This window comes from Vidua chalybeata, chromosome 1, assembly GCF_026979565.1.
Source record: "Vidua chalybeata isolate OUT-0048 chromosome 1, bVidCha1 merged haplotype, whole genome shotgun sequence".
Lineage (NCBI taxonomy): Eukaryota > Metazoa > Chordata > Aves > Passeriformes > Viduidae > Vidua > Vidua chalybeata.
Genome location: NC_071530.1, coordinates 94,188,342 through 94,332,520, shown reverse-complemented (window position 1 = coordinate 94,332,520; position 144,179 = coordinate 94,188,342). Strand labels below are relative to the sequence as shown.

Sequence of the window (144,179 nt, the reverse complement as noted above, 5' to 3'; positions counted from 1 at the left end):
CCGCCCGACCCGCGCAGCCACAGCCGGGCCCTCCGAACGCCCCGGCAGAGGAGCCCGCTTCTTCCTCTTGGAGTGAAATGAGTGTGGAGACAGAACTTGCCTTGGACTAACTCTGGGTGCTGCCGGGGAAGACATCTGCCTTTACGCTCCATTTTAGGCGGCCGCGGGCAGGGCAGCCCGGGTGGAAATTTGCAGGAGTGCTGCTCTTCCCTGTGTCAGCAGGCTGGGGAGAGGGAGGGTTCTCCTTCCTCAGCCCTGGCTCCTCACAGCAGCCTCTTTTGGACCCAAAGTGCCAGAGGAAGGAGGCGAGCACAGCGCACTCCAGCCCGTGCCCGTGCATTTCTGGGTCAGACACCCTCGCGGGAAATGGCTTTATTTAGACAGAGTAGGTGGTGATGAGATATGGTGTGCTGGGCCAGCAGAATTACAATGCATGCGGTTTGGGCCTTTGTGAGTCTGTCCTCAATTATTTTCGTTTGTTTTGGTGCTTCCCCAAGTCTTTCGGATAGAGTGTCTTCACTCATGTTTTTGTTCTTCCAGGAACAGGCAGGAGAATCCAAACTCCAGGCCTCGTCTGACAGCACATCACTGTGCCAAAAAGGCCAAAAGAGTTGTAATTGCTGTCAGAAATGAGCTTTCAGCAGGCCCCTGAGAGGAGAGACAGTGAAGAAAAAAAAAAAACAATCCTTCTTTTCCTTGGCCCCTAAAATGCCTGTAAACTTTGACCTGCTGACAGAGAAAGGCCAGTGGTGGAAAGAGCGTGCTGTGGAGTCATGACCTCTGCTAATGGACCTCCTGCTTGTGAAGCTGTTCAGTACTGCCACCTGCTCTCCCCAGAGGTACTAAGTAAAGTATTAAAAAGTTTTGTAATGTACCAGTTCTCACAGGTAGAAAAAGGGGACTAAATGCTTCATGCTCCTCAGGATGCTGAGGGTATTAAATGTAAGGTATATAAACATATTGTGCATAATGGCAAATCTCTCGTTAACCTTTCTCCCTATTAAACATCATAAGAAAGTCTGAGGTTACTGAACATAAATTTCTGTCACTATTTTACATGTTGTGGTATTTCCAAAATATCTTCATCATCTGAAAGAGATTACATACAAGTTGCAGAAAATCCATATCTTCCCAGAGAAGTGGCTGATTGCCAGGTAGGTGGTCAAGAGCATAGGATTACAGGATGATTTGGAAGATACCTTACAGATCATCTAGTTCCACCCCCAGAGCCATGGGCAGGGACACCTTCCATTAGACCAGGTTCCTCAGAGCCCCATCCAGCCTGGCCTTGAACACTTCCAGGGATGGAGCATTCACAGCTTCCCTGGGCAACCTGTTCCAGTGCCTCACTACACTCAAAGTAAAGAATTTCTTCTTAATGTCTAATCTAAATATCCCCTCTTTCAGTTTAAAGCCCTTCCTGCCGGTCCTGTCACTACATGCTCTTGTAAAAAATCCTTCTCCAGCTGTCTTGTAGGCCCTCCTTAGGTACTGGAAGTCTGCTGTAGCATGTCCCCAGAGCCTAACATCTAAAATGACACTAGAAATGGATGTTTAGGCAATTTTATCATACCCACATATCCAACTTTTTTCTCTTAGGTATGGACACTCAAGAAATCTGGGGTCTTTTAAACATCTCCAGTAGACAACAGAAAAGAGCACCTGTAGTATTTGAATTAGGACAAGTCAGGCCTCCTTGCTAATGCTCCAAGACTTCAGCATAGATTTTTGCCTGCAATGGACAAGTCTTCTCCACAGGTTTATGTCTTGTTGCCATAATCCCTAGATTGACCTTATTAGTTTGGTGGAAGGAGAGTACACATTTCCTGGCCATCAAAACCCCATCTCAAGCTGTGGACACCAGAAGACTGTCCACCTCCAGCTGTAACCAGGTCAAACAAAGCACCCACTGTCCATCCAAATCCTTTCTGTTGCCAGACTAACTTTAAAGAGAGAAAGGAAATTACTTGCACTCCAGCAAAATGTATTTTCACTCCATCAAAATGTATGTTAAGGTGATCACAAAAATGGAAACAAGGTCACAAAATAGAAAAATAATGAAGAGTATTTATAGGTATGACTTTTCAGAGCAGAGCTCTTCTCTTAACACCCAGTGTCTAGGTGTATAATGGAAAAGCCATGTCATCTTCAGATCAGTGTAGAGAAACTATCAAAGTGTCTTCTTAAGAAACACACTAGGATGTTATATAATACAATATTATAATAAAAGAAGACTAATATTGATGCCTGTATTATTATAGTTTAGTTTAAACTGCCTTCCCTGAGTGATGATTGCTCTACTGACTGGCACAACAGCACATTCCTTCAGTTTATAGCATGATATGAAAGAGAAGTAAGTGTCAGCACCTCAAAGTACCACGGAGCCATTGATTTTTGCATTGGTTCATGTGGATCCATCAGGAACACATTTGCCTGTTCTGTGTGATGTTTGGCAGCACTCTGGTAACTCAGGTGTTAGGAGTCTTGCAGGAGGACTCTAGTTCTGCTGTACAAACACCTGAAGCTTGTCCTGGTGGCCTGAGAAACTGGTGATACCCTTGCCATGGGACTTCTACACTCCCTTTCTTGACCCCACTGACACTGACTACATGCCACACTGGTCTACTTTGATGAGCTCCTGGGTAGAAGGATGAGTGTGGCCAGCTGGAAGAAGACAATAATACTGTCCATTCATTTTTTCCTCTCTGTCAAAGCAGAAATGTCACAGAGATATGATTGCCCCAGCTCTTTGGAGAGAGATTGATGAAGGCCTGGACAAAAAATCCACAGTACTGCAAATACTGATATAATATCAGCACTCAACAGCCTTTGGATACTGCAGACAGAATCATGGTGTTACTGATCAATCATGATATCATGATGAATCGTGTAATCAGTACCTCCCCTCCTCCATGTTACTCTCCATTCCAATGGCTAATGTGGGGCAAAAGGCCACTGAATGCAGGGTTCACTTGATGCCTCAAGAGGCAACCTAGAGCAGAGGCTGGACAGTGTTAAAGGAATAAAGTAGGTATTTATTAAAAAGGCCTTTAAAGGGTGCACCTTGGGCAGTACAAGAGCCTGGCCATGGCTATACCCAAGACGGATGATGGATCACACATTTTCACACTTTTATACGTTTTGGTCCACTTACATATTGGGCTTAATTGTCCAATTACAGCTTCAGTTTATGAAGTCCCATCCTCCCAGATTGCTCTCATCAACTTGCTGTTGTTTATACCTTTTGGGCCTGAAGCTGCAATGGTGTCCTTGGTTCTCAGGTTGGAAAAGGATTGTTTTGCCTAACTAAACTGTGAAGAGAACTTGCTAACACTTTATATGGAATTCAGAGTTATATATTAATGCCGTACAGACTCTGGAAAATATGAAAGCTAAAACTTAAGGCATCACACTCAAGTAGATATTTTGGCTCACCTGCAAGGTCTCAGAGGAATCAGTTGAGGGCCTAGAAGTCAGTGCCTTCAGCAGGCTGGAGCAACTCTTTCACCTCAGTAAAAATGGTCTCCTAACCTTTATCCTGCCTGAATTTATGTTCTGAGCTTGAAATAATGACATTGTGCATGAGAGCTTTCAGGCAGTCTGAACGATGAAATTTCCCCTGTTGATAGATGTGTGGTGAAGAAACTCCTTGATATTTGCTCTTCTGTGTCTCAAAGCAGACAGTTCATAATGTCCAGAGTTATCATCACAATGTAACTAGATAACTAAATGGCTTACACTGCTCCTCCAATCCCATTGCTAAGGAACATCTAGAAACCCATCAAAGGAGGTGACTGCCTATCTAAGCATGGGAGGGAAGTTTCAGATTAGTAAAATCAGAACCTAGAAAGCCAAAGTGAAAAAACCATTACAGAAGAAGGACTTTTTCAGAAACCTTACAAGTCTGGACCTGTGTCCCCTTCCTAAAGAGCTGTGGCACCTCCACTGCCAGTCCCAATACCATGGGTCTCTTCACATAAGGAAGATATTACTCCTTATTAAGGTGCTTAAATAGCTAAGTAAGCCCCTCAGGTACTGAGATCTGCATCAGTAAAAACCAGAATACTGACCCTAGCTGAAGACTGACTGGATCCCAGCTCAGACAACAGGACTATGAAGACATGGTTTAAGACCCCTAGTACTCTGCACTGATTTGAACTTTCTTTGCAAATTCAAATACCATGTATTCCAAAAGTGTCAAAAACATGAACAATTGTGCCATCTCAGGAAGGAAAAGTTATATGCACTGTATTTGCCAGATACAAATCAAACCATTATTCCTGATCACAGCCACTGCCTTGTAAATTAGGTCCAGCCTATAATTTAGCAGGGTATTAAGGCAGCCCTAGTTCTGTAGCTGAAAAAAGTTTTACCAGTTGTTCTCCCTCATCTGAGCATTTGGTTTTATGTAATTAAATATGCCAACAGAAAAAAAATAGTCCTTTGTCAGATTGATAGCTAAGCACTGACTTAAAATCATAACCTCAAGTGTGTTCAAAGCTGAAAATCCAATCTGGCTGACATTTTGTCCTTTAACACATGTTGCCATAATCCCAAATTAAAGGCTGCCCTTATATTGCACCAAACTAAATCACACACATTTCAGAAACTTTGGCATGTAAAGGAAGCACAGTGCTACATAAAGATGGTGTCAGACCAAATTTTCAGCCTTCTTTGTTGGTGTTGTGGATTTTTCTCAGACCTTCAAGGTTATATACATTTCACAGTTTAATTTCTGTTATTCCCTAAGGCACTGGTGCATATTTACCCACTAACAAAAATAATTCCTTTGAAACATAATAATTTATAATAGGCATATTATGATCCTTTCAGCTTTATTGTGATCTAATCACTAGGCACGTATTTCGGAAATAGAAAATCCTTTCAAGACTTTTACCTTGAGACAGCCTAAGAATGCACAATGCACAAACACACATTCATACCAGTTCCCACTTTGGTAAGATGATCCATTCTCCAAAGACACATATATAAAAAAGTTAACTGAACATTAGCCACCTTTCAAACCTTAATTACACAACTTGCTTAAAATAGAAGATTTTGCAGAAATGTTTCTGTAAATTAAAGGCATGTTCAAACTGCAGACATAGAGAGAAATGGAAAAAGTCAATTTTGGCCGGATTGTCACTTTGGTATGATTTTATGTTTACAGATTTAAGTCAGAATCTAAATATAACTCAAATAATGGTGTTTTCTCTCCGCTGATGGCCAAACTTCAGGCATTTTACCTCAAATTAAGAAGAATTCCTTATCACCATATCATGTATCAAAACCCCTTTTTAGTGGTTTGGTTGTTTTTCCTGCGAGTGTGGTGAACTTTCAAGCAGCTCCCAACCCCTGTGCAGTGGAGCTGTATCAGCAGAACACAGTCCTGGCACTCCACACCATTTTTGCTTGCAAGAGATTTTCTATATTCGTGTTACAGCAGCCTCAATGTTCCCTGTTCCTGCTAAGGGATTAATGATAATAAATAAGTAACTACAGTGGGGCAAGTATGTGATGAGAGTTGGAAAATTTGGTAAAGTGATAATATGCAGTTTGATATGATGGATGGCTTTATTCGGTTATTTCATGTCATGGGTTACAAACTTGATTCTTCAGTGGATGAACTTGAGCTAGACTAGTGTCTAGAGGCAGAGAAACTTTCTGACTGCAATGAGTATACCTATTACTGCTAATAAAGTATGTGCTCCCAACATTTTCTTAGTGAAAGAACGTCTTCCACCAACATCTCATAATTAAGCAATACTCATATTGTGTCGCTACCTTTTTCTAAACTTCCAATTGCAAATATCTACCAGGATGTCTGGCAGACATGTTACTTTTTGAACATAAATCTCTAATTGTAATGTCTACAAGCTAAAGCTTGAAAGCATGAACACTTAAGATTATGATACCTGCAGGTAAGTAAAGTAACTCCAAATCTTTACAATTTAAAAACCAGTTCTGTAATCTCTTCCTTATCATCTTAATTCAAATCCTTCTTTTAAAACTAGTCATCTCTGTAAACAGACTTACACAGTCCATTATTTTGTTTGATACTCACCAGGGAAAAAAAACAAAACCTGACAGGCTACAAAGTAGGCATTTCTTATGAAACCAGACAATTCTTTCGCTGATATTGCCCTTATGTAGTGAATGTTTAACAAGAAGGATGGGTAAAGGTGGTTCTTTGATCAAAAAATACATCCTATCCCACAGTATGATTTTCCAGATATTTATACATTTTTTTCCTATTTAATCCATTTAGAATAAAATCTGGAAGCAAAATTCCATTTTGAAAATATCCCATCAATCTCACCATCCCATACTTCCTTATGGCTTGAGCTGCCCTTGGTGGGTTCATGCCATGCTCAGCAAGGAGAATAAAGCAGCTTAGGGAGGGACTTGATGAGTTTTGGTGCAAACCAAAAGTTTCAGAGTTCTCCAGTGCTCTTTAGGGCTGTGCTAACACTAAGTGTTGGGGGGTAGGAGGGCTGTGAACAAAACAGGGGAAGAAGAAAAGGCAGAAAACAACAAGCCACTGGATTAGGTGGGGGGGAAGTTGCAGAAAGAAGGACTGCTCTACAACCCTCAGCCGTGGCTCCAACTCAGGTTTCATAGATTTCAAATGTAGATATTGTTGTGGGTACCTCAGCTGTGTGTCTCCATTTTGAACTACTTCTTAGTGTCCTAATAAATAAACTGTGGGTAAAAGATCTTTCTGTACTGGTATCAGATTGTCAGCCTAAAGAAAAGAACATTACTCCTCTTGGTACCAGTAAGGGTTTTTTCCTATTTGTTTGTTTGTTTTTTTTCTGTGGGCAGTAATAGGAACCTCATTAAACTTTAATCAGAATCCATGGAAACTTAGATGGACTTCAGGTAAAAGTTTCAGTGACAAAAATAAGATTGATAAATAGATAGACAGTTACAGACAAAACAGGTTTTTTCTGTGATTTGAACTTCTATTGTAGATGGGTACTTCCAGGATAACACATACACAAATGTCCTCCCCTCCTCCATCTTCTGTGCAGCCCTCGCAGGAGAGGGCATAGCCTAACCTTACTCCAGTTTCTCTGTTTTCATCTGCTGAGGGACAGTGAACAGATCAGGAAGCCTGTTGTTCCAAATCTGAAATTCCAAGTGCATTGCTTGTTCAAATTAAGCCATGTGATACTGTTTTAGTTCATTGATTTGACAACTGTGACATTTAAAACAATGTTTCTGATACAGAAACTGCTTGAAAAGCAAATGAAAAATGTCCCAGAAGCAAACTGTTGTGGAAAGTAAGCACAGCTGGACCCTAACTCTTTAATAAATTGGAATGAATATTCCCAGAACAAATTTTCAGTATTTAGCTGTGTTTTTAAATTGGAAGGCTTCTGAACTTGAATGACACCGGGAAAATATACCATTCTCCCTCTCTCCACAAACTGAGTATTTCAGGAAATTTTCTTATCTGTACAAGGAAAAGCCTCTAAATTCAAGCATGATTATCCCTAATTTGTAGGCATAAAGTTTAAAGCTACAATACACTGAACTTCAAAATTATTTAAGCATCTAATGGTACAAATTTACTGAGATGTTCAAAACTACCTAAGCTGCTTAAAACGCCCCAAAAGTAAATGGATGTGTCACTTTGGGACATAGTTTAGCAGTGAACATGGTGATGCTGGGTCAGAGATTTATCACACTGATCTTAGAGGTCTTTTCCTACCTTAGCGATTCCACTATTGTATGAAAGTGAGATTAAAAATGTTATCTGCTTGTACCCCTGCTTTCTGCCCTTCCATCTCCTGTCTTCTCTTGTCCCACTGTCTCCATTGCCAGCCTTTTTTCCCTTACTTTCCTCCAAATGCCAGACTGAAAATACTTCCCTTCTGCTTTCTCCAGCTAGGTCTCAGTATGCTGACCACACCTTTGCCTTGATTCCCAAGACCTTTAAAAACAGTCTGTGAGGGATATTGCTGCACAGCTTGATCATGTAAGCAGCAATGCTCTAGTGTACCTGTGAGATGCAAAGGCACTATAAAAATAGAGAGGGGATGAAAAAAAAAAGTGCTGTTCTCATTCCTCCTAAATGAAGTAAGAGGTTGTCATGGAAGCTCAGTTTCCACATTGTCTCCCTACCCAATTTTTTGGCCAGTCTGTTCTTCCTTCCCCACTCATCCATGAGGAGTTGAAAAGGGCAGAACCAAAAGCAGCACAAAATGGGAGTGAGACTTGTAAAGACAATGAAACAAAATGAATAGACATAAGTAAAATAATCCTAAAACAATGACAGCTCTCTTTATTGTAAAAACCAAGATGATAAAATGGATTGTAAAACTTTTAATCGCCTCTTTACCGCAGTGCAAGACTGCTGCTGTCAGAGTCCTGCAGTCAAGCCGTGGTGAGACGGAGCAGGTTTTTTAGAGTTTCATTCTTCATCTGCAGATTTCAGGAATGAAAGGATTGTTCCTAAGAGAGGAAGTTAAAATTTAAATTGCCCAATTTCTTCCTTAGGCTGGCATATATCAAAGATACCAATTGAGTTATGCTGGTTGGGAAGAGATGAAAATCTGGTCTGCAATCTTTAAAGAAAATGCATTTCTATTGCACATGGTTTGAAAATTAATTTTTGTTGCCTCTATAAGACAGCAATAAGAAAAGGAGGGAAAATAAAGTGTTTTAAGTACTGTACTATGTCCCATGGACTCTTTTTGGAGTTACAGTCAGTCATCAGTCCCAAAATAAGGTTCTGCAAGACTGCAAGGGATTCCAGGTATGCAGGAATCCCAAACTTGTGGCCAGAAGCCCAGGGTCCTGACAACTGACCAAGAAAAAAAGGCAAGACTTCCACCACAAATCTGTCAAACTTGAAACATTTCCATGAAGCATTTCAAGTTAAACTAATCATACCTTTTTGAGTTTTGTCCTGGCTCTACTCAGGGGGCCTGTAGTTGTGCCAGAAGGTTTCTGTAAGAGAAGAACAGGAAAGCCTGAATCAAACCCATTCAATTTTAGATAAAGGTGATCTGCATAGTCCTGTTCTGAGTCTGGCCTGAGGGATGTTCCAGCTCTTCCTTTACCATTTATAATTTTCCCCCTACATTTATTTCAAAAACACAATATTTTCTTTTAGTCTTGGACTCATTTAATGAACTGAAGGCCATCTGCCACTCCTGATGACTGACTGATGAAGTCTGCTGCTATTTCTAAAATAAAGCCAGGAGCAGATTAAAGCATGCCTGAGCCAGGCTAGGATGAGAGGGATGCTTGAATGAGCGGGATGGTTGCAGTAAAGAAGGGACAAGTTAGACATTTAGGCTCTTGAGCTGGTGATTTAGGACAGACCACTTTGCCCTTTACCAATAAAACAGGAGCAGAATTACCACTCTCCCTGCTGTTCTGCTGCTTTATGGCACAGAAAGGGGGGAAAGAGAAGAATGTATTTGTTTGGAGCATCCATCCACCATTTAGGTCCTGGAACCCACACCCCAGTGTTATGATCTGGCCACACTTATACATCCCAGGAGCAGTCCTGGGAGAACAGGGCTCTCCTGGCTGCTGCTGTATGTCTGACAGAGTTGGTAGGCAAACTAAGATGGATTTGAAACTTCTCCTCCTAGCACAGGAGGGAAAAAAAATTAAACAAATGGACAACAGGATGTCTAATGGTGCTAGTACAATCATTGGCAATAGCAGCTGTAATAGAGTCAGCCTTGAAGCAAACTGCAGAGTGGTGATGTTACTTTATTCTTTGTAATGATCATTGTTAACTAATATTTGTCTGCTGAATGCCCACAGGTCTTTGTCAAGGAGCAGGCCCCCACTATGACTGGCCCTGAATACAACCTAATAAAAAGCTGCCATGCTCCAGAGCTTGAAATTGAAGCACAAGTCAAAAGACAGTAAGTGAATTCTGCAAAGAAACAGGTGGACCCCAGGGTAACAACGAGACAAATGTGTCATGACATGGCCTGAAAGTGGCCAAACAGTTACATGCAAGAGAATGAGAAATGCTGCTATTTCTGTTAATTTGAAGAGTGTCTCGGACAGTCTATCTAAGTTAAAGTTGCCAGGTCTTTTGATGCCTTTTCAGAGTTGAAGTCCGCCTCCTGGTAAGCAGCTGTCAGCAAGGCAGGGAAGAGGTAGCCTCTCTCTCAAGGTGACATGAAGTGAACGTGGGAGCAGCAATGTTGATACCTAAGGCTAATTCTCTGCACACAGTCCATTTGAACTGCATCTTCCAGAAGCCAAACCAGACTTCTCAGGCAGCTAATAAAAGGGATTTGTCTTCTGTACAAACTGGCTGCTTCCAAACGGCCACTGCAGAGTGAGCAGCCAGTCCTTCCCCAGGCTCGCACTCTTCAGAATATAATGATGGCTTTGCTGTCTCTGCTGACCAGCTCTGTACCGAAATGGGAAAGGTTCCATACGTGTAATAGGAGCTCAGAGACTGTGGTAATGAGTATGGTGTAAAAAATGATAGATAGGTGGATGGACAGATACCTCTTTATCATTTTTCTGAGCCATCCAATTTCCCCAGGCACAGAGTACACCCCGGAGATTTGGGTTTAAGGCAGAGAAAGCTTTACACGATGGATTGAGTGTTGTGTAAATATGTAAATAAAGAATAGCTCTTTAATTTTTTATGAGGATTGCATTTTAAAGCCCTGCTTTGGTCTTCTTACTCGGGAAAAATTGCCACCTAACAAAATGGCAGTCATACCTGAGCAAACACAACTATGTTCTGCACATAAAACACCTGTATTAAAAATTAACTAATGAAAAAATATTTGGATAATATTAAGAAAAGCAAAAAGCTTGTGCATCAAACAAAACTTCCTGGCGTATGAAGTGCATTTGGCTATCGAGATGCTCTTTGTAGGCCACATGCTGCTTGCTGACATGCTTGAATCCTAAATAAACAGACTTTATACAGGGAAGCTCGCCGGGTTCAGGGGCAAGTGGAATGTCACAGCCACCCTACTGCCATGTGTGACGTGTCTGGAGGCAGTCTGTGCACAGCAGCGTGTAGTGGTGGCACCGTACAGGACTGAGCTGTTCAGTTGCAAGACTGGCGCCTGAGCACCCAGAAGATGCCAGGCCCTCCATGTGACTCCTGCAGGACTGTCAGGAAAGACTGCAATGGGATTTAAGCACACCAGCTCCCAAACTGGAAGCTGGCAGAGGGAAATGGAGGGCTAATCAGTGCCCTCTAGCACCATCTGAGCTGGCTGTAGGGTGCTGGGTCCCAGGCAGGCACATCTGCACCATGTGTCTCAAACATACAGCCTGTGCCTCAGCATGTCAGCTCAGGGACACCTAATGTGACCCCATTTTTTGTGGTTTCCTTTGTCCCCACACAATCCCTCTGTCCGTGCTGCAGTAACAAGTTGGCTCAGTTCCCAACTGCAACAGAGGAACTGGCCTGCTCCTGCCTGCCTGCCTTCCCCTGTCCGAGTCTGCCCTTACACACTGAAACTGGGAAGGGAGAGGAAGCGAGCCCCCAGAGCAATGCATTGCAAGTGGTTTACATGGAGCATAGCTAAGGCAAAGCAATGTGTGCATCTGGGAACAATCCTGAGCTGGTAGGAGCACAGAGCGCACAGTCCTGTCATAATTGCTCTATTCCCCCTCCAGGATCTCCATCAAGATGTGAAAGGTTTCAGCAATTGATCACCATCATTCAAGGGGAAAAAATAATTTTCAGAGTTCTGGTTCTTCATGCACATAAGAAAAAAATCTTAGAACTGTTTTACTGGTAGAAGTCCAAGTGTAAATATCATCCATGAGAAGAGTGCCATTAAAACCATCCTTGCTTTGTCCATACCACCAAAGACACAGTGTTCTGCCTAACTAAAGGTCACAAAACAGCAGAAATTTGAATGCTTCTATCAATGCTTCTAGCAGTCCAGGATATTTCACATGAAGCCTGTAATCCATCCAGTAAACATATCTACATACATACATACACACAGACATTTATATACACACACATACACACAATGAAGGAGGAAATACTCCCTTTAATAGCATGACCTTGTTGTTTTGTACCACTCTTTAAGAAAGGGATTATTAATGAAGCCAGCAGAAGTGCAGCAGTGTTTGTTAAGGCATCAAAAACACCCATTCCTCCTTTTTTCAGCAGAACTGAAACCCTCACATACATCCAGACTCTTGCAGTGTTTAGGTGTAAATAACACCCGGTGTGTACAAAGCTCCCCCTTTCATATTCATTACTGTCATAGCTTTGAAAGGAAAAAAGCAGAGGTCATTTATTAGAGGTTACTTTTCATGCAAAACACCCTGTGGTTGCTGTCATTCAGAACTACTTAGTCTACGCCCTCAGTCATCTATTAGCAGGGCTTCAGGTCATAACCTTTAGTGGCATTTGGAATCCCAGAACCTCTGATTAGTGCAGGATTTACATATCCTTCAGTAAAAAATGCTCAGCTATAGAAATGCATGAAGTGTTGTAAATTTGTTTGGCCTTTTGTCTGGAATACATATGAACTCTGCATTCAAAGTAGGGTGCATTAAACTATATTTGTTTATCGTGTTGTAGCTCCTCTGTTAATGTGGCGTCCATTAACCCATTAAAGACAAAGTGTCCTTTCAAAATGGGCTCATAATTGAGCACAAAGAGGAGGTAGACGCCAGTGCAATTAATAGGTTCAGATCCCACAAGCCAAGTGTTGGTGCTTCTTTAGGCCCGTTCTGTTTTTCTCAGAGAAGTAGCCATGCCTGTACGAAGTTTGATTTAATGGTCTCTGCTGGGATCTGTATAGTGAAATTTTACTGGAAGGTGTGAAAGTACTACCGAGTTGCTGCCTTGGCAGATAGTAGCAAGGTGTAACCAATCACACATTTTTGAGTTTCAGTAGCATAGAAACATCATTCATCTGCAATATAGGTTCAATACATGTTGGGGCTTCTTGTTGCTAGAATTTAGAAATAGAGCCAAATTACACTGTTCTTCTAACAGAAATGCCATTAACAAGCATTAACATGACTAATTGGCTGCTTTAGCTCAGCAGAGAGGATTTGTCAAACAATACTAAGCCAGTTTCCCAGATATTTGAGTACTTGGGGTGCTCTTCTACATTCTGATGTATTTTGAAGAAGACATTTTAAAAGGGTGTAACATTCACGGCACAGGGCTGGAATCTGTCATCTGTGTGTTTGAGAGGACCTCACGTGAACTGAAATTCTCTAAGTCATACACAGTGGGAGACCATCTATGTTTTATTTAGGTTGGTTATGACTCTCTTGCCTGGATGTGAATCCTAATAGTGATAACAAAATTGGTACCCTGCGCACGGGGGGCTTCTCTGTATCACCACAGAGCTTCACCTGCACATTCCAGCCTTTGAGTCAAATGAAATTCCAGCCAGAAGTTCATTTAGCCTGTGGTCTTTGTCCTTGGAAAGTTAATTCAGATGTCAGTGAGTGCCAGTGAGAGCACAGCAAACAGAATACTTGCCAGGAGTATTTTTTATATATATGTTATGACTTTGTGTGGTTATATGTCCTCTCTAGGTAAAGCTGGAGATATTTTCATCATAAATTTACCCAAATAAAAATTATTTATAAGTATTATTAATAACATCTCACACCAAATGAATATGACCTTGCATACAGGCTTGTGGACATCTCTGGCCCCCAGTTTCTTTCCATTTACAATCCAGCTGAGAGGTTGGTTGGTTACAGTCTCAAAATTCTTTGTTGAAAGAGCAACCTCAGCTATCTCTGCCAAATCCATCCTTGTTTCTGCATGTCTTGGTGTTCCATACACTCAGATGTAAGGGGAGCTGCTTCATGCCCTGCAACCAATATCAATGGGAGATACAGTCTGAAGGGATGCTCCCTGCATGGATAGAGTGTTGGCAGACTGATCCATGGTCAGCAAAGAGGATATCACCTTTGCATATCTACCACATGTCAACATCCAAATGACTGTCCAGTTCTGTAATTACTCTTTGATTTGCCTGCAAGTTGAGAATATCAGAATGGCCTGGCCTCTGAGTACAAAACTTGACTTTTGAGGTCACATCTGTGCATTGCTTCATTCAAAGGCTGTATTTCTGGAGGAGTGAGGTCAGGAATTTAAATGTATCTCCTGATTTAAAATAAACTTAGTGATAAGAGGCAGCAAAACCCCACATTTGGGTGATTTGCTGCACTGATGGGCTTGGAACCAGCCCATCCGCCAGGGGAGCAGAAGGACACAAGCTCACCTTGATTTTGGAAGCAATGGGGAAAGACTGAACCTGTGAGCTGCACCTCAGGTGATTATAGTAAACTTGACTTTTTCAATTCAAGGAAAGTATTTCAAGGCATACAGGCTGAAACTGAGAGCACAGATCTAGACACAGCCCAAGAAGAAAACCTGGCCCTTTGTCTCTTTCTTACCACACAGAAACAATACCTTTTCAATTATAAAAGACATCAAAAGGTCTGCCTGTGACAGACAGAAGGCTAAAATACTTCCCTAGAAAATGTCATTTTCCTGCAACATCAGGTTGTGGCATGGATATCATCACTGATCAGGCTTTCTAACTCCTCAAGGTTACCAAACTCTTCAGGGTGGAATCATGTGTGCCCTTCTTATTTTATCTTTCATATTTCCAGGCAGAGGCAGATGAAAGGCAGAGTGCCATTTTCCATTCTGCAGGATCAGAAAAGAGAATGACGCGGAGCCTACAATTACATGAGCTTATGAGCAAAGCTGAGGACATTTCCTGTGGGAATGTGCGGTGGAGAATGATCAACCCCAAGACACACTGCAAATAATATCAAGGGTCCAGCCATGTCTTCCATTCATTTTTTGAAAGCCTGAAATGCTACTGATTCTCCAGTATTGTAGTCAGAAGTTGTAAGAGGCAGGATACTGCCAGGTGAACATGCTCTGATATACCTGATCCACACAGAGAGAGCCTGAAACAGTCAGGAAATGCTCTCTGCCACTCTTACCTAGAGATGTTACTGCACATTAATACCTAGAGTAAACAACACATTAGAAAAGTTCATTGGCAAGTGTCAAGGTTGTTCTACAGGGACACACACGAGACATGGCTTTCTGAGCTTTCATGGGATTTCAGAAAAAAACTAATCAGTCAGCCCCTGATGACAAAGGAAGCTTCATGCATGGGACAGTGCTCACCACCCACAGAATAAGAGCCCTGGGGGACATATCAAGGGTAAGGAAGGATTAATAATGGGGAACAATGAAAAGTAATAGAGAATGGAAAGTAAGAAGCAGTAAAAGAGATGGAGAAATGGGATCAAAGCAGTAAAATCACTTTGAAAGCAAACTTTCTCACATGGTCAGTTGAAAAGAACAGATGGCACATGGACTTATTACAGCTGCTTGTCAGCACAAGTAAGAAGGCAAGCCTACAGATACCTCTGAACCCAACGACTTTGGCCTGCCTGTGGCATGCACATTTATTCAAGTTTAAATGGTTACAGTAGCACTATAAAACAGAGATTTTTCTGGTAATACGAAGAAAGAAAACTGGAAATCTCTGTTCCACAGTGATAGAAAAGGTGACCAGCTCCAACAATTTGTAAGAGAATTTGCTTTCTTCTACTATTTAAGCAGTTAATCATCATTCATCAAAGCTTTTACACCAACTTTTGGGCTGTTTAACAACAACGGGACTCTATCCCACCTTTAGTTAAGATGGAACACAACTGCTTTGCTAAAATGACATCCAAGGAAACCATTGTTTACATAGAAGTCAGGGATTGCTTTGTGGTCACCTTCAGCGAAAGAAGACTGAATTCCATGTTGAATGATTACAAATTGTGTTTTAAAAAATGAATTTAATTTAAAAATAATTTCATTAAGATAAACACAATTTTTTCTCAAATAAATCCTCTATCCTTTGTTTTCCTCAAAACCTGGTTATAGGAAAGTACAATGTTCAGGAAAATATTTGAATTACTGCTATTGCTTAATCTGAAGATGATAAAAACATTCAAGCATTGATCTGTCCCTGATACTGAGCAGGTGGAGCTGCTGTTGAGGTCAGCACTGAGAAGAGTTGTTACCAGATCCCCACCATGTTCCATCACTTACTCATGCACTTTTGATGTACCAGACACCCACTGTGGTTTAGTTAAATGAGATGGATTTAGCTTCTGTTGGACTTTGAATGTGAATCACATATTCTCAACTAAATAAGGAAATAAAATTAAATACAATTTTGGTCAACCCTCTACCACAAGTGAAAGTTTTGTGTTTGTATATGCAGATGCTTAAATCTCAAAAAATGCAGACAATTTTTAGTGGATTATTCTGATTGTCTGCCTTACAGATGCATCACATTTGCTGTGTTTGAGAACACTCTGACCTTCCCCTGCATAGGAGACTGTGACTGCAAGAGAAGACACATCCATATGTTCTCCCCTCTGCTTCTCCCTCCTCTGCTTCCGTACTCCCCCACAGCCTGACACTTGCTGAGACAAGAAGGTCTGATAATTTTCCCACTTCATAGGTTAACTCATTTCATTACTCCACCATTCTTCAAAATTCCCCACCACTGCCCATGTTTGCAGTGCCTGTGGACTGCAGCACCGCCAAATATAACTCTCTGCTGTCCTAGGGGCTTGTGCAGTGACCTTATCAACTTCTCTTGGAACGATAGCCATAAACAGCACTTTAAACACCAGATTTATTTAAAAGCGAAGTGATCAGGAGAGCACGGCACAACCAGAGCTCAGGGAACATGTTTTTTCCCTCTGGCTCTCCCACTGACTGGCTATTAAGACTTCAGGCAAGTTACTGAGTTCCTCTGTGCTTAAGTTCAGTGCTCAGACATGTTTCTCTCTAAACTTCACAGTCTCAGAGACTTTTGCTCCAGATTTGCACAGGCTTTTGGTCCAGATTTGCAAAATGACTGGCACAGTAGGGCCTTGTTAGTAGCTGAGGTCTGTGGCAATTATGGCAGTACCACAGATGCTGCCAACATTTTGTAACCAAATACTGCAGTGCAAATGCACTTAGCACCTGATAGTCAAATAATGTAACAGGTCCCTGCTATAATCAAGGTTAGGTTTCACTTAAAACAATTACACTAAAGAAGTCATCTGAGTGCAGCAGACTTGAGATACAGTCTCTGTGACATTTCCCTGGCTTACACGAGCATTTTCTGCCTTCCTTCTGAGCTGCCAAGGCCTGACTTGTTTGCTCTTATAAAAGAAGGGGTGGTGGGCTTAGGGTCACAGTGGCCACAGGGCTTTTTGTCAGCCAAGCACATGGGCAGTGTGGGTGCTTCTGCCTGAAAAAGGTGTTGTGTAGAAATATCCTTACTCAGCAGATGACTGAGAGTGAAGCTGCTCAGCAGAACACAAGGTGAATAAATGGAAATGGAGGGAGGAGGAAATCACCATCTCCTAAATGACCCTGCAACACCCTGTGCCCAGCCAGGACTCTGCTGTCCCCTCCTGCAAAGAGGAGGTTGCAGTAGCTATGCAAACATCTACTGACCTCACTGAAACACCTGGCAGAGATGAAGTAGGTGACAAACAGCAAAGGCATGATTCCTAGACAGCCATATTTAAAATTTGTAGAAATACACACACTGTAGAGCAAAACTAGGTCCTAAACAATTTGTGTGCATTGATTTTTACACTAGACTCAAGCTGTTCAGTTCACCTCTGACACCTCTTAGTGGATTTTTTTAAACTACCACGTGACATGAAGCAAAAAATCCCTGTTGAGCTGTCTCCATCACAAGTGTCTTCACCTCACTGAACTTTGACAGTAAAGCATCCAGGAAACACAATGATGCCACTTTTAGTCATTGTCTCATTTTCCAGCTGTTGGTAATGGACACACTGTGCCTTAGCCTGTAATGATAAAACTGAAACCACACTCTCTGTGTTTTATAGGCCTCTGCTCTTTTGAATTTGTGACATCTATGCTAATATAAGTCTTTTTTGACTACAACTGGAATAAGGCACCAATAAGCTGAAACACATTTTATTGCAAAAAGGTGAGAAGGATTATTTTTAACAAATTTCATAAACAGAATGGTGGATTTTTTTTTAGTTTTAAATACTAAAGATTTATAAAGAAAAACAAAAAGTTATCTGTAGGTTTTGTCTTTCTGTATCATAGGGGAAAATCCTTTGAAATGTTTTAGATGTAGATGCTGCTCAATGAAATTTCTCCTAAAAGTGGTCAGGTTGAGGATTTTTTTGGAGAGGAGAAGTGCGAAGCCAACAAATCCAGCCAGAACAATGTATTTATATACTGTGTGTGAGCAAACCACAGTGAGCTGGGACTGAGACTGCCTGGAAAAAGGAAAAAAAGAAAAAGCTGTAGCCTGGAATAGCAAGGTTCCCTCTCTCTGTTCCCGGGAGTCTTATGCATTGCCATACATGACCATCTGAAGGCTTTTCCAGAACGACAAACAGACAGCAGAGGTAGTGGGTGGCATTTTAAAATCAGGCTGTGGCACAGACCCAGCTCGAGGGACTCCAGCAACACGGGGCTGTTGAGAAAACTCCTAGGGTGACTGGGTCACACTTGTGACTACATTAAATTACAGCAGTAATGAACTCTCACAATGGGCTAAGATTTGGGGGACCTCAAAAAATATAATGAAGTGGCCAGTGCTGTGCAGTCCCCTGTCCCAGGCTGTCCAATGGCCCTCGGGCTGGAATTCCCCAGCCAGCAGAACCGTTTTCAAGGTGTGCTATGCACCAGAATTATTTCCGCATGTAGTAAACACTGTCCTACATTTATCCCTCCTTCTTCCACTACCCACAAGAGCAAGTGCAATGCATGCAGAGAAAAACTTCCAGCTTCTATTCAGAAGCTACCAGTGATAATATCTAGGAAGTACTCCTTTTGTTTTCCCATTATTATATGCATCACAGGGGATAACCAGGAGGCGGGGATGGGAGAAGAGAGACCACCAGCTGTTTCCAAAACTCCCAGCTGATCTATCTGGAAGATGTTTCACACCTGGGAGGGAAACTGCTGGTGTATGAATGGCAGTAGTTACTTAATACCTACACCCCCTGTAGAACGGGAGGAGAGCATAAAGGCTGAGGCAGTTCTGCTTGTTCCTATTGCCAGCCCCTGTTTTAGCAGCCCAGCACCATTTCCTCCTGACCTTGCCCCTCTCTCCACTCTCTCACCCCCAATTTAAACTGGAAACCACTCAAGTGTTTTCCTTAGGCCTGCAAGTCTAATTCTTCATAGGTTTGAGTTGTTGGTTTGTGTTGGAGTTTTTTTCAAAGTGCCTAGTTATGTGTAACATATGGATTTTATAAAGGTGGCTATGTATTAAAGGTAAAACAGAAGAAGAAAGAACAAAGTTTATTATTTTACACAGTGGAGTAGACACCTCGTATGGCTAATTCTTGAGTTAAATGAGTTTTCCAAAAAAATGTTTAGTCTTTCACTGAACAATTATTTTAAATACTCTGCCACCAAGAAGTAAGGCAGTGTAAGTTTTATGAACGTATATATTTTTTTCCTTTCACGGAAACATTTGCTTGAAAGTTCCTTATAGTTCCAGAAACAAATACGAGTGCATTTGCTTAAAATAACAAAGCCACACACAATACTTAACTCATTAGGATGATTTAGTGGCGGTTCAGTATTTCTTTTGGCTGAGTGCTCTGGATGAAATCCCATGTACACAGCCTTGTATTTTACGCTAATACTTTTACTTCAGGTTATACAGTAATCTCTGTCAGGCGCTGTGCCCCAAGTACAGTATTAAAAGCTATCTGCTGGTGGAATGTCTCTGTCAAAAGAGCATGTGCAAAATAGATTCTAAAAATTAAACTTGTTTAATGCATTACACTTCATGGGTGTTAGAGTGGAGAATTAACTGAGATAGTAAACCCATACTCCCCACCACTTAAAAGATAAACACAGTCACTGAGCAAGGGATATATTTGTAACTATGAGAAAAAAAATTGCCTCAGTTCTAGAAAAACTGTCTCAAACTGTCCTCTTTCCTTTTCATACCTGACACATGTAGAAATTAAACCTGTTAAGTTGTAAATTTAATTAAAAGAAACCTCATAAAATATATTAATACAATCTCTAGGAGCACTCCTCTGTACAAAACTTTTATTGGCTTCTCTTTTTATATGCCAGAATAATCCTTTGTGAAATTTCTCCTTAAATATATTTAATTTCTATCTCTCTGGCTGATGACACTCACACTTAACATCCCTGCAGTACAGAGGCAGCTGGCTGTACCCCACACACTGTGTTTCGAGTGTGTGGCACAAGCTTTTCCAGCTGAAACTTGCCAAATGCTGTCCTGTGACCGCACAATCCACTGCCTGCTGCTCGTGACCATTTAGGTACCAAAAAGTTACTTTGAGGAAGGGTGACAGAATATTGACCTAAAGAAAGACCATGTATTTACAGGCACCATTCTGCCATCCTTCCTCAGGTTTTTAATGTTTCTAGTTTCCTACTGGCTTAATTAGAGCTGCAGGGGAGCTTCTAATTTTTCTGGTCACACTTTATTATCTTTAGATTACTAATCATTAGTCTTCAACTTTCTCTAGGGCTTGGATTTTTTGGATTTTTTTTTTTTGGGGGGGGGTGGTACTTCAGGGTTTCAATGCTTTTTAATTTTTTTTAAGGGCCAGGAATAAGATATATATTGAAAATCAATTTCCTCTTGTCAAAGTAATTGCAAGCTGGGCATGATAATTCCTGTGTTCAGATCAGATACAGAACTATTGTCTTGGCCTCCTAAATTGGTATGCCATACCCCATGCTGTCTGCAAGCATGAGTGTGGAGCCATGCACAGTAGATGCTGAATATCCAATATAATGGTGGTGTCCCTGTCTAACAAAAACTAACTCCTTCTCTTTTTTTTTTTCCTTTTTTTTCCTTTTTTTTCTTAAATGGAAGAGAAATAATGAGACAACCGCACAGCATTTTAGTCCACATTTCTCTATTTCCTTCTCATAAAAGGTCTCAAAGAAATGCAAAGCACCATTGAAGAGTTCAAAGACATACCTCAGAAAGTGACTGCACATTCAAGGCACACTGACATATTCAAGACTGGATAGCTCTATTGGAGGGGAGAAAAAAAAAAAGGGAAAGAAAGAGAGAGAGAGAAAAGAAAGAAAAAGGCTCAGCATACAAAACACAATACACAATATCTACTTCTACTGTGTGAAACTCACTGCATTCATTTTGCTCACTGAGCAAACTAGGTCCCAGAGTATAACAAGCACAATAAATCGAGCCCTTTTTTTTCCATAGGACTTGATTTCAAGAGAAGCTAAAAATTACCCAGTGTAAATGATGCAGAGGCTGATGCAGCTGAATTTATAAATTGGGTTGAAAAGTTTGACGTGCTGAATTAGATTATACTATATAATGCATCACTAAGTAATTGATATGTACATTACGTGCAAAGAAAGCCCCGCTAACTCATGTGTAACTTTCTCTTTTTTTCCACATTATTGTGTAACTTGGCCATTGGCTCATTGTCAGTTGAACAAATTTTCAAAAGGAGATTTAGTCTCTTATGAGCTGAATAAAAATTTTGTTACATTCTGGCATTCTAAAAATAGAATACAGGATAAAGATACACTTTTTAAAAAGTAGAAAATATATAGGAACGCATGAGAGCATTTAAAGCCTCTTTTGTGGCCTTTTTTCCATTTTTAGGGAAGTTTTCCTTACATTTGCTCAAGAAATGTAAAAGTCCAGATGAAAGATGTGCTGTACCAGCACCAACTGCAGAGGTCATCAGAAATTTAAGGGAATGGGGAATATACCATTTCCTCAGCTATAACCAAACAATGTAACACAGATTTCTGTCTTCTGGGAGTACACTAGATTTTTTTTTTTAAGTCATATCAGAAAGAAATTTCAGTTTGGCACTGGCTGTTCAGTATATTTACAGTCTCCTACTGATGATCTGCATTTATTTCAAGAAGATGAGAGCATTTCCCTCTGCAATTACTAGCATATCTGCTCTGATCCAATGCTGATTGTAGCACAGGGCCTTAAATCTCTGTAATCTGTCTGAAATGTTATTAAATATTAGATTTCACTGTGATTTGTTTTCTTATCATTTTACTTGCAACTTTACTGCCATTCACCGCCAAGAGACCTTGAACTGGAGGCTACTGCTTTAATCTCAATTTGTTATACTAAAATGCAAAATTAAAGAAGAATGAAAAAAGTTGAATATTACCAAGGAATGTAATTGATAACACTGTGTCAGTTTTCAGCTTTAATATTATAAACTGAATTTTATGATACTCTACCCTAATAGTGACATATTTAACATTTTAAGACTGGATATAATAATTTTATGGCACAAAACGGGTATTGTTAGAAGGTTATACAGTAGTACTTTATCAAGTCCTTGCATATTAAATACCAAAACACTATGATAAAATAATAGTAAGTCTCACTTCTCCTTGGAAAAGAAAATCTGTTTTTAATGTCTCATCTCTGGTTCAAGACCTCCTTGGAGTCTCTGGTCAGGAAGCAGTGCGGTGCAGTATGTGCCACCAAAGCTCTGTGCACAGGGGTATGGACAAACAGCATTTACAGAGTTCTGGCAGTTTTCTTTTGCAAATGCAAAGCAGGGACATTTTTATATCCTGACAAATTCTGCTTTGCTTCCAGAAACTCCTAGTTTGGTAGGTGCCCAAAGGACACATACCAAAGGGAGCAGGCATGAACGTGCTTTCAAAAGTACAGGAGCAGCCAGGAATGGATGATTTTGTGTTTCCTCCTCTGTTTGACCACTCCCCAAAACAGAGGTTCTCTCTTCCATATCACCAGCCAGACTCAAACTTTCTTACATCCAAGTCCCTCTAATGCACCTCTGCATGCTGCTGGTTATGATGCTTGTTGATTTGCATCATGCTTTCCTTCCAATCTTCTCTTCCCCTGACCTCCATTTACCTCCCTCTTGGCCCATCCTTAAACTGTGGAGAAGCTGGGATATATATATAAAAAAAAGAAACATGTAGAAATCCAAATCTATGTTTCAAGCGAGCTACCTTGCCAGAATGTGGCAGGATGTCATCATTTGTAACACTGGTACACATCTGTCATGGTAAAGAAAGGCAATTTTCTGGCCTGGGAAAAGAGAATAATTCCCTCTTGCCAGGAGTCTGAAATTCAGACAATGTCCAAATGCAAAATAAAACTAAAAAAAAAGAAAATATTGGCAGAAATATTAGATGTTAGGACTGCAGTATGGCAGCAGCTCTGGAGATGAGGTATAATATGTGAAGGTACAGATGTACAAAGAGGGAGGAAAGCACAGGACTTTCAACCATGGAAATATCCAGATCAGGATACTAACCCAGCAGTTCCATTCTGCTTTGTCTGTCTGAATCAGCCAAGCAATGTTCCTCCTTAACAGTCTATCCTTAAAGTGCATATAATAAAATGAGGCCACTGAGACTCGTACAGGGCTGGCTCTCTCCACTGATTTTAATTCACTAACTAGAAATGCTGCACAAGGTCAGTTTATGTGGAAAAATCTGTATCAGCAGAGGCTGACATTGACCCTTCTTTCAGAAGAAAAGGATAGGATTTGAAATTGGGGTTTTGTATAGATTGGGAAAAGTGTCCACAGAAAAGAATGGCGACTGCAATTTTATACAGACACATATAAAGGTTTTGAAGAGCTGTGCCATGCTTTTGTTAGGGCTCTTTCATGATGCACAAAGATCAAAACATTTCAAAAGTGTCAAATAAAAGTGGTTTGGGGGAGGTTTCAAGAGGAAGGAAGGAAGGAAGGAAGGAAGGAAGGAAGGAAGGAAGGAAGGAAGGAAGGAAGGAAGGAAGGAAGGAAGGAAGGAAGGAAGGAAGGAAGGAAGGAAGGAAGGAAGGAAGGAAGGAAGGAAGGAAGGAAGGAAGGAAGGAAGGAAGGAAGGAAGGAAGGAAGGAAGGAAGGAAGGAAGGAAGGAAGGAAGGAAGGAAGGAAGGAAGGAAGGAAGGAAGGAAGGAAGGAAGGAAGGAAGGAAGGAAGGAAGGAAGGAAGGAAGGAAGGAAGGAAGGAAGGAAGGAAGGAAGGAAGGAAGGAAGGAAGGAAGGAAGGAAGGAAGGAAGGAAGGAAGGAAGGAAGGAAGGAAGGAAGGAAGGAAGGAAGGAAGGAAGGAAGGAAGGAAGGAAGGAAGGAAGGAAGGAAGGAAGGAAGGAAGGAAGGAAGGAAGGAAGGAAGGAAGGAAGGAAGGAAGGAAGGAAGGAAGGAAGGAAGGAAGGAAGGAAGGAAGGAAGGAAGGAAGGAAGGAAGGAAGGAAGGAAGGAAGGAAGGAAGGAAGGAAGGAAGGAAGGAAGGAAGGAAGGAAGGAAGGAAGGAAGGAAGGAAGGAAGGAAGGAAGGAAGGAAGGAAGGAAGGAAGGAAGGAAGGAAGGAAGGAAGGAAGGAAGGAAGGAAGGAAGGAAGGAAGGAAGGAAGGAAGGAAGGAAGGAAGGAAGGAAGGAAGGAAGGAAGGAAGGAAGGAAGGAAGGAAGGAAGGAAGGAAGGAAGGAAGGAAGGAAGGAAGGAAGGAAGGAAGGAAGGAAGGAAGGAAGGAAGGAATGCTTATACTTTGGATATCACCGAATATGAAAAGACAATCTAGCTACATTTGATGTTCATGAATGGGTTAATGTCAGAGTTGACTGCTCTAGAAAGTTCTGTCCAACAAGCTCAGGTATCCCTGATGTAGAGCCCCAAGCATAACACTTTATTGCTTATATTTGTCATCTCTTACTGCGACTGCGATTTAGGGACAGATTTAGGGCGAGATTTAGGGGCAGAGTTCTTTTTCCAATTCATCCCCACAAAATACAGGTCAACAAAGGCCTTGTTAGCTGCTGTGTTTTCATGGTTTGCTTTCAGATTCACATCACAGATGAATACCCTAACACTTGCACTGTCTTTGTCTCTCTCCTTCTTTGTGTGCATTTACACACAACATTAAACCATCTTCATTTTAGTCCATCAGAGATATATATTATTTTCAATTTTTATTTTTTAATTACAAGGTATCATAAGATTGGAAACTCTTAAGAGTAAAATAGGGATGGCTATCTATAGCAAGAGAAAGCATACTAAAACCTTCAAAAACACAAAGGAAAACATTCACCCAAAACAGGATCCAACTAGATTCTATATTCATCCATGGACAGTCCTGGAAAGAAAGGTCATGATCATCTTCCTCTTGGAAGAGGATCACAAAATAATTTCTGAGATGTTAGTTTCAAACAGATATCAATAACTCTGCCTGCAACATTATCCTAGGGCTCAGTACAGAAGAGAACCATTTATTTAAACATGCCAGCTGTGTTCAAAGTGAAAGAAAATTCCCCTAAAAATACTTTCAAAACAGAAACGAACATCAATTAAAAAAAAAAAAAACAGCCCATATTTATAAAACAAGAAGAGCACAAGAAGAAAAATAAAACCTTGTCTGATCACACTGCAGAAGTATGTGCACATTTTGTAGTACAAAGAAAGGAAGTGAAGCTATAGCTGATTTTCTCTGAGTTTTGTTTCTTTTTTTCTCAAAAAAGACACAAAAATAAGTAAATAAAAAGCGAGTTCAAAAATGCACAGGAAAAAGGAAACCCTCATTCTCTCTAATTCCACCTTTGGAGATGTCAGCAAACATAAAAAGCTGTGCCGGCAGTGGGACAAGTCATTAAAAATAGGAGGAGCCACGTTTTGCACCAGGCTGAAGTCCCAGGGGAACTGTGACACCCAAGCAGGAGTGGCTGGCAGCTCCCCCAAGGGTTTTGTGCCCAGAGCCAGGAGGGCAGAGCTGGCACTGGAAGGGGCTGGGGCCAGCACTGGGCTAGATTGACTTCCCCAGCATCAGGGCACTGCAGCAAAAAGAAGAGCACTCTGTGTGCTTGCACGCTGTTGGGTGCTGTTCTAAAAATGACTCTTCCTAACACATGATTGCTGTGATTTGGCTCACTGCTCTATCAGAATAAAAACCCAAAATAACCCCACAAAACCCAATAAACAAACAAAGAAAATACATTAAAAAAAATTTAAAATAAATCTTCTAGAAAAAATCTGTTAACATTCAACCTGGAGACAAAAGCTGAAGCACCCAAGAGGCTGATCCCAGAGTGGCAGCGCCCCAGCCATAATTAAAGGGAACATTTTTGTTTTATGGCACAATATAGTCATGGTGTTTGGACTTGTCAAAATAAACAAACCATATTCAGGGAAATCTGTGGTACAAAAGAGCTAAACAAATTATGGGGTAGAGGCAAACATGGCCACACCATCAGCATTCAAGACCTGAAGAAAAGAGTGGAAACTTTCAGGGTCTGAATGCTGGAGTGGAAAAGCTAATTGAGCACAAATGAAAGGATCTATTACGGCTGAAAGAATAAGTGAGAGTACAGGCAGGACAATACTCTCATTTATGATTCAAATATCCATGGATAGTGCAGTACAGCTTTAAATACAATTTACAGCCTTGATTACAAATGACTATGTGCATCAACTTGGAAGCAATGCAAAGACTGTGAGCGGGAGAAAGAGCCTGCCTTGTCAGAAAGGAAGGAGAAGGGGATAAGTGACGGCAGAGCTGGGCTGGACACTCAAAAGCAATTGGAATGTGCAGAATTATGAAATAGAGCTTTTAAAAACCTGAAGATGAACTGATTAGTGGGCAAGAAGGCTCATATTTAGAATAACCGAATTGCCCAGTGATAAGATTATAAAGGGAGATTTATGTTAGATAATCACAGTAAGATCAGGGGCAAAGGAGTATCATTCTGTCCCTGTGTCTTCCAAAAGCAAAATATAAATATATGAATGTGGTAAAAATAATAAGTACTGGAAATGAAGAGCAAGGACAGGCTGTTATTTTTATGGAAAACAGCAGCAGCTTTTTTGCATGAGACCCAAAACTGACCTGAAACACCCACGTTGTTAATTACTTTCTACCCAGAAACTGCCTGTATCCCCACTGCCTCTTTTTTTTTTTTTTTTTAAGCTATGTTTTATGAACCAAACATTACTTCTGTTAAATTTCCAAGAGTTGGAAAATTCTAAAAATCTAACAAAAAGCATAAAATTATTTGGGCTGTGTAGCAACAAAATTAGCACTGGATGACATTGGCACCAAAGACAGTGCACCCCGAGGTTTCACAGGCTGTATATTTTCTGTCTATTTCTTCTGTTCCACATCCATTCTGAGATCCAGCAATTGAGTACTGCAGCAGCTAACAAAAGTCAGGAAAATGCCATCAACCCTCCACAGGTCCAACTTTCCCAATTCTCCCAGAGCCTGTCTGAAACCAGAAACTCACTAAAAAGCTAATAGTGGGAGTAGACCTCAATGACAAGGAGACAAGCTCAAGCAGGAGCAAACAGCTGGGTGAAGATGTGGCTTTCACACCTGCAGGAGGACATCAGTACCTGAGAACTCAGCCCTGCCACGCTTTTCACTAGGATTGGCTAAACAACACAGGTAATTACTTTGCATTTACCTCTTCCCCTGAGCTCGTGTTTTCTTCCAAGTGGAAATCGCTCACTCAAAGTGATCTGTGCATCCAGGACTGCCAGTCTTAATCATAGGCAGTGCACCGTGTTCTCAGGAGTGAAACCCAAATTTTAAAAGCCTCCACACCTCATGCAATATGCAGCAGTCCCTTGACTAAACCAAATTAAGGGGTGGCTAAATGAAATTAAGAAGAGCTGTGCATATATCCCTGCAACATCCCAACGCATTCCCACTGAACACTTGTCAGAGTCAGGTTTCAAAATTTACAAGTAGTGAGAACAACCAAACATCAGGAATTACCCCTCCTCTCATAGCCAAAAGCCACAAACTCTGTAATTATGTGCATGGGAGACTGGAACTGTGTAATGAGGAGGAAGAAAGTGAGAGCCTTCTGATGGCTGGTTCAAGACAACGGAGCCCTCATCTCTGAGCCCAAAGAGTAACCACACAAAAGACAAACCCAAAGTCTTTTCTGTTTCCCTCATCATAACTATTCACTGCAGAGCACAATAATGCTGGAGCAACTGTGTATTATTTTATTTCTTTTGTAAGAGTTTGGGTGGCACCTTTCTTAAGCAAGGCAGTTAGCAGGAGTAGCCCAACACAGCACCCTTTCTCCATAGTTATTAATTTTTTAAGGACAGTTTTTGAAATGAAAAGACAATTAAACTGTATGGCATGCACTCTCAGTCTCAGATGGGAAGTGGAAGAAAAAAATGGCCACACACTGCTATACAATTAGGTCTGTCTTGGAAAGAAATTATACTGATGTTTCTCTAAGCAATGCCAGGTGGTTTATTCACCAAATAATGAGACACTAAATGGATCGAAAGATTCTTGGCGACTGGTAAATGCTTACTTTGGACTCCCTATTCCTCTATTCAAGAAACGGTTTGCATTTCCCACGAGTTTTCTTAAGTAGCTCCTCAGCTGTGATTAGAAGTAAATAACAGTGGTCTGAAGGTTGGTTAACTTACACTTGTTTAATGATACAGCTCAGGGAACTGCAAGTGCACCTCAAGTGCTTCATTGATTTAGTAAACAGCTTCAGCCATCAGAAGACCTTGTTTTTAAAGTCCATAATTTGCTTCCAGAAACAAAAAAAATCCCAAACTGTTGTAGTTTACTTTTCTCTACTTGATCACTGCCCAAGATCCTATTAGAAAGGAAAAAATTAAATCTCAGCTTCATTATTTGCAAGAGCAACAAAAACATGGAATCTTTCCCCTGACACTGCGGAAGGAGGGAACACAAGCTCTGGGAGCAAGAGGTGGCCACATATGGGCAGCAGCACAGCAAGGACTGGTGGTGCCCACAGCCCAGCACAGAGGACCAAAGGAGTCAGACTGCCTCCAGAGCCAAGAAAAGAAGGGAGAGACCATACATCAACAGGCTTGTGCAGCCTCTGGGCTCCGCATCCACTGTGGAGCAAATCTGCGGACAAAGCAGGACCTGAGTGGACCTGGCTCCAACACTTGCCTAAGTAAAAGCTGGTGGGATGGCCAAGGACCTCAGAGCCAACATGGCAGTAACTCACAGGGTCATCCCGTGCCCCTGGGGCCAGAGAAAGACCAGCTGAATGATCCCACTGATCACCTGGAAACTCAACGTTCCAACAAGAGCTGATAAATTCCTCACCCTGTGCTGCTCCATCTTTGAGAACTGGAGAGGGCTCCAGCTCCAAACAAAACTGACCTGGGGACAGAACCCCTCCTGTACAGGTACAAAGCAATTTAAATAAACCTGGGGCTGCTAAGGGCAGGCTTAGGTGCAGGCTGCTCACTTTTCCCCCTGCTGCACTGTCAGGGGTGGACACAGCCTGGTGGGCTGGGGTGGACACCAAGTTTGGCAGAAGCACCAGCACCCTGCAGGTGACAGCCCTGGGATGTCACTTGGGAAAAAGGCTTTAAGGGAACAAGTCATTTCAGAACTATCAGCAGACAGCAAATATAGCAGCCAATGGATTTTGCTTCCCTTTCTTTTTGTCAGTTTAGGGAGAGAAGCACATTATAAAAATATTAATAATGAAAAAAAATGCTGTGAATAATTCTCCGCTTATGGTTTCTCCTCCAAATATTCAGAATTAGTATTGCTTTGACCATCTTTGTCCAAAGATCACTCTCATTTCAAAAGATGACTGTTCACAGCCAGAGAGTCAGAATTTCGTTTATGTGAATACAAATTGATATTTATGAAAAATTCTACATCTAAAGTACATCTGCTAGAGTAATTTTCTAGAATATTCCACAAAACTCTAAACATACCGAACATTGCAAGGCTTCCCAAGAAGAACTAATTACAATGCCCAAATTAATATTTGAAGAAAATCTTGAAGCAATGGCTCTGTTCTCATTTAAATATGTGACTACTCTCTTTATAATGTGCAAAGCATTATAATCATTTATATATGTTCCAAGTGATATATTACTGAGTTGAACGTAGATTCCCCTTCTTTTGTTCTGGGTTCATAACCTTGCTGTATTATCTTCCATAATTCTATAGCTTGCTAATGCATAATTCAAGCCTCTCTTATTGACAAAAGGCAGCAGAAAGGAAGAATATTTCAATGCCACTTTCCCACGTATAGTATTGCTTTCACTTCAGCTGGTATCATTTCCATACTAAAGCCAAATCTTTTAAAGCACATTAAGTATCATTTTCATAGCTTATTTGCAATTGATTCACTGGGACAACTACATCTGTTTACCTCCATCTTCTGAGACTACTTTATTGCAACTTTTTTGTTGGGTTTTATTAGAGTTTTTTTTTTTTTTTTTAAGTGGGTTTCTTGCCAAAAGAAGAAACTTCAGTTAAAATATTATGCACTAATGCATGACATCAGCTTCACACTAATCTCTTGATTTAACTAGAGCTTTGCTTTAGGACTAGCGTCACAGTTTCCCCAGATACAAGTGCGGAGTGGAACCATTTTGCCATCATCCTGCAAACCTGTTCTAATCCCTTCCCTGTGTAAAGTAACTCTAAAAAGGCAAGTATCATGTTCCCATGCATCTCTGAGTGAAGCTCAAATTTGTCCTTACAGTCAGCCATGCATCTATGCAAAAATCCCACTGATGTTAATGCAGTTCCTTCAAATACACACAGGTGGGAAGGAGAAGATAGTCCCTTTTTTTTTTTTTTTTTTTTTTTCCATGTGGGTGATGGATACAGAGAACTCCAGTGGTATTCAGTCTGGTCTGAGAAACAGATTGCCTCCCTCCAATGGTACAGAAATGACAGAAGTCCATAGATAGAATAATTAAAAACAATTAAAGGTTCCAAGAAACAGCCAAGTATCAACCTTTCCTCATCATTACCTGGGTGGGTTAAGACTGTCCAGTTCTTGTGTCTCCACACTCAGTTCAATGTCCTCTCATTAGAGCATTCTTTAAAAGCCAGAAAAAGGACATATCTTCCTTTGCAGATGGCTGTAGGGCAGTGGGCAGCTGCTCTCCCAGCAAAGAGATTGTCACCACACCCTTCATAAAGTCCCCGCTGTTTGTGGCTCAGCACAGTGTGCTGTGTACGGAGCTCCTCTGCAGCCTTCCTCCCAACCTGTGCATTTATCTGAGCTGTGAAACCCTGCTCTCACCTCATCTAACTTGTCCTGGTAGGCAGCCTGGGCTCAGTCTGCAGCCAGACTGCCTATTCATGCAGCATCCACCACCCAGCCACCATTATTTGTGCTGTCTCTTGGCTGCAGCAAGAGCAGAGTTTCAGGCAGATCCGCTGAATCCAGGAGTGCCAGGGCCCATCCCCACAGCAGGTAGCACTGTGCACTGCACCTCGCTTCTCCAAGCTGCAACTCGTTTGCCTCACAGGCAGCTTAAAGGCATTCAAGCAGGTAAGTGCCATGGTCAGAGGGGGAATTTGCCCCCGAGGCTGGTGCAACATCACTTCTGCATGGCAGCCCATGGCAGCTTTAGCATCAGGAAATGTCTCTTACCATTCTGTGCCCAGCAGAGATGGACACCTACCTAAGAAGCCCTTTATATAATGAAGGAAACTGTAATATTACAGATTATTCTGCCAAAAGTGGCAAGAAAAATTATCAGAGGAGGCCCTACAAGGCACCTGGACTCCCTGTATTCATATTTACCAAACCAGCCTCAGTAATAACATCATCTATCTAGGTTTACAGCTCTGGTGCTTTTCTCTGCGCCACCTCAGCCACTCACCTGTTTCTTGCAAGTTCAACTTTCTGAAGCATTCTGGCTACAGTCAAAATGATTTCTCTAAACTTAGAAGCTTGTTTGTTTTTTTTTTTTTTTTTCCCTAAAAACTCTCAAAGACTCATTTTCTGCAAATACTCAGAAAACACAGCTTGAGAAGCAAAATTCAGGTGGGTTTAATGGTGCCTCCAGCTGTGCCTCATTTTAAAGTCACTGTTTATTCAACACAATCAATGCAAAGCAGAATTAACTCAAGTTACCAAATACTTTAAATTTCATGGTCTGAAAAAGTAGCAGGTTAGGAGAGTAACACTGCTGCTACTTGGACTATTCCCCTTCTACTTGCCTCACCTTAAAAGCCATTAGATTTCTCATTTCATATGCCATCAGAGAAGACAAAATGAAAATAAGTTATGTAACTTTGTAGGGAATTCCATATGTTTCTAACCTTGCAAGCAGTACTTTAGGGGTAGTGTAGGAAATGATGCTCTGACATTAATCAGCAGCCTCACCAGCATCAAGAAAAAGGCCCATGTCATTTTTGACATTTGCTCACTGCCTGTCCTTCTCCCTGGAATTTTGCATGGGCCTGCCTGGATTTAATTCTAGCACTTGCACTCAATCTAGCTCAGGAAGTTCCTGCAGCTCTCATTGAGATGTGAGAGAGCAGAGCAGAGAGCAGAGCTTCCCTATCTGTGGCTGTGAGCTGGGAAGCAAGCAGGTCAGGGGAGGGAGCCCAGGAAGAGCTGTGCACGTGTGTCACTGCTGGGGAAACAGCAGGAACAGATCCCCTGCACCACCCGAGTGCCAGCCCAGGGCCAGTGGCAGCAGGCAACCTTGCCCTCTCAAGGTACAGGGATGGAGAGCAACCAGAGACTGAGGACCTAAGCAAATTTCCACATAATTTCATCTTCTTGTTAGCAAATTTCCAAGTATCTGTCTTTGTAAAGAGCCCCAAGAACCTACCACTAGATGTACCATTCCTAGAGATAAAAAATGTGCTTCATGTCACACCTGTGCTAAGCTTCTTCCTGCCCTCCTAACAATGCACTCCCTAACAAGGACACTCTCTACTCTTGTCAATATTAAAAAAAAAAAAAAAAAAATCTTGGCAATAGCCAATCATTCCCATATCCATAGCAGGCTTTTGCACATTATCAGGAGCATGGACACACAACTGATTTGCCACTTGTCAGGACAAGCAGGTAGGAAACCCCAGCAGAGGGGACAGGACTAGGCAAGCTCCTGATGTGGACTTGTAAAACAGAAAACTCTTCCCAGCTGCCTGTCCCTACTGCTGCTTTGGAGATGTCACCTCCTGTGTGGTGCAAGCAACTGCCCACATCTATGTTCTCTGAATGAGGAGAGGAACACAAGGAAGAAAAATTTGGGAAAGCAGTAGCCAGGAAACTGGTTACCATTTTACGTCCATGGTTTTCTGTGGGTGAGGTGACTGCTGTGGCCTCCAACTGCTGGCTCCCATGAGGAAGAACAGACCCAGCGTCCCTGCAGCAGCAGCATGACTCTGAGAACACATGGTACAAGCAAGAAATGGTTTGGTTTGTGACCTACCTTCGCCAAGGGAACTCCCTCACAGAAGAACCATGTTTATTGGAGCACTGCTCCAGCACTCTGTGACAAATTGTAGACCTCAGAAACCACCACTGGCTCATGAATTGTCCCAGGCAAAGCACAAAACTGACCTGTCCCAGAAAAATAAGCTGAATTCTGGGAGTAAGATAAACTGGAAGGTCAGTATCCCTTTTATTTTATGTCATAACAATGAATATTTAGAAGATAAATAAATAATTTTTCTCTGCTTAGAAAAACCTTCTGAGGTTCCTGTGGTACTTTGGGTTGATGATGATGAAAGATGACATGCACAGCTTTTCACTTACAGAAAGGGAACATGGGTAACTCACATTTTCTAAACTCCTCAGAAGTAACTCACCTAATGACACAGGAACAAACAAATCAAGCCATCTGTACCAATCTCAGATGAACAACTTAAATTTGAGATACAAAGCATTTCACAAAGGAAAAGAGCCAAGTGTCTGAAGCCATTTTAATATTGGACATTTTTTCTTAACAGCTTTAAGCATCTCCAGCTCTTTTATCCAACATACTACAAGGCATCTTAAAACATTCTGTATTACAGAATGCTATCTGAATGTACCCTCTAGCATCCTCAAAGGATTGCTCCAGTTCAGCATCTGCTTAAAACACTGAGCCTTCTTGCCTGCCTTTTTTTTCCCCCTTCCTGCTTGGGGCTAATCAGTCTACTTGTTTCTCTAGAAGAGCAATATGCTTGTCAGAATGCCTTAGGTATTGGAGAGACCCTTCAGTCCACCCTCAACTACTCATAATTATAGTTCTACCTCTGGTTCACTCATCAGTCAAGAAAGCAGAGATCAAAAAAGGCATTCCCTTATTTTCTGTCAGAACATCATTCAGCCTAAGAACATTTTTGCAGAATAAGATGATTCACCAAGATTAAATTATGTGCTTATTTTCAGAAGTTTCCAATCCATCTTCCCACAAGCTGTCTGCACATTCCTCCTCTCTTTCATTTGAAGAGAAGCCCTCTGCAACAGGCACACAACTCTTCTGGTTAGGTTTCAGAGTTTTTGCTCCATCTCCAAATTCTTTTGATCTCTCAAATTGTTGATTTTGGCAGTATTTTCACTCAATAGTGATTCCCCTCTGAACTCACTCCACTTCTGGCCTCTCCTTGGTCTTGTTCTCAGCTTCAGCCTTCCTCAGAGACTGCTTTCCATCTACTTCAATTTCAGAGGGTCAAAACTTAGCCCTTACTGATCTTTCGTGGGCTTTCTTCCTCTTTCTTATGGCCCTGTGAGCAACATCCACCACATTATTCCAACCCCCAGAGCTGGGTACCAAACAAACCCCTGGTCTGTGCCTGCTTCCCACTCAGAACATACCCCTTCCTCCCTCATTAGCAAAAGCACCCCTAACTTTGACAGGTGGTCAGTTTGGAAATACTTGCTTATACCCAAAATATTTTTTCTATGTACGATTAACTCTGTGACTACCAGCCTCAAACAAAAGGGCATTTTTTTTTTCTAGTGTTTTGGGGTGGTTATGGTTTTCTTCTTCCCAAATGCAGTAGTAATAAACCCGTGAGGGAAAAAAAAAAAAAAAAAACAAAAAAACAACAACCAAGCAGAAGTATCTTTGTAACAGCTCCTGTATACTTGGAGATAGTTAATGATGGCATCACATGGGTACAGTCCCTCTTGAAAATGCCAACATTCCCAGAGTCCCATGGAAAGCAACTAACAGGGGACCATGTCTGTGCTGTCTATGCTTTAAATTATCTTCAACTGCTTTACACCACTTGCTGTTCCAGAAACAATGATTTCACAATTTATAATACAAAACTAAAGCGGAAGTTTTTTTATATATCAACACACTCCATTTCATTTGTGTTACCCTCTAAACAGCGGGAGCAGACTCGTGTTCCTTACCTGTGAACTCTCAGTGAATCCACTTGTGCTCTGTCTCTGAACACTGAACTGCCCTGAAGTGTGGGGTCTCAAACACAGCAAAAGAGAAAGGAGAGAGCACAAGTGGAGAAGACTCTGCAATTCAGTGCTTTGCATAGAACTGCTGCCTTAGAAATAGTGGCTTGAACAGAGGCTGGGAAATTTGACTTGTCATAAAATGCAACCTTTCCCCCAATAATCCAACATATTTTATGTATTAAGACTCTAATGAAGAAGTTACCTCTTGCTTTGTTCCAGGATTTGTGACAGATCGGTTTTTCACGGACAAATCCCCACCTATGTCAATGAATTCCAGCACTTCTGGTGGAGCTGCTGAGATACACCTGAGGTAGCCCAGCACAGGTATACGGCAAGGAAGAACAAAACCAAGCAAAGGCCTGGTCAGAAACTCTTTAGGCGTGAGGAGTGAACAGGAGAGACAATATATAATAGGATATTGTTGTTTTGTTGGCTCCAGACATCATGCACGTTCTGATGCCTCCAGTAGGACAAATGAAGACACCGCAAAGTTTTCCAAAGCACAAGAATGCAGCAACACAATTACATGGATTACCATGAAACCTGCAGAATATCAGTGCCTGGAAATCCCCCTAGTGAAAAATTTGTATCCTACAGTTAATAGCAAACCACTTTTTGCACCTACCAGCAGATGCTGTTTTCTAAAGGATAATATTCAGTTGTTTTCATTAAAGCTTGGTCTTTGATAGGACAGAGGCAACAATTTATGCTGAAGTTTGTCCCTAAGGACTTTTAAGAGGTTTTAAAACACAAACCTAAAAACTGTCTTGGCTTTCCAACTGGCTTAATGCCCCCATTATACACAGCTTTTGTGACAGAAGGAATTTCAAGGATGCAGCATGGTGGCAATGTAGCTGATTAGCCCTGTGGAGAAAGTTTCTCCAAGCTGGACTTCCGGTCAGTGTACAACATTCAGGATACAAAAATGCTCTTGTGGTCTTTCACTTCAGCCATTATAAAAGGTATCTCCTACATTTTAGCTAAAATAAACCACACACAAACTGGGGGGGGGGGAGGGTTGGGGGGGGAGAGGAGGGGGGGAGAGAGAGAGAGAGAGAGAAAGAGATGGCAGATACACTGAGAATCTGCAGTGTAGATAATCAAACCCTTTATTGTCTAAGTTACATTAGACTTGCAACACCATAAAAAACTGTTAAGAAGAAGAAACAGTAGATTGGTAGAGGTAGTAGAAAGTCCCTGTAACAGTCATAAAAGGGCTTTACAGGAGTGTGTCATGCCAAAAAAAGGTATCATGTTGCTTAGAAGAGCTGATCAAAGCCCATTTGACTAAATAAATAAGAACACAACTCATTTTAAATACTACAGTCTAACTAAAATAACAAATCAATACAATACAATGATAAAGAAAAAACCCAGAAATCGTGGGATTCACTTTCAAAAACAGATGGTCCTTAAGGTTGGCTTTCCCCCACCCACTCTTATTTCTTGTTTAATTAAGTGAAAATCTCACTTCTGTGCTATACACAACATATAATTATTTAAACTGATTTCCCCTAGTGTTGTTCTTCATGAAGCTAAATTATGATTGTAAACTTTGCTGATTAGTACCCTGGTAATGGCAGTGACAGCACTAGCTTCTCTGGCAAGAATTTGGAAAGAAAATTCCAGAAAGAAGATTTTGGCTCTAAATATTAACTCAGATTTTCTAGTTCAGCTTGCCAAAAAAATACAATTAAAAAAAGACAGAATTTACAAATGTACACTACACTTTTGTGCCATTTTGGGTATAGAAGAGTTTTTAATAACTAAACCACAAACAAACAGGTTAAGCAACTAGCTTTTTTGCATTCCTGAACTGTCACCATTACTTTCTCTCATGGAAAATATGACTCAGAAAAACAACAAAAAAAAAAAAACCCAACCAAACAAAAAAACCAAAAAAAAAGAAAATTCAAAAAAATCAAGAACAAAGAGAAAGCTAGTGCAAACCCAAAATGATAATCATTAAGCAACACAGCAAAATATTTAATTTTTTCTTTTTTTTTTTTTTGGTGTACAATGGAATGTGTCTATGCGACCTCCCTCAAAATAACTTCACAGAACAGTTAATTACAATCACTTTTAAGTACTTGCACAGACATTCCTAACTACAGCGAGACTTACAGAGAATTCTGGTTTACATCTCGTGTAATAGCATAAGGAAAATCTAGTTTAAAAAAAATAAGTAAGGAAGTTAATTTGCATTGTTGCAAGTGTTGCAAAGTAACAAAACCTGTCAAGTAATTGAAAACAAGTAACAAGTAGTATCCAGCCCAAATTACTGGCTAGATTTTTTTTAAAAAGCAACTCCCCCCCGCCCACCTGTTAGAACAGAACTGTTAGAACAGAAAGATCACGTTTTAAGGTTTTTTTCTGGTTTTTTTTAAACAAATCTTTTGTCAGAAGCCCATTTCTACAAAAACAGCACTATTCCTTCCATTACTGTATTAAGTAAACTGTGGTCTCACCTGTATTAAAGGTTAGCATCATTTCTGTACATGTAAAATTATTGCTTTTTTGAAAAATATATTTAGCATGCTAGTTGTTTTTTTTAACTCCATTTCCTGCCTTTACAAAATGTTACAATTAAAAAAAACAAACAAACTAGTAAAGCTTTTGCAAAAATTTTCACAGAACATTTTCTTTCAAGGCAGCAGTAACTTTTGATAATGCATAAAATTATATGTGCAAAATCTGAAACTTTCAGAAATATTACCATCACACATAGTGTCACAGCAATAAGAAAAGAAAATATTTATATCTGTGGAATACATTTTTAATTGCTTACACTGCATGGTTTAACAACCTGTTATGTGCCACAACCCCACCTTGAAAACTTGCAGTTAAAGAGTTACTGTAGAAGAGGTATATAAAGCTTTTTTTTTCTTTTTTTTTTTTCTAACACCACCAGTGATCACCAAGTACAAGACATGACACATTTATATGAACATTAACCTGCCACCACAAAAGAAGCTCCTCGTCTTTCCAGAACGTCAGCGGGGCCAAGGTGGAGCAGCAGCTGGTCTGCTGAGCCAAACCAGAAGCAGAGTGCACCTTCTGGCCCCAGGGCTGCCTGAATCCGTTCAGTGACACCTTTTCTCTTCTAAACAGACAGATCAGCGGTGTTAGACAGCTGAATGTTTCTTTTTTCTTTTTAATTTTCTGTAAGTGAAGACTTCCTTTGTGACCAGGTTGAAGAAAGTAGCCCTGTTACAAAAAAAAAGGTCCTGAGAGTAAAACACAGAAGCCTGTTTTTTTTCTTAGTGTTCAACTAGCTTTTCTTTTCCAAAGCAGAATAGAAGCTTTTCTCGGGAAGTGTTTCAATTTCCATATTCACATACTATTAATGGTGCGCAGTCAAGAGCAAGAGCACTAGAAATGCAAGTGGTCCCCAAACTGTAATGAAACAAACCATTGCAGAATGACGGTCTTTCTCTTTAGTCCCTTTAATCCTTCATCAAGCATTGCTTTCTCAGCACCGAATGCCACCTTTTCCCTGCACCCCCCATTCTTTCTTTCTTTGTTGTTGTTTTTTTTTTTTTAATTTGCTTTTCAGCATGACAGGCAGTGGCAGTTTCATTAATTAATACTTCTCCAGCCCTCGAATGCACTGCTGTTTTTCAAATGTATCAAATAGTCATTGTGAGCATCAGGGAGGTTTTTGTTACAGTGCTTAACTTCTTCATGCTGTCCAAATCACATAAAGTTTAATTTTTCCAGTGTCTCAAACTTCTCTTGATTAATACAGATGCCTTGTGCCGCCACAGTGCTTGCCAACTCCACTGTTTATTATAAAGGAAATAAGGAACCATGGGACTGATTAGTACGTCAATTTATATATATCTTGTGTAGCATCTTCATTTATTTTAAGATGATTAACAGCGCGGAGGCACCCCCCTCCTGGCAGAGCGCTGCTCCCAGCCTCGCGCAGCAGCTCCGGGTGCGGCGATGGCTGGCAGGGGGATGCTCTGGAGCGCAGGGGGCTGCCGGGGCTCCTCCACCCGGGATCTAGGTTCCCTTCCGGAGATGCAGCATGTGGGTGACCTCTGCGCTGCCGTGGTCCCTCCCCTGCAAGAAGGACAACACAGGGAAAAGCTCATTGTTGCCCCTGCTCCCAGGCATGACCCTCCAGCAAGTTCTGCCGGCATTCGTTACCCTTTATTAGCATCATGTACATTCATCCTGACCCACCACGTGAGAACACTTTGAGGTTGTTTTTTTAAGCATCTCCACCAAGAGCAAAGCATGTCAGGCCCATAGAAAGTGATGGACTAGAACTAGAATAATAGGATCTGGTGGAGCAGCTCAGAGAAGGCTGAGAACAAGAAGGGAAAGAAGAGGCCTCCAAAAAGTGGAAAGTATGTCCTAGCCAAAAGGGATTCACAACTAGATCAGTGTTCTAAAAAGGCTGAAGTTTGAGGTCACAGAGGCAGCTAAATGAAGAAAAATGGAATTCTTGTGCAGGTCTTTCAAATGCTAAGGCGGCTTTCCCCCCCCCCTTGTCATCTTCCTTTTATTTTCTTAGACAATTTTCATGAATAATTACCACATTGAAAAAAAAAAAAAGCAAGAATATTCTAAAATCAAGTGAAATTAAAGATAACATCATGAATAAGCGGGAGCCTGCAGCTCTTAAGAAAAGCTTTAAAATGACATTTAGAACATCACTGTCGGAACAATGCAGTTTACAATCCTGATCCTAAAACAACATGGCAAGATTAATCTTACATAAATGCATTATCCTTAAGCTAAAGTCTTGATGAAGTGAAACAGACCATTTTAAATTAATGCAACATAAAATACAGCACCCATGTAAAATCCAAGCAAGTTTCAAGCTGTGCCTATGGCAGCCCTCGAAATAGCTAAAGAAAGCCCAGCTCTGGTTGACATAATGTATTAAGTGCATCTCTTTTGTTAATAGATTTAGAAAATTCCTAATTAAACCTGGCCCGAGATTCATGACATTTACCAGTCAAAGTTTCGTTTTAAGTCAGAAAGATTTGCAACAAAATTAAAGAAAAAAAAAGCTGCTGTACAGACTGCAGTATATTTGAAATGTAGGAAACAGTAACTGAATGAGAGATGTGATAAAACTTCCTTAGTTGGATGCTGAATTTCCCGCAGTAAACTAAGAAAGATGCTTTACATTTTTGCGCGCCTGCATCATGCCTGAGAGACACAGCCACAATTCCAGGAGGAGGCATTCATCACTGGAATGCCTTGTATCAAACCGGCTCCATGTACACAGGGGAGCGCGGCAGAGCTTCATGGGGCTGGGGAGGAGGTAGGGAAGGGGAAGGGAGGGGATGGCAGGCACCTTGTCCCACTTTCCCTGGGCAGGAACTGAAAAAAGGGGTGTAATTAGGGGCGCTCTTTTGGGATGGACGGTCTGCGAGGTGGTGAAGGCATGCTCTGCATGTCATGGACCACATAGCACAAGGGATCCAGGAGAAGAAAAATCCATCCTCCCCACACCTGCAAGGACAGTGCAGGGGGGTGGAGGTGCAGGGTGGCTGGGCCCCTCTCAGGCACAGCTGTGCTCCCAGTTTCACTGGCAAACAAGACCTGAGCTTCACGTGTGCCAAAACCCACCCAGGGGCTCACCCTGCTGTACTCACACCGTCCCAAGGTATGGTCACAATTTGAACCAGCTGATACAGAGTTGGATTGAATTCTTCCTGAAATAAAAATGTTTTCCCTTTTAAAAATTAGGCTTTCCTCACTTTCAGTGAAAAGCAGCAAATCTTTATGTGAAACCTACAGCTTCCATGCCAAAGGCTGCTCTCATAGCAACTTCCATGGCTTTTCCCCAGTTAACAGGAAAAACCCAGTTTGTGTATGTTAGTAAAATGGAGACAGGTCATTGCATGACATTGAAGTAAACTGCAAGGAGCACAGATACCACTGCGGTTTGCTAGTAAGGGATGAGTGCTGGGACAAGAACTACAGCTCCTAATCCTGTCTCTACTGCTCATAAAGTAACAGACATAGAGTACATGCATATTACTCAGATGCCAGTACAGCAGCCTCCATGGTTCCTTGATTGTTTGCATTATAATCTCCATATGTATGAACGAGACAAATTAGGTTGCCATTTATTTGTTCATTATCTATTATTTTGATTAATGGAATTCTTGTTCTCAGAATAACTATTTAAAAATAACATTTGCAATAATGAGGACTGAACTATTAATCATGATCTTTGGAACAAACTCTGCAAGGAACTGGGGCAAGACATTTCATATGAACAAATGTCATAAACAGGATTTCTAACAGACAGTACTAGAATTTTGAGTGCAAGAAAACCCAAACCAGCCAAACTCAGAAACCAAGTTTAAATAGCTTTTTCATCTGGGTTATGTTTTTTTGCCTCCTCCCCTTCTCTTTAAAGTTGCTTTAGGACAAGTAGAGCCATAGTATTGCTGGACTATAAAAACATTACAGGTAACAGATGTCCCCAGCTTTTCCCCCAAGCTCCTTTACAACACACATACAGACATGTATATAATGTTTTCTTGATGGCTCTTTCCAATCTTTCTATCCCCCAAGTTTAGGCTATTCACATTTATGTAATTTCAAGTATTGAATGCTGCAAGAAATATTTAAAAATACTTATAGTGAAGAAAATAAAGGTTTATGGACCCCTTAATGAAGGGTCACACAGTGCCCTTGTCACACAGTAGATACAGGACCTACTGCACACCTGTCTTTTCAGTGAATGGGGCCAAAAAACTGTGGTGTCCAGAGCTTTTTCACAAAACAGGCCAATATTACTGCCTTCTGGCATGGGGTAAGCTTCAGCCAGAGAATTCAGGATACCAACAGTTTGGGTTTTTAACCTGGGCTGCAGTTTCTAACTGATCTTCTCTAAATAAAAGATTGTTTTCCAGAGAGGACAAAGGTTGGAGTTTTGGAGATTTCTTTCATTCACACAGAAGATGGAGAACTTGGTGTCTCTGGCTCCAGTGCTGCAAATATGGTTCACATGCATATACACTCAATTAGAGAGAACTCTCCCTTTTTGCTAACCAGGAAATCATGCCTTTTGAAAACCCGATTTCATGTCCCTTAAAATTTTTAGAGTGTATTGGATGACACTACTGATAGAGCATAAACTACATTCCTAAAGCGGGCCAGGTTTTTTTATATGGTTTTAAAAACGCTGAAGGAGTCAAAATACACGGCGTACGTGTTAGAAACTGCCACCACTGCTGTCACACGGTGAAAAAGCAGGCTCCAGACTGACTCGTGTACCACTGGGAATTGGACTTCTGGCTGCAGCATCAGGCAGTGCCTCTGAAATGACTCCACGCTTTAGGAGAGCCTTGCTTTGAGACACACACACGTGGTTGCAGGGCCCCTTCTGAAGGGGAGCCAGCTTTTGTCTTGCCATGTATGTGCAATTGGAGTGTACTCCCCGAACTCATGCCTGCTAAATCATGTCTCTGGATGTTGCTTAAGAATATTCCAAATTAAGATACATATTCATTGTGGATAAGCAAGTTTAATTATGTATATACTGGGATATTTAGCATTTATAAAAATATTCAGAATATTCAATATGTTTAATATGGCAGCTTTTCAAGAGAATCTACATGACTTAGCACAGATTGTATTGACTTGGGGTATGTAATGAGCATTTTTTGTCCTTTAGATAAAGAAGAGTAGGAAATATTCCAAAGTTCATGGGAAATTAATTTTAAGTATAAATGTCATTTTGTTGGGGTTTTTTTAAAAGCATTCAGGTAGAAATAAGAAACCACAATAAATAATGTTATGAATGAACATCTTATTTCCTACATTTTATTTGTATTTCATTGGTGCTGATAACAAAGCATGAAACACAGCCCAGTGCTAATAGCAACAAAACCGTGTGTCTTTGATCTTTTTTACACACTCCTATAGGTAACCTCCTTTTCACAGATGCTGAGCACCTGCACCTCCTATTGGTGGTTCACTACCCTAAAATAGGGCTCTTATTTAGACACCTAAATATAGATTTAGCTAGTTCATTTTTGAAAAAGCCTGGCTGTAGACCCTATTTTTAACATGCAGAATTAGAATTATTCTGTGATAAAAATGCTATTCAATGTAGCACTGCTGTAAGCTACCATGCTGGGGGATTTTAAAAGCCCTACCTAACATTGTTTCCTAAACCTTTAGAGATGATCTGGCTGACTGGGAGAAGGGAATGGCGGAACCTTGAAATACTAATGCTAATATTTTTACTCTTTAGCAGACTACTCAGGGGAAGCTATTTGACCTGTGAGGTGAAAATATTATGTAAAGTGAATCATTTCCACTTGACACCAAAAAAAACCCTCTTCCCTTCTCAAACTACCATATAGGTAACTATTGTTTCTTGCTCGGAGCATGTGCATGGCACTTCTGTAACTTGAACTGACTTTACACCCTAAACTCTTATGAAAAGATCTGTCCCCAATTAAGAAATGAAATGAAGACATGGAGTGACAACATCTGAAGTGGGAAATGGTAATGTTAACAGAATGCTGCAGGCACCGTTCTCACTGAGAGCTCATTTCTGTGCTTCTAAAGGCCCCTACAGCTGTGGAAATGAGAGTATTCCCTCTGTAACGCCCAGGGACTGTGCAGGTGGAGTCTTCTGGGGCAGCACAATGCCTGCCTGCAACGAGAGCCAGCGAAACAGCAGACAACTGAATAATCCCCCTGCCACAGATGCTGACAAATTGAGACAAAGGTTGGTACTGAGGAGCAAACAAGACAAAAGAAAGGGAATGATCTCCTGCAGGAGTGATCACACCGCATCTTCTGTGGAAGGAATACTGACTGGCACAAGATGAAGCCATTCAAGAAGCTAACCCCCATTCAGTGTTCTGCTGTACTGGGAGATGCTGTAATTTAATCAAATGCTTCAAAGGCAGACTGGCAGATAGAAAGAGCAAGCTACTTTCACCATGGAAGAAGCTAGTCAATGAATTTTGGCATGACAATAGTTTACAAAGACAAGATTGTGAGTCAGTTTATTGTGCAGTAATATAACCCAAATTACAAAAGGAATCCAGATATGGTCTGAGCTGCCATATTTCTTTTTGGATATATATGGCCATTCCAGAATTTTTTGGAAATGTATTTCCAACTTTGACCTTATATTGCCTTCTAGAAGAAAGCCCAGATGCCTTCAGAATGTGATCTCAGCTACACGAGAGAAAACCATGAGCATGAAAAGATGAAAGAGCTTTTTAAAAGATGCTCAGGTTTATTAATCTGTGTTACTAAACTGATGAGAATTGAAGACTAGCTGAGCAAGTTGGCAGAGCTGCAGTGTTTCACTCTGTTACATTGATATCGGTCTCTGTTACTCACGGATGTGTCCTTGTACAATTTTATCAGATAAGCATCATAAGGGGGACACTGCAACATAACTTTGCAGCTACTGTCCCACAAAAGCACAGCAAACATTGCTCACAACAACAACCAAAGTGCTATTCCATCTTGGAAACTTTATGAGAATTGTTGGACCCTCTTATGGCTTGGTGTCAAGTCACATACTCCTGTAACAGAGGCTGGGCTCTTCATGCAGCCTTTGGGCCAGAAAGATGAAAGGGCACAGAGAAGGTGCCAAGAGACTTCATGAAGGGTGCAGCATATGAACTAGACAGCGTAGTGGTGCCCAGTGAGAATGTTTACTGAGCAAGTAGAAACCAATTCCTAAAACTCACCATGTTGGGAGTAGCATGAAGATGCATTCTCTAAGCATGGTTAAAAACATCTGCAATAGTTTAGTAAGAGACAGGAGGACAGAGGCTGCTATAGTGCAAATTAAACTAAGAATGAGGATGAAAGGAAAAGTGAGTGATGCTGGAGGCAGTTTCACAATGGAAGAGAAGTACCCATGAGAAGGTGTGCTCTGAAACAAACCTGCCAAGCTGCAAATGGAATGGGAAGGTCCAGGCTGTGACACTATTCTCCAACGACGTAAGATACATGAAACAAATTCAGTTTAATGATTTTCTGTGTAACAGCTTTGTCATGTATAATTCAGAGCTCTGAGAAGTGTTTGTTAAGACAGGAAACTGTATACAAGAAACAGGAAAGCGCACTAACAGAGTCCATGGAAACTGGTGGATGAGAACTTTTCTAAGTCAGATACTGGGTATCAGGGTGCAAATACTCTTCAGAAAAATACAGACTAAACGTTAGTTGTCTTGTTGCAGCAGAAAATGTGTTAATTGTAAAAACAGATTTCCAGGAATTCTTTATGTACTATCTCACTATTACACGTCAGAGCACATTACAGAGTTACCCATCCCACCTAGTCCCCAGTAAGCCAGTATCATGTTTATTTAAACACTAACTACCTGCTTTACAATTAACTGACTCTCTATATATCAGATTCTGATAAAATGCTTTAAAAATTTAAGAGCTAAAAATTAAGCAATACCATTATTATTTATACACATTATAAAACAGTCAGTGCTTTAGTGATGAGCATCACTGTGCCATTCTTTCCCAGCTACTACATTAAAAACCAAACACCCAATTAATTGTAAAACATACTTGTTTTGGGGCATCTGCGGAGGTGGTGTGAACTTCAGTACCTCGGAGTCCATTAGACTCAAATACCACTGTGGGAACAAGGGGGCTTGTTAACAGATGAACATTCAAGCTTCGTTAGTGTGTGTACATCATTTGAGACCATTACAGATTAACCACGTTCAAAAAAAGACACCAGCTACTAGCCTGTGGCCGGAAAATACCAATTTACCGTAACACTTACTGTAAGAGAGTGTGCTAATGGCAGCCTAGGGCCACTGCCCTTTTTAATTCAGACTTCAGCGCTGAAGAAAGCAATCACTGACAACATTAATTATCAGTGTATGTGTAAAGGGACCCTCTTCTTGCATTACTTACCATTTGGCTTCTGTCATTTTGCATCAGACTGGCTTATGTATGCATCATTCACACTTTTGAGGAGGAACCTGCTACTCTCCCTGTCTCATGCAATGCTCAGGAGGGCTCACCAACACTGGTGGCTTCAGCATCCTCCAGCTTCAACCACAGACCCTGTCAGGTTAAAAAAGGCTGGTAGGGATTTCCCATTTTAGGGCTGACCAGTCTGAGGGAAAATCTCGTTTCCCACAAAAATGTTCCTGTCAACAGCAACGATCAGGCAAAACAAAGCCTTATGTTGTGCTGAAAGGGGTACTTTGATTTCAATTTGTGCTGGTGGCAACAGAATTCATTAGCATATTCATTTCTGAGTACCCTACTCTCTAATTAAAATAAAACATTTGCAAACAGACTTATCTTAAATGCATTGCAATTTTATGGAGTTCGGGCAGGGATCAGGTAAGCAGTATTTGGAGAACAAGAGCAATAGTCATAAAAATAAAAAACCTGTCTATTAGATTTAGGTTCTGGAATTACTTAGGTTAACACGGTACGTGAAATGTAATTCTTGGCATTTTGTTAGCTGAATCTGAAACAGTCAAGTGGGAAAGGGAGAAAGTACGAGTGAGTGTGAAAAGATACCTGCATGGGACCTCTGATGAGTTCTGAGGTGGCTGGGTTGGGTAAAGCATTTTCCACATTCTCTGCAGACACAGTCTCCTTGGCGTGTTTGTGTCCTGAGCATCCCTGTAGTCAGGAGAGAAGGAGGGAAGGGGGGGTGCGTGGTGGGGGAGAGGAGAGAGGAAAGTTGAGAAGAAAACATTATGCCAGAAGAAAACATCATTAGTATGTCTAATGTGTCATTATGTGAGGCTACCTTCAGGCCCTGGATGACAACTGTCAGCCTTCATCTAGGCACTGGCTGACAGGCCAGGCACACACAGGACTGCAAGAATGCATAAATTACATTGAATTAAAAAATGCTCCCCATGATGTGCCCGCACCAGGACTGGCATGTCAGGTGTGCGCTTTTCAGAGCAGCTGGATCCACTTCTCAGCCATCACCCAGCTTTGTCAAGCAGTACATCAGGCAAATCAAAGTGACTCCAGCGTGGCGGAGACAAGTCACATGGATAATAGGAAGTGAGTAGGACCAGAGCCCGACTGTCCCCCCCAGGCTGCAATACCTCAGAGACAAATGCAGAGCGAGCGGAGCCATCGCAGACTGATCAAACCTTTCGCCCCTGCCTACCTGCCTGCCGGTGCTGCTCTGACCCCGGACCTCTGAGGCACAGACGAAAGACATCTGTGAATGAAAGTGTCATTCCGGACATTTTGAGCTGGTAGCAGCACAGCAGCCTTCCCCCAGCCCTGGGTAAACATGTTTTCTAGGCCATTAGCATTTGTGGAAAACCGCTCAAACCTCTCCTTTTTCTCCAAAGGTCAGTTTACAGCATCTGACTTAAAGGGCTGGTCTTTGTCTTTCTGCTGCTGATCAAAAAAGACACATTTGACTTTTATTGGGCTTTTTTATTATTTAAAAAAAAATGTTTGAACATCATCTTTTCTATTTTGGTAAAACACCCTCTTTGGAAGAAAAGAGTTGATGTTTCCATTTGCCACTGGAATACTTTGGCTTTTAAAGAAATTCTGAGAGGGAAGTCAACAGAAGTGAAGTTTCAGCTTTTCTTTCATATTCCCCCCCTCCCCCCAGTTACAGCATTTAAAAAGAATAAAACTGTGACCAAAAAAGTGGCAACAAAAAACCTCCACACAACTGAAAAATCAACTGCAGGATGCCACAAAATTAATCCAAAATATGGATGCTGCATCTGAAAATGAATGGAGAAGAAGACAGCTGCCATTTACTCTGCTGGTATGAAGCCAAGCATCCTGGGATGGTTTTCACCAGACCATACACTGCAAAGAAATGTCTTGCTGCAAAAAAAAACTCCAAACAACCCTCTCACAGATTGTTTTCTTCCTTTATAATAGCACCTCCTGCAGATGGCAGCACAGTCTGCATAATGCACCTGAATACTCACAAAATAATACTGACCGTTAAATACAAGATCATGATTTGGGGAAATATTCAGACCAGGTACACACACAAAAAAAAAAAAAAAAAAACCAAACAAAAAAACAAACAAATAAAAAAACCCTAGGAAAAAAAAAACCCTAACAAAATAAAATTTAAAATATCACATGTTCTAAATACCAATGAGAACCTTACTGAACTGTAACGGAATGGGTTTGCCTTGTAAGGCAGTCAAGATTAAAGCAGGATTTCTGAGCTGTTACGAGCATTTGTGCCCTCACTGCCCAGAACTGTAGCTGCAAGCTGGAAAGCAAAGCTGAGGGAAGTGTGTGGAGGAACCAGCTCGGGCCTTTGCAGGAGTGCCACGCTGACTACTGGACAGGCAGGGACTGGCAGAGTAGCTTTGTGAGGCCCAGGAGAACTGGGTTCCTCAGGTCATGGTTCTGACACCTCTGGAAAGACATTTAATCCCTCTGTAACCTATGTTTCCTTCTGTTGAAGGGGAATACAATTATCTCAGCAGCCATCACTAATCCGATCCACCAGCCTTCATGGAAGCACCTCTCCCACCCATGAGGAAGGCTGAGGATGCTGTTTGTAAACCCCTGTACAAACACCAAGGGTGAGTGCGTTAAGACTTCCACCTAACCCCTCCCTAGCACTCACTTTAAGGAAGTTACTCAAAAAGCAGGTGGAAAAAATGGATTGCTTCCGGATGTATCTGCCATTGTTGCATTTCCCAGGTACCACCAGAAGGCTTTTGATAGTTCAGAGCTTTGAGCATGGGCACAGCTGCCACAAGGCAATACCCCTGTGAGTCATCACTCAGGTTATCCTCTAGGTGAACCAAAGGGGGTAGATGACTACAGGTGTTCTATAATTCAGGTAAAGGAACACCACTGTGTGAATGGGGAGTTCCTGTGAAATCCACGCTCAAAGCTGGTCTCAAAGGAGCCCCAAAGAAAGAGTGCATCTGCTGCCATAACTCACCCTTTTCCAATATACAAATGGCACGAATAAAATAAATAACCTCTATTAAATATAACAGTAAGATTCTCTCTTACAGGCATTTCGGAAGACTGGGAAGTGTGAAACAAACCTAGCCTAGCACAGGAAGCTTCATGTTTGAAGCTGCATCACAAAAGAACTCTCTTCCAAGGACACACTGGAACAAACACAAACGCCAAAGAAAGGATCCCAAAAACAAATGCAGCCACTCAAAAGGAAGTTGAACACTGTACTACCACACACTAAAATAATCTAGTGTGATCCAAGATGACATCATATACCAAAAAACCCCAAGCAAAGTCTATTTGGAATATTCAACTGAGGGTAAAAAACATGACAAATACTATATATAAACCAGATTTTTGGATGTCCTTTATGTCATAATTGTCATATTCACATTACGGTATTAAAGCTAAATAGGATGATGCATACTGACTCAGAGGACTCAGCCTATCTAGAGCCATATGTTATTTCAGATGAAGTTCAATTACCCTCCTCTGTTTGCAGTTGGTAGGATCTCATTTCTTTTGCCTGAAGCAGCTTTTTATTTGAGTGCTATGAAAAACAGCCGTCATGCCAATTGGTTTGGAGAAACATCAGCAACCTGGAAGTTGTATATAAAATGAAGACAAGCTACATTAAAAAAAAAGAGGTTTCAAATTCTGAAAACTTGACTGCTGTAAAACACTTGGAATGAAAGAAGAGGTTTCAAAGCAGAGATGGGCACTAAATAACTTCCAGTTAAAGTGTCTCTAGAAATCACTGCCCAGCAAAAACATTTTGGCAATAAAATCCCTCTTTTAAAAAGCAGGTAAATAAAGACCTCTTTAGAAACCCTGCCCCTATTTTAGTTTGTTCCCAAAGTCATCATGAATTTTCTGGTCCTTGCCTTCATTTAGTCATCTTCTATTTCCTAGCTTTTACTGTTTTTCTCTTATCCCTCCTAATGTGGCTGGGAGCTCACTGGATCATTAAGATTTCTCTGAGCAGGCTGACACAATGTACTATTAAATAACATCAAGGAGGGCACCCACTCGAAGGTACCCCAAGTTGGGGGTGAAACAATTAACTGGTACTTAGAGCAGGAAGTGGGCAGGGAGAAACTTTGAACAACAATCCACTGGGATGGCAAAAGCAAAGCCGACTGGACAAAAAAACCCTAAGGAACAGTGAAACTGTAGTTTCAGAAACTAAGCATGTCTTCCTCTGCTTCCTTAACAAAACCCAGGAGCCTGATGTTGGTTGCAATCATCCAGCAGGCCCTAAGCTCCTGCGAAATGATCTGCTCAATAAGTAACAGGCTCCTATGCAGTACCACCTTTGAAGTGACTGAGCAGAACTGACAATGGAGGTGGCTGAAAGGTGCAACTCACTCATGGACTATGTCAGAGAGATTCTGCCTTCCTGTCTCCTCCAAAAGGCCCTTCCACCAAGACCTGACTCAACACTCTGGGCTCCTTCCTTACCTCAACTTGCACACACCTTCTGGGGACTAGACCACAGCTGTCCTTAAGACTACCAGCTTCCAAGTGTCTTGGATTTTGTACCACTTGCAAAAACTCCATTTCACACATGCCTTTGACAAAACAGAGCATATTATGTCAAGCAGGGACACTGGAACACCGGCCCAGAATGTGTGTTCTTTTCATGAGGAGTTGATTTGCACGACTTCTACAAAGAGAGGAAGGGTATAAAAACCAGCATGGTTTACAAGTGGTAAGAGGTGTATGGTATGGCTCCAATTCTCCTCCACTACAGACAAACATACATCTTGTGTGTAAACAATCAGTGTGATTTTCAGTTTCCACTGCAACAAACTAATTCTGGCAGATCGTCAGAAGAGTATGGTTTCAAATGCAAATATGTAGGTGTATTTTTATTTATATGACTATTGAACTTTTTTAGTCCCCAAACTTTTAAACTGGCTATTTGCACAACTGATTTTTCTGCTTATGTGAATTAGCAGGCACATGTTCAGTTCTGCCTCTTTTTAATTATAAGCATACAAACAGATCAAAAGACTCATTTGAAAAATACCTAGTAGCCTTTGATATGGACAAGGAAGATCTTAAGACTTTTGTCACGAAAGACAAAGGACACTGACAAGCGATTATCTCTCTGTGTTGTTGGAAGACTTGTTTGCAGACAAAATTGAACAAAACCTCCAAAGTAACATCACAGATAAGCCTCAGAGGATGTTTATTTTGCCTGAAGCAAAAAGATGATGATGTGTGCCAGCACCAGCATATCAGGGGGATCTTCCTGTGACAGCACATCTGTGTAACTCTAGCCTGCTTGAAGCAAGAGGACAAAGGAACTGCAGTACTCCAGGTGGAACCAGATACATTTAACCTGCGACAGAAATGTCACACAGTGCACAAGGGGGGATGCTGCAATGTTAAGAGAGCAGTAAACAAACCTATTCAAGCCTATCCAGCAATGATAAAAACAGTGAACTTGTAATCCTAACTGTTAAAGGCAGAGAAGGAAAAAACTGGGAAACAGCACATCATGGTTCTGAACAAAAAAGGAACAAACAAGCTACGTCCTCAGCAATGGAAGGGCTTGTTAAAATCTTACCTGTGTGATCTAGGACGGGGCTGTTGGCACCACAGGTTTGGTACAGTGAAGCAAGGTCCTTTGGAATGTATGTTTTAAAGATATTTAAAATGTCCAAATGTTTCTCATGCCCATCTGATCCCAGATCCTGTTTGCTGGAGTGTAAAGCCGGAGGAATTCCCACGGCACCAGGCTGAGGCTGCAGCACTGGACTGGCTCGTGCTACTGCTGTGCAGTTTGCCAATGTCCTCATCTCATTTCCAGCCTTCACATGAGGCTCCCTCTGAGGCACCGATGGCTCTTCATGTTTAGGGTACTGCTCACTCTTACACAGAGGATGGTACTGCAGCGGGGGGTTGTATTTGGCCTTCATGGAGTCGGATGCACAGTGCTTACCTGGAGAGGCAAAACCAGTACTTCCTTGGGGAACCACATACTTTTCCACTTGCTTACTGTTGGTGGGCTGCGTGCTAGGCCTGGATATGACAGTTTGAGTAGGTGTGACGCTTCTGCCATAGGTTCCCATTTGCGGAAGTTTGGAATTTGCTTCGTATTTGCTTTTTTGTTGTGCTGCTATGCTGTATTGCTCCTGGGAATGGTTTAACTTGGGCTGTCTGTATCCATCCAGACTTGACACGCGTGAACCACAGTGGCCGAGCACATGACTGTCCTTTGACGGATGCGTACTCCCGGACTTTGCAGCCATCCCGACAGAAAGGGAGCTGGGTTTGGAACCTGGCAACGTGCTTGGCACTTGAGTACGTGTAAATCTGGCAATGGGCAAAGGCTGGCATTCCTTACCACCGAGAACAGGAGGAGGGCCAGTGCGCCCGCTCCTCGCCAGAAAGACCAGGTTGGTTTTAATACTCTTGAATCCATTTTGTTGAACCCACGGGGGTACCATTGAGTTACAGCTGATTTTGTGCAAAATTCTTTTGTGCATCCATAGGACTTCAGGGTAATAGGTTTTGTGACTGCAGAAAGGACATGGGTAGACAATTAAAGCAGCCTGCAAGGATGTATTCAGATATTTATTGCATGAATTATCCCTTGTTGATTTTTCACTCAAATCAAGTGGAGCTACCTCTAGAACTTCAGCACCTTTTTCTATGAGAGGATGCTCCCTGTGCAAGTCTAGCAAATTTTCTCTAGCACGACTAGCCTGCACTTCAAGTGACGTTTTCAAGTCCATGACCATGTCTAAAGATGTCTGGCCCATACCCGAAGCAAAGCTAGCAATGTGACTGGAGCAAGGAAGCCCTTGGCTGTGATGAAATACTGGCATCTTTATGTCCGCAGAACCTTGGTATTTTGAAAAGGGTTCCTTGATGACACTCTCCAGTGCTGACACCAGAGCAGGAATCTCTGGTTTAGATTCCCTGGCCTCATTCTCTCTGGCATTGCAGCCTCCCAGCTTTGGGAGTTCATCCAACTGAGATGTTATCATTGGGGTTTCCTTTTCGGGGAAGTTGCAGTGGTATGGCTTTCCATCTGAATGGAAGAAACAAAAAAACATCAGTGTCATTTTACACAGAAAGGAGCCCAAAAGACAAAGAAGAATTCAAGATTAGAAGAGGACAGCAGGAGAAAAAGGAAACTTTGGTATTACTATGGTAATGCTGTGCTACAGACCAAATGTACTGTATGAGCAAGCAAATCTTGAAATAAGACACAACAGTTCAATTTACTTTTAAAGATGACTGCGTAGTCTGGATAAACTCTCTAGTACTGCGTGTTCCTGACATTTTGAAGAAAAAACAATTCAATAACATACCCATGTTAAAATTCTGGGACTGCGAGAAAAATAAACAAATCTGCAACCATTTAATGTTTTAACAAAAGAAAAGATAATGGAGCCAGATAAAACTGACCTAGTTAAAGGTCTGTCAGCACTTCCATTACAAGCCCCTATTTTCAAAGGGTTTATAACTTAGCAATAAAAATTGGCTCCACACAGAAACCAACCATATAAGCAGGTATAGCATACAGAATAAATTGCCCACTTAAGGGAGACTTTTGCAGTGGCCAAGTATAAAAGATGAGTTATAGAGGGTGTAAATTTTGAATTTTCTGTCCTTTAGTTTAAAGCAGATTTTTTTTTCTGATTTCTTTAATTTTTTTTTCTTTATAACATATGTTTATGTTTGAATCAAACTTTAGGAAAACTTTGTGACTGGTTAATCCATAGGAAGATAAGAATCCAACATTTCAGCCATTTAAATTACAGAATTCAAACCAGACTTTTAATTTTCCTCATTTTCCTTTTCACTTCTCAGATCTCCAGAGTAAATTTATCCACCTAACATATGTCCTGGAAAGGGAGCATACTGGCCAGTAATTAAAACTGTTTAGGGTGAAAGAGAAGAGCAGGAATTGTTTTGCTGGGAGTGTGGCTACATCTGCCTGCTCTCCCGATGCTGACCCCTGAGAGCCACTGATGAAGCCAATGAATCCCTTTAAATCAGTTCACAGATCAATTCCACAGAGATTTTCATCACAGCAGTAATGCTTACTGCACTAAATTCATTTAGCATGTAACTGAATTGAATCAACTGACAAACTTTCAGTTTCAATTAACACGCAGTTAATGAGCCACTGCCAGGCAAGTGTAAGGAGACCGTGCTCCATCTAAAACGTCACCAAGTCTGAAATGATCACCGGATCCATAGGAGGGGTGAGAAGGGGAAAGGAGTGAACTGCTCTAGAGCTGCATATCCTCTCACATCAGCTCAGAAAAGCCAGCCCTTCAGAAAAGCCAGCGCCGTTCGTTAGCACAGGGCACTGCCACGGGCATTATTCTGCAATGGAAGAGCCACACTGTTGGCTGGAGCTGCTCTGCACATGAAGTCTACTTAGCCTCACCTTCAATTCAAGCAAAAACATTCTTAAGCTTTTGTTTAATTCGAGGTAATTAGGTTAAAAATAACCCATAGGCTTGCAGCTTCGCAGGGCTGAATGCTCACTTTGCTAAGATCATTTTCCTTTCAGACCCTCCAAGGGGGTATATTCAGGGGGAAAAAAATCCCCACAACCCAGAAACTTGTTTTTCCCGTGTTGCAGGCAACAAGATTTTGGGAAAGCACATGCCCAGCATTACTAGCCAAATTTACAGTTTGAAATAAAGACACTGCATGCAGCAGTGAAATCTGACACTGCACATCTGTGTTGTTTTCAAAGCGTATCTGTCAAAGCCCAAAATACTTGTGCTCTTAAATAAGATTTTAAGACTTCTCTTTATGATCACAAGGAGTGGCTGCTTTGATCATTGTAGTAAGTAATAAAGCAAAGCAAAAACAAATACTTTGGTTGCAGCAGTACTCAGTGGAGAGAGAACGGACCTGCTGGCTGTACTGGGTAGAGGAGGGAGGTGGGAGACCACTGCCAGCCCCATTGCAGGGACTACCCAGCTGGGAGGCTCTTGGTCCACCTCTGCAGCTGTGATGAAGGGGGGCATCAGCAGAATGGTATCTGCAACTCCCAGGTTGCTCTGAGTACCGCAGACATTCCTGCATACTTTCTTGGTCAAAATCTATGTACCAAGCTGTTTCAGCAAGGAGGACAAGGTCAGACTTTGAGAGGTGGCACATCTCAGATCTGGGCTTGGTCTTTAGGTCTGGACTGTTCAGTTTAGGTCTGTACCTGGGGAAGGGAGGAGGAGGAGAAAGCAGAGAGACAGCCCACAGTCCCATGTGCCACCCATAAAGCCTGGGACTGCCAATTTTGAGGTGGATGTAGACCTTTTTGCCCTATTTCCTAGTGCATCCATCTATGAAAAAGGGATTTTTTCAAGTGGAAAATGTAACACAGCAGGAAAATGATGAAGACATTTCTGAGGTCTATAGGCCCGCAGTTGCCCCAAAGCTGTCAGTGCATTAGATGAAAATTTGTAAGGGTATTACAAAACACAACCATAAGCTTCTAACACCTCTTCATAGTGTCTTGCTAGATTAAATTCCTCTGATGCCTCACGAGAACAGTAATGAACATACTAGGAATAAATTTAAAGCTTCGATCAGCAGGCTCAATAGCAGTATTTGTGCTGGTTTTTTTTTAAGCTGTACTTAAAAAAAAAGACAAAACAACAACGACAAAAAATGAACAAACAAAAAACCAAACTAACAAAAAAAACCCCACATCCATACCCTACTTCCCAAGATTTGGACAGAAAAAATTTCCATCTGCAGGCCAACTCAGACTTCCCTCTCAGTACAAAGCACAGCCAACGCTCTTCCCTAGTCCCATCCTGTCTACAGATCTCAACACCCAGACTGCTTCATGCCATCCTTCCCATCATGGCAGGTGGTCCAGGCTGGGCAGTGAGCAGGTAACAAAAGCCAGGTGAAAGAGGGGATGCAGGCAAGAGCAGGAGAAGATGGTAAGTACACTCAAAAATATAGGTAAAGTCTTTTTAGAAAAATAGATTAAATTTATTTCTGCCTGCTCCCAGCTACCTGCCCCAGCTGAAAAGGGGTACTAATAATCCTTTTAAATCACTGGTATAAAATATTGTTCTAAGCAGCCCAGTGCAGGCATTACTGTCACCAGAAACTTTTGAAATTTTATTATGGCCAGGTCAAAGCAAAAAGGCATGAATGAGATGCCTTCTGCTTGATCTCCAGGGACTATAATTCATACTCCCCATTGAAAGTGTTCTTGGCTAAGCATGCTCTCGCTTTTATCCTACAGTCTCCATCATCTCCTTATATTTTGTCTCAATTCCTTTGTTTCTTACCCCAAACAGCTGTTTTTATCTGTTGCACTTTAGAGTGAGAAAGGTCCTTTTACTACAGGAGAAGTGCTACAGTTTTTCTGTATCACAGATACCTGGGCAACAGCTAAAGCAGAGGAGTTTTCCAAGGCGTCTAGCTAAGAGGCCACCACCGGTTTCACTGCAGCTTCAAGTATCAACAGCATCACAGGCCACAGGGAAAGCAGAGCAGGAGAGTGCTAAACACTTAACTATATGAAAACCATGGTCTAGAAACACAAGAATATTCAGGGATTTGTGCAGTTCCTCAGAAATACACCTAATGCCATCACCCAGTTACTCAAACACACAGATAAAAGCAACGTCCCTTCTCCCCACACACATACATCCCTCTTCTTTCTCCCCCTCACATGCATAAACTCCACTTGTTTTCTTCCCAGCACTGTTTCTCCACAAAACAGAATTTCAGAATGGGCTGCACAGCTGTTTTAATTCATGAGACTTCCTATAAAGTAAACCAGGCTACAAGGCTGAGGACAATGAAATCGTGATTTCTATTCAGAAGAGCAGAACTGGCTAGAAATTGGCCCCTTTTCTGGCTAGTGTTACAGCTCTAGGAGTCTAAGGAAAAGGAGCAGATGTGGTCTGTTTGATTTTCAGTAAACATTTGATAGTGATTTGCACTTTGAGATGAATACTGTGGCTTGATTTGAAAACGGACTGCAAATAAATCATGATAAAAGCAAATGATAACAAGGGAAGAAGGTGCAATATTGCAAAGACCTGTATTAGGTCCTATTTCACTTGGTATTTTCTTTAATGTTCCAGAAAAGATTCTAGACAGCATGCTAACTTAAATCTCCAGGAAATATCACATTTGGAGGAGCTGCAAAAATAATGGGAACAAGGAAATAATGCACAGGGACTCAGAGAGAATAGAAATGCAGTCTGAAAATAATCAAATGAGATTCATTCTGGGGAAGAAAAGCAGGCTAAGTAAGACAAGTGAAGGGAAATGATCCCCCCCAAAAAAAAATCCATGCAGTGGGAAGGCAAAATCTGGGAAGAAGCAATGTTGAAAATAACTGATGTTACAACAGACAGCAAATTAAATATGAGTGTACTAGATGAAGTTCTTCAGCTTAGCTTTCAGAGATAAAAACACACATTATAAAAACAAAAATAAAACTATCCCTCTGAAGAAGACACAATGGCCATGCTAGTCACACTGGGTTTTGAATATACAAAATATATGAAATATATATTAAAAAAATCTATATAAATATATACACACATCACAATAATGGGCACTATGCAAAAGCCCACAGTAAGCATAATACAATGGCACCCAGCAGGGGATAAAAGGCAAAAAGCATTTCTGCCACAGAAAATTCAGATCTTTTATTCTGTGAAAGGAAGGTTCAACAAAAACTGTCCATGCCCCTCGAATATCTGTGCAGATCTGCAAATACAGGTAAGTCAGAAGTAGTTCAGAGAACTGCCACAGAAAAGTAACCCCCCCAAGAAAATAAAGAGTTTCCCCACATGGCTGAGGAAGACAGAAGGGTGACAAGCCAACGTCTGCAGCCTCCCCAGGAGTTCAAGCTCCAGAAGAATTATGTAATCCTGAGCACTGGAGTCTATCCACAACAATCAGATACACTTGCATGCAAAAAAACTCATGGTTAACAGAAATAATAATAATAATAATAAAAAGATAATAAATATTTCCAGCTTGAGGAATAAATTAAGGGAAATTAAATAAGTTAAGGGAAGAGATGAAACACCACGTGGACTGTAAAACCTGCATGGACAAAAACATGGACTATCAACACATATCTTTTTCATGGGGAGACAGAAAAGCATGAGTTACTCCTCCCCTTCGCTCTATCAGCACAGCAAAGCAAAACCCCGCATTAGCCAGTACCCACACATTGTAACTGCTTCACAGACATATGCCAAAAAACTAGCCTTCCTTTCATATTAATTCCAGACACAGCTTAAGAAAGAACTCTTGGAGCATTCAACAGTGAGCCCGTGACACTCCTTAGCAGCAGGTAGTTCAGCTGTTCAAAGAGACCCAGTATCTGTTCTCCAGAGGAGGATTTGTCTTAGCAGAGCCATGTCTCCTGTTCTAGCATCCTACGGGTTAAGTTTTTATACTTCACACGCTGCCCACCACTTTCCCTGTTTTCTGATTCAGTTTTGCCACTCAGAGGACTGAGTGCCACACATGGTGGCAACGTGGGCATGAGGAGAGAGACAACTCCTACAAACCCTCTTAGGCTTTCTTACAGCACAAGGCCACGTGGCAAAATGAGATACTGGGAAGATAAAGTTATGCTGTTTTGACTGGAAATACAGCTTCTCATCTGCAAAGCTCCTCTTGCTTTACATGTTGTTAGATGTTTTGAGGGGCTCCTACACGAGCTCCCCAACAGTTCAGAGAAAGATCCAAGTACTAGACTGGAGCACTCAGCACCACAGGATGGGGTAGGTTAGCAGCCAAGAAGGTGACATTGAGAGTAGAAAGCAACAATCAACTAATATCCCTTGCTTTCTCTCCAACAAATCTTAGAATTGACGGTGAGTGGTTTTGGCTGAGGTTTCAGGTTTTTAACAGGGCAGAAACCCAGCATAGCTCTTGATGCTGGCTGATACAGATGGTTTTTCAGTCAGACAGCACACCCTGTCCCACAAAGGTTTCCCTTCAGCTACACAAGGGGGGAAAGAGAGTAATGCTGTCCCACACCACAGCCCAGGAGCACATGGAAAGCAAGTCCCAGGTGCCCTGAGAAGTCCTGCCTTCAATCTGGCCATGAGCAAGATGCTTCTGGTTTGCACTGCACTGCTTTTTTCTATTATAGTATTTTTATCTCTTATTTTTGTTGTGGCTAGTTGTTGGGGAGTTAGATTTACAGTTCCACGAAATCACCTATACATTTCTAGCAACCCTATACATCCTTAGCAAATAAACTCAGGCCAAGGGCCTACCAACCAGAAGCAGCAGCCCTTTGGTACAGTTTGCACTGTCTCCCCATTCTCCTTTTCTACATCTAAAGTTTAATAGTTCCTAAAATGATTTCCCACTGACTTTTTAAACTCAAAGCCAATAATTTCAAGCAAATCATCCTGATGGGAACTCTTTACTTTCCATCAAGTATTTACTGCGGAAAGATGATGACTATGAAAACCTGTGATCTTACAAGTAGATTAGGAGTGGAAAAATAATTATCTGATGAAAAAAATTAAACTTTTTTTAGGCACTGTCCTGGTTTTGGCTGGGACTGCATTAATTTTTTGCAAAAATTGGGAGGGGGCATGGCCAGGACTCTAATGTTATTCATTATTCAATACCACCTCAGGTCATTGCTGGGTGGAGGGGAAAGGGACACTCTCTCACTGCTTAGGAGAAGGGAGAAACCTGGAGACCAGACATGTGCTGTATTTGTTTGTTGATAGTTTTTGTTTGTTTGTTTGTTTGGGTTTTTGGGGTTTTTTTTTGTCTTGTATCTCTTATTATTGTTTCTGTTTGGTTTTTTATCTCATTTCTGTTTCCAGTAAATTGCTCATTTCAATCTGTGATTTTTTGCTTTTTGTGCTTCCAAAATGAGGGAGAAGAGGAAGTGATTAGCAGCAGGATGATGTTAGTGGGAGTTCCAAATTGAAGAGTAATATTCCTAAAGCATAACAGGCACCCTAGAGTAACAAAATTTAACATTTTTTACATCGTTTATTTCCCAAATAGTACTACTGCTGTTGCCACAATGATTATATTACTAATGGTTGGTGACCTTAATTCATTTTTTTTATGATCATGCTCTTTTTAGCTAATTTTCCTCTTTTTTTTTTTTTTAAGGCTTCCTTGTATTCTTGCAATAACAATGTATTGATTTATTTCAAAGTCCTTTTTCCTTCATTTCACTAACTTTATCCTCTGCAATTTCTCACTCTAGCTGCAAGTTACTTTTTACCCTCGCTGTCAAATGCATCGTCCTTCCAAACCCAGAGAACACAAACAGCTGAAGAGCCCCGTTGCATTGTTCATCTCCTTTCCCCTGCAGAACTGGGGGACACTGCAGGGGACAAAAGCAGGACAGGCCAGTCGAGCCCACCACTTCCAATGCTTCCCAGTCTCCATTTGACTAATCTCTCCAGCACTGTCCAGCAGGACACCTGCTGCTTATGAAAACAAAAACCACAGAGCTCTTACAATCCAGACAGCAAAAAACATGAACACTTGACCATCAGACTTAATAAAGTTTGTTCAGTTCTGGACTGCACATGTTGGTATTTCAGAATTATTTTAGATTATTAGTGTTATTAACATCAGAGATACTGCATTGGTTTTGCATTTCAGAAAGAATCTGTAATGTCACCAAAGTGAGTGGAAAAAAAGCACAACATTTTTAGTTGATTACATTTGAAACTTAACCTTTTAAGATGAGTGAAATCTGAGTCTGAGAACAGTAACAGTACAGCACACAAAAGACCACTCTCTACAAGGTATTCCCTAGCTCAGTAAAATTACAAATTCCTCTGCACAGCAGAAATGCTTTAGAGTTATGTCACACTTCAAGATCACTTTTTTTTTTCCCCCCCAAAAGAAAAGGGAGGTCTGAAAACATCCACACAGCTACAGATGCAAATGCCAGCAAGGTTATTGGAATTTCAAGCATAATCAAGAGAATAGGCACCAACAAAGTAACTAAGAAACTAGGCTGTAAAGGGTATCAGGTCCAAAATCTCTCAGACTGAAGTGCACATTGTTAGGTACTGGAAAAACAAGCCTGAAAGTTCACAGTGAACTTTTTCTCTCCAGCTACAATGTTTTCTTTAAGACTATTTGGTTTTGTTGTTATCTACAGTACTGATGCTACAAGGCTCACGAACATCAACTGCTTGAACCAGCAGCTCTATGTGCAAATTATTCCAATATCCTATTGCACAGTACCTTTTCATCACCATCAGCTCCACACCAGTGCCCATCAGGTGCAAAAAGCTTTGTAGCGAACCCCCAAACACAAACCCTCTTCTAGGGCAGATGCTTTGGGATCTGTCTCCCAGATATCAGCCCTTCCAGTCACAACACAGACATGGAGCTTATGGAAGGAAAGCATCCACAGCAGGGCACTTAATGAAGTGAAAGTACAAATGTGGGTAAAATGGCTGCTGCTGGCAGTGTGCCACAGACACGACATTTTCACTGTTCATCACATTTCTCTGTACCTCCTCCGTGACATTTTTGTGGTAAGTCATTCTATACATGGTACACAGGAATTCCAGTGGCAGAGCTAGTCGTGACTTACAAGTCCTTTCACCCATGTATTTCTCACAGACGTCTGTGAGCGTATTCTCTGCCCAGCAGCAGGCAAAAAGCCCCACAAAACATGTACTTATCTGCAGGTGCTCCTGTTATCACAGCCTTTCTAAGTGTCTTTTTCACCCTCCACCCAGTTTTATATCAACCCAAGGGTAGTGAAGACTTCACTGGGGCTTTCACTATTTGAAAATGAAGTTTGTCTTTTCTGTAGAGCTGAGGGCAGGTGACACTGGTCTGACCAGTTCTAAAAAGCAAGGCTGGAGCTAATGCATCTGATCCCCATCCTGCTCTCATCCCCAGTGCAGCCCCTTCTGGGACTTTGGAAAAGACTTCCCGCTCATGGCCTACAGCCCCTCTTTGCCCTCTGAGCTTCAAAAGCATCCTGATGTCTTCTTATCTCACAGAGAGCTGTTTTAGCTACAGTCTGGATTCTGGAAAAAGGTGAAGGATGGTAAGTACTTACCTAAAAAATTGTGGGTAAAATAAAGGGCTAGAAGAATACATACACAAAACCAATAGAAACACATTTCAAGGCATTGCTTGCCAAAATGAAACTGTACAGTTTGGTATTGCCTTAAATGTTGCTGCTCGTAATATACTTAAAGAAAAATTATGGGATATAAAACCCCTGGAATGCTTTGCAAAATTAGGAAGTGATTAGGCCAGATGATACCAATTTGATTCTTAACACAGCTCTCTTGTAATTTCAGAGTTAACAGCAATACAGTAGAGCTGGTCCAAAACCTAGGCAGCATACCTCTGTATGCTCTGTAGCTACTGCACATTTCTCTGTGTGTGGCCCTGCCTGTGAAGTTTGGTTCAGGTAGATGGGGATAAAAGAAAGGGTCTAAGACCATTAACACAGCAGGATACACAATTAAATTTGAGAGAGTTGGATTTGGGCAAGGGCTGTTGTGGGTTTTGTGGGTAGTGGTTCTTTTCTTTTAGTTTAAGGCATAGGAAGAGAAGCGCAATTGGCTTTGATGCATCAAAAATACTTGCAGAGGAGATGGAAAATCATGACTCAGATTTTTTTAAGCAAGTGGCAGCTTGCCTGTACAATCCCTCCAAACATAGATCCAAACAGTTGTAAATCTTCCTGGAGATTTTTCCTTTCATTCCAACAGTCAGATTTGCCACAATGCCTGCTCCACAGCATCTTCTTGACCACCACCTGTTCATCTTCCTTCAAGTGCATTAAGGAGGAAAGCTTTCCAGGCCAGGAGTGTGGACTGGCAGCCGTCCCATACAGCTTAACATTCCTCATCCAGTATTTCATTTCTCCCATCATTTGTTAAGCATGGGTAGCGTACTGCCATACATCATAAAGCCCTTTGCTACAGCTACTCAATCTAAAAACAGAGGGTACAGCTGTGCTGTCAGCCAGCATTCTGCAGAAATGCCTCAGCTACAGCCGGCAAGCCCAGCGTGGTAACAGAGGAAGCAGTCACAGAAATAAGGAGCTCTGCATGACCTAATTTACCTTGTTTCTCCTGCTGAAGGCCACGCTACCATAGCTAGTGACTCTGCTAACAGACTTAAAGCAGTCGAGAATCTCTACTGTGCATGTCCATCACACATAAAACACAGGAGCACATGACAGAAAGGGGAACCTAGATTGTAAGTATTACACAGATTTAAAGACTTGGTAGTTATAGAGTGCTTGGAAAGAAAATATACTTTCTTGGGCTTATTGTTTTTCCGGCTTTCAGAGGAAAGAGGACTTTGAAAAGAGAATGGAAGAAAATAGGTTTGGAATAGGGAAAGAAGTACATACTAACAAAACCCAAAACATAGGCTGGACAGAACTATGATTCTTTGACCACTGGAAACTGGATGGGAACGGGATGCCCTTGGTGAGGTGTGACATTGCTGAATCATAATGAGCACCATTATGTGGTGCTGCAAGCACGTGGCAGGAGAGATGAGGGACGAAGCCCTGCCAAGTTTCCTCAAGGAAGAAGAAGGACCTATGCTACTGAAAGATCAAAAGTTCATTTGAAAAGCTCTGCTCTGGACCAAAGGGAACCCAGGCTCCTGAGGAGGACGTGACTGTAGGTGCAAGGGCAGCCTTTGGCTACTCAGCTAAAGCCACTGACTCAGTACCCACTGCAGCTGAATTGCACCAAAGGCACTGTACATGTGACAAAACCTGCAGCCCAGAGCCAAAGGCCTCAAGAGAAGAGGCTGGAGGTGCCAGACCCAGCTCACCTGTAGCCACCTCTGGCTCGGCATTGGCAGTGTTTGCCCCTTTTGACTGCACAGGACAGGGGTATTTGCTGGTCAGTTAATTGCTACAAAAGTACCTTTCCTTTCCCCTTCCTTCCACTACCCTCCCTTGGGGTAGCAGTGACAATGGAAAGCACTTCCAGAAAAGTAAATGGTCTTTTAGACCTAGCTTGAAACAACTCAGTGACAACCTCATGCAGATCACTGAAGACATCAGCCACTTACTGGAGACTTCCATAATCCCCTTGAAGAGCTGACAGACAAAGCAGGCTGGAACCTAGCGCCACCAGCACAGCAGCAGAAAGGGCAGCTGTCTGCAGGCAAAATGTGCTCTAGAAGGGATTTGGAGCTTTAGCATTTTTTCTGACACCATTCCTTTTATACTGAGGGGTAAATCTGAGAGCTCACAAGAACACCAGAGCTCTGGGTTCACTTACGTTCTTCCTTTTAAAGTCTTACTATTCTGAAAAAAATATTAAAGGGAAAAAAATAACTTTCAGAATGTCATTTAAAAGACAAAACAAATAAATACCAACACCTATTTAACTCTGGAAGAAGAGACAGAGGAAGTCCTCTGTTTGGGAAAGAAGTCAGATGAGAATCATCCCAGGGTGGATCATGTAACTCAGAAAGGTCAGGAGACAAGGGTCTCAAAGATGTCTTGAAAAAAAGAAGAACCAGCTGTAAACTTGTTTTAATGAATCTTTCAAATAATATAAACTTTGTTATGCTAAAAGACAATGGGGAAGACAAAGCAAATCCATTTGAAAAGTGGCAATAGAAACACATCACTTAAGCTTCAGAGACAATGAAACAGTAATTTTGCACCTGTGAGCCATGATTATTTATATCACCGCCTCATTTTAATAACAGCTGTGTGAAAATGCTAAAACATTACTAAATCTGAAACTAACTACTGCATGTAGCACGTAGGAAGCTTCTCCACTTTCCAATTAGCACCAAGGCTTAAGCGTTAAAAGCAGCAGAAGCAAAAGAAATGCTGAAAAACACTGCCACGGGCTGGCTTAAATTGGAATTTCTCCTTTTCAAAAGGATTAAAAAGAGAAAACTGAAGAACCAAATATACACATCCAGAATGGCAGGAAAGTACTTCAGATTTATTTCCTTCCCCCAGCACTCATTTTATTACATTTCTTACAAGTGAGCAAGTAAGTGTATATAAGGGCAACTTAAGAACTTGGTTTGATAAAAAAGAATTTCTACACGTGTACCTGCAGCATTCTGCAGCACCACTTTGGGTGAGACGCTCCATTAACCTCGCTGGCATCTCTTACCTCCATATTGAGAGCAAGCCCCAGGAAAGATCCCTGGGCCTGCCATGAGATTAACAGAAGAAGATTTTAAGATGTCGATGATCAGTTATTTATGAGGTGTCCTTAAACAGAAAGATGTCTGACGTTTCAGTGCAAAGCTTGTCGGCTCAGACATGCAGACCTGGCAGGATGGAAGATCATCTCACTGGGAACAAGGAAAAAGCTGCACCAGCTCTTGGGCAAGGGCTTGGTGTATTTTTGCAGGAAGCAGTACTGACACCTCTCCTCTTGAGGAGTTTAAGTGTTAATTATTCCCCGGTGTTAAGGACTTACAGGGACCTGATTTTTTGGAAGCTCAGGAAGGCCATCTGCTTTCCCAGCAGCACACAATAGGTGAGAACAACTCTACTGGGGAGTGGATGCACTGGGGAAGGATGAGGGGAACTAAGGTAACCAAACCACCATCACCCCACTCTCCAGACATGTATCAACTGCAAAGTCTGTTTTTATGCACATAACATTCCACGGGGGGAAAAAAAAAAAATTAAGTTACTAATAAAGAAAGAGTTCCTCCGCTCTGTAACATCACTTCCTTATAATTTACCCACACCCTTCTGTTACAAATGGCAGGACATCACTCATCCTAATCACAGTTGGCCCCTTAAGACTGCTACTAGACAGAAATAAAACTTGTCTACAGAAGAATGGGCAAAAGAAATTAAACTGGGTAATTTGGATTCCTAAATAGTAGAAAATCATACTGAAAAACAGATGTTTGCCAGATATTTACTGAGTGTGTGTGTGTGTGTGTGTCTTCCCAGCACCACCATATAAAGAAGTGCTAAATACCACAACTGCTCTGACAGAGATACAAATTAAGCTGACGTCACAAAAATAAAAATGTTTTGAAAATTCTTCTCAAAGTCAGAGTAAAAGAGGCATTTAATCTGGAACTTAATCCACCTGCACACCTGACTACACACAAGATCCAAGTGATAACTAGTCCTTACGTACAGACATCGATCACATCGAGCCAATTTCAGTTTTAGCTCCTTAACCTAAAGGAATACACAGCCTCTGAAGGGACTTGAAGCCATTGTGAGAGAGGTTCCATAGCAAACACAGCACCCATCCCCAGAGCTCAGCCACGCGCTCTCAGCACTACGGAGCTCACACTGGCACCTTCACCTGAGCACAGGTAACGCGCTCAGCTGAAATCCCAACCCAGGGACTTACTGCCATGTACAGCACCTTCAGCCTTCTCCGGCCACCAACGCCCCCACCGCAGCTCCCCAAAGAGCCCAGGGACATCCATTTGCACAGGACATCGCCGTGCAAGACAGCTCTGGTATTTTCACTGTCACTAAAGGCGCAGTGACTTTTCCCGCATGCCGATGTCAGTCCCTGGCTCGGCAGCAAGCAGGCACCGGGCAGCTGCGGGCTGCTGAGCAGAGAGCAGGCCGGGCACGAAAAGGAGGAGGAGGAGGAGGAGGAGGAGGAGGAGGGGGAGGAAGCGAAGGGACGTGCTGGTGCCGGCCGTGGCCACCAGGTGGCGCCGCCGCCCAGCGGATGATGCCAGCGCCGCTTCCCAAAGGCAGCGCCGCCGCCTCCGGTGTCTCCAGCCGGGACCGGGTCCGGATGCTGCCGAGCGTCCCGCTCCAAACCCTACCCACAGCCCAACAGCCCCCACACAAATAAAAAGCAAACAAGAACAGGAAGAAAAAAAAAAAAAAAAAAAAAAAAAAAAAAAAAAAAAAAAAAAAAAACCAACAAAAATCCCCACTAAAAATCCCCTGCAGTCCATAACCAAATTCATACATGTCATTTCTCCTCTGTGTACTGGGGACACAAGTCCTTTGGTGACCTAGTGCAGGGCTCCTGTCAGAGCTATGGGGCAAAGTGACGCTGCATCAAGTGGCAAATGCTCAGTCCCTGCAGGACTGAGGTGTGCTGATGCAGTTGATGATGACACCCAACTCATCCTAAGTCAAAGTGTCTGCCACCATCAAGAAAATAGTCCAGTAACTTGGAGGGTAATTACAGAAAGACCAAGGGTTTTCTATATAATGAACTGTATTGTATATATTTTTTAAACCAAAATTGTCTTTATTTAAATAGTTCCTAATAGGTTAATATAGATTCATTTACAAGGAAGTACCATGTTTGCAGATGGTGGAAAGGCATTTTAAGGGAGAGAAAACCTCTAGCAGAGATGTTCTGACTTTTGTTCACTGCCCCTACTATGTAAAAAAAATCCCTGTCAAAACAGGCCGAAGTTTGGGTGGTCAGTAGTAGGATGAGGTAATGCCAACATCTATCCTTCTTTACAGAGTGTCCTCCTTGATGCATGGTAATCAGTTAGCCCACATATTCCTTTCCACAGGAAAGGATGGCTTGAACTTTCCTAGCAAAGCCACTGGGGAAAATACAGAAACATGGGAGAAGAGAATACAAAGACCTCACAAATGCAAAAACCTCTGCCTGCCAAGTGCTAATTGAGAGAACATTCTTGCCAATTAAAAAAGTGCTTTGCTAGTGGGAGAAGCTTCACTTCTAACAGGAAAGTAAACTAATAAGCAGTAACTTCAAGAAAACAGGTATCTCTGGAGATGCCAGACAACATTTGCAACCAGGTCGGTTCTAAACTACTCCAGACTGATGGCTTGTGGTTACAGGAAGGCAAATTAAGATGTTGCAACAACACATTATTAAATTCAAAATGTTTGGAGAGTGCACGTGAACAAAAACTTCAGATTTTGCCAAATGTAGCAAAGAAGACAAAGAAGTACAATATTGTGTTCTGAATTCAACTTAAGACAAAGACCAGAAGGATAAATGGAGCCAACTCTATTCTCAGGGAAAAAAAAAAAATTAAGAAAAATCAATTCTTTAGAGGAAGGAGTCCTGAAATGAAGGCTTAGTGTTTTGAAGCAATGAAAGATTTTGGGTACTCCTATTTTATGACATTAAAACATACTTCATATGCTTTCATTCACAAGGCATAGCTTCCAGAAGACAAGCACATTTCATCATGATCTGCAGAATGTGAACACTCTTTGCCTCTGAGCACCCAACTGTACTTGGTTCTCTGGCATTTGTTTCCAGCTTATGAAACACTTAGCAAACCACTGACTCTTCCCTGATGCCTCACCTGATGCCTCACTTTTCTTTTTGACTATCTGGGAATGGAAAGTAACAGTAGCCAAGTCAGAACACGAAACTTAAGGATGTTTTGCAAAGTTTCATAAAAAGCAGCACTTCCAAAGAATATTCTCAAAAAAAAAAATGACGTCGTTTAAATATTTAGGGTTAATTCACATAATTCCTTCATTATTTCAGAATGAAAGTTCCCTGAAAAATATAAGAAGATAAATGAGTACTGAGTTTACCAGGGACTTTCCAAGGGTCTGCTATAATTTTGTGTATTTGTTGATGAAATACTGGCTTTCCCAAGCTCATTGCTGACAATTCCTCCTTTCCTTTGTCTTTTGTTTTTGCTTCTTAAAGAGCCTTTAAAGTTTTCTTTTGTCTATAATTAAGAAATTTTGCACTATGAGGTACTTCCTTTCATCTTCTTTGGGCTGTGCAAGAAGGCTTCCCATGAGAAGGGAATCCTTGGCATAGTTTCTAGCTAAGCCAGGTATGTATTTAGGGTCACAGATGTGAAAGCCACCCTTTTCAGCAGCATGCAGAGCTCAGCAGCAAGCACTTTATGCCAACTATGAAGCTGAGTCAACTTTTCAATCTCCTCTACTAAAGGACTTTACCCCAAGAGTTTTCTCCTTTGCCCTTCCTGCCTGAATCTTCATGGCTGTATTTTTTAACCTCTGGAAAAGCTCATTGCTTAGGTGTAATGCCTTTTACCTTTACCACTACTATAAAGAGGTCTTCTGGACCTCTTTTCCCCACACCCTACCAGTATATTCTGGATTCTTTCTAGTCATTTATACTATCTCTCTGTCCTTTTGTCTTGTTCCATTCTCTGCTTCACAAAAAAAAAAAAAAAAACACAAAAACTTAGAGGGTGGATGGTTTTGTAGTTAAAGACAACGAATGACATTCCAAACGACAGTTTTTGGGTTTATTACATACTTTAGTCCCATAAACAACTATGAGAAAGTTGTTCAATCCCTCTGAGATTACAGTTCTCTATCCTCTGGAGGAGGAGCACTGTTGCTCAGAAGTGACAGTGCCTCTTAGCTCCAGCTAACTGAGAAGATTTCTCCTCTACTCGGCTCAGCTTTGCACACAGAAGTCTCTGTGTTAATTTCAGTTGTTGTTCCTTCATCACCTGCCCTGGCAAGGACAGGGAACTTAATAAGCTGGTACACTTCCAGTTTTGAAAATGTAATGCACTGGAAACAGCCTTGCTGATCCTAACTCCTCACTACATCTAGTCCTCATCATTTACTACAATTGAGCATTTACATCAGTTTGTAAACTCTTACTCCTTCTTTTGGTTATTCCTTCTTTTGAATCTAGTTAATTAGTTGCAGTGAAGATCAAAATAAGGCAAGAAAAGTCAGAGTCATGATGAAAAAAATGTATATTTTAAAAAAACCAAACAGCTCTTTACATTCTCCTTGCCTTTTTCATTGTCCCAACATCTCTGATCCCCACTCCTTAGTTCTTCTCAGTTTTCTTTATACTTTCAGTGCACTGTATTTGCACTCAGGCAAAGTCGAAAACTTCCTTTAGGCAGAAACTCTTGCCCAAGAAATTCATGCACCCTTAACCTAAACATAAAATTCAGACTTCAATTAAACTACTGTGAATTTCATACAGCTGAATATTGCTGGCACTTGCACTGTGCTAAATGTTTTCTGGCTGCTTAGTGTTGGACTTCAAAGTGAGGTACAGTTTTACCCTGGAAATCCTCTCAACAGACAAAACATAAAACTTTTAAGACAGTGGAGTACTTTCAGTTTTGTAGTAAAGTACAATCCTCATTTTCAAACAAATCAGAAGTGTAAGTGCCACAGCAGCTCGTCTAAAAATCTCTTCATTTGGTTTACCTAAAAAATGTTATTGTAGTGTCATACTCCTGCATTTACAGTGACAAGTGCCTTTAAAATGGAGCTAAATTTTTTATGCATATCCTATTTTCGTTCAAAATTTATCTGCTGCTACTGATAGTAAATTTAAGCTGCAATGTTAAGAACATAAACCTATATTTTTAATAGAAATTGTTTCTATGTAACCTAATTATCCAGGTTACTATCTGAGTCATCTTGTTACTAGGCTGAAAAAAAAAAACCAGAAAAACAAAGCAATACCTTGTCTAACATTACTGAATCACAAGAAATTAATTATTTTCTGTGGAAAGCAGGGTTTTTTGAATTAATAGTATCACACTGCTACAAACAATGCTTTCAAAATAAGCACATTTAGATCTCAGATTCATTGTAGGTAGCTTTCTTGAATTTTTTCTAACCGTCACTTAAGGTATGAGAAATTTAATGAATGAGCTCAGTTAAAGTTGCCTCCAAATTCTGGGCTGACAGGTTCTATAATCCAAGTTGAAAGGCACAAGGAGGGGTAGTGAGGGGTTTCTCTATCCCTCTGCCAGTCTTATCAAACTCAAATCCTTGCCAATTTAATCTTTTCCCTTCCACACTCTCTCTGTGCAAGAGATGGCTGCAGTCTCAAAATGGAGAATCACCACTGAACAAGTTTCACCTTTTCTTTGAAACTCTCTGAGGAGGTTTTCCATTTCCCCAAAGCTGGAAACAGACAAACAACAGCCCCTTTTTTACCATGGTTGTCTTGTTGCAGGTGGGTGCTATTCTACCCCTTCTAACCAAGCTCCTTCCTGAATCTAAGAGGATCTAAAAAATCCCTCACTTGATGTGGCCTGTCCTCTAAGACATGAAGACTCGGGGTGATAATGGGTCAGTACAGTCTAAAGATAGATCAGCTTGCTCTAACTGCTTAATAGCTCGTTACAGGCAGCTGTAGCACTTAATGAAGCAAAGAACAACAGACTCCGCTCCTTCGAGGTTCTGCTCCCAACTGCTGGGAGTGGCATTTGCCAACTTGGACAAAAAAAATTAGAACTACAAAACAAAACCAAACCAAAACAAACAAAAAAAAAAACCAAACAGACAGAAAGCAAGAAAGAGAAAAATCATCATTTTACTACTCATCACTAAGTAAATCTCAGAGCTGATGACACTATCTTCATCTCCCAGATGCAAAGCCTGTGTCTGTCAGGTGATGCTGGCCAGAGACAGCGTAAATCAAGTCTGCCTACTCACTCACTGAACTGGTATCAGGACAGGCTCTCCAGCAAACTGCAGGAAATGGATGCCACCTCCACCACATTTGATGGTCAGTTTAAACGGAAAAGAGGAAAGCTGTTGGACTGGCAGCTCTTTTCCTTTTCCTTTGCTGAACTCCAACACCAGATTAGCAGCCTGGCAGACAGTTACAGGTCTTCACCCATTCTCAACCTACGTGTTCTATCAAGTAGTGCCAAGAAAGAGCCCTGACACTACACTGCAGCCTCGGGATACATGGTTTGGAAGAACGCAGAAGCTCGACCTTCTTAATTAGTTAATTCCCCAGAAGGAGTTCATTCCACTAACATCTGCTCTTCCAGGGAATGTCAAGCTTTGCTGGAAGAAACAAAACCAGTAACAGATCCACAGTATTCATAGGGCTGACATTTTTAAATAAAACTTGCATGGCAGTTACTTTAAGAGCCTTTTTCTTTAAGCAACCTTGTCACAACTCATGAGTTTGGGACTCCAGAGGAGAACCACCTACATCACTGAGACATCGTTACTCTTGATACACATCATTTTCAGATTTGAAAAATCTGCAGGTTTGTATTTTGCAGGGAAGAAGTAGTAAAGAAGAGGCTAGTGCAGGCATATCTAAGAAAAAAGAGAAAAATGCTCATACTGCTGCATCATCACAGTAACTGGGTTCAAACATCTTTCTGTATTGGAAAGTATGATGATTATTTTGAACCTGACAGGAAATCACCAAAATTTCTTCAGTGCTTCCCCTGTGAGCCAAACAAGTCAGGAATAGAAATGTATGAGCCACTGCCCCAAGTGCTCCAATGGTACTTTGAGGCTCATCAGACTGTGCTGAGCACTGAAGCATCCCTGAAGCGCTATAAAACTTCAGTTAGAACTTGTAATTCAGAGATCTCCCAGTGACCCCATTATCAGCGTAGCATAGAGAAAACAGGGCTGGTCTTGGTATATGAAGGCAATGACTATTCAGGGAGCTTTAATCAGAAGGAATTTAACTGAACAAACAGCCGTGGCTCCCAGAGAAAGGCAGAGTACTTTTAAAAATTGAAAGTAGCTGAGCGTATGCTCTAGAACAATAAGATAGAATTATTATACTAAAAGCCTTTAATTAATGCATGCGACAGAAGCTGTGATTTTTAAACCCTAATCTCCCTGTCATTTCAGTTTTTAAGAAATAGTAAGAAGCACCCATCTGCTCAAGCTGCCACACGAGGCCCAAAGTTCTGTTCTCACACCAGTTTCATGCCGGATGTCTCAATAAATTTACTGCTTATTTACATCAGCCAAAATGGAGAAGAAAACTGCTAATCTCCTAAGTTCGCCCTTGTGCAGAAACAAAATATATTTTGCTGCTACACACAGCATTCTTCCCCCTAAAAACAGGGGTTTGTCTTTCCCTCCCCCTAAAAAAGAAAACCCATAGGGCATTTCTAAAACCCTGACAGATGTTTAATTACAGAGGCACTAGCAAGCATTATTTTGAGAAGCTCAAGCACAGAACGACTGTATCTGACAACCAAATGGCTAAAGAGTCTGCAGTACCACTAGCAAAGCAAAAGACTCTACTAATCAATGTTTTGCTAATTCAAACAACTAATAATTGATATGCAAGCAAAAAGCTGCCAGTAGCGCAACACATCTGAATAACCATTTAATAGGAGGAATCTATGGTGCAATCTCATGTTACCAGGGGTGTATTAGGAAATACAGCAAATTGCAGTCAGAGCTATGTTGTGAAATACCAACCCAACTCTTACTCTCAGCATCTAAGAACAAAGTACCTTTTGTAATGCAGGTTTCTCCCCCGTTCTGCATTTATTAATTCATTTACTTCATTCATTTAAATAGGTCCTTTAGTCACTGATGTAAATGAACAGGGAACTACAGTATGCCTGTGGGCTGTGTGGCAGGAAGAGAATAGAGATGGCACTGCCTTCTCCACTGTTATTTCCAGCTGTTTCTTACAAATTTCTCACTGATTCCCTGGAAGTTCTCACACTCAGTTCCAATTAAAAAACTTTGTTTTATTCAGAAAGAAAATCTTAGTTGGGACTATTAAGAAATTAACAAAACCCAAAAATCCTGTCACACAGACCTTTGACTAAAATTTCTTGGCTATGCCTCTGAATGGAGTGAAACCTGCACCTTCTTTGCTGAGTCAAATTCAGTAGTGAATAATCTTCATCCTTTATCCACCCTCAGAGCTGAGGGAGGCGTAAGCACCTTGCTGTGCTGTAGAATTGTGTACTGAGCACGCAGCAACATGAAATATTGTCCTAACAGATTTAAGCATGCCTCAAAGCACATTGTTCTGACAGCGCCTGGGTCTCCGTCATCACTCTCGTAACTATCAATGATTCTGGTTAATTTTACAATCACAAGAGGTACAAGCCTCCATCTGGTTAGTCTACATATTGCTGCAGAGTTGGAATCACACTGATCAACAAAATATGTTGGCTAGTAATGCTCTGTTAAGGTGGACTGGTGAGTGGAGAACAGTCCTGCTTTCAGCTACACTGAAGACCCACAGCAAATGCAAGGGAGCAGAGCACTAGTATTGGTGCTCCCTGAGGAAAGGTGCCTGACACTCTAGGGCTGCTGGGGGAAGCCAGACAGATAAGGATTCAGGTGTGCCAGCAGGTCTGCTTAGTAACCTAATACACCAGGTACAGTCTCTCGAATGCCTGCAATACATAAAGCAACAGCCTGCCACAGCTCTTTCCCTGGAATGAAGCTGAAGGGAAGAGAGTTCCTGGTTTAATGCCTGTGACTGAAGCAAACTTGTGAGCACAGATGACAGGGTTTCCAAGCACTTCTTGTTCCCCACTTGCTCAAACCTCAAGTACAAGAGCATCCTCACCTGCAAGTGAATCGTGGTGTAGCTGCCATTACAGAGCAAGTCACCACCATTGCCATCATCCCTCATTAAGAAGCCCTGGGTCACAAATCTTAGGGGGTGTCAATGCATGAATCCTCACACCAAGAGTACCAAGGTTAAATCTGTGCCAGGAACCAAAACCAGACATCCACAGGACTGTCAGCATGGATGGAGACACCGTGGCAAGACTGCTATTTGTGTTGTTATAGCCCTTCCTCTACACAAAAGATAGCTGGAAGTGTCACTTGGTTGGTTGGCATTGTTCCATCTGCATCTGGAGTCCCCTTTCACCAGACCTACAGGGCTCACTGGGTAATGCTGCTCTAAGCCTAACACATCTAACACAGACAACTCTGCTGGCAGAACCTGCAACGCAGAGTGCAGCTAAGTCTCCTGTGAAACAGGTGTTTCTTCCTTATCTTCTAGTTCTGGGTTACTTTCGGATGTTGTCACAAACTAGGACTCCCCTCCATCCCCTTCTGTCTTCCAGCACAGGAGCCAGTGTTGATTTCTCCCAAGTCTCACTCAACTATATTCTTACCTTCTAATCAGGCCTTTTCTCTGAACTCCTGGTAAGCAGCATGTTTAAATGCAGAACTGTTTTTATAGATCTTTACCTACAAACAAATTTTTTTTGAATTTTTTTTACCTTTACCTTCTCAAACAAATTTGCAAAAACACAAATTACTGTGCTTATATGCAATGAACTCCATAAACAAAAGAAATCACAAATTCAGAAGCCTTTTCTTATTCTGGACTTCAGAAAACACTTCTCCAGTAAGACCCTGAGTGAAGTCATTTAAATACTCTTAAAACTTCAGCTTATTCTCAACGCTAAATTTGCATCCGAGGCTCTTGATAGCACAGTATGTGTAATGTAGGATTATACAAAGGAACTCCCTTATGCAGCAGTTAAGAAGCAAAACACCTCAACCCTTATATTGTTTCGACCTTCTTTTTGCATTAACCTACAAGGCAAACAGAAGCAGTCCATGAGCAACGGGCAAGCAACACTTCTTTCTCTGCTTTTGTTGAGAATTCCCCTTCCCATAGCTCTACTCACTTCTACTCACCATCAGGCACAGCACAGAATCCCCCAACCATGTTTTATTTCATTTATCTAATACTATTCTAAATAGGTATAAAAAGTCTGCTGTGATCCCACTGAAATCCTCAGTGCTACAACTAGTAACCTCAAAAGAGAGAGAACTAGTACAAAGAACATAAATATAAAAAACAGTAAATTCAGAGCCTCTCCTAGCTCTGGAGAGTTTTTAGAAACACAGTAGCTCCATAGCTTAAGCAATGAAAAACAGGTTACAGAACTCAGCAACAGGAATTAATAAAAATGACCAAGGGTCATCTGTAGTCTATCAATCACTGTATCGTTTACAGTTCATATTACAGTAGAAAGGTATGAATGTTGTCAGTGTTATACACTGGCTACTCAGATCTATCATGAATAATTGAAAGAGGTCATCCATCTGAGTCCCAGCCTATTAGTCAAAACTCGAAACCTGCTGTTCACCAACAGTAGAGCACTACAGATGAAGGACAGAGGGGCACTTAGAGGAACTATTTTCAATGATGCAAGCAGTTATAAGGGAATGCAGATGATCTGAAAACAAAAGCTGAATTTTTCTGAGACCTAAGACACTACTCTTTGTGAATCAGCAAAACAGCATTTCATGTATACCTGTTTTGTACAATTTACTGCCAAGAATAAAATCCATAAGGCAAATCTTAACCCGAGGTTTCAGTCTTAAATCTCTTAAAAGGTTGAGGAAGTTTAAAGAGTGTTTGAGCTGATGGCTGGCAAGTGCATTTGCCTCACACTCCCTTAGATATTTTGCACTGAGCATCCACTATGTCTCATCCTGACAAAGTGACTTTGAACTAAAATCAAAGAATAAAAAAAAAAACTTTGTGTAATAGACCAAAGTTTTGATATTACTTTTAAAAATGAGTAAATAATAAACCATGAATAGCTGTATTTCTGAATACACTGGGTGTTTGAGGAACTAAGACTTGAAACATAACCTACACTGTATTAACCCTGACACAGACATTACCCAAGTAACTTACTCCATGACCATATTAATTCTAATGGTAGCAAATGGCAACACACCTTGGAAATTTGGATCAAGGTTAATACACTCAATAAGCATCTACTAACTACAAACAGTCCTACTAACTAGTGCCTTGTTTGTTTACTTACAATTCACCATGAATGAACTGAAGAATCACCATCCTGACTCTCTCAGTCCATCCTGCAGGGTGCAGAACAGATCATAATTTCATTTTAGCTTTAAGGTCAAGCTCACTGAGCTGCCTTTGTATGGTTTGTAAGGGCAGAATAATCCTTTACAACAATGACACCTGAGACATGGAATAGGATTGTCTACAAACAGCAGCCCCACTTTTTATTCTTTACAACAGCAGTTCAGCAGTGGCATTTGAAACAGCCATGATATAGTTACATCCTGACAAGCAACACCTGAAATGCCTTCCCTAGCTTTGCACATCCTAGGAATCAACAAAACATTTAATATTTTTTCCAATAAATTCAGAGGCAGGTAGCCAAAGTACAGTTTTCTCTGCAAATTTACAGATAATAGAGCCTACTTTTAATTCCCTTTGCTGAAATACAAGGCTCTGTCTAGACACCAGCCTTAAGGCACTCTCTTTGCATATAAGGCAGGTCAGGCTATACTGGAAGCATAAGGATTGTCAAAAAACCTGTTTGGGCTTTGGCAAAGTAGCAGTACATATTCTGTAGACAGCACAGTTCTTAGGCTTCTGTCTGACAAAAGCAAAAAGATGCTACAGTATTTGTGACAAATTCAAGCTTTCCCTGCCAAAAGCCATCCTCTCCCCAGCTCAGCCTGTTAGGAAACCAACCTGAAGAAGACAAACCTCTGCCTTTTCTTACCCAGAGATAAATTTTGTTTATTTTGACTGACTCTTGGAGGCTGCCTACTTCAGACTTGCAGGCTTCAAGATCAGTAATACTGGTTTTATATTGGACTTTTTTCAACCTGCCACTCATCCTTTCCACCAACTCAGTGGAGCCACATTTCAACGAGAAACTAATTAACATCCTTGCCTGAACACACCAGGAAAGCCTCTTCTCCCATGCTTCCTGTAAACAGCAAAACCCTATTCCGCTCCCATCTTCACTTCAAAATATCTTTCTCACACCAAGCTATTGTTCAACAGCTTGTGCGTAGTGGTCAGGCTGTAGACACCTTTCACATATACAGTCAGTGGTTGCTTTTGATGGGTCAGACTCTCAGCTATTCCACTCCCAAGGCTTATGAATACAGACTTCCAGGCAAGTCTGGAATTTGGTTTGAAACACTGGTTTGGAGACAGGGCAGTTGAAGAGACTGCATAGTTTCCACTAAGAAATTTACAGCTGAATTGGATGAGTGGTTGGTACAGTGGCAGGGTGAGGTGAAAACAAGACAGAGGGAAACAGATTTGAGAGCAAACAAGTAATTCATCACTCATTTATCATTGAACTCTGTTGCTTCCACATAATTTCTCAGCTAGTTAAAATGCCCATGCAATACTTGACATGGACAGGCAAATACAAACAGCAGCATTTAGTAAACCAGTTATTAAGATTAGTCTTACCTTACAACAGCTGAGCAAAATACAAGATATTAAGCTCAAACAAACTTCGTAATGTAGGAAAATAACTAACTGCACTTTAAAGAAAGCCCAATAAAATCACTACACCATCAGAAGGGAATAATTTATTAATTACGCGATGATCATGTATTTCTGTTCTTTTTAGCTAGGCCTGGAGGTGAAATATGAGCCTTGTATGGAAAGAAACTTTGATGACAGTCATTTATTTGGGAAAGCTTTTTCATCCTTTTTGTTTCACACAAATGATTTGAATGTTTAAAGTATTGAAATAGTTTTATATCTAGGTATTAATAAAGAGACTTTGTCTTTTCCATCTTTCATATTTTATTAAGATTTTAGTGAAAATGTGGCTGCTGGCTTATAAGCAATTCAAAAGTAATATATATACAAGCAGGCAGCCATTTTCACAGTCTGGCAAGTAACAGATTTCCATAAATAACAAAGAATACAGGGTCATGATATCAGCTGTTCAGAAATTTTTAAAAGTCAGACTGCTTCTATTTTTGCAGTAACTATTTGCTGGATTATTTTTATTTGTGGCTTGAAACAGAATCTAGAAATATTTTCCCTAAACTTTAGACACTATGCTCCTGACTGACTGGCTTTCTCTCTGCTCTTTTTTCACTTGACTTCCATGTATCTGTGTCCAGTCTGAGGGCAGGGAATGGCATTGGCTCAGAAGCTGGGCCTGCCAAGGTCTGTGAACATCTGAATATGCTCCTCGTGCATTTATATGGCCAGATTGCACAGATATTGGGTTATTTGTTCACATGGGTGGTCAGCTGCCCTGTTACCTGGCTCTTCAGATGCAGCATTAATTGCACTGTACATCAGTTTTAGGTAATTAGACACAGCTGTATGTTTGAAAATGCTATTACGCAGTGGGAAATCCTTCTGGAAGATTTTGGTCATTAACACTTCCACAGTTCTCATATATACCATTATCTACTCCTTAATTCTCTGTTTTGATCCCTGTTTGAAGTTCCCTTTTACTCTTCCCTTCGGGACTTTGCTAAGCTTTCCACTTGAAAATGATTCTGCGACATTGTGACTCTGCCTCTTTCTAATAGAAAAAAAATCATATATATAATTCTATGAAAATGGAAGCCGTGTCCTTAAAAGATACAAGGAAAAATAACATTTTTTTAAAACATATTTTTGACCAGCAGAAGCTGATAGACAAGATGAGGTTGCTCAGTGTTTTTCTTTTAAATGACATATGAAATAATGCATTTCACATACTTCTTCCTCCCTAGAAAAGCTGACCATTTTTCTAGAAAGAGACAGGAAGCTCCTCTTCTGGGAAAAAAAAAACCTAAAAACAACAAACACCAAAATTGTCTCAGATCTGCTCAATTAATTTTCTTCCACAAACACACGATACAAGCCATGTTAGTTCAGAACCAGACTTTGACAATCTCATTCCCTCACGATTCAGGTAACTTAAAAAAAAAAAAAAAAAAACTACAACAAAAAAACAAACCTACAGTTTTCATCAAAATTATGAGACTATTCTTGTTATTGCTTATCTGAAAATCTAAACAAGTTGGGTCTCAGACTTCTTGAGAAAATGGCTTGTTTCATTTTGTTGTATTGGGGAGGTGCAAATAAAAAGGGAAGAGATTACACTGGTAATTATGAAAGCATGAAAACTCAACAGGCAAAAAGGCATACATAGAAATAAATACAGCACAAATAAATACAGCTTATATTCTTATATATAAGAATAAAATTAAATGTGCTTATCCAGTCTGACTTTGCATATTTGCAAATCTGCATATCTGGCATCCAGAACCAGAGTACAGTATTAGTTAAAGAAAATTAGCAACCAATTTCTTCTTTGTTTTCAGGAGTCCAGAGAGAAGAACACTGTAAGAAGAGCAGTGATAACATGGTAACCCCAGAAATTAGAGAAGTGTATATTGCTTTAATTTTGATTCATGAGTGAGGATTTCTTTTCTTCCTTTTTTTCCCCTAACTGCCACTAACTGTATTTCTGGTATTCTGCTTCAAAGGAGCACCAAGCTAGTAGGGGATTTCCTAAGTGGGATTACCCGTGTTTCTTCAGTTCCTGCTGGCTGCTTGCAGTTGCACCTGTGACAACTTAACCAAGTTGGCTGTCAATGACCTGCAACCAAACGTGAAGATTTAAGCTCTCTCAGAAACAAAGCACATGGATGAAACGTAACCTCAGGGTGGGATTTCTTCCTTTGGCTGAAATCAGTAAGGACTTCTAAGTCCTAAGAAAGAATGGAAAATCTAAGCTCACCTAAAAACTTCTGCCTTTTTGTCAGGAGTCTTGCTTCTCCATTCAGCTTTTGCTGAGGTATAGTCACAGTGCAGAATATAATTAACTCTTGAGTAAGAGAGGAATGGGAAAACAGTTTCCCTTCTCTTCTCAGGAAAAGCCTTTTGGGGTGGGAGGGTGGGCGTCAAAACAGAACAGCGCCAAAGCTTAAAGTAAATAAAGGCACAATTAAGCTTTCATACAACATCTGTATCACATTTACACATGCGCTCACTTCCAGGGAAGCGACAGACATCAAAACTAATGGAGAACATCCCGACTCTCCCAATGCAGGAAGAACTTTGCAGCTTTCCCAGCTGTGCTCTTGGGACTATTAAACAAGAGACTGGCAAAGGAGCCTATTTTTTATTGCTTTTACTATTGGTTTTGGCCAGGTACTGTCACAAAAATCTTAAACAGAGTTATCCTACCGCACTGCAAGAATTATGTACTCCAGGACTACTGGAAAACAATAGATGCAGAGTAAGTCTCATCATCCTCTGGATGTTATGCACTGTAATTGGTTCCAGGGTCAACACTGTGATGCTACAACAAAGGGCTGTAGCTTAAGGGTAAAGAATAAACAGCGGGAGTTCTGTTAATATATAAATGCCCCCCAAAATGAAAGAAAGACAGAAAATAAAATATTCTGTATAAACAAAACTGATTATGAATCCAACATGCAACCTTAGTTCTCAACAAGCTGTTAATTTCATTAAAGAAACAAAGCAAGTATTTCAAGTCACTGTAACAAGAAAGCAACACATTAAGATTTTGAAGCTAGTTTGACAAACACTGTGCTTGCCATGGGTGCCAATTTATTTGTGTATAAAATACAGACAAATAAAGGTGTCTGAAATTACAGTATTATTCACAAAATACCATTATTAGGGTATAGGCAACTTTGTTCAAAACACCACGTGCGATTGCTCCACTGAATCTAAACATCTGGGGCAAGTTATCCATCCATCTGGCTTTAGTGCCTTTGAAATGACATGCTACATTTAAACTAAGAGGTCCAGTCACACCAGTTTTAAGTAATCATGTTTTCATAGTCCAGCACTTCATCATTTTGAATCTTTCATTCAATAACACTTTTGATAAAGACACATTTAATCCTCTTCCCCACACAGCAGGAAAGTGAAACAGATACAGAGGTACAAATGTTTTCTTTCAAAGTATTTCTCCAAATACAACAATTATCTCTTGCCATTCAAGCACTCAGATGAAAAGGTACAAAGGAACATCATTATCCTTGTGATTTACCAGGTAAAACACTAAGATGCAACATATCAAAACAGTATGTTTCCCTATCACTTCCTCATTAGTATGTTTCCCTATCACTTCTCCTTCCCTTTTCCATTTCCACTGTTCTCAGGACCTGAAAGAAACTTTCACCTGCTTTTCTTTCACCTTCTCTGCTGCTGTGCACAGCTTCAGATGCTGGGACTGCTCATGCAGGGTTGTAGCAGGGGCACTGTCTGTCCTCCTTCCCCAATTCACTCCCACCTCCTAACATGAGCAGGATGACACTGAGTTACAGCACCTTCTTCTTTGGTGCTCCACTTTTTCTCCGTGGTCACTCATTTCCTTCCTTTAAACAATACTCTGTTTCCAAACGCCAGCTGTGCCCACATAGGATGAGTTCCCACAGCGTGCCAACCTCCCTGGCACGTGCTGCTCCAGGCCTTGGCTATCCTTATGGATCTCCTCCCATTAATAAGCCAACATTGTGACACCATTTATGCAAACACAGCATGCTTTTACCTCCAGCTTACTTCCTTGTGCTGTTGATTCAGCTCTTTTCCAAGGCTGCTCCTAAGGCTCCCCACACCTACATAAACCACCTATGGTTTGCAGCTGACAAGAGCCTGAAATCCAGACCCTTCAAGACAAAACTCTTCCATGACTTCCTTCGACTCACAAACACAATGGTTGCATCAAAGAAAAATACCCCCAGCCAGGTCCCATCCATCACCCAGCTCTCAGCAGCACCAGCCTGAGTGCCTGGTTTGCCCACAGTAACACCGGGATACATCATAAAATGGCACTTTGGCTCACTCCCAGTTGGGACCCTCAACAGAAGAAACATGGATTGGTAATCCTACAGTGTATATGCTGTGAGATAACCTTGATATCATGCATCAGATCAAACATGTGCATGTCAGAAAGCAAATTCACAGATAGGGCAGTTACTGCAGAAAACCACATTTCTAGCTTGTGCTTTAGCATGGCTCTCACTCCTCACTACAACACGGATCTCAGGAGAGCTGTCCGCAACAGAGACCTGCTTGGAACTATCAGTGAGCTTCCAGAAGAAGCTGTTTACATCATCTGGATGCACCTCTAATAGTAACACATCATCCCTTTACCATGTAGATCTATTTATCTATACTTCTACAGAAACTCAAACACTTTCTGAATTTTTGTCTTTCTCAAACCTTTTTCTGCTTGATGGACTTTTTAATTACATTATGGTTTTGGCCCTTTCCGACCTTCCTTTCTTCCCTAGGTATCAGGTTTCCTTCCTTTTGGCTTCTAAAGGCCACAAAGAAAGTTGCAAAACTGGAATTTGAGTAAATACTCTATGAAGAGTACTTTCCATGATGCCTTGGTTGAGTGAAGTCAGTATTTCAACTTACTGAATATATGCTAAGATACATTTTTTTTTAAACACAGTCTTGCTCTAATATAATTGACCAAGAAATGTCAGAATAACAGAAAATCTTACTTGGCACATAAAAACTTAATTATGAATTAATAGCACTTTATTTCCATTATGAGCCTTAGTATTAAACATTTGCATGCTGATAACACCTAAGATAAAAAAAATCCTAAAAACTTGCAAAATTATATTATTATATTTAAATTATAACTGATGTGTCCTATCTGTATGTATTAAACTAAAAAAAGCACAACACTCCCTACTTCCACAAAAATAACAGCATTGAGGCTTCCTTGTCAAATATATTTAGCATTACAGAACCAAGTAAGTGATCCTCACTTATGTGCACCCATTTTGTTGTCCCAGAACAATCCAAGTAAAGATTAATTTTTTCCTGTTACAACTTTACCTGTCATTCTGTGTTTGGCTATTTTTTAAGGCTTCTCCAGGCTTCAACAGTACTTAAGGTTAAGACATTTCTGGGAAATTGCTGTGCATGTGGATACACATATGTGCAAGGACAAGAAACTTCTGCAAAGTATTATAAGGGGTTTAGGATTAATATGTTCCATGTGCAGTGTAAGCTGTACTTCCTGAATTCTCTTCCAAGGAAGAGACAGATCTGTTTGCTTCATTATCTACCAAAAAAAAAAGGCTTTACTACCTTACTACTGAATAAAGGCTAAATCACAGAAAACTGATCATACCCTTGGTTCAGTAAGGGTATGAACCTACCAAAACATGCAAAAGGCAACAAGGAAACACAGCATCTGCTCCACTACCTTGGGGTACAGCAGGCATAGGAAGAGATGAAGTCTTTTATATCCCATTATCATCCTGAGTCATTGCATTCAGTCCTTCACCATCATGACACTGGTGAAAGACCTCTACTGTCAAAACACCTAGAAAATGTTTCACAGAAGGAGAGAGGTGAGAGGGGAAAAAAAAAAAAAAAAAAAAAAAAGCGCCCTTTAGAACTGAGGTTCACCCTTCCCAAAGAACCCATATATTTCCCTTGTGGTTATGCTTTTTTCTCCCCACCAAATATTTAGGTTTTGCTGACAACAGCTTGCCTCAAATGCTATTTAAGCATTAAGACATCACAAGACATATGCTATCCTAAGATAACACACACCTCTGAAGTGCTGTTAGGTGTAGCTGATGCCTTCAGCTGCCTGATGAATTTGTTATCTCAAAGAAACACAAGGTTTGGGAATGCCTTATATTACAAACTAACCCTAAATTTAGTCTTTAAATAAATAAAAATCTGTGATTTTGCATCCTGTAATAAAAAGAGATCTGACTTGGTATAAATCCTAACTTCTGGATCACAAATGAAACTGAACCTTTTAGCTCTATACCTGTGATATGACAAAAACAATCATTTTAATGGCTATTTGTTTTTCTGTTTTTTGAAGTAACAGAGATAATGAAGTAATAACTGAGGTTTGAGATTACCCACCTTGAAAACAAAGTTCTGAAAGCAGGAGGGCAAATCTTTCTCCATGGGTCCTGTAGAAGGATGAGTATCTCATGCCCTAAATCCATGTTAAGTAAGCACCCGTATCAAAGTTACAATAATCGTCAATTGAGCGAGTACTTTTACCTTTCACATGGACACCTTCTCATTAGAGATTCTGCACTTTAAAAGGATGAAGGGTTGGATTTTTGCCCTCAGCATTGCTAAAGCGTAACTGAAGCCATCAACAGAGTACCCACAAAAGACAATTCTGAGACTTGCTCCTCCCTTAGTCTTATCCCCTGTAAAGTTTACATGCTACAGTACATTTCAGGATATGCAATTTACACTGGCATTGATTAGAGAAAAGAAAGATTTCCCTATTCTTCTCTAATCTCAGGCCATTAGGTGCCAAGTGGTTCAACAAAGAAGTTAACAATGATTCTAATCTTACTGCTCATATGCTTAATATCAAGCCAGCTGTTGTAACTATTGCTGTATCAAGGCCAAAGTATTCTGCAATTTTCCAGTCCAAATCCACGCTGTCTATAAACAAGAAAAACAAATTCACCATGAAAGTAAGTTCCCTACACATTTACAAATCCATTCAGGGCATTGAAAATAATGTCTATTGGTCAGTTACAAAATATGGGACAGTAGCAATCACACACCAAGTACAAGGATCCAAATGTCTCATTCAAGGCCTAAGGCACTGAAAATTATAATGCAAAATGCAAAGTCTTCCTCCAAATTTTCAATAAAATTCACTATATGCTTTTCACGTCCCTAAAAATACAGGCTTGCTGATGATAAATCTTGTAGACAATCAAAAGAAAACTGAGAATAAGAAAAGCTATCAAAGCTCTTATCACAAAGAGCTCCCTTAACTGCAGCAAAGTTGCTCTTGACTTTTACTGGTACGACTGGTACCATATTCAGGCCCTTTTTTACAGTAAAGTAATCCAGTGCCTGAATGAGACTAGTGGGTTAAAACATAAAAAAGTGAAGTCAAGTGAGACCTAATAAAACTTGTATTTGTAAAACACACCTGCAGAAAACATATTATCTACCAAAGCTAGGCCCAACCACACATTACTTTTATATCCTGTGCAGCCCTGGGACTCCCCCACATTTCAGCTCCCGCAGAATTCAGCCCATCCCATCCACTGAGAGTACCTACTGCCAAACCTAATGCACTAAAAAAGAAAATCTGACTCTTGGTCGAGGGGAAACTGTGAACCATAATGTTAAGAACTGCAAAAAGATTTAGCATTAAAGACATTTATACAAGCCCCTCGTTAGCAGTCATTTACAGATGAGCAGAATCCCACTAAGCACAGTCATGGAGCTACTGAAGTATTTGGAAATCAGATTAAAACACTACCATCATAATTTCCATTGCCTGAATCCTGTTTTACTATCTGGGGGGAGGCAGTCCTCACTGATCAGAAACTGCTTGAAAATGAAAGCACTACACAATGTGATCTTTTAACTATAAATGTCACAAAGCAGTATTTCACACGCTACAGTTTGATGTAATAGAAACATCCAGTACAAAGAATTACCAGAGATGCTAAACTGACTTTTACAAGGCAGCAAGGTCAAGGCAGGTGTCAAGAAGTGAGGGATTTGTTAAAACTGAGGTTCTGTGCAGCTGGATTTCCAAGTGCACACCCCTTTATGCAGACATTTATCCTATTTACTGAACAAGAACTTTTTAGCTCTAGTATGAACACTGGAATCCCTATGCAACTGACTTAAACATGAAGGGGTATTTCTGAATGCACAAACTGAAACCAAGATGGCCAATACATTTCCACACCCTTGGAAATACATTTTTTTTAAATGCTAGTGTATGGTAAGTGTGGAATGGTGACTGACAGCTGAGGAAGAAATAAACAAAGACACAAGCAATCCTTTGAAGCAGCTCTTGGGACAACATTTCCAAAAAATGTGGAAGTAGTAGTATGAAGAAATAATCTTGGGCATTTTCTATAAGCTTCAGGGCAAAGCTTATCCTGCTGTGACCTACCTTTAAGCAACCACACTTCCTTGCTTCCTAAGAGATAAAATAAAGGTTGGGTAAACCTATTTCTCTCTTAGCATCTTGTACAATTTTTCTTCCAAGCTGAGCTATGTTTTGGTTGCTTATATCACAGAAGTACAGCTACAGTAAACTGCCTAAATAATACTTCTATCTCACTGTGTCACTTGTTATTGCATATGGTAACCTGCAAAAAAGGAACACTAACAATTAAAGCTAAATACAGCAGAAGTATCTTTGACATGCACAAAGTTCTTCGGCACTTAACACCCTCACTGTAATGCTTACAAGGAATAAAAGTAGTGCTACAGCTGGTCTAATAACTTCAAAATACTGCATAAGAAATTGTCTCTGAGCAACAATAAAGGGTATCTCTCTCATGACAAGCCATTAATCTACTGAAGTATCCCAAGTTCAGCCAGCAATCCTTAGTTCTGACTTGAGCTGACTGTGTGTTATCTGTTCCTCATCACCATGCCCCATTTCAAGAGGAACTTGAATTGCTGTTTAACACTCTTACTGGCCACCCACATTACATGGGACTGAGTAAGACAGGCCCTGGTAATGCAGAGCAAAGTGTGGTAATCAGTAACAGAGTGGAATTTACCTAAGATTCCTACAGGGCAATTGTTGCATGTTCCTCAGTCAGTATGACATCAGGTTAATGGATAGCATTAAAGGGTACAGACTGCCTTATGCCAAAGCATTGCTGTCCTGTTCCAATCAAACATTTCCTGCATGGATTTGTTGAAGTATAGCTCCCACCATCAGCCTAAAATACAGAAGGGGCAAGCAACTTCATGTGTGTGAGGTGCACCTGGCAAGGGAGGTTTTAACTACTTTTTAGCTGTCCCATGGCTTTTCTCTCTTCCTCTCCTCTCAGTACACACTGCACTCATCCTGGCTGCCAGAATTTTTCTTGCTATCCATTTTCTTGGGACAATCAGCATAATTTCTATTTTGTTCTGTTTCCTCAGTAGGTATTCCCATTAAGATTAACCCACAGTTAAAGACAAATAGAATCAAAAAATACTGCTGAGGGCAACACCACAGGAATGTGTATACTCACATAGGAGATACCACTGCAGTCCTGAGGAGAGTACAAGGGGAGGAAAAAGTTACAGGTGCTGCTGTGGAGATATACACAGGCTTGTACTGGTCAAAAATGATGGTCCAACCTGTGGTGTTTTGCAGAGAAACCTCAGATCATGAGAAAGTACCACACTGCACATGGCTTTGCTAACATGCATCAGGATTGGACTATCATTGCAGTCCTTTACATTGGACTTGCATTATAGCAAGGCAGATAGGAAAGAGAAATTTCTAAATGGTATTATTAGATGTGGTCAAACTAGGTAACAAACTAGGTAACAGATCTAGTCCAAATTTGCTTTAAGGAACAGCTGAACTCTGCTAAGTCCCAACCAACATCTAATGGATCCCTTACTGCTAGCAGAAGGCCTTTGCCTCTGCCCAACTTCTCCTATGATTTGAAGCATCAATTTGCTTGTAATTCCAAGTCCCAAAGTTTCATTGATCTCACTGGAGTTAAGAATTCAAACAACTAGTTTGAGTTGTAAAGCTGAAATGGTTTTACATCCCAATAAGCACCCCATAGCAATGCCCAAATTAACTGGTGAACATGTAATCACAGCATAACACTCTTATCTTCACAGTTCTGAGACACTTCCTTCTTGAAATGGCCTTATTTCATGGAAGCCTCGAGCAAGAGTTACCAATTGTCCAGGACTGAAACATTCTCCAGTTTGTTATATGCTCCTTCAGCAAACTAAATATGCTAAATAACTGAAATATACTTAAGAGTGTACATATAGAACAAGATTTATTTGGTGTAAAATGCCCCAAGAGCACTGCCCTTAGCAGCACAATACTATGGGATTTACAGTAAGTGAGAGTATGGCATGAGAAGCATCTGAAGTGTAATTAATCAAGATATGTAATAAAAATGTTTGATTTTTACACAGTGGGGAGACCTCCCCTTGCACACAGAGAAACACTTTTTCATGTAAGAACAATGATGTCCTGATACTGAATACTGGCAGGTGTTCCATACAGTCATGCTAGCAACAGAAAACATTTACTAGAACTAGCTCTGTTCTCTGCAATTACTATACATTTTTATTTTTCTAATTTCATTTGCTTAGATATTTTATTCTTACTGTTCCTTTCCTCACAAAAATTACAGCCTTGCTGCTTCACTAAAATATTAAAGCAACTCTAAACAAATTTTACTTTTGAATTATTTTACATCAAAAGACTTCTAAAAAGATGCAATTTTCAATGAAGTTCCAGCTCCTGGACTTGTTATAATTCATATCTGAGCAAAACAAAGTCCAAATTTATGCTTCATAAATCTCCCCTACTCTTTTTCCTCAGAACTTGCTAATGTTATGTTCCTATTCAAGCATTTATATTGAATATTCCTATTCAAGCATTATCAGTTTATATATAGGATTTTCATGTAACAGGCCTGGGATAAATGGTATATGTTACATCCCCAAGACTGTATAACCTGTAAGCAATTCATAGGCAGTTGTCTCTTCTTCAGTTTACTAGAAAAGATACTAAACCAGTCTCTGGCCATGCTCTTCTAGGAGTTTTTGAAATGTAACAAACACAAAGAAAGCGGTCCAGACCTTCTGGTTTTACATGGAAATCTTGTTGGAGTGACCCACCTGAGAAGAGCACATCATGAGCCTTTACAGATTCAGTGCAAGCCACCAGCATGCTGGCACTGCTTTGGAGGGTCTGAACTCCAATGCCACTGCACACCTCTCTTCAGCCCCCCCATCCCCCCTGAAACCTCATCACGTGGCTCAGCTCCCTTCACCAAGGTCCTGCTTCTCCCTGCCTTCCCCCATTCTCCTTTCTCTCCACACTGCACCTTACTCCCATCTCACTCCTTCATGGTGCTCATATTCTAAGCAGGTCCTACCATGCCACAGTGATTCCTGACATAAACCAATCACAGCCACACACCACTGTTTGGTATTCACTGATTGAGTTTTTTTTTATATTCTGCACAGTCTTGTGTCCACCTCAGCCAGGCCACAAGCTTCTTGGGCTGAAAGCAGTATTGGTACAGGGCCCAGCACAACAGTCCTCACTCGCAGTCAGCCCCTTCCTGCACTGGGCAGTGCAGTAAAAACAATGCGCGTGAAATACAGGTGAATCAGTCTCTCCTTAAAGCATTTTGAAAAATCAGAGGAGTCCAACAGAAGGGAAAAAAAGGCAAAGAGAAGGGAGAGCAGAGGCAGGAGACAAAGGAAATAGAATACACAAGATGGTTTTCACTGGAAGCAGCATTGCAAGGTGACAGATCCTCTCCTTTCCTTGATGTCTTTCCTGGACATGGCCATGCTAGAAGCAGCATTCCTCTCCTTTATTTCTGTATAACACTCCTTTTCTTTTTTTCTTTTATTTTCTTTGTTTTCCCCTCCTAGATTAATTTTAACATTTACTTCCAGCCCAGACTGACACTTACATGCAAGAAGTAGTACCACCTTTATGGCATTTCCTCACTGGCTGGGCTATCTCAGGTCTGTGCTTTTACTCCATGCTTGCCAAGAACTAAGAGGTATTTAAATTCTTTTCACTTCTTTTCCTGATCTTTCCACCTGCCAACAGCAGTCACAGCCTCAAAAATTATTCTTTCTTCTTCATTTCAGGACTGACATATAGCCTAATGTAACAAACCCAAACACCTTCGCTGCTAAAACCACCATGGCAATGAAGGGGCTCATGCCTTAAAAATACTAACCACCAAATTACTTTCATATATCTAAAACTACACTTTAGGTGAGAAGCTGAAAGATTATAAAAATAGTGTTTTCCTTTCACTTTTATCAACACATATATAATCCCTCACTACTCTCTCTCAGTCATATCTCTGGGGCTCTTTTCAAGGAAAAATGAAAATCATTTTAAAAGCCCAACAAAAAACCTCAATTTGGGGAAGAGATGAGCAACAATCTACAGATGGTTCACACAGCTTTGGACACAACTCGGTGAACATTCAGGTACAGTTTTGCAAGTGGCTTGAATGATAAATAAAAATGAAGAATCATTTGGGGCAGGAATACCTCAAAATCATCCAAAGTCTGGTCTTAAGTAAGCAAACATGCTCTGAGCCACCTCTTCCCACATAGCTGTCACACAAAGCACAAATACTCCATGCATGATCTCTGCATGACAGGTATCACACAGTACACTATGTGTAACTCTAGAAAACTCCTATTTACTGTCCCTCCAACCAGATGAAGCACACTTGGTAGTCAGCCCAACAGCTGATAAACTGGGTTTGCAACACTACACCCCAGTGCCTGAGAAATCATGATGCTACTCGACAAAGGCAGCAGAGGCAAATTCCAGACGTGTTGAAAGGAGTGCCTGCCCTGGAGGCTCTCAACCCCAATTCTTGCTCTTCTCCCAGTGTGCCTTGTCAATACTTCCCTGCTCCTGCCACCCTCAGCTCCAACACCTGCTGGCCCTAAGTGACCATAGAGGTGCCCTGCTAAGACCCTGTGTGTCAACAGTGCTCCTCAGATTATTAAGAATTAAATGCACAAAGAAATACTTTCAGCTGAGTCAAGGCCACAGCATTCAATACTTGGCTGTCTCAAGGCCCTTTTCTGACACAGGATAACACAGTAATGCATGAAAGGGGGAAACAAAGAGTAAAGATAGGAAAGTAAAAAAAAAAAAAAACCAACAGATATTGTATAACCTTTTGAGTAGCACAAGATTTTCTTGATTATGGCCTGAGTAAAAATAATGCTGTAGCAATAATGTCAGGAACAGGAACTGAGAGCCCTGCTTGTCTGCCTCCACTGGGGAGGAAGCCTGTCCATGGGGCTGAAGCTCTATTCTTGATGGAAAATCTTCACCTGGAAGAGTAACTAAAAAAAGCTGCAGCAAAGGATAGCAAACTACAGCAGTTCTAGGACAAAATGTGCTTCAAGGCCATACCAGAACACCTCATTTTTGCAGGCACATACATGAGGGCAGAATCTGGCCTATATTCCATATACTTTAAGTTACTGTTCATAGGGGAGGGAAAAAAAAGACCCTTTTGAGTTACAGCAGAATCTGCAGAAGAATCTCAGAGCTTGCTGGACAGAAGGACTCCAGTTCCTTAGAACACAATACCAGGGCAGTGCCAATAAACCTCCATACCAAAATGAGATAATTAGGAAACTTTAGTCCTGAACATTTACCTATGAAAACTCCTTGTAAACATAGCAAAACAAATAAGCAAAAAACTTTAAACTTTCTTTCAAGTTAAAAAAACCCCTGCCATTTGTAAAAAATGTTCCCTTCACTGAGACAATAAATAAACTCTAGTAATAGGCAACACTTCTCTTGTACTGAAATGTTTCTCATTAGCCAATTAAATACTTGATTAGCTCCTCAGCTGTGATGTTAGCAAATATAAAATGCAGCAGCCACCATCCCAGCCCATCACTGCAAATATATCCCTTTTCCAAAAAGTGCCTTTATTCGAGCCCATCAGTTTGCTGCATCTTTACAGTTAAAGCAAACAAGGATCAATTTGGTACCCAAAGAAGTGAGTTTCCAGTCGCTGGCATCAGTTAAGCCAGTAACTTTAATTCCTGTGAGAACATAGTGCTGTGTGACTAACTCTCCCCTTTCAGTCCCTTTCAGGACTTTCTCAGTCCTGCAGCAAGGGCTCAAAGCCAGAGTTGAGGCAAGAAGCAGAACAAGCAAAAGAATGAGACAACTCCTCCGGTTAGAAATAAAATATGGAGAGCACATAAGAACAGTTTTCCTATTTGAACGCCATACGAGGAGGTGTTGCAGTGTTTCCAGCCCAACTGCAGAGAGATGGTTTTCCATCACAGCAGTTCTGATTGCAGCATTGTACATTACACTGGTGAAACATGGCAGCCCCATTTAACTCTAGACAAAGCTGCAATTTTATCACCACACCTTGTGTCAGCTGTACCAAAGTATCTCGGTGATACAAACAGAGTAGGCATGTACCCAAAAGGAAATTTAAGTGTTCAAGAATCCAACAGCACATGGGAAAGCCAAATTCTGAGTCTTTTAAACATGCAAGTAATCCTACTGTAAATATTTAAGAATCTGTACAAATCTAGCTTGTCACTAGACTTTCTGGAGTTGTTTTTTTTACGGAAAGGTGAAAAAGCATAAAAAAACCCTGCTGTTCTTGGATTAATTTGAATATATCTACCATTGCTTCAAAAATTTATGAAAAACACGTAACAATTCACAATTCTGGAAAATGTCGTTTTGTTGCTGTGGAGTCTGAAGCCAGGAGAAAGGGCAACATTATATAATATCCTCAAAGAGCAAGGTAATTGAATAAACCCACTCTCTTCCACAATGGTGCAGATTACTTCATCCACGATGGTCTTGAAAATGAGTTTAACTCTATAGATAACTATGTTCTTCAGAACAAAAGGAATGAAAATGAGAGGAAACCGTTTTTGTTCACCAAACAGAAAACAAACAAAAACCAGCAGAAGGGCAAGTAAGGAAAGAATGGTTAATCTCACATTTCTAAAAGGGTATTATAAACAAAGCATGATGAACAACAAAAATAAAGGATTAAAAAAAAAGACACGAAAGTGCTTAATGGTGTTCTTTTAAATATTTACTTTGCTGCTATTTGGAGAATAATTTGTTCCATTTAGTAGCATTGGGCTCAAAGGACCGCTTTAATCCAGAGAGATTAATTATAGCCTTTAGAGTTATAAACACAATTTGGGAAGTGAAGCGGAGAAGAGGAGAGAGACTCCTCTCACGCTGGCGTTTTAACAAGTTTTTATGTGCTTTGGGGCTATGCTACACAGGCTACACCTGTACACCGCAGACAGAACACTGCACAGAACACCCATGAACTGTGCAAAAACAGCCCCCAAGACATCCAGGGGGCTATCCTGAATATCCTACAGTGTTGCTATAGGCAACTAAAATACTTCTCAGGTGTCCTTCCTCAAAACACAAGTTCACCAGTGCATTACAAAAACATCATCTCGCTTTTATTACCTGCACCAGAAAGGAGCTGCCACACTGAGACAAGCAGTGGACATGCTTCCACTGCACTAAGACCTCACACATGCTTTCACGTATTTCTCTCTCTGGTCATCGCTGTGTCCCAGACCAGGTGCCACAGGGACCAGCAACAATTACTAGGGCAAAGCTGGGAGCGATCTTACCTAGCAAGGGATTGGTTGCTCCCTCCTCCGAGCTCTCCTCAGCCCCCTCCTCTCCCAAGCCAGAGGTGGCTGAGTCCTCTGGGGCGGATGCAGAGCCAGGGGTGCTGGGCCCGCTGACGGACCCCGAGTCCCCTTCCTCACTGCTGGAGCCGTAGCGGTCCGGCTGGGCGGCTGTCCCACCCTCGCTGCAGCTCCTCCGCTCCTTGCGGTGCACCCGTGAGTGCAGCACCATTTGGTGGTAGGTGCGGAAGATCTTCCCGCACTCAAAGCACTCAGTGGACTTGTTCTGGGTGGCCCGCCGGCTCTGCCGCGAGGCAGGGCGATAATCCAGATCCCCTGGGGCAAGCGGGCAGCTCTCCCCCGCTGGGACACTGCCAGTTTTCTCCAGGCGCCCACTGGTGCAGCTCTTCTTCTTAGGGTTGCTGGGTGAGTCCTGGTCTCGCTTGCGCTTCTCCTGGTTGACAAGGATATACTCCCTCTTATCCTTGTCGTAAGTCACGTCTGCATCTGCCAGGGCCTCATCCCATCCCACATACTTCACATACTCTGAGGGCTCTACTACTTTTCCTTTGGTGGCCAGCTGCCAAGCTTGGTAGCTACTGACCGGATCCAGCTCAGCTACTCTTTTCCCAGGCTGTCCTCTCGTAACTCTATCCAGCCCTACAGATGGCTGTAGATTGAGACACTGCAAGAAAAACTGCTTGGTTACCGAGGAGCTCAGGCTCCCATCAGTCAAGCCCTCAGCTTTATTCCCGGTGCCGCCTGGCTGCACACGGTAGTGAACAGCATTATGCACTTTCAGGTTTTCCATATTTGTAAACAGATTTCCACACTTGGTGCAAACTTCATACAGAGATAGGCCGGTGACAATTGTCTCCTCTTGTATCACGTCATTGATAGTGGCAATCAGCTCCAAATCATTTTTTGGTTTGTTTTTGCTCCCAGACCTGGGGCCATGTGACTTCATGTGGTTTTTGAGAAACCAGGGCTCTTTGAATCTCCTGCCACAAATATGGCACCCATGATCAAATGACCCCCTGTGCTTTTTCATGTGAGCTTTCAGGAACCAGGTTTGACTAAATGTCTGACCACAGACTTCGCACGGGAACTCGCCCACATTCAGCTCGCTCTTGCAGTTCTCAGTGTAGGTCTCCCCATTGGGGACCTGAGCTGTTATATGGTCTTTCTCTATGTGGTTTAACAGCGTCTCCTCCCTCAAGGTCATGTAGCTGCACAACCTGCACTTGAACGGTTTGTGGACCTCGTGCAGGTGCTGCTCTAGGTCCTTCTTCCTTTCGAATTTGTTTCTGCAGAAGGTGCACTGGTAAGAGGTCAGCTTGTCATCCTCCTCAGCTGGTGCCATCTCTGTGACCTCCTTCTTGCTGCTTCTCAACAAGATCTTGCTGCTATCAACCTGAACGGTACCATTCAAGATCTTGTTGCAGGCAGACGTACTTTTAGTGGGGCTGGTGCACCCGCCAAGGCCCTCTGAAACGCCCATCTCTCCCAGCTGTGCCTCTCCCACCTCTGCCTCGTGCCCCTGACTTAAAGTGCCTGTCCTGTGACTGCGGATGTGAATCTTCAGGTTGCCCTTTTGGGAAGCTCTGTGGTCACAGTAAGGGCATTTGTAGGGCTTCTCACCTGTGTGCTTCCTCATGTGCTGAGACAGGGAGCTCTGAAAAGGGAAACTTTTACCGCAGATGCAACAGCTGTGGCACATGGTCTTGTCAGCACCCACGTCGTTCTTGCTTAGTTTGCCAGGGCTGAAGGATCTCCGTAACTCCATTTCTACCTCTCTGCTCCGATCCATCTGTATTACTGCAACAGGGGGTAAGCGGGGCAGGAGGACAAAAGCATGTCTGGCAGCAGAGGAGGGCTGGACCGCGTTCTCAATCATACGGTTCTGCAGAGAGGTGTTTTATTGCTTCATTCTCAGGGTAACGTTTCTCCTTTCAGCTGCTCCACAGAGTTCACAGCACCAATTTATTTCTGTGTGCTTTGTAAGCAGATGGCATAGATTACCTGAAACAAGAACAAAATCATACAAATGTACAGATTCTTAAATATAGTCAAACCTATTCATGTTTTGAATTCAATGGCTTCCAGCACTCACTCTGCACTCAGAAATGCACCATATGACAATCTATTGCACCAAAAGGCAGTAGTTTATCTTTTTGTCTTTTTTCTAGACTTCAGTGACAAGCACAATTACTAAATAAGTAAAATCCATAAAAGAGCAAATACTTATTTCCATACACTGACATCAGTGTCTTGAATGAAATACAAACTTTAAAAATATTTTTTGTTTTAAAACCAGGCAGAAGTGGCTAAAAATACACCTTAAATGAGGAAAACATTTCTTGTGGGGGTTATTACACTTTAAATCTGTGGCTTTACCATCATGTGTAATTTCATGTAAAAAGACTTACTTGCCAAAGATAAAAGGCTTTCCTAGAGACTTTAGTAAGTATCATATTCCTGCTGGCAACTGCATTACTTTGCGTCTCAGACAGCTCGGCTGTGCTTTAAGTGGCAGGCACAGAAAGGCGCAAAGGCTGAGGACGCTCAGTACATTGATTACAGAGCAAACAAGAATGCAGAGCCTGACAAAGCACTCATGAAAACTAAAAGTTATTTCCCGCTGGACAGTGAACTAAAAAGACCCTCCAAGTATAAATTTTAGTCTCAAACTAACAAAGCAAAGTGATAATGTAGCTATCAAAGTACCTCAAATGTGAGTGATTTATGTCAACATGACATACAGGAAATGACACCACCACCCACCTCAATGAACCAGAATTTTAACTGTAAACAAACAAAACAAGAAAAAACTCTGATTAACAGAGCAGATTAATAAAAGTTTAAATATTTTTGTATCTCCTCATGCAAGGGTCAGTATCTTAGTGCAAGATTAAACAGATCAGCACCTTGAATACAGCAAAAAAACAACTATCAAATTCCACATAGGCTATTTCTTTTCAAATTACTACCCTGTAAAACAAAATCTTTCCCCCCTCCTATCCTCATTAAGAACTACAAACACCCCATGACTAAGATCAAAGAACACAGCATTCTCTAATGAAGAGAACTGATCTATTGCCACATTAAGAAAACATCAGCTTCTTAAAATGTAGCTAAAAATATGCAGAGCACTAATGAGACCATATATTCTCACATCCATCGACATCTATGACTCAACAAAGAGCTACAGATCTACAGCTGCAAATTTTAAGATTTCTCACTGTATTTACCTCTGAGTCTCTTCAATACATAAATAAGCGGTCTGACCATATTACCAGCAGGAACTAACAAAAAGGAAGACTGTCGCAATGCTCATCTCACTCACAGGCTACAGAAGAATTTCATTACATTTAATTTAATCTAGCCCTCTTATTTGCTACAAGACATTCATTTCTGGGCTGGATTTTCTGCATATCTAGTATCCATTTAGCATGTTAGGGAGTTCTCAAACAGCATCAAACCCAAACTACCTTTTCCTTAGAGACCTGACAATAGCATTTAAGGGATGAGTTACAAAAGCAATTTCATTTCTTGAATGAAGCATTTTTTTAATAATCAAAAAAAATAGATATCTCAAATTCAGAAGTCCATGTGAGCAGGAAATTTACAAACTACAGAATCTAAACTAATCTTTGAAATCAGTAATTTAAAATCAAACTGAGGGACAGTCTCAGAAGAAACTTCCTGGGTTTAGGATAAAGGATGTCAGCCACTGAAATTGTGGCTGCACCAGAAGGTACAAACACACCAGACAGAAAATACAAGTTTATACTGCCCAACAGTGGATGAAACAACATAGAATAACATCTTATTTATCTGACCCACAACATAAAACTGCCAAGTAACAACCCGTATTGTCTTGTAATCAAAGATTTAACCTAAATGTCATTAAATCATAAAAAAGAAACACCAGGTTCAAGTACACTATGCTAAATGCAAGCAACAGCTTCTTCTGAAATGTTCTACACCATTTCAGAAAAAAAATAAAGCTTTGGGAACAAATTTTTTCATGTATTATTTTATACAATGTTTTCTACATTCTTAATTTTCTACAGCTCACATCAGTGAGCATATTACTTCTATTGGCAGGCTGATTTTTAGACTAACATTTTTTTTTTAAATTATTCTTTTAAAATGTAGGGCCCATTTTAACTCAGCTTTCTGCAGTGTTCCCTGTCTGAAAGTTCAAAAGAGCTTTAAGAGCCAAGCTTAGACAAGAATGCTGTATGCAGCAGTCCAAGCACATGTGGATCCAAAGCATCAGAGTCCCTTTGTTTACTTGGCCACAGATTCCCTGGGCTTACTCTTGACATATTTCACTTTAATTATTTATAGCATTTTCATTAATGAAACTTAGTTATGAAAATGAGGCTATGAAGAAAGCATTACTTATAAGAAGGGTATTAGCCACTCACAGGAGATCCTCCTAGTCCTGTATTAAATTAGGCCTGAGGGGGAAAAATGTCAGACTTAAAAACTACTGAATAATTTTATTAGTATAAAATACTTAATGGAAGTGTTATCATCTTCACAAAAATATTCTGAGAATTTTTTTCATCTTTATTACTTTATCTTGCCCAATACACTGCAATCTGTGACTTAAAAGTTGGAATAAAGTATTCCTACAATTGAATTATTTGAATTCATGCACATGTAAGACTCACAAAATTTCAAGTCTGATATTCCAGAGACAAAATTCTAGGGGGATGAAGGGTGTTCATCCAACCTGAGCTTGCTTTACACAGTATGTGGAGGTCAGTCTTTGTCTTTGGTAAAATGTATAAACAACTCACTTCTCCCTCCTCATATGAGTGGCTACTTAGAAGTAATTCTTCCAGAGAAGTCTCTCTGCAGAACAGCAAAGCTGGTTCATTGGACAGTAGTAAATAAAATTACAACTTTGAAAAAAAAAGCTTTAATTTAGAAAACTGAACTTAAAAAGTAAGGGAAAAAACACTGGTCAAGAATCCTCACAATAGAAAATAACATTCTGCCTTAATAATTTTTACCTTGGGATTAAATACTAAACATCAGAAATCGCACAATGGATGGAAGACAACTGGTAAATCAAACAACACCAGTCACTCTTTCATTAGGAGTAAAATTTTGCCACAGTTATCTTTGTCTCTTTCTGGCTGACTGTGATAATTTAAAAAGTTGTATTTTGAAACAATTCAAAATTTTGAAGTATTCTGAAATAATTCTCTATCAGCACACCTGGAATGCAGCCACCTCCAGCTACCCTCAGGCTACTGAAAGTGTTTCAGGTGATAACCAGCAGCCCTTCACTGTTTTGGTCCAAGCTCACTCTGCAGTTCCATAGCACTGGCTCATCACACAGAATCCATAGAGTCACACCGAGCCCACAGATTCCTCCCAGACTGTCACAGCACAGAAATCCCCACCAGCAGAGAGGCAAGTCATAAGAAAACACAAATGAATGTAAACCATAAATTAATATATAGTCTTTAAAAATATTTTGTGTGTCTCAATGGCACTGCAGTCTATGCCAAATGCCATCCACCTACTTGGGGGAGCTGCCATACTCTAAGGGGCATAGAAACTAGATTCAGTTTATTTTGTTGAACTAGGAATCAGCAGTTCATGTAAGAAGCAGCTGGCCACTATCCATAAGACATTTTCAGCCCCTTTTAAAATACACTTATCATCACTGCTTACACATGAGTTTGGTATATAAAGCAAGATGGAAGAGAAAAATGAACAAAGACCAGGACGGGTGGTGTGCTGAGAAAGAAATGCCGTTGCACAGCCAAATATTTTAGTTATAAGGTTTCTTCCTGCACCACTGCCTCACTAGATTCTTTGCCTTGACCCACATGGGAACAAATAAAAACAAACTTTGTTTTATTCCCCTGGTGCCTCCAAAGGGAAAACAAGCTTTCCTACATGCTTAAAGCAGTTACTTGTCAGAATTTACTCTATTTCAAACTTTTACACATTAAAATTCCTTTAGTTTTTAAAACTAACTTGGACAGAGTTGTTTCCTTTCAGAGAAAGCACATTTGAGCAAAGTGACTTGCTCTCACCAGAGAGCCCCAGCATCTTTTCCATCACCATCCATGGCTTTCCCTTAGGCTGCAGTAGCCTGTCCCTGCTGGCAGCTCACCAGGTACACTGGTGCATGGCTGCATCACCCTCACAACTTCTGCAAGACCCTCATTTAGCCTTGCAATGAAGCATGCCCAGAAGTACAGGGAAAGAGCACTTAGTGTAACATAAGAGCACTTTGAAATATATATTACTCTTCTCTTCATCCCACCTTCCTACACAGGTCCTCAAAGGAAAGACACAGCCTCCTAAGGACCTTTTGTGCCTCTTGGAAAACAATTAATAAAAAGAGAAATTTAAAATAAACAACACAGGAAAACGGGGGGGGGGGAAGAAAATAAATTAAGACAAAAAGAATTCAAAAGATACCACACTGGAAAAGTAATTGCAAATTAATTTCTCACATACAAATATTCTGTGCAGTGCAGAAAAACATACAAAATTATTCCTGTTCCAACACAGAACAAGCAAACTATGTATTTCTTTTAAATTTCTCCTCAATTAAACATTATTTTTAAAATCATATTCCATGATCTATAATGGAAAGAAGGGAAAACTCTTCAGTAAGTAATAAAGAAGAAAATACAATTTGGGAAGCTACACAGACCTATTCAAAAAGCACAGTGTGTCTTTTAAAACAAACTGCTTTCAGTCTGGGTGTATTTCAAGTCCCATCTGGAGAAATAATCGCTCTTCTAATCTCCAAGAGGTTTGAACATGCACTGCAATCACTCCACCATATTCCTCTACCAAGAGCAATGAGGATTTTGAACAAAAAATAAATAAACAAACAAACAAACAAAAAAACACCTATGGGTGGCATGATCATGATGAAAAATATCTTACTGAAATTCCTTCTAGATGATGAAATGATAGGACATAGCATGTAAATATCTAGGTGAATTTGAGGAAGTTGTGTTTTTGAAGAACAGCAACCTGCGAAGTGCAGGAAGAGAGGTGACAAAAGACAGAACATTTTACAGCTGCCCCACCAGCCCTCGAGCTGACTGAACCACAGAGACCTTTCTCCCCATCTGTGTCTTCACCCTAGGCTACAGGCTCTGTCCTCACACACACCAGCCTTGCTCTACCTGCACATCCTCCTCCTCACTTTGTGAGGAGACATGGCTTCTTCTGAACAGCCACATCCCACGGGGCTCATCAGTCCATCACCCTAACTAAAGGCTCAATCCTGCCCACACAAGTCCTACCCAATGCCTCTTATAGACCGTATCACCAGACTATGGACCACAGACTACACCAGAGCACAGAAGAACAAGCTTATCTTTAAACAGGAAGCCTGTACCTGAATTTGCAGGAAATTCTGGCATTCTGCAGCCTGCAAGGGGTAAAGGCAGCATAGTTCTAAATGGATTTTTTGAGATTAGACCAAACTAACCCAGTAAAAACCTATCCAAAAATCCCAAGCCAGTTGCAGAAGACTGGCAAATTTTTTAAATGTATTCAGTTATCAGAAGTAGCAATCTGGACAACAGACCTCCTGAAGTCTGTTGAAGCCTGCCAAAATTGACACAGGACTGAAAAAGAAAAATAAAAAGCTTCTGGAAAAACAAACAAGAAATTTCTATTAATCTATTTCCACTCAGGCTTTTAAAATCCTTGGGCAGCATTTTGCAAAACGTTTTTTGTTTAATTATTTTCAACCAGCCTTCCCCTGCAGCTGGTGAAGCTCTTCCCCTTTGCAAAGTTTGCTGTCTGAACCCTGAGATATTATTTTGAGCTTCTCCAAATACATCATGTGTTTTTGTGTCTTTCTCCCTCCATGAGCTAATGACATTTTGCAGCAGGCTTCCGAGCAGCAGCCAGGAAAGCAGAGTCAGGCTTTTCCCAACTGATGCCGCACCCTTAGCAGAGGAAGGAATACATGAAATAAAGGTAAAAACACTAATGCTGAAAAAGCTGGAGGCACAAGTTTGCAACGAGGTGATTGCTCTCAAAATGAAGTCAACAAAACCTCTGTAACCCAGATTTTTTTGTGGGTCCGCAGGAATCAGTTCAGGAGCAAGGCAGGGGGGGCAGGGGGGAGTTTGTTTTCACACTGCTACAGGGTACGTTGAGAAACACGGAGCTGTCACCCACTCAGTACATACTTTGTGTTTTAGTGTACTGTGCGTGTTTGTCTTCTGAGAGACAAAGAAATGTACTTTACTAGTTACACTGTAGTATTCCAAGCAATTAATTGAAATGTATCATTAACATCCAGGACAAGCTTTATCTTGCTACCAAAACAAAGGGACCATTCTTTGAACAAATTGAGGGGGAAAATCCCATAATGACAATGAAGAGTTCCTCTCCCTAAAAACTGTGCTGCACAAGAGTAACAATTACGGGCTTATATTCTACAGACTGAGGTTGCGAATGGCTGTATGAAGTGATGCATTCACTATTGGGAGAGTAAGTACCATTGATGACAAGGCCTTGGGGCTTCTGCTGTTTGCAGACCAATCAATAATCCATTATGAACAAACTACATTTCCCCCTAATATGAAGAAATGAATAAAAGGGAACCACTAACACAGTACTTTCATGGAAAAAAACCCTACAATGCAGAAATCACAAAATGCCATCACAAGACTTAAAACTACTGGTGATGTCTAACACTGACAGAACTACCCACAATAATCCTTTATTTTACAGCAGTTGCTGGAGACCATTACATTATATTAAAAAAAAAAAAAAGCTTATTTTAACAGCAAGATTTTTTCAAGGCTACTTATTCTGGCTGCAGGACAAAACAAAAAGTAACATTAATCTTTCAAGGCAAAGAGGAGAAAATGAACTAACTTCACCCAAACATCTACCAGCTTGCTTCAAACTATTTTCTAATGCAACACAAATAAGAACTTCTAATTAGAAATAACTGTCCAAATGTGACTGGTCAACCATAACAAGACTTTATTGCAGCAGCTGCGTTACCATCCAGACATGAGGCCCTGAAACTGTTGTTCTCCCATTGTCATTGTCAGATGCTACAATACAATCAAGAGAGGATCCATTTGAATAGCACAACCATAGCAAACCTCAGCATCCTGAGTCCAGTTTCTACCCAGACCTCCCAGCACAGCACCAGAAGGCAGAAGAGAAAAGCTCTCCTGAAAAATTACAGATAAATAAATTTTAAAAAAACAAAAAGTTACTGATTTTTTTGATGGGTAACAGTAAATTAGACCCAACGGAAACACTGACACTGATACTAGTAATGCAAAAGGCAGCCTATGTCCTTTTTCTGAAATGTAAAGACTTAGTAGTTAAAGTTGACCCTGCAGGGTGGGGGACTAGCGGGAATGAATGCACAATGTGATTATTGATCAGCCCTAGAAAAGCCAAGAACTGCTCCAGTGCAGATGTGATTTTTTTTTTTCCTAGGGTCATTACTGATATATATTGGCAAGTCAAAAGCTCTTATTTTGACATACTGTAACAGTATCATTAATTCTGAAAATAAGCATCAACTTAGGTTCCAGAAAAAAAAGGGGAAAAAAAAAACTTCAAAAACCCCAATGACAACAACAAAAAACCCTCCATTTTACTTCAGTGTAACAGTAATGTTTTCCTATTTGGCCAAACCCACCAAGGAAGTTATTTTAATGGCTTATTATTCCCGAAACCCAAGATTTAAAAGTTGAAGAAACATTAACAGTTCTGATAGTGTCAAACAAAAAAGTAAGTCAGTTATAAGCAAAGTCACCTCAATCCTGTGTACCACCTCCTTATTCAAATCGATGGCATTGATGCTGTCTATTCATGCATGTCTATGGAGATGCATATATATATGGGCAGCACAGTATTTTCCCAGCATCCAATAGTGCTTTTATATTTAATGATCTTGTTAGGGTTTCCACTGCAGATGAATTTACACAGAGTTGTAACATGGCCATTTTAATCTTCAGTGTAGGGGCTGATTTCAAACTGTATGGGCGGGGTATTTTTTCTGTTAAATATACTCTGTTCCAAGCTCAGTTTCTATCTTACAACAGAAAAAAAAATTAGAAGTACCTATTTTTTATTTGCAGTGTCATGACAAGGACATACTTATGTTTTTTTCAATTTTTACATTATCTGTATAGAAGAACAGGGACTGGATCATCACAGGGACTGGATCATCAGCTGGCAGAAAGCACAGGAATACAGTTCATGGCACACACAGACACGTACCCACCCCTTCTTGCTGCCTCTTTCGTTTGCCCCATCAACGCAAGCTACACACAAACCACATCTTCAGCTGTCCTAAGAGCACACAGTGCCAGGAAATCAATTTGTATCAATTCAGAAGCTGCACCGCTAACTAAAACTGGAATGCCTTTGTGCTGTGTACATCAAGACCTGAATGCAAGAAAAACGTGAGCATAATTGAAGGTAAACGCTTTGAATTGCTGATTTCCTACCCCAGCAAAAGTTACACGAAGCAACCTTGCCCCAAGTGCCCATCCAAATTCCATTCTGTCACAACTAACAATTTCACCAGTAAAGAACAAACTTCAGTGATTTAGCAGACTCATGCAGCGCTGTAACTTGTCCACAGCAGACCTCAAATGTGAAAAGTTGTATGTTTAATACCAAACAAGTTTACTAGCTACAGACATGTGATCACCAGGTCAATGGAAGGTAAATATTATTTCTATGGGCCATTGCTGCAAGATAAGCTGTATGAAGAATTAAGAAATTCAAGGTAATAAATTAATTTCACTTATACGCAATATATTCTACTGCTCAAACTGCAACAGTAAAATCATTACCTTATAATAGAAGCGTTGCTAAACGTTAGCCTCTTAACAGACTGAAAATTGCAGCACTGTGCTTTGATTAACTGCTAATGTCTTACTGTAACAAAAATTATTTCTGAAGTAACACCACCAATTTGTTTGCTTACTTTTTCCCCCTCTACCCCATTATAAGGTAATTAAAAAGCAGTTAAACAAAAGCAAAAAGAGTGCATTGAAAAAACAACAAAACAAAAAATTGGGGGCAGGGGAGAAGGAGTGGGACAGAAAGGGCAGAGGGGAAAGGGAGAGGAACTGTGCCCTGAAATACAAGAACAAATAATCATAAGCAATAAACCATAAAAGTATTCTGTTAAACATTACCTTCTGAGATAGCACTGAGAAACAACACAAAATTCATAAAACAGACAGCTGACAAGATCTCATTTGCAGATGATGGGCTACTTTTTTTTAAAGTGTGTAGAGATGTGTATGTGTGTGTGTATATAAAGTATTTCACCGTAAGCTCTTGTAAAGCACAAACAGCATGGACAAGCTCTATTTTAGGAAGCTTTTTTAAACTTCTTAAGAACTTAAGCAGGTAATTCATTAAGACTTTCAATCACAGTTTTTCCATTCTCTGCAACATTTCTGAATGTCAAGCATGCAGACTATGCTCAGGCCCAGACGAAGACACTGCACTTCAGAGATCCCTCACCACCCAAGCTGAAGGTTGCTCTATACCAGCTGAGACTCAGGACCTACTATGCTGCTTAAATCACACACACCTTTGGCTCCATGACACCCCCAGTCCCAAACTGGCAGAGGACAGTGCTGAGGGACAATCTGTGGATAGCCAGTGTCTTAGAAATACCTTCTTTACACTGAAGTACACAATACCCCTGAAGATCAGTCCATCCACAAGTGTAATTTGTGATGATGAGTTTATCTTATACATAGCAGTAAGACAGATGACTGCTAGCAGTTTAAAAGAAGGATCAAAAGTTCCTAAGTTCACCAGTAGTTCTAAAGATGAAATGTCAGCTGTTGCTTCATTACTCCAACAGTTAATTTTAGAGTTTTCTGCAGTTATCATCATTAAAAGCCATTTCCATTACACATGTGATAAATCCAACTTCAAAATACACTGAATCTTGTACTGGTCTGTCCCTGCCAGCACAGAAAACCAAACACACCTAGCCAGGACAATAAAAATGGCATAAACATAAAACATTATTTAATTTGCACATTGAAGTAACTACTTTTCTCCTCTTTTCATTCATTTACTTTTTTAAACACAAAGAGAAGAAAATAATAGTCTGATATGTCAAATGAATACAAAGCACAAGATCACTTTTTCTGGATTTCAAACCTTCCAGTCAGGAGAAAAGAAACTAAACCTGAAATCAAATCTTTCAGCTGTTTGTTGGTCTGGCTTATTTTGGTATGAAGTGCTGAACTATCTCTGTGGAACATCACTGCAGTGTATCACCTAAAAGAGACAAACATCCCATCCACTCCTTATAAATACAATTTCAAAGCACATTTTACCAGCCCTGTCAACTTTGCTCTCATAACAGCACAATGAAAAGCGTGCTTCAGAATTTGGCAGGTCAGGACATTGTGGAATCACAAGATGAACCCCGTTAACTCTATTCAGAACTACTTAGTATATGTATTTCTCCTCTTCTTGCAATTTAATCAAAGACTTGGAACCTTTGGGCCAGTCCTTCACCTACAGCATACAAGGCACTTTCCCAGAACTCCAAAGATAGACAGAAAATTAGCCAAATGCAGAAAATGTGTGAAAAAGAAGGGCCTGGGTGGACATCTCCAAAACCATTCCCAAGCTCACTGCTCACCTTTAGTACAGGAAGGTAGTGTTAAGAGCATAGAAAAAAGTAAGGAAACCCCACCCCTGCTTAGATACTCTGGTAACAGCCTCAACACTCAAATGCTGAGCAACTACTTCAAAATAAACCAAACCTCTAAAATTATCACTCACAGGATAGCAAGCAAGCAAGCCTGCAAGGAAGAAAGGTCTGGTGGCACAGGCTGTTGCCAGTTAATTTATTTTTCCATATAGCACAACTATAACTTGCAAGACAAATCTATTGACTGGTAAGACAAACATGAATTACATACACCAAGAACATCAATCTGTTTGCATCACAAAATATTAGTTAGATTTTATTACTGCTTTCAAAAAATGAGTGTATGTACCACATGCACAGACCAGAACCTTCTCCTCTCACCACTCTTCACAACAGAGACCTCAACACACCACCATGGCCATATGTGTCACTGCACTTTCCACCACAGGCCACGTCCCTGCCCATCCCACATCACTTCTGTGGCAGTGCTACCCTCTGACCTGGCTCCATCCCACCGCTGTCACCACCATGCCTCCTAGCCCCAGCTATCCACACATGCTGCCTGCCTCTCAGATTCTTCCTGGACAACCTGAGGCCAGCTGCCAGGCTCACACTCCCTTCCCGGCCACTGCTGTCCCACAGATGTACTTTAAAGGCCACGTCTTTTCCCCACTCTTCCCTGTCTGTCCGCCTGCCCTCCAGCCTTTCTCAGTTGTCCCCAACACTTCTGCTTCTTCCAGGAGCACTTTCACTTCCTTGTGTCTCCCAAACCTGTTTGGGCCCTTCATGACTAATTCTTCCATTTGGGCTCTCCCTCATTAGTACAGCCTCAGTCCCTGCTCACTGGCTTGTTGTTTGCCAGGACATTACAGCACACACTCACATGCCTCCTCCTTGCCCCTTCTGTCCTCTTCCCCAGAAGATGCCCACTCTTCAGGCTTTTATATCCTCAGTTACAACAGAACCATGTCCAGCCTCCAAGCCAGTAACTTGTCCCCCGCCTCTGTCTGTTCAGCAACTGCTGCTGTCCCAAAAATCAAAGGATGGCAACACCCATGCCAAATGCCTTGCATGTGAGGCTCCAGCGCCATTCTTCTTCAAGGACCTATACAGTTCCACCCTACTCTCTTTTGTGTGGGTAGTGACTCACCCTCCCTAATACAGCTTTGATATCAGTTTCCCACTTACGACCTTTTGTTCTGACACTGCATTTAGAACTCATTTTTCATTATATTTTCATTCATTCTTAAATTATATTTTCCACAAATGACTCAAAATTATTTTATAAAATTAAATCCATCACTCAGTTTTGTATAGTTTTTTCCCCTAATGCATAATACGTGTACTACATGTTGCTATGTTCTAATTGATATGTATATTCCTCAAGGCAGGAACTTGAGATATTTTGTATGTACTCTTTTATGTACTTTTAAACAGTGCCAAATGTTCCAACTTCAAATAATTTCTAAGAGCAAATTATCATTATAAAGTCAAGATTCACCTTTTCAAAGAGTCAAAGTCCCTCTTTTCATCAGAGGTACAGACAGAAGTTGAGAAATAGCTTCTTTCCCATAAGCTCCAAAAGTAAACTAACCCCTTTTTTTGCCTACCCAGAGTTCATCCCTTAAGTTAACCAAAAGGACCATCAAATAAATGGTAAAGGTAAGCTAGTAAAGAAGCTAACAAGGCATAAATCACATGTCACTGACCTCTAGCCTGTCTGCCTATTTGAAATATACACTTCCAGCCAATGTTATGTATTTACATTTAATAACAAGAAGCATAATGACAAATAGAATTCAAGTGCTGCACTTCTCTCTCTATTTCTTCACAAGCAACTGGAAAAAAATGCAAGCTATCAAATTAAAAGGTAAGATCCTTAGAGATGATGCTCACTTCAGTGATGTATTCTTCTCACAGGAGTTAGTCACTTTCTACAGCTGGGACTGTAAGTATGATTTGAAAGCTTTTCAAACTCACTTTCCTCCAGCATGAGCATGCTGCTTTATATCACACATTTTCCCATTCTGCAAATAGAAATATACTCCTTCACCCCTCAGGGCAATGCTGAAGCAAGTAGATTTTCCACCAGAGAAGCACAACATCACTGTGACTCTTTAACTCCAAGAGCAGAATTTGAGCCACACTGCTAAATCCTTAAACCTGTTACACAACAAATAAGCATGGATTACAGTGTGGCTGGTTCATTATGGGATGTTTTGTGATGCTATTCCTAACACACAAACGCCATTTGTCTTGGCCACATACATAAAGACCGTTCTCCTATTTTAGGTTATCCATCTTTACCATCGCTTTCACTTCTTTGCATCTTGTCCATTTATTACTAATTTACTCCCTATTTAATATATTTCTACACTGCAGACAGTCTTAAATAGTCATGATGTAACAGCACAGTATTATATTTGCTCTATATATAAATAACTGCTACAATACACTTACCTGACACTTCTTACTACCAAAACAAACCATTTCTATAACTATATATTATCTTCTGTACTCCATGGCCACTCCACTTGCAGCACTAAACAAAGAGCACACAAATAAAAACTAAGTAATCTATGCCAGGGAGGTTTATATTTCAGTAGAAATAGCAAGCGTAAGTTGTAGAAAATGCCTGACTAAAAGGACATTTTTAGGCAGGTGTAATCTAATTTTGGCAGGTTTACAAGAGTCAGCTACAATATTTGCTAATACTTTAGAGGATTTGGGATTTTATTTTTTTAACAGATAAGATTTTTTTTCAGATAAGCCCACCTGTATTCATTTCCTTAAGTAATGGGTACATTTACCAAAGCTACTGTTTATAATCTGAAGAGATGATTTTCTCACAAGTAAAAACTTGCCATATATGTAAGAAAAAAACAGCCTCAATTTGACCAACAGTAAAAAACCACAATCTTGAAAGAAAAAAGCACACGTTATTACTACTGTGAATGGGGTCAGAAGTACACCACCTTATCTATAAGCAAGTATTTTGTAAAAATAAAGACATTTTTTCCTTAACCCTTGTATTAGGTTTGTATTCAAACATGACAACTCCTTTCAAGATCACAACTCGAAAAATAAAGGTTTACAATTAAAAGTATTGTCCTTCCTTCTGACACACTTCTTTTTTCACAGGCTTTCAAGTATCTCCTGAACTTGATTAATTCAAGCATGATTCATTCAACTAATATTTAAAATCAAGGTGTTAAATACAATATCCAAAACCAGGCATGGATAAAACTTGCAGAGAAAGCACAATAAAAATGGGTGTTATAGTACTGCCAACTCAGAACACTAAACCTCATGGGTCAAGCGCTCAAATATCATGGTACATCCATCAGCTTAGGCAAGGTTTTTGACCAAAACTTGTCTGCGAATTCTCCTATTTGTCTTTTGAGCTTTTATAGTACACTCAGTCATATCTCAAGCTTCTTCCAATAACCACAAAGTCAAGGAACTTTCTGTTCTTACAGGCTTACATCTTCTCTTTTGGAACCACTGGACTGCAGAAAAAGGGGCTTTGGGCTACCTTCTCCACTGACAAAACTGTAAGCGGGAAAACCGCAACTAAAGCAACAATTGTGGTATTCTTTTGCTCTGCTGCTTCAATCATAAAATACTCCTCAGAAAGTTACAATAGCTTACCTACAAACATCTAATACAGGGGCCAGAACAATTCCATCTGCACTCAGTGGATGGATGGTCAAATGCACAGAGCATGCATAGTCTCCACTTACTCCATGGGATTTAGAGGTAATCAAAAAATTAGGCAAAGAAAGATCTTCTGCCAGAATGCTTTTAGTATAACCCTGAATATAAGTAGAATAGATTCTGACAACACCATTGTAAGACAAGACAGCTCTGAAGGAGTTGACAAACCCCACTGTGTCTCACTGGGTTTGTCACTTGAAAAACTGTGTCTGTCTTGGGTACAGCTAAAGGCAGTTACAGCATCTGCTAACACCAAAACCAGTAAGAGGTTGTTTCAGCCCAAATTGTTAGGTATCCCATAAAGAAGTCAACAGACCAACCCTCTGAGACACAGCAATAATGCTGGAAAATGAAGTCCAGAATAGCCTCTGTTTCATCAATTATTCTCCAGTGTAGTATCAACTTGTAACTTGTGAAAACAACATTCCTTCATGTGCTTCAGATTACAAACCAAAGGTGCAAAGGGTTGTCTCATGCTGCTACCTAGATGACTGGACCAAGAGAAGCTGTTCCACCCTCTGAAGTGGTGTTTGGCCATCAACAGGCCCTGTCTGGTCAACACGATACCTCTTCTCAAGGCAACTGCTCTTTGGGAACTCAGTCATTATGGCAGTGGGGTACAGCTCATTTAATCAAAAGTTTCTCTCATCTCAGGGCTTGCAGAAAGACTGCCAGCATACAAGAGGTTTACACCCACTCAAGGCTTTGCTTACAAACTGAGGGTCAAATTCTAACCCAAGTCAGACAAGTGTCCCTCCTGACTTACTGCAATGACTTTAGCACTCACTGGAGACTTACACCCATACAAGAAGGAAGACACCAGCCTTTCAGTTTTTGTTTAGAAGGCCAAGGCTGACATTTACCTTCCTTATACATTTAGAATTACTCCTTTTTGCACTGGAATTATTTTTAAACCCTGCCTGAGCCTACGAGGTGCACATCAGCTGGAAACCAAAACGCCCAGAATTTAAGTTCCCAGTTTGCCTAGCACACCTCACCACTATCTAATCAGTTCATATAAGGCTTAATATTTGCAAATGGACAAACTCCAGAAAGAAAAGCCCATCCAGGCTAAGAAACCAAAAATACTCAGCTATAACCTCCAGCTTAGTCACTGAACTGCAAACTGGTCAAACTGGGAGAGCACCCCAAGAGACTTCTGATGCTCCAAGCACTGTCAGAGGAAAGAGGGGATAGAGCACATGAATCTTCAGCCTGACCCAGTTCAGACCCTCTTATGTTCCCATGATTATTAGTAACAAATCCAAAGCCATCTGCTGCTGTATGAGAAAAGGGCGAAGGCCTCCCCACCACCTCCAGTCAAAGGGTGGGGAATCACTTTTAAGTGGCTACAGAATTTCAGGGCAAGGCTTATCTTTCACAGCAAGCTGCAAAACAGCTGGCGCTGCAGCCACCCAGAGCACAGCCACCATCTCTGGCACAGCAGCAGGAATACTCCTTGGCAAGGTAAAGAGGACTCCCTTCCCTGCCTTTTTATAAACATATGCAAGAGGTCAACAGCATGCAAAAGAGCTGACAACACAACTTTCAAACGGGGAAGGCAAATAGTGCTGATTCCCTGGAACAAAAGAAAAAAAGAAAAAGAAAAAGAAAAAGAAAAAGAAAAAGAAAAAGAACAAAAAAAAAAACACCAAAAAAAACCCACCAAGCTCTCAAAACACACACATCTCCCATTCTGCTACCTGCTCTGTTTGTGTGTCACTACTTCCATCCTCACAGGCTGTCAGGAACACAGACACCTCCTTTACTGCAAACCAGACACTGCCACGGCTGCCTACAAGAGGCTTCAGAGACATCCTTCTTGTGCCTCCATCAAATGAACCTGAGTGACCAACTCACAGCAGTTATCTTGCAGCCAAAGGGAAGGAACAAAAATCAAGTTAATAAACTTTGGTAACTAATGACAGGGATTTTTTAAATCTTAAACAATGACAAATAAAAAAGATGTCAGTAAGATTTAAAGGGCATTCAGTACACAGATCTTTTGAATAAAGGACATGCTACTATGAAGAGAGGACATTATCAGTGTATTTGCACACACACCAAACTTCACAGCTCTCACTGCAAAACCAGTCGTTTCTCTGTTTGAAACAGTGAAGCTCACCTGTCGAAATTTTGCAGCTAAAAAGCATTTGATTTCACTTTCCAGCAACAATATGGCCATCATATTACAAATACCATCAAATAAAATTTAAATTATTTTCTAAGAGTCAATTGGTAGCTGTTAATAAAGGCAAACTGTTAAGGAAATCCAGCCAAAAGAGAGTAAATGACCAGATGTGTACCAGTGCAACAAGGTCTAACTTAACTGAAGAACAACTTTAAAACATTAAAAAGAGTTGAACTCATCTATTATCAAACTTCATCCCAGCGTTTATTTTAAAGTATTTCTCCTAATCCAGAACCTACATAAGCCCTTGACCAAAGCAGTTTAGAAATCATGAAATAAATAAAAGAAAGAGCAGTAATTTTACAGACTTTCACATTTAAATCTAAAATTCTTTTGAGCAACTTCCATTAATCTCTCTTTACAGCTTTTTCAGAGTTCATAATGCTTCCTGCAGCCTGAAATAAAACAAACTGCAGAGATGTCAGAAAGCTTTAGATGCAGGCTTTAATTACCCTATATTAATAATGTTTGTCATCTACATTAACATTGTAAATGAAAACAACACATGCAGATCCAGAGATGTGCTTGCAATAGTTTGTACCCGGGGCCACCACGCCTGTGCAGCAGCAGCTAATTACAAGGGTGAGCTATGCCAATATGGAACTTATGCTTGTGTTGCAAAAAAAGAGCAATTTCTAGCCCAGCTTAGGTTTAACTGCACAGTATGGGGCTTGGGGAGAAGACCCACATTTTGTACTGTTATTATTAGAATGGTATTTTTCACAAAACTGAGGAGAACTATGTTTCTGTATACATCAAATAAACCAAAAGCACAGCTGAACCAATACCTCTTGAATCACATTGCATTTCCTTATAAGGGATCTGCAACCCAAAATATTTAAACTATTCTGATAACCCCCTGACAGGAACATACTAAACTCCAAGGCATAAAAACACAACATATCTTTAGCGTAGCACAGAAACATCAAATTTAAAAGCTATTTCATTTGTAAATGCATCCTTATTAGAAGAATGCTTATTGCTTCACTGGTTCATATTCCCAAGTCTCTGGCCTATTGACCAAGTAAGTGAAACAACATCTACGCATTTTATAATTAAGTTATCTCCACATTATTGTTCTTGTTCTGCACTGATGAAAGCACTAAAGGAAGAAATGCAGCTGCTGAGCACCAAAGGTGCTCCTCATTTAAAGTACCTTACAGAACAAAGGCTGAAGTCAAAAGTTGGTCACATTCATTCAGCGCAATAAAGGCTTTCCAGAGAGAGTTGCCACAATCATCAATAATCAATCATAAAATGTGCAAAAAATCACAGTTTTTCAGCCTTCAATTCCAACATCCACAGGCAGATTTTCTGCTAGTGTTACACTTACTTTTATCTATAATTATTTGAATAAATTCTCTAAAGAAACACAACCAATAGCTGAAAAACTACATGTAAGGTTTTAATTATTTTTTTCGTGTCTTGCCATGAAGTTTATTCTAACATTTTTCCAGCTGGCCAAGAAAAGGAAACATGTGTCAAGGTCAGAGAGAAATAGCTGAATTTGAATTCCAGTTCTGGGCAACAAAAAAATCCAGCAATTTAAACAGGAAACTGGCTTAATAGTTCTGAATTCATCTTTTCCATGAATGGAGAAGCAACATGCAGCAAGCCTGTCTGTTTCTGCTTGTTTCATCAATGAGAGAAAGAAAAAAAAATTTTAAAGCCTCACATGTGGTCTTGCTGAAGCACATCTGCAAGCAGTGGCTGATTTAATAAAGCTAATCTTCAGTGAAGCACATGATATGTAAATTGCAGACCACAGTAGTGTATAGCTTTCCTAATACTACAGTGTTGGTTTCTAACATGAATTGGAACCTCTTGTATGAAACTTCTAAGGATAATCAAGTGCTGCCATGTCATCATTCTTTGTTATACAATTTAGTGCCATTTCAGAGACATTGCAAGCACTCTGCGGCTTTACTATGGCTGACTTCGAGCTTAACTGCCACAATGTTGGTTGGGATTTTTTAAAATCATTTTTATCATACTAAATTTCCCTTTCTGACAGAAACAGTTCATATTTGGTATCAAAATAACAGAGCATGCATAATCATGAGGACATTTCCTTAAAATCTGAGCCACTATAGCAGTGATTCAGATGAAAAAAAATACTTTTTCTAAAACCAGACCCATCCTCCATCTTCAGAAAAGCAGTAAGAGATGAGACCAGTATCCCAACTTCAGAGGGCATAAAGTGATTTAGAAGTAGGCAAGAGCATCCTTGTTTGAAAACGTGCCTTCTTGACCTCATGCTTTGAGTAGCCCTCTTATACCAAAAGTCATATGTCATAACCTCTCCATTAGTTAGCCTGAGCTGTAATGTTTTACTCTGATAATATCTTGGTATAGTGAATTGAAGGTCATATGTCTTTGAGAGGTCAGCTCATTCTGGCACCCAACCACATGATGAAGTTTCTTTTCACTCAAGCCTCTCTCCAACTCCACAGTCTCTGAACAGGCAATACTGGGTTTGAATAGAAGTTCAATGTAGAATATTGGTGAAATAACCTGAGCCTAAAGCAATCTTTCCTCAATGACTACATTTAATTTGAAACAGATATTTCAGCCAGTTTTACCATACAGTACATTTTCTGTACTTGCACGTGCACAGATGCACAATACAGGCAGACAACAGAAGAGGTATAAAATGAAATTTTCAAACCAGCTGGAGAGTCTTAGAAATGGTGTTATGAAGGTTCCTTTGAAAACTTCAGCTATGCTTTTTGTAAGTCTCCTCACTGGCTTTTTTATGCAAGAATTAATCAGATAACTTAGTGATAAGTACTCATAAGAATGCTAGAAAGGAAAAAAAAGTCTCTAGCACATAGAAGGAAATGGGGTAAAAACAGAGGGAGGGAGGTTATAGTGTGTGTTTTTGAGGGAAGTACTTTTTGGTCTACCCTTTAGTGCATGGGACTTCAGCAGACTTTAACTGCTACTTTGAAAATGCCCCAATTCGTCTGCAGAGCAAACTAAAAGGTGTCTGAAAGCATTAAACTTCCAGGTATTGCCCAGAACAACTACATAAAATGACACACTGAATCCTGCTTAAAATTTAATAACAAGAAGCATTTTATACTGTCTGAGGAAATCTAGAATGTCCTGAGCTTCACAGCATGTCCATACTGTATGTAACTATTTCAGGACATATTTAGAACTGCTCATTCATGAATACACTTTCCTAAAATATGCAGTCTTCTCATTTCCATGCTTTACTGTTTATTACTAGAAAAAATTATCTGTTGCACATTATTCACAGTGTCCTAAAAAGGCCTGCATTTGAGAAAGCCTCATCCATCTACTCATTCCACATAAAACCATTAAACTGCTCCAAATGGTAAAGTCATCATTTTGCAATTATAACTCTAAATTAAGGCTTTTGTGTTGTTAATTCTCCAAGAAAACTTGCACCTATGTTTTACAATGAAAGGAAAAATATCAAAATACATCTTACTAAAGGTTTATGAATGAATCCATTGTATCACTGATGAAACACGCATAAAGCCAAAATCCGTTCTATTTCCAAATCAATTTTTTTTCCTTCTACATGAACAGAAGTTGACCTAAAATGTTTTTCCTTTCTGAAACCAAATGCAGAGAGTGAGCTGTGCTGTAAATACAGGAATTTCAGACATCTTAAAAATAAAGGTATTAAGAATGGAAGAAAAAGTTAAGCCATTAACTGAAAGTTTACAGATCCCCCAGTTCTGCAAACACTTATGCAACTGAGTAACTTCACACACATAAATAATCTGCTTAAGTCCAGTGAGGCTACTATTATTTTCAAAACCACTCATACCTTTTGAATGTGAGTAGAATCATGACACAGTACATTTACCAAAAAACAAAATCAGAGATTTCACTGTGAAACTTGAAAATTTCTTCCAAAAGAAACAGTACTTAAAATATATAATCAAATTCTACTCATCTACTCCCATCAAAAATACCTACAAGATGCAGAATTATTTAAAATTAAACCTGAAATTTCACAAATTATGTGCAAACATTTTTCAAACACTTCACTGGCTCTGGAGATACTAACTAGGTTACTAATTTAGGTAAAGAATTTTCATGTCTCAGGTATCTCTACAAACCATTATGTTTAAGTGCTTGACAAGGAAAGCTTGCTTTCCCAAGTGCTTATTATTGCATTTCCCGTTGACTGCAATGGGATTTCCAAGTACTGAGTTCTTCTGAGTAAGGGAATACTTAATAACAGGCCACAGGAGTGCAAATTAAGAAATCTATAATTAGGTCATCCAGATTTTACAGTTTTTTTACCTGAATAACTGATTTGTGCACTGTACTAGGGATGACAAACTATCACACACACAAAAACAAGGAAAAAAAAAACAAACAAACAAAACTATACCCTAGAAATTATGACACAGTAAAATAGAAAGCACACACCCTTGCTATGAGAGAACGCCAATAAAAGAGTGGAGCTTTGATCTTATTTTCAACAGTCACTCATACAATGGCAGAAATATCCTTAATCCTCCAAAATATATTCAGCCAAGACTACAAGATGCCAGTGCTTTCTCATAAGCATTAAATAGAGAATGACTTCACCTGAGAAGTCCTTTAATCCTTCCCATATTACTTTGTTGTCTAAGCACATAGCAAAAAACCCTCCCATCATACCTCTCCCTGGATCCGCAGAGAACATTTCCTACAACTTGGATGCAATAAACTACAGTTCATTTTTCGAGTATGGAATCAATATTGTTAACTGGGAATCTGGGTGGGTTTTCCTTCCCTTGTATGAATGCTTGTAACCATTATTGAATCATTTCTCATCTGCTATCTTGCATAACATCAGCATTTGCTCTTTTACCTTTGTTTCTGCTGCATCTCCACTTTCAGAACTTGCTTCCAGACTCATTTTGGAGGCACTAGTCATAGCAGGGTGGTGAGATCATGTCTTTGGGACGCTCACTTCGTGCTATGTTAAACAAACAAACAAACAAAAGTACACCAAACATACTAAAAAAAAACCTCACTTCCTGATACTTTCATTGATTTTTTTTTTTCCTCCTAAACTTTAGGGCATTAGTGACTCAGCTCCCAAATGAAACTGATGCTGGAAAGCTGTCAGGAAACTGTATTTATCTGGCAAGTTATTAAGTGTTGCAAATGTTGATGTTGTAATTTAGAGAAATTATCTGTTACCAATACTTCAGCCGTCTCAATCACTGATTTCCTAACATTACACACCCATAACCAAAAGGCAGATCAATACACATCTGATAATCACCAAACATAAAAACATAAACTGCTCCTTTATAGTATTGATCAGCAGCTTTTTCTACACGTGCAGTAGTTTGAGGGAGTAACAGGCACTTGGCAGTATCAACACTGTGCTGACAGAAAGAGAAACTGGCTGGCACTCGTGCAACGTCGTGTCAGTAGATACCACGTCCATCAAACGCTGACAGTTTGGCAGATCAGACGCTCTCTGCCATAATGTCATAATGACTTCAATTTACTTCTCCACAGCACCAAAAGGCTGCAATTTTATGAGCTATCCAAGTCTCTTCTCTTCAAGAACGAGACTCTCTTGCTTTTGCAGCCTTGACAGGTTCATGTATTTCCTTAAAGCTTCCTAGTAGGCATAACCAGAACAGTAAGAAACACAAAGCTGTTAACTGATTCCCTCATTATTTATACAAATAACTAAAGTTATTCAGCGATTAGAATTTCACTCAAAATTCAAACAACAGCAAGTTTCAACTATTGAAAAACAAACAAGTAGAAGGAAACCCCATAAAACCCACTAGGATAGCGACTTTCTCAAGCCCAAGGTCAACAGGGCTGCCTTCACTCCTAACTGAAGAGTAAGATGCCACCGTTCAACATTCAGGAATGTGCTTCCATGCACCAAGAGGAGGCATCAAGAGTTTCAATCACGGATAGGCAGCAGCACAGAGACGAAGCCCAGTGCTCGCTCCTGTGCACCGTGGATGGAAGAAACCCCTGGCAGCAACGTGCGTTCAGGCACCAGTGGGAGAAAATACACATCACTGCATGAGGTCACCAAGACACCACCAGCAACCAGGAGATACTCAGGTATTTCCTCACAGTTACTCAGATGCTGCAACAGGGACAATGATTGTGTCAGTCAACAGTTGAACTGAAACTGCTGTTTGAGTTTTGGCAGAAAAATGCTATGCGTTCCTTAATCTGCACCGGCACTTCTAATTGAACAGGTACTTTTGTTTCCTCCGCCTTTCTACCTCCCAGCTCCCCAAGGTCTTCTCTGCTGGCCAAGACGATGACTTAAATATTTTAAATGGTCTTGAAAAGCACAATTTGAATATTTTCCTTTAAAACTTAACAAGTTGAACAAAAAAATGCGGCAAAACCATTCTTTTGTAAGAACAGAGAGACTCAGAATTGAGTAATCAAACCTGGGTTTCTATATGCAATTTCTGTTTGCCACAGGAAACGTTTTGTTCTTGTAAAGCACAGGCAGCTAAACCTACACTTCTGGTGAAGTGTAGGTAGAAAACCTACCCACCTGAAAGCGAAGACAGGGGCAAGGAGGCAGGCTTTCCACTAGAGGACTTCAAAGCACTCCTCAACTCGATCAAAAATGTCTCTACGATTCCATGGAGGTGAGCCAACACCTCCAGGCTATATCCCTGCCCTCCTGTCTCCACCTCTTCCATCCCTACCCCTCCACCAGGGCTCTGTCCTCCACTGCACAGCCACTATCACAAAGATAGACACCATGACACAAGAGAAAGGAGCTCTTTCTCATGGGATTCATCTGCTCAAGAAGTCCAGCCCATTGGTCTTGAAAGAAGAAGAGACCCACACAGCACAAGGCAGAACTTCCACGTTGCTTGATCCACATAAAGCAACAACACCTTTGTTGCAATTTGCACCACTGCAGTGGTTACATCCTATGTGCAGGGGGGAAAAATAGCTTGATCTTACCTTCAAATTTTATTTAAAAGAAAAATAAACCAACTTTTCATGCACAGTAACAAAAACAATCCTAAAGAAAAGTTTATATAAGCTACCTCACACCACAACAAGTGATTGTTGTATAAATACAGAGTAATTTCATCTTAAACCCCCTGCTTTAAGAGACAGATCTCATTAATCTGAAGTAGGATGCAAACTCTTTTTGCTGTTCAACCAGTCCAGATTATTACATCTGTAAGATCAGGTACTGTATGATCTAGCTCAAACATGCAGATGCCTGCTACACTGCAGGATGCCTCACCTGTCAGTAACTACAGGAAGAGTAACTAAGTACAGGACAATCAAATCTGACTGCACCCTGGTGACTGCATCCAGTTGGTCTTACCACACTTCAGCACATTTGCCAATTGCTACATCCCAACCAAATCCCTTCCTCCTCACCCTGACAAAGTTACATACAACATCTAGTGTTTTAATGATGTTTCTCAGCAGACCTGGTTTTCACCTATGTCAGTGTCACAACCACCAAAACAAACAAACAAAAAAAAAGAAAAGGCACATGGATGAAATCCAAAGAGAAACCCAAAGAACCATACCTCTCAATATTGAATCAGCCACTCCATACCAAACCTTTCCTGTGAAGGAAGGGGTAAGGGGTACAGCAGGCTGAGGAACCCACTCAGGCCAGTATCTCTTGTTAACGTCACCTCTCCACAAACAGTAACAATGAAGGGTCATCTCTGTCCCCAGGTGCATATACTGATGTGGTTAAAATAATTAAGAAAAAAAAAATTCTTGGTTTACCCAAAACCTTTTATACTTGAAATACCATGTCATTGATCTGGATTGTTCTAAACTCAATGTTTCATATCAAAAATAATCATCTCCTCCCAAATATATCAAATGTTAATATACATTTTTGTTAGATTCATACAATTTTAATGAGGAAGAGTTAGGGTTTGTTTTTTTTCAAAGAAAACTAAGTAATTCTCACTGACTTTTTCACTTTGCAACCTTTCAACCACACACAAGAGAAGAGTTGTCTTTGCACTGACACCTGCAGTTACTCCCTCTAAGCACATATGCAAGCAGGCAGTGTCAAAACATGCTTCCTAAAGTGACGCCTGAGAGAAGTTTTTGGCCAGAAGACATCCATATAGGAGTTGCAACATGAAAACTTGCAGAGGGGAGCGGATATGTGCTACCCTGCTCAACCACCCCAGCTGTCACAACAGGGCATGTGGAGCAACTAGGCAACAGGATCTTACCTATACTATGTCAGCACTGCATTTATTAAGCCATTTTCCATTTATGTAAGTTGGTATTTTAGCCTTCCTAAACCTTCTTTCACATTCTCCTCACTGCTTAGAGAAAAATCTACAGGAACAACCTTTCCTGCCTGCTCCTTCTGTTTCTGAGTTTGCACCTGTGGCTCTGCCATCTTTCAGGTACCTGGGCAGAAGCATCAGCTGGGGCTGGAGCCCTCGACCTGCAGCAAGGGTATCCTGCACATTGATATTGCATCATATGCCCAACAAGGCTTTTTAATCATCCTGATGATGACAGCTTCCCTTAGGGTAAGTTCAATGGGCTGCCTCAGTCCTCTCCGATTGAGCATAAATCACAGCTGACTTGGGAAGAGTACTAAGCTCTTCAATGTCTTGAAAAACACAGCCAGTGGGGAGCTGTAAGGATGAAGACACTTTATAGATCTGAAAACTACATCTGAGCATCAAATGCTAAATCTAGTGCTCAGGGGCACTGTGGATCTCTGACACTTCCAGGAGGACACTGAATGCATAAACCTGTGCATGGATTACACGCATTACACTGATACATAAACACAGTGGTTTCATGCAGTAGACAAACTGTTTCTCCTGCCATTTAACATAAACTACCTGCTTTTATACCCTAGTTAGGAACACTTCAAAAAGCAGCACCGATAGCAAAGCAATTATTTGAGTTCCAAAATTAGGCAACAGTGAATCATTGTCTCTGAAACTAAACCCCACATTGTACAGACTGACCCACATGATCAAATCTTTGCAGTCAGTTCAATAGACTTCCAAGTGGCCACCAGCATCTGCCTACAGGGATCAGTTTGCCAGACCAAGGAGGAGTGTTAAATTACAAGCTTTGTAATCATGGCAAGCATGATGATTAAATAAGTAAATAAATAAAGATCAATTTCATTAATGGCAGCATGGCAGCCCCATGCAAAAACTTCAAAACCTCTTTTCATTTTGAGCTCACTCTAATATTAGTTAAAAAAATATCAAATCAACAGCATCTTTTAATGTTTAACAAAATAGCTACACTCATCCTTGGTTAAACTCTGCCACACTGGAAAAGAATCAGAGATTAATTTAATTGAATGAACTTGGCTTTTAACCTAGACAATAAAATTTACTAGTATAAAAGCTTAAATCCCAACTGGCAATATAAGAACGCCTTAGGGTACACTCTGCTTCTTGCCAATACCACATATCCACCTTTAAAGCTTTAAAATAAATCTCTGACTTTTGTTTCCACATGTATAGGCATATACTATGTTTATACTACAAAAAATAAATGCTGACTTGCAAGGGTTAATAATATAATGCTTGCTAATATATAACCTCAAAACTATAGCCAACTACAGATAACCTACTTCTTCAAAATTGGAAGTAGGAGAAGGAAAAAAAAAAATCAGCTCTTTACCAACACAAAACAAGCAGAAATACTGAATGACAACAGGATTCTGAAGTCACTCTACTGAACTGCATTATCTTTGGCATTAAGTTCATCATACACTTACTATTATTCTAGCAACCTTTTTTAACAATACTTAGCTGGGTGTCCTCTGTCATACTTGAAACAATCTCTGTTTCTAAAGCCATCATCATGACAATACTGCCTTCATTTTCCCATTAACCAGCAAGGCATGTACCATTTTCTGTTAACAGCTGACCTCTTGTTTAAACAAATACATTCAGAGCATGCAGGTCTATGTCCTATATAAACAGAGAACCAAATCGGCCCGGCCTACACCCCTGAACTCTCCATGTCAGTGGGTGGAGATGGCAAAGAGTTGAGGAGAATCCAGCCCACAGTGTCACTGCCATGAACACAAAATGTTCCACATCATTATGTGCAGCCAAGGAGGCACTTGTTATCTACAGGGATGCAGGTATTATGTTCGCCTGACTTTAAACACCGTCAACAACAGACACTAAACAATTCATTTTTTTTCAAATCCTGGACATGTAATACCAACACCTTTTTTTTTTTTTTTTTTTTTTTTCTTTGTGCATTTGCGTGTATATGCCCATGCCCAGGCAATGCCAAACTTAGGGTAACTGCATCACCCTCTGGGGCCAGGCTGGGCCACCATTGCTAACACTGGCAAACTCCTACTCACAAGAAAGTGCCTCTCAAGTCAGCGAGGCTCCTCCGATGAGTAACAAGTGCTCACTGATGTCAGTGAAGATTACCCAGCGAGGGCTTTGAAGTTGCTATTTTGTAGTGGGGTGTGTGTGTGTGCACACATGCACAGGAGCAGACATGACTCCCTAAAAGCCATGAATTCATCATCAACCTACAAGGCAGTATGGCTTACAGTCAGAAAGTGAGATAATGACCCTATGCCATGACCTCAAGGTAGAAATAAACTGGGTGTAGGCGGTACCTACCGATACCAGGATTAACATGACTCAGGGAATACAGGGCTGAAATAAAGTATTCAAGAGACACAAAACAGATGCCATAAGCACATCTCCTTTTGCCAGCCCAGTTCCCTGTCATCCTGCTCCACTTTCTATGCCACAGCGCATAATCAGCACACCTAATACCAAGCTGTTGTCTAACGTATGCTGACATAAATTTGAACTAGTATGACCAAAGTAACTGGAGAAACACCACTAAAATGCACAGTAACTGAGCAAGGTTTAGCCTCTGGGGTCAAGTTGATGCTATGTCCTAAAGTGATGGAATATGTATCATTTTCTGACCACTGCCTAGAAGAAATTACAATGCCATTTACATGTGCAGGGGATGTGGCACCACTTCACTTCCAGTTGCACTGCTCAGGAAATACATAAAAGTAAGCTTCGTATCTTGCATATTTACTATGCCATACAGCTCTTACTAATAGGCTGAATTACCAAAACCAGAAAGATGCTGCTGCTGCTTGCAAAAGGACAGTGTCTTTGCAATGAAAGAGAATTCCATACACAATACTCTTCTTCAGGGAAGAGAGCTGTACTCACATGATTATACCTATGCTATATATGGCATGCTAAATCTTTTCCTCCTTGGTCACAGATCTCTTATGTGACTTTTCCTTACTACCCCACTGTAATGGACACAAAGAGAGAGGGCTAATGAACCATCCTAATATTTTTCAGGTAGCTGACGGGTTAATTTCTGGAATGACCCAGGGATGCTGACATTGACCACATTTCTAGGCACCCATGGTGTGATACAGAACTAGAGCCCCATGATGCGGTTCTCCTGCAAGCCTACAGCAGGACCAGTTTCTGCACAGAAATCAGCTGAGTCTGGAGGAGAGCATAGAACATTTCTACCCCATCACCACACAGGCAGCCTTCAGTACCAGGAAGACTGTGGCCAAATTTTTGCCTTGCATTATACATACACATTCAAATGCCAGATGAGGACCAAGCACCAAAGTTGGCTTCCTCCCACTGTAGTAAAATGCACAGTAAATTCAATTCTAATAACTTATTATTGTGAAGAGGACTGTGATAATTAACAGACATTTATTAGCATTTAATTTGACAGCAGATAAGCTTTGGAGAACTTTAATGACCCTTTAAATGGATCCATACAACCACATGTACATAGAGGAGATACAATCAAGTCCTGGAACTTATTCTTACTGTGTGTTTGTACACATCCCAGAGGAGCAGCAACAGATCATCATTGCTACTGGGTGCCACCATATGACAACAGCTTATAATTATACCCTCTTGATAAATCATAATCTTCTGTAAGCCTAAACCGCTGACTTTGTGTCAGATAGAAACAGATGCCTGCTGTGTTCCCACGCACCTTTACCTGACCATCATATTGTGGTTTGATGTAGAGGATGATTGTTACCATAAGGAATTAATCACAGCTACAGAAGCCTGGAAAAGGGAACTGTTGCAAGTCCTTATTTTATCTCCTTTATAATGCTAAAAACATAAAGTTACTACTTTTTTTTTTTAAGAGAGCAGAAACATTATATGCAGTACATTCTTTGCAAAAGTCATCAGAGTTAAGGCTGTAGCAGTAAAAGTCACGTCTAGAAAATTTGCTTTCAGGACAGATTCATGACAGTATTCACAGAAAAGACAGAGGATGAACAACAGATTTCCCAAGTGCGTTTTCTTTGCATGGCTGTTTTTGCTGACATGCATCTTTCACAAACCCAGCTAGTCCTAACAAATTCTATTCATTAACAGCAATTTATTTAAGGAAGTTTGCTATCAGTGCTAAAAATTAATCAGACTTAGGTGGCTGTTTGCATTGTGCCTGACATCCTCCCAACCCTTCTGTGCCAACAGCCTGGTTTCTCAGCATAGCTCAGTCCTTCTCACGGGCCCCTTGCAACACCTGGATCACTCCTGTTTTCATTCTGAACACAAACCTGCTCCACTTCATATTCCTCCTCCAAAAACTCTCATGCTCAGCATGCCACATCCACCCACTCATCCCAAGTCTCTGCCACCTTCAAGTTTTGAGTGCTGACACCCGCTCAAGCTCAGAAGTGTGCAACAGCCAGGAAAAAGGGACTGCAGAGCAAAGTATGCCTGGGGGACAAGAGACAGGAAAGGAGTCTACAATAATCAGAGATCTGTGCAGTAGAACCAAGTCTTAAGTCCCTTCAAGAAACTACACAGAAGAAAAATTCAGTTACCTCACACACATGCAAACATATGTGCTCAGCCAAACCTCCTCTTCTTCTCTTTAACATCTCCTCTCTATAACCACCACCACTCTAATTTCTCCCAGGGCTCCTTGTGATGAAGCAAGACTACACGAGCTAAGCCCTACACAGAACACCAGGCATCTCCCATATCCTGCTCTTACACAGCCCTGCACACACTCCATCTCATTCTGGCGCTGCTGCAGGGTGGCAGAGACCACCCAGCAGACCAGTGCCATGGGAAATAAATCAAATCTCAGTCAGACCCCATTAACGCATCCCAGACAGCGACATCCAGCAACACTACAGGGGCATGATGACATGGGAAGCTCCGGCCACCACCTCAGCCTCACCACTCATGAAGAAAAGCATCACCAAAGGGCAATGATTCTTTTACTACCATAACGCAGATAACTACAGATTCCTGCCATGGTGATTTCTGATGAAAGACAGACACCCACCTTCAGAAACTCAGTGTTCCTAGGTACAGGAGAAAGTAGTTCTCCACCTTTAACAGTCTTCCTGGACACCCACAGCTCCTCCAAACACGTATTTCCTCCTCCTTATTTCTGTATGATCTTGTTACAGTCTTTTTTCCTTTACGGCTGTGTTCAGCTCAACACACCCTATTTTCTTCTCCTCCAGCTTTGCTGTGCCTGCTGCTTGCACCAGCTCTTCATCACTTCTGAGCAAAGAGACTGACACTGATGCCAGACGTGAAACGGCTGAGAGATCTTTACAAGTGAACCAGCTCATATTGGCATAGTCCGCTAATGCCCAACGCAAGGTGTAATTACCTCACTTGTGGGTGGAATTACACAAGGAGTAATTCTGGTTACCTGTTCTTTAATAAACTTCACAGAGCTGCTGTAAGATTCCACAAGAATTGAGTTATGCTAGGCAAAATCCATTAGACCCTAACAGCATGGGAGGAAGCAGGGAGGACTGTGTGAAGAGCATTTTTATTATGCATCTGCAAAATTATTTTCCTACATTCGCATACTGCTATACCTACATAGATATTTTCTTTTTAAAATAAGATTCAAGTTCAAAACTTCATTTTGCATATTAGAATGAGAAACTGAGATTTTAGCCCTTCAAATACTGTTATCTTTTTCAAAGTGTAAAATACAATGAATAAAGCAGAATAAACTGTGTGTTTAAGAAAACAAAAATCTGTCTCATGTCTAGCATCTTCTTAGCTGACAGACTCTCAACTCTCATCATCTTGTCCTTTTTCTTACATGTTGAAGAGAGTTTAGTTTAAGAGATAGTGTTCTTCTTCCACAGGGATCACAGATGACAGACTGTACCAAGTGATGAGGTTTTTCTCCTGTTCAGAGGAAGTACCAACTCAGAGGGCAGCATTCCCTATCCCACTGAGCCAACAGAACAGCTTTAGGCTCCCTACACATTCCAGAGTAACCTGCGCCAGTGTGCAAACTGAACTCAGGAGAAAATACATAAGCCAAAATTCAGACAGATTTCTTGACCTTGTCACTGCTCTTGGGATGCTCATCCTTCTTCAAGTCTATTATGCTCTCTCTCCCATCCTCCAGGAGCACAAAACTCACAGGAGAGCCACATTAAGCAGGTAACTATCTGTCTTCCTCTCCAGTGTGGTGATAGAAGTCTTGATCCTTGGATTTCAGTCTTAGAACCTGCAGGAAGCTTGGACAAGCTTTCTGCAAGGACAGAAGAAAACCTAGTTTTAGGTAAGGAATTAGCTTGATCTCTTACATCTCAAGGTCCCCATTTCCTTCCCTTTTGCTGGCCTGCCAGATCAGCCAGTCCCCAGAGGATTCTTTTTAAGCTTGTATCATCCACTCCTCTAACAAACCAAGTCAGCATTTCTCTTCTTGAACTTCTTGTTCTCTCCCTTATCTTGTGTCAGAGCCAAGGACACAAAAACAATTACAAGTCTCTCCACCAATCTTGTGCAGAGCTCCACATCTAGCTAAAAAGCTGCAGAAATGTTCACCTGCTATTTCACTGCATTTGACTTAGCAAGTATTGAAAAGCCAAATAAATGTCACTATGTTATCTCAAGCTGTACATCAGGACAAGGTAGCAAAGAGCATTAAAGTCACAGCATCTCCTGAACTACATAGCAGAAGGTAAGAGTGATATCTAAAGGGTTCCAACATGGGTGCCCAGCTTTTTATCCCCCAGAGGGGATGCCCTGGTTTGCAACTCTATCCCTAGCTCAGAGACCTATGTATGATCTGCAATAAACAAGTGGCAGTTAAAGGATTTTGCTATGCAGAGGTACACACAGTTTGTTTGCAAGTTAGAACAGGACACACAAAAGCCATCAGTCTGTTGCACAGACTGCACGTCATAAACATTGTTGTGAGTAAGAAAAGCCCTGCGTTCTGCACTGAAACAGAAGACACAACAGCAGGCAATTCAGCACCAGGCATTTGAAATTTTTTTAGTGGCCCGCATGAATTTCACAGATTACTGTTTTGTATCATTTTGCAGACTTTTAACAAGCCAAACTACTCCTTTACAATACCCAGGCTCCTTAGACATCTACTTCAGAATATAAAAATCTGAGGGGAAAGGCTGCCCACAATCTAGAAACCACTTTTGAGCTCCAGACACCCTCCTTCTAAGTGCATGAAACTCTGAATCAAAATATTAGCAATCCTCGCCTTTTGCACTGCTTACTTTTGTGATGGTAACCTATAATCCCTAATCAACCTAGAAAATAAATGACTGATAAACCAATCTGCTTGTAACCCCATTAACAGATTCTGGCTTCAGTATCAACAGGGTAATTTGCTGAGACTATTTTTAATCCCAACTGCTAAACCATTAATCCCACAATTTCAACATAATATTTCCACCACCCCCCAAATTTACTCAAGGTTACCAACAATTTTGCAACTCATTAAAAAGCAGATAAATAAATAAATAACATTTGCAAATATACACCTCCTGGCATGGGAGAACTGACAGACTCCGATTACTTGGTTGATCCCGTTAAAGCCATTACTTTCTAATTGGAAAGAGTCATTCAGAAGCAAAGCTGTGTGTCTGGCATGTCACTTGACACCTGGTATGTACCACTCATGATAAAATGAACTCTCCAATATGCTTGCCACAATGAAAAGAAGTGGGTTATTTCATCATACCACTGATAGTCACAGCTCTCTACTAAAATCTGTTCTAATTTAATGGGACCAAGGTTATCAACATAAATTGTCATGTTTTCTCTAACTGGCATTAAAATATTCTCCAACTATCATTATTAATGTCAATATAATTATGCATTGAAGATCACAGCATTCATTATTGAGGCAAAATTTATCTGGAGGGAAAGAAAAAAAGAGAAAAACAGAGCAAATCTAATTAAAGTAAGTATTTATAGATTTCATACAGCTTTTCTCTTTAGTGATGAAAACATTTCTTTAGAAAAGGTCTTAAAATAAGGATTCACAGAGCCATCAAAAACAGCACCAAGAAAGCATTGTGTTAATCAGCTAAAGGTACAGTTATACACAGGACGTTGCAAAGGGACTGCTGTGATAATACACGAGCCTGGTAGTTTATCCAAGGATGTATCAACATGCTAGTACAACAATCTGGAAGACAGACCCTTGGTTTCACGTAAGCAGCTACACACAGGAGGAAAAGCTATATTTAGTGTTGGAAGGGTGGTGTTTAATGCTCCTTTCAACTTCTATAAATGATAACGTCAGCTATTCCTAATTGGTATACTTTAGTATTCAAACACCACATTGAAATTAGAAGCTTAGCAGTTTTTCAGTACACTTACAGACTCTTCACACAAACACATGAATAACCTTGTTGAAATATTTTCGAGTCCCAAGGTTAAAAGAAATTACTTTAAGAGACAGATGGTGAGCAACTGGTACCTCAGTGAGGAGTGCCACCGACTTTTGAAAGTTCTCACGCAATGCACTGTATGGGGCTAACTCATATTTACTGCACACTCTGGGACTTTGTCTCAGCTCCTGAAACCCTGAAGACATGCATAGATAGGATGGCAGAGGGGAAAGAAAGCCTAAAAATACAACTCCCAGGGAAATCCAAATCCAAAGGGAAAATAAGGTATCTTATTTCCCTAAATGCATAGTTTAAGTCAGTCCTTAAGTTGCCTGATTCATAGTTTTATCATACTTGTGGCTGCCAATGCTGCTACCAGCTCACCAATGCAGGTGCCTCACAGTCTACCACAAAGGAAGCCAGAATGCATCCATTAAAATAGGCAACTAAGCAACCTCTGTGTAAAGACTGGTGGACGAAGGGGGGGAGACAAAGACTTTGCAAGCACATACTCAACCATCAAAAGAGGAGCTCTAGTTTCAGCCAGCAGAGACTGTAACACCTCGCCCTGCAATCCTTTATAACACGCCGTGTCACTGGCTATTGTTCATAACTCTTCCCGCAAACCATTTCAACATTCAGAGAATGACTATTTCTTAAGGAAATTATTTCTTAAAGGAAAAATATTGCTTACTCATGAACCTGGTATCATTTTAACAGTGAGGCAAAACTGCTACAGATAATTACATTGCACAATCCTAAATGCATCTTTTGTTGTACTAGATTTCAGAAAAAGAACATTCTGAAACACTGAAATAAATCAGAGAATAAATGTGACTTGTTGTCAGCTAATACAATAAGGGTTAAATGCTACCATATGGTGAGTGCGCACACGTTACCCTTTTAAAAACAAAGAACATGGCTAATTTAATTCCCAAATCTATTTTTATATAAGTAAACGTGACCATTTTAAAATTAGGCTACAATTCTGACTAGAACACCTCAATTTCCACCAGCTTCTCTTCCTCTTTCTTTACTGAAAACTAACACCACTTTCCTGCTCACCATCTTTTTAAAAAAGACAAGGAAAAATTACTATTCAGTCAGCTTTATCCCCATAACAAGCCAACACAAGCATTTCTATGCAGTGTAAAAATAGTGACGAGCCAACTCACCGTTCTTCCTTTATTATACCTGCCGGAAAAGCAAAGCATGCGTGTGTGTGTGTCTGTGTGTGTGTGCAGTACATTAAAACTCACTGACACATGATCCGGTTTTCAGCAAACACTCACAACAGGACCTGCCCGACAGACACAGCTCTCGTTTTCTCTGCACCCCCCAGCATGTACTGAGACATACAGTTTCAGTACACTCCCAGCCAAAAGAGAACAAGAACAAAAAAAAAAAAAAAAAAAAAAAAAAAAAAAAAAAAAAAAAAAAGAACCAAAGGAAACACGTATAAAATACACACAGGATAGCTGAAGTGGATGCTGTTGGTTTGAAAATTGTCTGTCTAGCCGCTGTGCTATTTGTTTTTATCATTATACTATAAATGAAACATGTCAGGAGTCTAAAAATAGCTGCAAATTGTAATTACATATGCTTTGTAGTTTTTATTTTACTTTGAAAAGAAGATTAAACGCTAGATCATTTTAGAAACCAGCCTTAAAGATTTAGGGAGCCACAAAATTCTTCTACTTTTCAATTTGAAGTACACTGCTGGAAAGCATTTCCTTTGGGACATAAATACAACAGCCCCAACATGGAGAAACAAGCTCCCAACACCACACAGTAAGATGGCAAGAAAGAAAAAGGAGAAGAGTAGACAAAGAAAAAACTAATTTCTTAGAGATTCTAAGAGTGTCCTGATTACGGATGTAATACTATAAGCTTTAATTAGGTGCTAAGTGCTGTGTGCTAAATTCATCCCCACATCCAGTGCTGTAAATTCAGTGCCACCCTACTAAAGTTACCTTGGGTTTACCACAACAGTACAACAGTAATGCCAGGCCTACAGCTTCTGCAACAGCCCATAATGAAATGTGGATTTTGTTGAACAAGCGTTAAGCAACACAATATCCTGCTGATAAAAATTTAATTCTTTTCCATAAGCACTCACTTAAATGAAAGGTTAGCAAAAATGAATTTTAAGTAGTCCTCAGAATGCAAGCAGTCTTGAATCCACAGAAAGAACCTCTGTTCTTCCATGACTTGAAACAGTTTATAGACCAGTCTTCAGCAGCCCCTGTCGCAGTGTCCCTGCCATGGACACCATGAGCAGTGTTAGCTCACAAGTTGAGAGTGGTAAATAAACAACTTATCTTACAGCAGATGTGTGCTATTGCTATGAGACCTACTAGAACTTACTAGGTAATAAATAGTTTGGTAGCAACTTGAGAGATGCAAGTTCTGTCCATCCACGCGCGAATTTAATCTCGGAACACACGCTTAATGCTCCATGTTCCTTTGCACAAGCACTGTTGCCATAATGCAGTTTCAGGAATGCAAGGAGAAACTGCTAACACCAAGTGTGTAACAATGCTGATGGGCCTCTCCAAGTAATCAAGATGTAAACAACATCAAAAAATGAACAACCAGCTTTGAGTAATCATCACACCAAAAAAAGAGAGCTCGCTGGCTTCAAATAGCAAAGCAGGTTCAGCAGATCAAGAGACTAAACATTTGCTGACTAACAGTTAGGTAATGAAAGTAAACATTTGTAATGAAGTCATCATCCTAATGAAAGCCTAAGTGGCAGTGTTAACTACCTGGACCATAATCCACTCGCAAGTTTTAATGTGGGCTCACTAACATAATATTTACTAGAATCGTTCCTGCTGGAAAAGGCGAGGAAGTTCCCACTTACTTTTAACATAGAAGTGACAACCAAGAAATACTGCTATCTGTTAAGTCGTCCTAACTCCTGAGTACTGTACAGAATTTCTGTGCAGTTACAGTGGGTAACTGAAAAACAGAATTTTGCCTTCAGTGTCTGAGTCAGAACAGCTTTATCCTAGCACTGAAGTGTATAAATATTTGCAGCATGTGAGATGTCTGCTTTGAAAAAGCAACATTGCTCCAAGTTTCAAATATTTATTTTGTAGATATCTAATCAAATAAATGTGACTGTTTTTTCCTGGGTTTTTTTGTGTTTTTTTTTTTTTTTTTTACCACTCTGATTAGGTATCAGGATTAAGCTTATTGCTAGAGGGAAAAAAATGACCAAAATAAGTTTTAGTTGATTAACTGCCAATATAATTAAGGATTTCAGATACGCATATAAACTGTAGTTACTCCCAGAATCACCCTCATGCAACTCCCAATAGTCAACGGGAGTGGAAAGGTGCTCATTATGGGTCAGCAGTGGATTCACAAGCAACAAGTCAATTTTTAGGATGGTTGTACATGTTCTTACCCAACTAAAGAACATCACATGGTTGTAAAAAACAGCAGTAAGTCCATTTCTCCTTTCTGTGCAGAAATCCAATGCCCATTCAGTCTTAAAAGGTATGGATGTACAAATTCATACTTGCAACTCAAAAACTTAAACAGGCACTTTTCTTGAAATTTGCAAGCTTGGACAAGTTGCTTCCTGCAAAATGCAATCACTTTGCATTTCAGCTTTCTATTTTGATGACTTCAAGAAACAGCATAGTCAAACCCAGATTTCCAGTTTAAGCACATATAGAGATGTCATCACTGGTCTCTTCGAAAGCTTATGCACTGGATCATTCTGCATACTGCATGTAATCCCAGAGAAGTCCTGGAAGTTCTTGGCACGAACTGAAGCCTTTGCAGAAGTTAGGCCTTTCAAAGCTGACAGGTTTTGGATCTTATTAAATATAGGTACCCTTCATTAGATGGGACCTCAGCACAGAAGTCATCAGATCTTAATCACAGAGAACTATAGCTAGGTGACTATAGATAACTGTAAATATAGGTAACTATAGACAGGTAATACTTATTGGCAATTATAACTATATATATATATATATATATATATATATATATAAGACAACAGTTATAAGTAACTAAAGGTAACTGTTGAAGTCACCAGCACACAAAGACCTTAGCAAAAAAAATCCCAATAAACAGACTGCCCAAAGTTCTCAGAAGTTGGTGAGTTCACCATCTCTATGAGGATACTCTTCTAGGCTGCCCCCTCTGGTGTAAGCACCCACAGCAGGGTGCATTTTAAAGGTTATGCTTTTTTCAGTCAACTGAAGCCAACAGCCCAGCTTCTGAAGGTGATCTGTAAGATGTTAAGACAGAAACATCCTTCTTTGCTAAAATGACAATCAATTCAACAGGCAGAGATTCAGAACAATGGCACAATCATTTCCAACCCCTTCAATGAACGCATCTGTACTGATAATTGCTATTATTAAATCTTGGTGACAGCATGATACTATGATCAATTATAAAATCATACAATGAACCTATTTTTTTAAAGTAAATACATTAGTCATTGCCACAGGAAAACTTTAATCTACAAAATGTTGCTCCATTCTAGGCAGATAGAGTTATTGAGGACACCTGCAAGTAACAGTAGGTAGATTTCATCCTAGTGATGTAAACTCTTTTCTATTATGCACAGAGAAATAGTCGTTCACATTCATGGAGGGACTAAAACATAGTTTGTCTGGTACAGGAGTTTAGAAAGTCGTGCTAAGCTTAGGTAGGTGCTGTGCTAACAAAGACCACTCCTCTCTTTAAACATGTTTTAGATCATCCCTTAGGACCATGTCATTCTCCCCGATGCTTTATTTTTTCTCTCCTTTCTGTAAGCACTATCTTTGCATATTAATCTAAGAGTTTAGAGGAACGGCTATAATGCCCTATTGTTCAGACAGACTCCACAATACTTATCACTAACTAGGTGTCACTTCACCACCACTCAGTTTTATAGGAACTAAATGCTTGAAAACAAACCCCAGGCAAGAATTTCTAGAGATAGCTAAAAATCACTTTACACCAGGAGCTCGTAAAGGTGTGCTTGTGCCAGTAACACAGAGCCCCACGCAAATGACTTTATTATACAGAGTTCACTCAAGATGGCTATGGCAGCTGCTCTTGTGAAACTGAAGATGTCTCCTGGAATAGCCGCACCTTGATACTAACTACACCACAGGCGCTCCTATGCATCTTCAGCTTCCCGTTTCAACAGGGGAAAGCTCCAAAGACCACTGTATCCACCCTGGTGGGACAAAGCTGGGGTGCACAGAATAGCAGATGACCAGGCTGATGATGGTGGGTTTGCTGTGACAGAAGTGAAGGACACTTTGGCAGAGAAACAAAGCAACAACATTCACTGACAGACAACTCCTCCATCCAGCTGCCACGGACAAACTACTGGAACAAAACTACCAACATACTCCCCACCGAGATGAAACTTTTGCTCTCATCACCAACACCCCTCCCTAGCACTGCTCCCCCCTAAAACAGCCAACATCTCTTACAATGCTGTTATTTTTGGCCCGCTGGCAGCAGCCAGCCTGGGGGGTAAGCACATGCAGGCCTCACTTAGAGAAGCCCAACATGCACTACTTCCCACACTTGCCCACGGGACACAGCCACAAACACGAGGGCAGGAGCACACACACACACACACCTGAAGCATGTGATGAAGCATTCCCCCACCCCGCAGCCATGTGAGCTTCATTCTGCCGTGCATACACATCCCCAGTAGGACCTACAGGCACACACATCTGGCTCCCATGCAGCAATGCAACATACCCCATCCCTGCCCTGCATCTGTGCACACACACTCCTATCCACCTGCCGCAGCACCCTCCTGGCCCTGCATGCACCTGCCCGGCATGCAGCACCCAGCTCCCCAGCATGTACGTGTACACACTCCCGCCAGCCCCATCCACGCATCCCTCGCAGGGCTGACAGGGGACAGCTTAAGGTCACTGCCCCGCCACAGGGTCAGCATCCTCCTGCTTGGTCCAGGATACACAAGGCCTTAAAACACCGCTGGAAAGCAATGGTCAAAAATCAGGACACACAGCACATCTCACAAAATAAAACTCTCGGCTATCATCCCACCCACACACCATGCCCGGGGATGGAGGCACAAGGGAAATCTGATGAAGATTTTGAAAAAGATTCCCCCTCCCAAATCAAAATCAACCCATATTATGCCACTCAGCTTTTGCTTAAAATTACACCTTTTTTTTTTTGGGGGGGGGGGGGGTTGGTGGGGGGAGAAGCCAACGAATACACGGTTGCCAAGTCGAGTTAATGAAAAACCCTTTGGCTGTTAACTCATTTAGTGCAGCAAGCATGAAATAAAGTCCGTGGCATGGGGCCAAAGCGCAGCGGCCCTTCGCCGGGCGGGCTTCTGGGACCTCTCCCCGGCCGCCGAGGAGCCGGCCCTGAGCACGGCGCCCAGCCACCAGTTCTGGGGAGAGACTCTCCAGAAACCGGCGAATCCGCCTCAAAAATAATAAAAATGTTAAAAGAAACCCCACAAAAATCAAAATACCGATGGCCCCGCCAGGCCCGACGAGCTTTTCCACTTTTGCACCCACTTCCAAAAAAAAGCCGGATCCCAGGGCTGTGGGGGGAACGGCGAGGGGACTGCAGAAACGAGGCCGGGCCGGGGGTGCGCTTAGGGCAGGGCAGGGCAGGGCAGGGTAGCAGGAAGGCGGCAGCACGACGACGCCCCGTCCCACCTCACCGCGCCCCGACACCCCGGGGCCGAGCGGGGCCGGGCCGGGCGGCGGCGGGGGGCGGGCCCGCGGGCTAGGGCCGCCCCGGCAAGGCGGGGCCGACGGCGGGCGGGGGCTCGGCTCGGCGTCCGTCCGGCCCCATTCCCCCACCCCCCCTCACCGCGGCACCCCCCGCGTCCCTCCCCGCCGAGGAAACTTCTCTGAGCGCTGGGAGATTTCGGCTCCCCAGCCGGAGAAGACGCTGGGTGCGAGCGGGGGAGCAGCGACGAGCGCCCAGCGATGGGGAGCGAGGGGAGGAGGAAGAGGAGGAGGCGGCGAGAGAGTTGCGCCTCTCCCCAAAAAGGGACTTTGAGCCCGCACCGCTCTCCGGCGGACCGCGAATTACATATTTTTGTCACAGGTCGGATCCTAACGCACGTCGACACAGCGTCTAATTTATGAACTCATCAGCCTAATTTCATTATTTAATCATGCGCCCAGCAATCGTGTTTCCTTAAGAAAGGACTGACCTATTTTTGGCTGGAGATAAACGATCATGTTAACAGATGTTAATCTTGTAATCTGTTTTTCCTGTAAGCACTTCGCATACCCGCGTTTCAGACATTAAAAAAGAAATTTTAAAATCTTGCCCAAACGACTTGACGTCATGATTCAGTTCTTATTTTTAGAAAAAAAAAAATAAATCTCGCAGTGGTTTCAAAGACATTAAATCTTTTTCACTTTATAAATGCTGATTTGTTCTGCCTCAACTCCCACAGGCTTTTATTTGCATTTCAAATTCCACAGGTTACACCAGTCGCCTTTTCAGAAAATGTACACCCAACAATAAGGCAGCAAATGCGGGAGGGGGGGGGGGAGGGGAACCCTGCATCTGGATTAAATAAAGAACAGAATTAATGTTTCGAAAATAGTCCGAGCAAAATTATATTTGCACGTCCAGTAACCGAGCGCCTCCGTATCTATACAGGGGTAATGTAAAGGATAAGCTGTGGGCACACACAATGTGCATTCCCCAGAAGATCCCTGTCTGCTGATGGGAGCTTATTAACGCTCCTAATAAATGGTGCTGACTCCAAACCGACACTTTTCGGCTTAAAACACAGGGTTTGTCTCCAGCAGCTAATTGCAGAGGTTAGCTGGTTTGAGGGGAAAAACAACGGCCGGCTGTCATGCTCCACACGCCTCCCCACACGTAGTGCCAGTTTTAGCACCCCACCTTCTTTCCCTCATAGCAAAGTTTACCCATCCAAACTTTCCTCAACTTGCCCAAGTGCTTAATTCGCATTAGGATCGCGACTCGGCGCTATGCTAATGATCACCGAAGATAGTAATGGGGGGAGGGAGGGAGGGACGAGGAGGAGGAAAGCTTTTATAGCACAAAATGTCTGGAACTGCATTATTTCTATTCTTCTTTTCTCTCCCTCTCTCCCTATCTCTCTCCCCTTCCTTCCCTCCTCTCGACCCCCCCCCCCTTTTTTTTTTAACATGTACATTAAACTCCCTGCCTCCCTCCCCCCACCCCACCCGCATCAAACGGGCTATTTTTCCTCTTCTGGAAATAATCGCTACGGAGACATTGTCCTCCGAGTCCTCCTCGCTGTCTATATGTGAATAATTGTTTTCTCTGCCCGCCCACCCCCAACTTCCTTTGATAAACTGTGTACTTCTCTAACGGGGATCACGCAGCGACCGACTCGCCACGGAACCGAGAGCGACTCGCAAACAAGGGGGGGACACACACGGACACAGCCCCACATCGGGCATTTCACGCACAAGCTGGATCAATATCGGCGGGGGTGGGGGGAGAAAGGGGGGAAACAAACCACTGTTAATAATTGAAGTGGCTACTCGGGGCTCGACGACCCATCACCCACCTTCTTCAGCCGAAGCTTTTTACTTTAAAGTGCGGCAATTTGTTCTTTGTCTCTTAATGGATTAATATCGCAATCCGCCTCCCCTCAACGCCCCTGACGGAGCGTACAAAGCCAAAAGGCTGCCGGAGCCCGCAGGGCTCCCCCACCCCCCGGCACCACCACTGCAGCAAACCCGACCTCCTCGCGGAACAGCGCAAAGTTACCATTTTGGAGCTGCTCCGATGACCGGGGGGACAGTCCCCGTACCCGGGGGGAGGCGCGAAGTTGAGGTTTTTTTTTTTTTTTTTCCCCCTCCAAGGGGCACAGCCCGAGGACCCCCCGCCCCCCGGGCCATTCCCCCGCCCCGCCGCCCCTCACCTCCTGCGCGGCCGGCGGCGGCAGCGTTCGGGGAAGGGCGCGCCGAGCCGCTCTGAAGGTGAAACCACGCGCCGCATGCGAGCGGCGCCGCGCTGCACATGATCCGCCGAGCGGCTCCACTGGCGCGGGCGGGGGCGGCCCCGCCGGCCCCCGCCGCGCCCCGCGCCCGCGCACCGCCCCCGCCGCGCCCGCGCCCCGCCCGCCCCGCCGCCGCCGCCGCCGCCGCCGCGCGTCCCCCGGCGGCCGCGCTGCTGCGGCCGGTGCCGAGCCCGCACCTACACGCCGGGGACCATTGTCTGCGCGGGGCAAAGTTGGGGCGCGGGTGCCGCCGCGCCCGGCGCTGCGGGAGAGCGGGGGGGAGGAAGGCGGTGCCGCGTTGTGCGGGCGCGGAGTGGCACTTCTGCCCACCGCCGCCCGGTTCCCACGTACCTCCTCCGCTGCGAAAGGTGCGTGCTGGAGTTGCCCCAGATGCATTTCTATGAGAAACTTTTATTTTTTTCTTTTTATTCTTTTTTGTTGTTGTTGTTGTTTTGGGCGAATTCCACTGGTAAAATATTTATGGATCTATTGAAATGCGCAGAAACAACAACATTAAAGTCCTCAATCAAGATCAAAGAGGAATACTGTTCAACAGCCACGCTGGGGAAGTTGAAAGACCTCCGAACAAATCAATCTGCCATATGGCTTTAGAAAGGAAGAAAAAAAAAAAAAAAGCAACCAAAAATGCCTCCTGCCCCCCCCACCCCCCATGGCTGAAAAGTTCAATTCTTATTTTCCTGCCTGTTTGCGAAGCCCGGTTTAATCACGCCAAATCTGTGTGTGCCACAGGCGAGGGGAGTGTGTTTAGTCTATGGCTGGGAAGCCTAATTTAACGCTCGGTACTAGACATCAAGGGTGTGGATGGAGCCTTTTTTTTTTTTTTTTTTTTTTTTTTTTCTTTCATTGTCTCATAATGTGCAGTGACGTACAATTGACACGGAGCGCTTCTTTTGACGGAGGGACGGTGTTATCTTGACGCCCCGGGCCGGCAGAACCCCATCGTCCCCGGGCACCCCGGCCCTGAGCTCCCCGCCGGAGTCGTCCCCCCCCTACTCCCGGCTCTTCCTGGGTGCACCGGCCCCGCTCCGCCCTCCCTCCGTCTTGCACTTGGGACGCGAACTGCTCCGGCAATGAGAAGAAAACAAAACTGGGGCGGGGGGAGGCTTTAAATCCTGCCCTTTCCAGTGCTTATTACAAGAACACTCGGAATAAAGGGACGGGGTGGGGGTAGGGGGCAGTGAGCGAGAGGGGAAAGTTGGTAATGAAGGATACACGAATCATAAAATGTAAGCTATGTGTGATTAATGATCTGCACTAATTTGTATAGCAGGCGTGTTAAAGGTCATTGACAATTGTTGCTGCTTTCAGCATGAATGGCTGAGTGGGATGTATTTGGGACAATCAAATATAATTCTAATTTACAGGAAAAAAAATAACTAGACGTGCATAGCAGCTGGTCAAAATATAGAGAGGACACACTTTAAAAAAGGCACGTTGCCTATTCTTCAAAAGCAGCTTCATTACATTAATATGGTGTCTTTAAGTGCCTCAATAGTAAATAATGCATCTGGAATGTCTGGATTTTGTCCCTTATGCATCAGCATCTTTCCTGCACACTTTTTCAATTGCTGGCCAAATTTGGTTCCCACTTACTCCAGAAGTGCATAATTTTGTGGGAATTCTGAGTTCACTGGTGCCATATTTACCTGTGAATGGACCAGGGCAGATGTCACCTCTCTGAGCCTGAAGAATCCACCCCAGGCACACGCCTATCACACAAGCGTGTAGATTCTCTAATCACAGTTTATATAGTACTTTAGCATTTCTTTACACAAAGAGTAAGAAATCCATTATAAATCAGCATTCCTGGGCAGTATTTAGAACTACAGTATTAAGCTAACAATTTCCATATGGTGAAAATTGACAAGTCAGAGCAATGAAAGGTGCATGAGACTTCTCAACTCCTCTAACTAAAAATGTGATTTTTATGACCTACTCCTTTTCTCTCGGAGTCTGTACAGATTCTTTTCCTTAGACAGTAAAACATGAGAATACAGAACACAGGGCTTGCTCTATTACTTGACAGAGTAATGCTTAAAATACTTAATATTTTCCATATTTGCTTCCACAGGGCCCAGTCTTACACTCCTTGTTCCCGTAAGAAAATAGGAGGCTAAAGGAGTGAAAAGACTGGAGAACCAATCTCAAGCTTAGTACACGAGGGGTATTCCACTTTAATGGAAAGGCAATTAAAAATTCAGAAGATGCAGAGACCTTAAAAACAATCAAGTGGTATATTAATTTCAAGGAAAGTCACCAGCAGAGTTCCTCTATCCATGTAATTTTAAATAGGAGATTTTCTCACATTTCTTCTGCTGAGACCAGCACTTCTGTGTTTTAAAAGCAAAATTGAAACAGTGTAAGAATTTGTAGACTCAAAAGATATGCAGGATATATTTGCATAATATCATCAATGTCATTAGAAATTTCAGGTAGAGATTATGTTCTTAATTTTCAATTCGTTACTAGCATACCATTTCCATGGGTGACTAATTTGTTTGCAGACAGTTTACTCATTTTATCTTTGCCAGAAATCTTCCAGATGTCCTCCAGTTTCAAATTCTTTAAATTACAGTATTTCGTATGAGAATGTCAGTGATATTAATGGCTCAATACATGTTTTACTATTTATAGACTTGCATGTATAATAATTCTGGCTAATGAAATATTTGGAGCAGGAAAGCATTTATTTACTTTTGCTATGGTCTAATAAATTATTTGTTCAGCGTTTGGGACCAGGCTTTCTTGAAAGTTAGGGAAAATGGCAGTTTGATGAAATTCTGTGCGATGACTTGTCTGCATAACTTAGCCTTAGGAGTGATTGGTGGAAGTTTAGATAAGAAAAGGTTCCCGAGAAACACTGTGGTAGAGTACTGAGGAAAAAAGGCCATCTCTGTAAAAGCAAGGCTGAAAGCATAGATAAATACTTCAAGACAGGCAAACAAGCCAAGTTTGGATTACATTTCATATATATGTGTGTGCATATGTGTGTGTGTACATGTCACATACACAAATACAGTCTGTGAAATGTAATCTAGGGAAGTCAGTCTCTTTTTCTGTGTGCTTGCTCAGAGTTATTCAGGTTTTGTGCCAATTAATATTTTCAGTTATTACAAATCTGTCTGAAATTCTATTTAAATGGAAGACAGAGATTTTGCTCTCAAACTGTGATTGGTCAGAAAAAGGAGCACACAAATTGATGACAAATCATCTTGTATTACTCTTTACATTCTAAACCAGACTTTTTCTTGGTGTATGTGGAAATACAAAACACACGTGCACAAGTTACAAACTGGAAGGCACAGGCAGCTCTAATACCCATCTATGTCTGCAGATCACCACACAGAAGCATTCCCAGTAATGCTTTTAAAAAAGAAACTCACATTTCTGACTCCAGTGAAAATGGACCATTCTAACACTGGTGTGCTTCCAGAGTTTCTGTGGGTGGCACAAATTCCACTCTGAAACAAAATGTTTTCAATTAATAACAAGCTTATAAGCTTGGATTAAATACATTGACTTCTGATGTGCACCACTGTCAGGATTTGTGCTATATTTACAATAACGTGCCAATATCTATCACCCATGTTGAACAGCGTGTCCCCAGCCTAAACCAATAGAGAAATGCCAACACCACAGTGAAACATGGAGGGCATGAAGAAGAAGAAAAAGGACAAGGCACGCCCAATTTTCCTCCATCTTGTCCCCTTTGAACCCCTTATCTAGAATCCTAAAATTCTACTTTTGCACCCGTGCCACACTAATTACTGCTTATATCAAACACTCAGAGCTTGTAATTAATCCTGTAAGATTGAAAACTCTTTTCCATGGACAGAGATCAGAGACAGTGTCTCTCGGGGCTCTGTACAGGGGGGTTCCTGACCCCCTGCCAGGGTCCCAGACCTGCCAGGGCAGACAGAGAGGAATGCCCTGGATTCCCACACACCACAACAATCTTTCTCTCCTCTCAAACCGTGCCTCAGTAGCTATGCAGTGTCAGGCTGCTTCCAGAGTTTGTACTATGAAAACACACCCCCACCCACCAAAGTTTTGCACAACAGCATACCCCGGGTTTGCATGGATTGTGGTCAAGCTGTTGCACCCTGTTAATTTAGTCAGATATAAATCTAGTGAAAGGATTTGAAAATATTTTTCCATTTGGAGAGGTGCGCATATTTCACGATCTGACATGTCTATTAATGTGTAACAGCAGTAAGCAACCTGGTCATATCTGTTGACAAATTGTATCAGGTGTCAGGATGTGGTCATAACCTCTTTACCTTTTACTCATACAAGTTGTCCCCTTGCTATCAGTGTAATTGCATCAATGATAAAAGATGACTGGTGTTTGTTTCCATCATCTCCTGTATGGCAATGTATGGCAATCATGTATGGAAATGAGCTTTTCCTTATGGCAGAAATAGTCTGGAGACCTTTCTTGAAAAATCAACATTTTTAACTCTAATGTCTTACATATTTGCCCCTACCGCCAACACAGTTGCTAGGATATAGCCTGATTTTGATTTTTTGGGCTTTGATCCTCTCAAACTCTCATTTTTTTTAAACCAAATTATCCAATATTGCTTTTACAATGACACTGAGGAAGAGAGCAGACAAAGTTAATATCGCAAATAAGTACAGCTTCAGCGTACACGGCTATTTTAGGTTCATGCTAAATGTACCAACTTTTTCAGCCCTGGCAGTCAGATTTTCTCACCTATACGTAATTTTATAAACTACATCAGGGCTTCGCAGCAGGTAGGAAGCCCACAAACCTGTTCTTAATTTCAGTTTAACTGAAAGAATCTCAGCAGCAGCTGGTTTCAGAATAGTTGATCAGACTTCCACAGATGTGGCCCATAATAGGCTCAGAAATAAAAAAGAACTAGGCCACAAAGTAGAATTAATTTCAAGGAAGACAAATTCAATAAGGATGTGACTTTTAAGATTTTTTTTTTTCTTTGAGACAGAGATCATTGCGAGGGTATATTTCTGTGGCTTGAGTTTTTCCATTCTGTCTACTGATAGTAATACTGCAGTACACTGATTTTCTGGCAGGCTGGACCTGGCTGTTAGCGGGCTGTACTCTCCCAAAGCAGAAAAACGGGGTATTTCTGAGTTTGTGTCGTCTCCTCTCCCCTCCCCCTCGCCCTTCTTATGTTCCTCCAAGCATAACTGATAGTACTGGAGTGCTTGTGCGCTTTTCTGACTGGACCAGACAAAGACGTACAATAGCTAAAAATGACCTGTGATGGTACAGCGAATGCGCCACTTGGTAAAACTGGGGAAATTGTTTGCCAGCTCTAAGCAATGTGTTGTCTGGGGCTGTTACACAAACTTTAAATAAAGGACTACAGAAAAAAAAATAGTTTCACAAATGTTAATTTCTGGAGTTTAGCAAGGAGAAGAATTTAATTGATTTATGGAACAGCATGGCAAATACATCATTGTATTATCTTCTGCTGAGTGAAAAATACCTCAAAAGTAAAAGTGGAGCAAAACAGTCACTTGTCCTCGCTAACAAAATTTCCCTTGACATTCTGTGCAGTAGTCTAAAGTGGGTGAATAATCTTAGTTTATATGGTCTTTCAGCTCAGGCATGCGAGGAAAAAGGAACTTCAAAAAGAGAATATTTTACCTGATGTGTACTATTTTAAGGCTTCAGTAATTAGAGAACTGCAAAGGTCAAAACAGCCATCAATATCACAAGCAACAGAGTAGAAGTAACATGTTTGAGAGGAAGTTAGTTGGTTGGCTGTAACATAATACACCATAAGCACTCGGATGTGGATCAGCAATGATGAGCAGCAGAAGGAACAGTAAAAGTTAACCAGCATCAGATATTTACTTGGCTGAAAGCACACAGGAACTTGCAGATGAGAAATAGAGATGCTTTAGAGTTTAAATCCCAGAGTTTATTGCCTCACTGCAGAGATGCTGCAACTTACACTGAGGTTCATCCACACAGGCTGGAGTAAAATTTTGCCAGAGCCTTCTAACCTTTCAGTGAGCCAGACAAAAACTCAACATTCAGAAGCTCCCAAACCTTTTTTCTACCTTCTGGATCTCATTCAAATAAGAAATGTGTGTCATTAGCCTAGTTTTATCATACTACTGCTCACATCCTAAAGTAAAATCAGGAAATACTAGATTGGGGTGGGTAGCTAAGATGTTGCTGTGTGTCTGCTACTCCTGAAACTGTGTGTGCCAGCCTGTATTTCTGAACTGGCATAAATGAAAAATTAGTAAAAGTACA

General features: G+C 41.1%; 1 protein-coding gene across 3 annotated transcripts; it reads right to left on the bottom strand.

Annotated features, from left to right (window-relative positions):
• Positions 1-36,281: 36,281 nt before the first annotated feature.
• On the bottom strand, positions 36,282-137,880 carry ZNF516 (zinc finger protein 516). Of its 3 annotated transcripts, XM_053959650.1 has the most exons (7): positions 137,825-137,880; positions 93,679-95,700; positions 51,687-53,156; positions 46,703-46,807; positions 45,728-45,795; positions 40,809-40,866; positions 36,282-39,256 (listed from the first exon to the last, which is right to left on the bottom strand). In XM_053959650.1, exons 2-7 carry the CDS (start codon positions 95,573-95,575, stop codon positions 39,009-39,011), a joined length of 3,846 nt encoding a protein of 1,281 aa, XP_053815625.1. In that variant the 5' UTR covers positions 95,576-95,700; positions 137,825-137,880; the 3' UTR covers positions 36,282-39,008. The 3 variants fall into 3 exon arrangements, with proteins under 3 accessions (XP_053815625.1, XP_053815611.1, XP_053815619.1); XM_053959636.1 differs by lacking the exon at positions 40,809-40,866 and having other exon boundaries at positions 39,109-39,256; XM_053959644.1 differs by lacking the exons at positions 40,809-40,866; positions 137,825-137,880 and adding an exon at positions 125,583-125,658 and having other exon boundaries at positions 39,109-39,256.
• Positions 137,881-144,179: the final 6,299 nt, after the last annotated feature.

Bases quoted from the DNA above. Each gene is read 5' to 3' on its own strand.
- ZNF516 (XM_053959650.1), bottom strand. From the start codon at position 95,575: ATGATTGAGAACGCGGTCCAGCCCTCCTCTGCTGCCAGACATGCTTTT. The intron at 46,808-51,686 runs GTAAGATTTTAA...TCCTGACTACAG, and splicing joins CCCCGTCCTAGATCACACAG to GGATGCTCAGGACACAAACA. The intron at 39,257-40,808 runs GTGTGAGTACAG...TCCTTCTTGCAG, and splicing joins TGTGACCATACCTTGGGACG to GGGAGGGACCACGGCAGCGC.